General features: G+C 39.8%; 2 protein-coding genes across 7 annotated transcripts in view; both read left to right on the forward strand.

The window, feature by feature from the left end:
- The first annotated feature begins 30,220 nt into the window (after positions 1 to 30,220).
- On the forward strand, positions 30,221 to 77,240 carry ITGB1 (integrin subunit beta 1). Its single transcript, XM_034060726.1, has 16 exons — positions 30,221 to 30,465; positions 50,811 to 50,880; positions 51,130 to 51,215; positions 52,808 to 53,030; positions 54,919 to 55,089; positions 55,399 to 55,637; positions 56,669 to 56,824; positions 57,807 to 57,902; positions 58,844 to 58,933; positions 59,644 to 59,784; positions 59,918 to 60,120; positions 62,023 to 62,261; positions 63,740 to 63,962; positions 65,154 to 65,386; positions 67,459 to 67,625; positions 76,022 to 77,240. Exons 1-16 carry the CDS (start codon positions 30,457 to 30,459, stop codon positions 76,085 to 76,087), a joined length of 2,412 nt encoding a protein of 803 aa, XP_033916617.1. The 5' UTR covers positions 30,221 to 30,456; the 3' UTR covers positions 76,088 to 77,240.
- Positions 77,241 to 121,827: 44,587 nt separating this feature from the next.
- EPC1 (enhancer of polycomb homolog 1) overlaps positions 121,828 to 144,179 on the forward strand; it is a 67,903-nt gene continuing 45,551 nt past the window's right edge. For 2 of the 6 annotated variants that reach the window (XM_034063496.1, XM_034063466.1), the window contains exon 1: positions 139,725 to 139,877. In XM_034063496.1, coding sequence (XP_033919387.1) covers positions 139,725 to 139,877 — 153 coding nt within the window. Of the gene's footprint in view, positions 121,980 to 122,240; positions 122,398 to 122,734; positions 122,839 to 139,445; positions 139,878 to 144,179 lie in introns of those variants that run through there. The other 4 variants (XM_034063556.1, XM_034063599.1, XM_034063428.1 and 1 more) reach the window with 4 other exon arrangements.

Here is a 144,179-nt window from a genome sequence, read left to right on the forward strand (position 1 = left end):
CCATGAGAGAGGGTCACCACAGCCCTGGTGTTTCTTGCTGGAACTGCCTGGCCCAGAGGCTCCTTCCACTCAAAACACACCTGGAGAACAACTTCTTTGGGCCACATTATGTTCAGAGCCAGAAACCACTTCTGACTCCTCCCAAGAGTCACTGGGCCCAACACACAGTAATTGGCCTACCCAAAGCCTTTCTTTTGCTCCTTCCCCACCTTGTGTCTTGTGCTTCCCATTGTGGCTCTGCGTACATAGGAGCAAGGTTGAGCACTGCCTCACTCATGATGTCCTACAGGCCTATCGTAAAAGCACTAGCCTGGGAAGTGGAAGATGTTTCTTAGCAAATGCTTCACTTCTGAGCAGTGTCCTGATCAGCTCCAAGGTGAGCAAATGCCATCACATCCTCAGCAGTTGGGCACCTACCCTCACAAAAAAACACCCAAGAAACAACACAAGCTTAGTTCTGCATCATCAGGACAAGCAACTCCAAATGGAGCCAAGTGTCCGGCACCTTTTCACCATGGGAAACACCCATAGACATAGTCTCTGATGTTGGCTAGTCTTGGAGCCCTTTGTTCCACATGCAGGAGCCTTACATCAACCTACATAAGATACTAAGATCCCTGTTTAAACAATGGAAAAGGCAATTCATTCATATACCCTACATAGGCCTTTAGGGGTACTCTATCTCTGCAGTGATTGCAGAAGCCTTTGCACCTAATTTCAGCAATCTGAATTCCCCCTACCAAGGCTAAACACTCAAAAGTTTTTTCACTGCCTAAATAATGATGGCAGGTGACCAGAATTTTATGTGGCTTAATACTACATAAAAGTCCTTGGAGCTGAATCATCCCTAAAAATGTATTCAGCTTAATGATCTGGTGGGAGAAACAGCTTCACTCATGATGCTGATCCTTTGTGAACTCAATGCATTTTACTTGTTTCTTCTCTAATATGTTTTATCTTAAATTTTTAAGTCTTTCTATTGCTTTCCCCCCTTCACATTTAGTGAAAAGTATTGTTTGCTATTTATCTCATTAAGCTCAACTGAGAACAATCACAACCTTCATTAGACCACACTGACAATATGTGGCCTTAATTATTTTTTCATAGAAAACTCTCACACTTTGACAGAGTAACAGAGTGGTTGTGACATTGCACTACAAATTCCTACACAGGAGAGTGTGGTGGGAATGGGGTCTGGGGAAGGCTGATGGAGAGGCAGAAGAAAGCAGAAGCATTCTTTGGGGTTTTTTTAAGGAGAAGAGTCTTGGTGAAATATTTCTGTACACCACACACTCTAAAAGTACTTCCATCTTTAATGTCATCTGGTCAGAATTATGCATCCAGCACACACTAAAATCTCAATCACATCATTAGTTACTTCTTGCGATTTTAATCATGCTTCTATTAAAACTTTTAAGCAGTTTTGGGCTGATAGATTTCCATAACACTTAATTTGTAAGCAATATTCTGCTATTCTTGTATTTGCTGTTTAGCCTATCTTGTGACACAGTAAAAAGTCCTGCCATCTGTCAGAACAATTGCAAGCTTCCAAATTAGAACACAATTCTATACTTTCTTGGTTTGTTTCCCTAGCAAAGCTTTTGTCCCAAAATATGAATTCTCCTTACAAGCTAGAAAATGTTTCTGAAGATACTTAGAGCCAGAAAAGTTTTGGAAAAAAATGTCTCTTTTTACCAACTCATGCTACTTCTAAAATCAGGGGAAAATAGGCCTCAGCATTCTTAATGCTCTTGGCTTTCACTTCATCAAGGTTTTTCTGTTGAAACATTCAACATTGTTGATATGAGAATTCTTGCGCTGCCAAGACAGTTTTCACCTTTCGAGGCATCATAAAATAGTGTTATGCATTGAAAGGATCTTTATTCACATCCCACATAGTAGATCTTATTCCACTGGCAAGGTTGTTGAGGTCTAAATCTTGGCCTCCCTTTTCCACCCCCAAGATATTTGTCATTACTTCATCTCCAAAGAACTTCTCTTTTTTTTTTTCTCCTGTCTTCAGTAAGCATACTTAAAGAAAAGGCTTGAATCCTCCAGGAAGTCATTGAGGGTATATGTGCAACTTGTGCTTCCCCAGAAGCCAGCAGAGTATGCAGGAAGTCTCTAGGTGGGACAGGGACATCCACATTCAGTTTTCCTCCAGGCAAGAGGCTGCTCCATATGGAGGTGTAGGGCAGCATTGCTGGGGTCCATGAAAGGCAGGCTGCGTGGAAAGCTCTTTACTTCTTCAGCTTCCTTACAGTTTCCTGACATTTTTCGAACCACCTGGCTTGGGCTTGTGAATTGGCATAAAATCACTGACTTTCTGGCAATTTAGTGAGGACTTCAGACTCATTGTTTCCATTCCAGACTCCACTTCCTTAAAACAAATAGTTGGTATTTAGTGAGTATATAAATATTCACGCAGCTCCAGAAATACCCAGAATTGCAATTAAATTTTCTGTCATGATCTCTGGTTCTCAGGGTCCCTTAGCCCTTGTCAGTGAGATCCTGATGGTAAGAAACAGATAATTTAATTACCTTGTAATCAGCCTCAGTGTTACCTAGCAATATGTGCATCTAAAGCATTGTTTTAAAAGCTATTTGAAAGCATGGGAAGGTTGCTAGCTATTCAAATATTGTCATAGTTCTGATTTTTCTCCAGCTTCCTCTCAGAAACAAGACTGGCCTTCCAAGGAAGAGACAACTGTATTCAAGGCAGCTCCATTTATGTATCCCAAAATGCTTTCAAAGCAAAGAGCTGTACCTGATCTTGGTTTGAGGATGTGGATGCCCTCACTTCACACTGGGGAATAAGTGCCTCCTTCCACTTTCCACTACTTGGAGGAGGCAGGTTCCTATTGAATCAAATGGACAGGAGAATTACTGACCCAGCTTTTATAACAAGAAGGTTTGTCAGAATCTTCCTGATATGCCCGTGAGGTTGCCATAGTGATTATATTGTGTTTACTGTGGACTTCTGCCTTCTGGTCCTCACTGAGATGCCTCAATGTGAACGAAGATGGAAGAGCAGGAAGCTGTGGGAAATCCTTGAACTGTTCACCTGCAAGCCCCAATTCATCTTTAGTATCACTTGCTAGATTATCTGTCTACTCCAGGCTTGTTGCCTCTCACCAGAATGAATCCAACTTAATGGGCAAAGGGCACCAGCTCTCACCTCGGCTGATGCACTGTACTCACCAGTCAGTTGTATATCCCTTTGCTGTATCCCATTACTGCTTCTGCAGACTTTGGGGCAGAGCCTGTCATTTGCACTGGGGCTGCTATGATGCAGTCCTGCTCCAAGACAGGGGCTGCTAAGATTTAACATAATAAAAAGAAATAAATGAGACTCTGGACAGCCTTTGCTCTGCTTCACATTACAGAGCCCAGATAACCTTTGTCATTTGGTTTCTTCTATGTATGTTTGTTCAAGACAGAAACTTACTTCTTGCACAAATGTGACTGGCCATGATAGCTCCTCCTAAGAGGTTTGGTAATCTTTTCCTTGGATATGTTCTTCATTTTAACATCCTACATTCTCTTTTGTGGAAGCATCTTCAGAGCCAGACAGAACTAAACAGGAAACAAAGAGTAGCTGAGACTGAACAATGTGGAAGGTCAGAAGAAAAGGTAAATAACCTCACAGACATTTACCCTTCCCTTCTTGTCCCAGGATGAGGCATCCCCTCTCTTCAAAGTGACAACAAAACTCCTCTACAAAACCCTCTCGGCATTCTCTCTTTCATCACTGCTAGCAATCTTCTAAATGCTGCTTTAAAGAACGTGCTCATTTGAGCTAAAACCCTGTGTTTGTACTGAAACACACAAGTAGTTCATTAAACTTTTCTTAGATAAATTGTTTAGACTAAGTAATTCTCTCCTTTCCTCCCCTTGTGTTGCCAGCCTATTGTTTATAGCCAGCATTCCAGGCTGTGTATGATGAAAATGCTGATGTGTTTCCTGAGTTACAGACCCAAGCTTTATCTCATCTTTCATTTAGGAAACCAACTGCTTTATCATTTTATGCTGCTGTGTGCAATGTTTATTTTTCACCATTATTAACATTGTATAGAAGGATGTGCCAAGCCCCATCAGCTGTTAGTTGTATTGTGCATACCATACACACACACATATACCAAAAAAAAAAAAGAACACATAGTGTTATAGTTTGGGCAAATCTACAGACTCAGTTCCTTTGCTATTGGAGACAGCCTTTGAGTAGCTGTGTCAATTTATAGCTATGTATGTCCTTCGCATACTACTTTTAGTATAGATTTTGCTGGTATTCTCTGCTGTCTTTTACTTCCACTTCTCAATCAAAATCCACAGGATGTGACAAGAAAAACTCCTGCCCTTTGCACAGACTTAATGATGATCACCTATTCATCTGGAGTCCTCTTAGAAAGAAATAACTCCTCCCCAGCTTTTCCTCCAGGTTTGAATTCCAGGGGAGAAATTACTAAGCAGTGACTCACCCAATGGGCCATGAAAGCAGCGAAGGGGACCAGGACTTACATATGAATATTTGGCTAGCTATTCTGGTCAATAACAAACAAATTGGAAAAGTCAGAGACATAGTCCACAATTTAGAGAAGTTATGATGTTTGAGAGAAAAAGAATCCTGAATTTCCAATAGGATTTTGATTTCAATCCAAAGAATGCACAAGCAGTTAGGAAAAGTAGGCAGATACTTACTCTTTTGCCTACAAGAGATATCTCTTGGGCTAGTCCAAGTGAATTGATTTGTTTTTAATCAATTTTTGCAGAGCCTGTTGAACTTCCTACTTTAACTACTGAAAGAAGTACTGGGAGGTAAAAGGTACTACAGTCTTAGAAACTGGCCCAGCAGAGGTTGTAGAGGCCAAAAGCAACTGAAATAAAAGATGTCATTGTTGTGAAGGCATAAAATTGCCTGATTTGGGCTGTGTGCTGCCCAAGATGATAGCTACCAAATCTGAAACATCATATGTGGTAGTCACTGCAATTATTTTCAGTTACTGCTGTATCAAGTCTTATGGATCCACTGCATGCACACAGTGGATTGCCCTGGATTTCTGAAGGATTCCAAAAGTACAGTTATCGTACACTCTTAATGTCAGGCAGTTCAATTAGTTTTTAGTGATTCCACCAATTGCTTTTCTTGAACCATATCTCCTTTAATAACAGTAAGTATTCTGCTAAAAAGCATTTTCATTCTGAACTTTACCTACAACCACAGAACACCCAGAAAATGAGTTAGTTCAGTCTTTCTTTCTACATTGTTTATCTACATTTGCTTATGCTGACCTTCCTTTGGAAAGAATTATCTCTCCAAAATAATTTATATTTACATAAACTGGAACAAAGGAGCCTGATAAAAATACAGCCTGTCAAAATTCAGCTTGATCTTTGACTTGCTGCTCAGGTCGGCTTCCACACACCCAGTGTTTTCTTTCTCTAATTCAAATATTCTCAGTTCCGTTTAATGTTCCCTTTCTCAACACTTCTCTTCCTCATTAATGTACAGAACAACCTATGGTTTCAAATGTTTGCCCTGTGGTTATCCACAAAAGTCACATAAGCAATGCCAGAGCTAAATGTTGATCTCTGAGGCTTAGCTGTCCGAGACTGGAGCATGTGGATGCAATTTTCTGAATTTTCAGATACTTCTATTATAACCTTGGCAAAGTTCAAACCTCTTTGGTGTTACTGCAATCCCTGCAAGTTTCACAGCTCTCCAGCCATCTTTTGTTTACACCATTTAAAATTAGTTTCTTACTAACTGTGACACCCATCTCAAGTTATTCAGCTATTTTTGGATCAGTAAAAACAGACGTACCGGAAGTGAGACATACGAAATCAGAACAGTTTATAAAGATGAAGTATGTAGGCCACTCTCCTCACTGTGAGGATGGTACATCCTGCAGGGTCCCTGGACATGAGGCCCATGCAGTACCGAAATAGGATCTGAGCTATACTGAATCTATACTCAGATTTAACACTCTACCCAGCTGCAGCACAGGGATATTCAGTTCATCTGCTTTAAGCCAATTTTCTATTAACACTTCAAGTTCAGAGACTGTCACAGCATTGATGTGATCACTGTTATATTCTAGTGTAGCCCACAGGTGCTATTTAAACCATGCTACTTATCTGTAAAGTGAAAGAACTACTTTAGTGCTCTCCCTTTCCACAGTTCCATTTCTTCCTGCCCTTTCCCAGACCTGGTGCCAGCAGCAATGGGAGAACACAGAGGCTTCACAACCTCACACTTTGCAAGCATTTTTGCACAGGAGGCAAGATCACAATGGTCCTGCAATCACAGGATGTGGGACATCCATCCAATGGGAAGTTAGGCGATCTTCCTCGGAAAGTCGGCTTCATATGAGAAACACTAGATGGCACACAACAACCGCTGTATTACTTCTTTTTTAGTTCACAAACCAAAAATCGGTTTCAAAGCAACAGCCTGGAATGTAACTAAAGGACTGAGTTCAAAACACGAGTCTATGCTATAAAAACCCACTGGGAAGATAACCTTTCCAATAAAACCTCACCCCGTTTCCTCTGTCAGAATTATTTTTCTATTTATAACTCTGCCTAACTTGGCAGCATCAGAAAGTAAACACAGATTTTATTTAGTGGCTTGTTGAGAAGGAAGGGAATACTGCCATTTCAGTACAATATAAAATAACAGAGTGGCACACAAAGTAAAGCCCACTTGGCTCAGTAACCTCCGCAATTCAAAATACAACTGCTGGGACAAGATTCAAGTGATATAATAATCTATCACGTGGATTCTGTTAAAAGATCTGTGCTTCAGTTTGTAAGTAAAATCAAGTACTCCCTGCTCTTTAGATATCAATAACCATTTTTCTCTTGTCCTAAGAGAACTAAAAGCCCGGCGAAACAGATACATTATCAAAATAGTTGGAATAGCAAATTCCAACTTTATATGCTTTATTATATCAGTTCTTAGCATGGGTCCATTTTGATTCTATAAAAACACAACATATCATAAGGGAAAGCTTTTACAGGACTCTTCACACTTCAGCTCCAAAACTTTGAAGCCATCAGTTCCTGGTGTTACTTCACAGATTCATCACATCAGCACGAAGTGGTGCAACTTCTGCACATGGGTGAGGTTATGATTTAACTGAAAAGATGTGAACTTTCAGCTTCCTGAGAACTGCTAGTAAGTGGCACCACATCTTTGCAAAACAAAGCCATGACTACTGGTAGAGATCCAATCCTAAACTCATCTAAACAGGAAGCTGTAAACACGAGTTTACTGCAGAAGGGTGTAAATTCTTCCTTGCTTGCCCTGCTAAAAACTAGCTGATGTAGGATCAGGAAGAGAGACTGGACTCTCAATGATTTCGCTTCTCCTCATCAGAAGTGGGCTAAAAAGAGACCTAGTAGCCCCTAGGAGGGGGGGATTCTTCTGCAAAATCAACCTCAAGCTGTAGAGGCAAGAACAGTACAAAGAACCTGCCAGGCTGAGAATTGACTCATCCAGAGAGAAAGGGCCTTCAGTGCTAACCAGAGTCCCTGGCAGAGAGGAGTGTTGGGTTGGGTTTTTTTCCCTTTGTGTATTTTTACATGCTTTGAATTTCATGTTACCTGTTTTCAACTGTGTAAATAAGTAGTTTCATTTGTTTTTAACTTACTCTGGCTTGTGTCAAGAATAACTTCTGAGTAACCGGCTGAACCTTACGGTATTCAAGTCCTCCAGGACAGCAGTCCTAAAAAAACAAGGTCCTAGACATCTCTGCTTCTCTTTGCCTCATATATTAAGGCATGTTTCCACATAGTTGCAGTGACCAGTCTGAGATGGAAAAGCAGCTGCCTTGGAAGAAGAATTCATGCCTGCAAGTATCATTAACCTAGAAAGTTCACCAGAGTTAGGTAGAAGAGGGGAGAGAACACAGATAAATTAATGAGATTTTTAAGAGACATTTATTAATTATTATTAATGTTGTGTTTTTTTATTTAAAATTAAACTTTCCTCCTAAATGTAGCTGCTGGTTTGAGTTAAGTAATTTCTGTTTTAAGGATGCCGTGGTAATGAAAAGATTTTAGTGCTACGCAAATCCATATTCTGGCTCACAGGAATTACACTTTCAAAAATACTATAGCAAAGTTGTGAGTGCGTGTTGACAATTTGCTGTAACAGCTGCATATAATTAAGGGATGGAAAGAAGCTAAATATTTCTAAACAGTTCTCCCACCTTTCATAAAGAATCATAATTTTTTATGTTACTTGGGACCACAGTTGCTAATTCTATGTTTGTTGCTTGAAATGAATGGCATTTTTATTGGGTCTGTTATTATCCAAAAGATTTAGTGCAAGATACTAGCTCATAAAGTCATCTCCAAACCTACTTCTGTATTTATTTCAGTTCCACACCATAATACAAATTAATCTCATAAAATCCTCATTTCTTCAGAAACAGATTTTTAACGGCATCACATGGGAACTTGGTATCAGCAAATTAATGAAGAGTGATTGCAGCTTCTTAGCAGTATGGGACCAATTGGACACACCTATCCCAAGCACAGTGATAGATAGTGAGAAGAAACTTCAGGGGCCAGGATCCTGTGCTTGGGACCAGCTGAATGCCAACCCAGCTCTATTACTTTCAGAGCTACACTAGTACCTCCACATGATGTTGACCTGTTCCCATTGTACTGGACTAATGGGAAATAAGTGAACTAATAGTCATTCCTTTACAAAGGCAGTGAGGTCACTGAGTTGGATGCATACCAATCTGCTCAAAAACACTCCTGGTGTCTACCTGCATCTCTACCATATACACAGCTAAATAGCTTTCACTAACATTCTATGGTAATTCTTGAAAATTGGTCTTAGGACTTTGGTAATATATGTTCTAATAAAAACTACACAGACATTAAACGCTAATATTTTTACTAACATTTTCTTTAAACATACCCTGTTATTTTAGTCTGTATTTTTTTCTATCTACTGTACAAGAAAAAGTAAAAAAACGTGACTTGGTCACAGTCCAGAGGAAATAAGAGCAGATTCAAAACAGAAGTGCAGTCTAGGCTGTAAACTAGCAACAGGCTTGAGGCTGTAAATTGCAAACACTAAAAGAATATGCAAAGGCTGTGGTGGCTTCCTCATCAGTTGAGTCTTTCAAGTGAAGGGTGAAAAGCTCTCTGAAAGATATGCTTTATTCAAACAGGCATTTATGCGAGGCTTATGTTATGCAGGAGATAAACTAGATGATCTCAGGGATCCCTTATGGCTTTACAGTCTATGAATAAAGAGCCTCTTTCACTGTAACAGACTCAGTATTTCAGCTACTTCGGACTCAACGTGGTGTTAGAGACTGCACAAAGCAGGAATTGTGTCAGACACTTCTAATGCTGTGAAGGCCCCTGCAGAACACAATGGGAGACAAATGTGTGAAAGAAGTTCTTTCAGTGCCCCATCAGGTCAGTTGTTAGAGCACAAAGCAGTGCTGAGTAAAGAATTACAGTATCTTTGTTCTATTCTCACATTATGAATCCCTTTCATTGACATATGGACCCATTAAATGTGATATTATGGCTGCACAAACATGAACTCTTCAGTGATTAGTGAGAGGTATATAGGTCTTCTGTTTTGCCATTTCATGCAAACATTACTGTTTGAGGGGAAGAAGGGAATTCAGAACAGAGTTGAACTTCTGTTAATACAAGCTGGAAGGTATTAGTGTCTAGACAATAGAAGAGTTGGGTTATAAAAAAATATCACATCTGACACTTTATTTCATATTACAAAGAATAAAACAGATCACAGAATGGTTTGGGTTGAAAGGGACCTTAAGATCATCCAGTTCCAACCCCTTGCCAAGGGCAGGGACACCTTCCACTACACCGGGCTGGCCTCAAACACTGCCAGGAATGGCGCAGCCACAACTTCTCAGGGCAACCTGTTCCAGTGCCTCACTGTCCTCACAGAGAACTCCCTTATATGTAACCTAAATCTGTCTGTCCTATGTAAGCTCTGCACAATTTCATAGACATGATCTGTAACAACTTGATTTTAGGAAGCACTTTTAACAGTAACCATGATATTTTAAACTGTAGATATAAGTTGGCATGAAGAAATCCCAGGTATGTCTTGACTGAGTTTCTGCAGTATTTTCAGCTAATATGCAGATGCACATAAACTAGCTCTCCCCCATCTACTTCAGATATTACAAAGAGCATAACCATGACACCACAGAACTCAACTTCAGTTAACCACAGAGCCTTCCTAGGCATATACTGCAAACCATTCTATGTTTCATTTGGCAATTTCTCTAAAGCTATCAGTAACCAAGCTCATTTCATTTGGAAGCCAGCTCAGATCATTTTTCATTTAACGCTAGTTACAGCAGTTACTGAAACACAGGCATACTCAGGGTAGCTGACAATGAAATACAAAATAGTTCTGAGCTGGAAGAGAGCTGTAACATCCACCAGAAAACTGTTATAAATATTTTTTAAAATATTTATTAAAGATTCAGAAGATGGATAAACAGTACATTTTTAAATTAAAATTATATTAATTCAGAATGGCTGCATATCTACAGCTCACATAACTCACCAGTTATTTCTGGAATGTAAAAAATATCACGAGCAAAAATATTTGCTCTCACAGTCCATTCTCAAAACCCTAATTCTTGTCTTGTTTACTGGTGTAAACTTCAGTTCAAAGGTTACTTCTTGAAGTCCTTAAAAAATAAGCATATTAGATATGTCCTTCTTGGTCTAGGATAGCTTTATGGGTGTTTATGCTTTTTCTGTTTATTAATATTAGAGATAAAGGCCAAAGTCCTCACGTCAGTGAGGCAAAAACTGGGGAGAAGCAGAAAAGGAATGGTCCCAGTTCATGATAGATTTTAAGCATGCACAAGCTGTCTTCACTGTTGGTTTTCCCCTTGTTGCCAACAGTGCCACACCATTTCATGAGTAAGAGCTTCCTCTTTGTTTCTGCACCCTCATTTCCTACTGCTTCCATCCTGTAAACCTCCTTCAGGATTTTCAAAGTATTTTGCTACTCATGCTGGGAGAATGCATTGAACTGAACAGACGGTGGAGGAGCCTATGTGGAAAAAATAGAAAAGGAAGTAAATGAGAAAGAGATGAGAAGGTATGGAAACAGAAAGGGCAGGTATAAATGAAATTAAGAAAATGGGAAGAAAGGACATGAGTAAATAAAAGAATGAGCAGAGTGATAAACAGCAAAGTAGAAGCAAAAAGGAGGCTCTAGTGCTTCCCATCATTCCTGAATAATGATCCATTGAACGGAAAAGAAAGAAAACAGTCTAATGTCCATTATTAGTAAGAAAATTAAACCAGGTCATTTCTCCAAAATCTAGCCAATCTGGTAGCATCATATGATGCAGACATATCCTCCAAAACCTGATGCCACACTGGCAGCTAAAAATAAGAAAATCTGTCCCTCTGCATGCAGAGGTTCTAAGGTGGATGTAGTGAGTATTGAAGGAGTTACAGCTGTGAGCACAGGTCTTAAGAAAGCCTTAGACTACACCATTAAATGTCTCAAAAATAGATTATAGATGGGCTGCCCCTCCAACACTGTGTGCGTTTCTGATCCCCCAGTAAAAAAAAATTGACTGGTTATCCATACCACAACTCATTTAAGACTGTCTTAGAAAGCAGGACTGAGATCGCTACTGATCTCACATCTTCATCTCAACAGCACAAACTTCATATAGCTCTAACTAGGTTCCCTGAATAAGTTACGGGGTTGAACTTCAGTCTTTCTGTACATGAGAAAGTAAATGTCCAAAACTGAAATGATGTGGCCTCAGGCAGTTTTCTGTACTGCTTCTGCATGAAACTCTAATTGCAACGCAGAAAACATAGGTCTGGGGCTTTTTTTGCACTGTCCTGCAATCATTCAGTTTGAGAAAGCTTCTTATTTTCCTAGAAAGGGACTAGAAGGCCAAGCCACAAACATTTTCAGGAGTCAACCTTTTTCAGGCAAGTTATTTAAAAAAGCAAGGGGAAGGGCAGTTTCTTCTCTCCTAACAGATCAGGTTAGTCAGGCAGACAAGTCCATTCTGGTAGCATATAAGGATGTCTGAACATGCACTAGCAACCTGTGTAACAAATCCTGGGCTGATAAGCACTCTCCAAAATTGTGCCATGACTCTCTTTCACCATTACTTAAACCTGCAAGGCAATATCTCTCCCACTTTTTTAGAACAGGACAAAGGTACTGAATGGGTCAGTTGAAGTTGATGGGTATTTTCCATCAGCAGTTAAGTCTCTCGGTGCTCCAAATAAACCATCAGAACACCCAGGGCTGTGCTACCAACATGCTCACTAAGTAGATACAAGGTGAAGCTGGCTTTCCTCACACATGCCTTATTCTGCAGCCAGATAACGCACCTCTGCAAGAGCCCCAGGCTCTGGATTTCCATTGGGCTGTGCTTCCATAGAATCATAGAATAGTTAGGATTGGAAAGGACCTCAAGATCATCTAGTTCCAACCCCCTGCCATGGGCAGGGACACCTCACACTAAATCATATCACCCAAGGCTCTGTCCAATATGGTCTTGAACACTGCCAGGGATGGAGCATTCACCACCTCCCTGAGCAACCCATTCCAGTGCCTCACCACCCTAACAGGAAAGAATTTCTTCCTTATATTGAATCTAAACTTCCCCTGCTTAAGTTTTAACCCATTAGCCCTTGTCCTATCACTACAGTCCCTAATGAATATTCCCTCACCAGCATCCCTGTAGGCCCCCTTCAGATACTGGAAGGCTGCTATGAGGTCTCCACGCAGCCTTCTCTTCTCCAGGCTGAACAGCCCCAACTTTCTCAGTCTGTCTTCATATGGGAGGTGCTCCAGTCCCCTGATCATCCTCGTGCCCCCCCTCTGGACTTGTTCCAACAGTTCCATGTCCTTTTTATGTTGAGGACACCAGAACTGCACACAATACTCCAAGTGAGGTCTCACGAGAGCAGAGCAGAGGGGCAGGATCACCTCCTTTGACCTGCTGGTCACACTCCATTTGATGCAGCCCAGGACACGGTTGGCTTTCTGGGCTGTGAGTGCACACTGCTGGCTCATGTTCATTTTCTCATCGACCAACACCCCCAAGTCCTTCTCTGCAGGGCTGCTCTGAATCTCTTCTCTGCCCAACCTGTAGCTGTGCCTGGGATTGCTCCCACCCAGGTGTAGGACCTTGCACTTGGCATGGTTAAACTTCATGAGGTTGGCATCAGCCCACCTCACAAGTGTGTCAAGGTCCCTCTGGATGGCATTCCTTCCCTCTAGCGTATCAACAGAACCACACAGCTTGGTGTCATCGGCAAAGTTGCTGAGGGCACACTCAATTCCATTGTCCATGTCAGCGACAAAAGTACTAAACAAGACCGGTCCCAACACCAATCCCTGAGGGACACCACTCATTACTGGTCTCCAGCCAGACATTGAACCATTGACAACAGCTCTTTGTGTACAGCCATCAAGCCAAGTTCTTTATCCACCGAGTGGTCCACCTATCAAATTGATGTCTCTCCAATTTAGAGACAAGGATATCATGTGGGACAGTGTCAAACACTTTGCAAAGTCCAGGTAGATGACGTCAACTGCTCTACCCCTGTCCATCATTTCTGTAGCCCCATCATAGAAGGCCCCCAGATTGGTCAGGCAGGATTTTCCCCTAGTAAAGCCATGCTGGCTGTCACCAAGCACCTTGCTCTTTTTCATGTGCCCTAGCATGCCTTCCAGGAGAATCTGCTCCAAGATTTTGCCAGGCACAGAGGTGAGACTGACTGGTCTGTAATTCCCTGGGTCATCCATTTTCCCCTTCTTGAAAACGGGGGTTATATTTCCCTTTTTCCAGTCATCAGGAACTTCACCTGACTGCCATGATTTTTCAAATATGATGGCCAGTGGCTTTGCAACTTCATTCGTCAGCTCCTTCAGGACCCATGGATGGATTTCATCAGGTCCCATGGACTTATGTACATTCAGGTTCTTAAGATGCTCTCGAACCAGATCCTCATGTACAGTGGGCCCAAGGTCTAGGTTTTCACAGTCCCTGTGTCCGCCTTCCAAGACTCAGGTGCTGTGGTCAGAGCCTTTGCCAGTGAAGACCGTGGCAAAGAAGCCATTCAGAACCTCAGCCTTCTCCAAGTCCTGTGTAGCCAGGTCTCCTGAAAGTTTCCGGAGGGGGCCTACATTCCAGGGCTCACCTCCACAGAAAAAACTGCAGGATCAGGGCTTTAGGCTGTAATTCCCTCAGGGCATGGATGGTGTCTCCCTTTTAGTCTTATTTTCTGTCTGCAGGCTCCTGTCCCAGAAATGACCAATAGCAATTTTGCTTTTTCCTAGAGATTTTCAGTCATGACTCTTGGGTCATCTTTTCCATCCACCCTTCCACTGCATGCTTCCATCCAGTGTATTCCAGAGGACTCTGTAAAGGATGAGGCAGAAGGATTGTATTTCTGGAGTCTCTTCTACAAAGCAGTAAACCTGACAATTTTTTCCTTCTACTTGTCCAAATACACACTTTTGCTCTATTTTAGTTATTCTTGATTCTAGTATAAGCTCTTGGATACTCCTAGAAAATTCCTCTATGTTGTCGACACAAGTGCCCTTTGAATACTTATAGGTATTAATCCTCCTCCCTCCATTTTCCAATCAAATTCAGCACATTTAGATTGTTTTGTTTTCTGACATAGATTGTAACAACAACTCAGCAGAGAGAAATCTCTTTGGAAAATTAAGTGCCCACAGATTTTACAAAAATGAGCAGAGGAGAGATATTGGTCTAATCTCCCCACAGAGGCAAAGGCTTCAAAATCAGCTGATGTGCTGGTAGGCAGAAGAAAATGTATTTGGAAGCAAATCTACAGGAAGAGGGAATATATTATTGTTCCGTAGCAGAAGAGGCTTCAACAAGGCTTTGTCCTGGTAAACTAAAAACTGTAAGAATGATAACACTCAGCCACTTAATCTGTTGCTGTGTCTCCAGCAACGATCAATAGCAAGTAGCAGGCACTGCCACTTCCCCAGAAGTCTCACTTCAGAGCCATGTGTCCCAGGGTGAGTTCTACCTCCTACTGATACCAGGGAAACAATGCTGGCAGGCTCCAGAGAGCTGATACCTGTATCCCAAATTTTTTGAAGGGACAGAAAAGCAAAACTATGCCTACAAGGTCGATACAAATTGTTATTAAAGGTAAAATTAGGTCACATCAAAAGATAGCATTTCCTATTTCTGTGTTTGGTGCCATAGAAATGCAAAGGAATTTATGCGAAAGCTGATAAGAAAATTACTTCTGCAACCAAGTTTTGTAAAATAAATAAAGAAAGAAAATAAATCTGCCTTGTTGTATGTGAAAAGGTCTGGAACAACTTTGGCTTGGCAGGCTTTTGCCAAAGCCAGAGTTTCTGAGGAAACCTGGCAGAAGTGGGCTGGATAAGACCAGATGCAGCAGAGCCTTATAGCCCTGTGGTCAGGTACAGCTCTGAGCTGGGAGGCAGGCAACTCCAGCAACTTCTAGCTCCCCAAAACTATTTCAGACTAAGCTGGGGACAAAAAATGCGGGGTTGGTTGTTTTGGGGACTTTCTTATACAGATGCTGCAAATGAAAAGTACTGCAAATGCAATAAACTCAGCTGATGCTGTTGCAGTACTGATGTACATCTCTCCACTACTGGACTCAATTTAGTGCAGTGATGAAGAAGAATACTAGAGTTTTAGGTCTGTTGGCAGTCTTTCAATTTTCAGAAAACTATGGGAGAAACATTTTTCCTTTCTTCCTGCCCAAGAAAACAAAAGATGGGAGGACAGCCTAGTGCCAGCCATGCCTTTTCCCTACTCTCCAGCAGAGAAGTAGTGTCTCTGTATACTAGATGCATGTATTTTTAATTATCTTTTAAAAGTTGCTACCTCTTTCCTTTTTTTCCTAATTACGTGTGTGTGAAGAATTCTGGCTTGTTTTAATGAAATCCAAATTTTAAAACTATTTTGGCAACATTTAGTGGAAAAAAAAATAGCATAACTACTCACTTAACAGTGTTAAAATGAGACAATCCCACATGAAGCAATGCTGCCCTGCATTGAAGAATTATTACCCAGAGGAAAGGCACACCACACCTATTGTACAATTTCTGTCTTCAGAAGTCTCTGCCAGGACCTTTAGGGTGCTGGTTTATTTCTCTGTCTATATGAGTGAGTAACTTAAAAAATAAGGAACTAGTTCTGTATTGTTAAAATAGAAACTTAAAACAAAATAAAGACAAAATAGTTATTTAAAGTATTAGAAAAAAAAAACGTTTTGTCATACAGAATATAAGTGTTCTACAGACTACATTTTCCATTTTTGTTCTTCAAACTGCTATTATTTTAAAAATATAGTCTAGCTGAGATACCAAACCTCACAGGGAATTCTACATTTTGGAGCTCAATAAAAAATGAGCCCAATGTTTCCAAAAAAGCTGCTCAGGATATCTTGCAAACCAAAACCATGCTTTGTTTCAACAAATTTCCCTTTTTGCTGTCATAATTTAATGCAGTCTATGAGGCCAAAGAGCTCCAGACTAAATTGTTTACCAAACTATTACAACCAAACTGATAACTTCTGAGAGTCAAACTTTCTGAGTAAAGTTTGTGGACTTGTAAAGGACCTAAACAAAATCTTCTGCACAGCAGAAATGGGAAGGAAAAGACTTGGAGGTCTGTCAGGGAAGAAACTGCTGTATTTCCACTTTAATAGATCCAGTAGTTACAATAGAGATGTGGATGAGAACAACAGCTGGAAACAGAACTGACAGCCCCCAGTTTCCATGGAGTTTCCACCAAGCCCTATTATTTATTCAGAAGCTATTTTCCAGGAAAAAAGCCAGCCAGCCTGCAGAAATGTTTTCCAGAAAATAACTTTGAAAGGATGGTGAAACAACAGCAGTCCACAGATATCAGGTGGCCAGGTTTTTCTTTCTGGTTACCCAGTTTGCGTGTCTGAATCGTAATTTCAAGCTTGTGGCAGTCTGCTAAAAAGTAGTATATGTGCAATATTTCTACTTTGTATGGCCAAATTATACTTCTACATTACTCTCTCAATTTTTTCAGCCCAGTTTAATATGGAAACGTGAAAGTTTTTTCATCCTGTCACTAGAAACAGGTGTATATATGTGTCCCACAGTGTTTGGACCCGTCAGTGGATTTCCAGAAATGAGGAAAGAGACAAGACATGAATAGTTTTGGTTGTCTGAGGAATACTTTTTACAGAGGAATGTATCTTGAACTACTAAATAGCTTTTTTTTTTGGTTTTGCTTTTCAAGGGATGCCTTTCTTCCTTCTCTGCCCTGAGATCTACTCAGCAGCTTTAGTTCCAGATGCTTCTGTCCAGCACTCTGAAAGCCTTCTCCAAAGTCAGAGACTGAACAGGAGATGGGGCAGCATGAAAGGAGACATCAAGGAGACATGAGATATGGCCAGCAGCACCAGTAGCCAAAAAGACCACAGTAGCTAGTCAGCTGGGAATGTACTTGAGCAGCCTGGGATGAGGGTTTGTGTGGAGGCTGAGTGGGGTGGGGACATCGGCACTAGGAGTAGAAAAAGGGTTGTGAAACAAAATGCTTTGGCAATCATCAAGTAACGCTTCCTCAGAGAGATAACACAAACCAGGGGGCTAACAGAAGGAAAATGGCATGAGCACGGAACTGCCGTGTTATGCCAGCAGTACAGCATCACCCTTCATGGTGTCAGAAATAGGATGCAGCAACCATAAATACAGCAGTTTACGTGCTACTGCCCAAACACCCCATGGGAGAAGAGTAGAATTGTTTAGTTCTATGATATATGCTGATATCATATTGAAATGTTACTATAGCTCATCTAAAAAGCAAGGAAACCGTAAGGATACAATCACTAAGTAGAACAGTTTCAGTTTTGCATGAACTCACATGCTCACTAAGTTTCTGATTTCTCTAGAAAAATCATGAGTAGTAGTGGCATCCAAGGACCATACAGTAGTATCAGTTAGAGCAATTATCTATCTAAAATCTAGTATGAAAATTCTTCTTATTTATAGAACACCAGTGGGCTATGAAACACAGGAACTTAAATGCTGATGTCAGACCTGTCACCCTTCTTGGAGAATGTTGCAACAACACTGCTAGAGAACTTAAAAGGACAACAAATTTCATCCTGACTTTAGCCCATAAGATTAACCTATAAAGTTTTAAGCAATCATCAAATAGCTACTTCGTTTAGATGAGCTATTTGAATGTTCTGAATCAATAGTAAAACCAGATAATATGGACAGTTACTACTCTGATGCAGTTTAAAAAAAAATAATAATGCAGAAGAAAAGCTGGTTGCTTCCTGAAAGAGGATGACAGCAGAAAATCTTTATAAATGATATATATACATATATATGCTTCTATAAGCATGTATATAGATCAGGGTTAAGATTTAGGTTCCATTCACACAATAATCAATACACCTCTTTTCCCTTACTCCAAGAAATGTAAAACCAGAAAATTTTGTCTTTTAATTACCAGCACTGGAAAGAAAGGAGCTGATGGGATGACATGTCAAATTTAAGGAGTCAGATGCAGGAATTCACATTCCATCCTCAGCAAGGAAAGCGTTCTGTGCCAATGTGGGTACACTCTATCACTGGATATAAGCTCGGAATATTACATTTTAAATACCACGTGCTGTGAGAAGCCAGTTGGTAGGCTCCTACATAAAATTAAGTGCATATTGTGTAGTGTGGTGGATGATACCTCCTCTGTCACATAGCAGATCACTTAATAGAACCATCCTGAGATTTCCTTTTAGACATAAGTTATGCCTAAATAGCTGCCTAAGTGCTATTTTACTTCTTTGCACCAACCTATCCATCATAGTTACTCCTCCAGAGATCAAAAGACTAAATCAAATTTCAGAGTACTGTAGAGTCAAACTGTAACAAATAACTATTTTTGAGTGCCAGAAAAAAGGCAATTATAACTGAACATTTCTTTTAACAGGCAATTCAGTAATTTCTGCAAAAATATAAAATACAAAAGACCTAGTGAAAAAAAAAATCTGTTCAATTATCTCATTTTTCTGTATTCCAGGAAAAAAAATACATTTCCAGAAATACCACAGTGCTTTTATGGTAGTAAGTCCAGTAAGAAAAAGAAAGTAAAGTGATACAACAAGCTCAGTATATGGATTTATTAGTGCTGTGTTATTTGGTTTTACTGCAACAAGTGAATCAGAGCAAAGAACAAACCTTCTGTTGCAGGTAAAGTGGCACAAGCAAGTCTGGACCTTTTCCCACAGGTGAATCAAGTTCCTGTTTGCACTTGGAAGTCAAGTCATCCTCCTAAGAGTCTGACTGAAATGAAAATGTCCATGTAACAAGCATGACAACCTTTATTTTCACTTCAGTCCTGTCCTTTCCCTACAAAAACTGAAAAATCCCACACACAAACAATACACCATTTGTTTGGTTTACCTTCACTAAAAGGACAAGAGGGAACAAATTAAACAGTTACAGAAATACTCAAGGGCTGTCTGGTATAAAATTAGATTTTAAATACAGGAGAATAAACAAGTTGTTTGAAAGCCTTAAATAACCTGTGATGCTATCCAGAATCAGCTGAGCTGTAGGCATCATCTGCCCCAACCATGAGTCAGCTTCAGCCTTTTCAGTGTACTTTTATGGTGCTATCACAGCCAGAAAATACAACTCTTAGTGGCACAAGAGATCTCTGAAATATGGAACAAGTATTTGGTGGGAAGGCATTCTCTACTATAAGCTGGCAATGAAATTAGTGGAATAAATAAAATGCCAGCATACTTAACATTTCTATCTTTATTTTTAGCTCAAGCAGGAGACTGAAACCAAGGCATAAAATGAAAGGCAAATCATGTGCTCTTAAGGCCAAACAATTTGAAACTCTGTAAACTGTTCCTTCTGCACAGCAATTCTCCATCTGTGCAAAGAAGCACTATGGCAATATGGATTCAATAAACAGGGAAAGCTTCCACCTGTTTGTATCTCTCCCCCTCCCAGTATGCATAACATCCTGGCTGATAGAACTTGTATTTGTGTTTAAACATGATAAGACTGATTTATATTAGAGGAATGTTTCTGATCAATCATTCATGCTGAATAGTCAGTGACTAAGTGGAAACGTTTCACAGAGAGCACTGCTGATTAAGAACTGAGTAAGAAGTTTACAAAACTTCAGGACACGGCCAACAGTCTCTAATCTGCTTAGTAGACAGCATGCAATTTCCTGTAATCGCTTATAAGGGGCACACACACATCTCTTCCAGCACTCAGAAGAGTCCCACTGTTCATAATTATGAAACATAAAAGGTAGGGAGGGTTTGTCACACTTTGACAAGTTAGGTGCCAAGTACAAACTGATTATTATAGTCAATGTAGAGACTTTTCAGGCACTTATCTTCAGGCAGCATGAATCACTCAGTCCACAGACTATTGTATCAGCCTGGAAACTAATTAGCTGCCTCTGTCTGAGATACATATCACTCTGAAAGTTTGGTGCTGTGTGCTTGTAGGATGGATCATTGGCTTATGTTCTTTGTCAACCTGTCAGTAGCTATTGGTCCAGTGGAGCTATGGAAGCCAGCAGAGATGAAGATCTGCTCCTGTGTCTTTGCCAAGTTTACAATCCAGTGGCCTGAGTACAAAAGATCTGCTCTTGAGGACTCCTTTCGGAATAGCTTTATAGTGCACAAATAAATATTTATACCAGTAAAACATTTCTCCTTTGATATCTGAAAGATCATAAAAGAAAGTGATTGAATTAAAAAAAAAAGTGTTAGTCTTTTATGACGCTTTCATACAGAGTTTAAAAGGAGTATGGGGAAAAAAGGCTACACCGTATTTTTGAAAAAACCTGTGTTGCCAGTAATGTCAGAAGATGTTAAAATTATCAAAATGGATATGTTTTAAAGTTAAGGATTTACTATTAATCATGGCTTTTAAACTTTTTGTGTTGGATCTTCTTAGACAATGAAATTACACAGGCCAATTTTGAGTTCACATGTTAACTTAGTGCTATGGCAGCTGAGAGAATTATTTAAATTGCATAGCACCTTCTTCCAGTTTTACAGCTTTTTACAATGTTAGCACTGCAGTATGTTATTTTGAGGCACTAGGAAATTTATTAATGCCACCTCAGCAACATCCCTGTAAACCTACAAAACCAATGTGTAAGTATTACTGCCTTCAGTCAAGGCCAAATTTCTTTTATAATGCTCTTTTATCTATTATACAGCTTTGCTATATTTATACATCAGGCTGAAGGCATCTAAGAAAATCATCTTATCAAAGTTGTATGTTTTCCTTTGGAGAGCAAAAATGGACCTGCCATTTCCAACAGTGACTGAAAAAATGAAAGCAAAATAATTCCTGCAACCTCCTACCCTTGGGGAAAAGGCCTTTAAGCTATTAGAGGTACCGTTGGGCAGCTAGTAAATCAGGCTATTTTATGAGATTGGACTACATATATTCACATATATTTGATAGAAACTTATTAGCATTTCACATTTTTACTATGGACAAAGCTTTGTCTATAGCAAGCAAATTACAGTCTGGAAAGACAGCATCTGGGCAGTTTTCTTGGAACCTGCAGGTCCATCTTCAGAGGTCATTGTGTGATTCAACTGCTCTTGAAATCTGTTTTTCCTGAGGGGGAATCAGGAACGCACCAGTGCAGGTAGAATGCGTAAGCATGAAGGCATAGGTGCCACTGGTGAAAGGGACAGCTCAGAGTCCACATCATGGACCAGAACAAGGGGACTATTCAAAGCAGGTGAGGAAATTGGGGGGGGGGGGAAATGGATGAGGGCAGTTAAAATGGGAGTGGAAAAGGAAGGACAGGGTAAGGTGCAAGATGAATGATATATGGAACAAGTTTTCCTGTGATACAAGTACGAGCCAAGCAAAGAGAATTAAGATTCATATTTACTAGTTTGAAGACAATTTAATTTTAGCTAAACCTCAGCTATAGGAGAGAGGCGATGCCATGTATTCAAGTATGTGGTTACAGAAAATACCACAGATCCTGTGTAAGCTGTGAGACAAAAGGCTGAAAGCCAAATGCCTTTCCACCACTTGAGCAATGGGACATGCAGCATGGCCTACATGTTCATTATCCTCACAGTAACTTTAAAATAGTTTTTTAACACAAACTAGACCAAGAAACTTTCCTTCTTGCTACATTTCACCTCGTTCTTTTCAAGCTTTTCTAAAATTTTCTTGTGGATCTTTCCATTATATATTAGGTCACTGCCAACTATATTTTCATTTTAATTGCTTGCTGGTTCATTACATCCAGATGAAATCAGAATGGAACCTTGTGTTTATAGCAGTTATAATGTCAGCTGAGGCCAGAATAGCTTACTTCCAAGGATACTAGTGAACTACAATACTTTTTACTGTAGTTTCACACCTAGGATTTAACTAATGCTGTATTTCATTTAAGAATCCACACCTGCAGACTGTGAAACCAAAATCTTCTCTTGATGTGTTATACGAGTTATACAGTTTACTGTTGCAAAATATCACAACCATTAGCAGAGTTGTAAAGAAAGAAGATAAAAGGGGTGAATGGCACAACAGAAAGTTGTAATTGCTTATTAGCTTCTGCTTAGATGACAAAGCATTGGGATAAACCAATACTCAATCAAAACTGCTATTAACATCCAGCTGTAACACCTTAAGAATAAGAAAATTTATGATACTTGTGCTAGAAAGTTAACAATATATGGGGATCAGTGAGAGTCTGCAAGAAAGAGATCTGGCTGTAAATCACTGGCATCTTCATGACTATCAAAAAGCATCATGACTATCAAACATCATGGCTATCAAAAGAGTCAGTAAAGCATTTGTTTGAAGAAACAAAATCATGAGCACAAGGCCAGGTGTGTAGGAATGAGGAGGATAAATTGAGGGGTTTCGAACAAGCTCAACATAGGACTCTTTTCTACTAGACAGAAATAGTATTATAAATATATTACGTTCTGCCTTTTTTGCCATTGTTTTTATTAGAACAGCAAATCGCCTTATACAGAAGTGATTCTATTTACCCAAATCTCCTTTTGCAGAGGTACTATTTCTATTTATTTCCCTCAGACTTTATTTGTCCCATTTCATGCCTTCTAGTCTTGTGTAAAATATGCTGGTTTCCTCATAGCTCCTCTTTCCCCTATATACCAATGAACATAAACTGTCCTTACTCCCGCTCTCAATGACACAGACTCTCACTGCTAGTAGGTTGTTCCTCTCTCCTACTTTTTCTGCAGAAGATGACATCAAAATCAGCCTCTCATTTTTAGCCCTCCTCTTCTCTATAAAAGTCCAAATTTCAGTAATTTCATGCAGTAATAACTACTGCAGTGAGCCTAAAATGTTGCAGCATGCCCCTTATGGCAAAACTAAGGCAGAAGTCTGCAAAGGAAAGCTCTCACAACCCTCTCCCCCCTCCCCCACCCAATTCTTTAGGGGGCTGTGGAATTCATTTTCCCCAAATGAGTATGAGCTGCTAATCTAAGTAGTGGGAATCCCCTGAGAAGGAGTGAATGGAATATGTAGGCACATGATCTCAGAGCCTCATAGAATAAGGCAGCACATGGTAAGAATTAACTAACTGCTGAATCTCATAAAGTCATTGTACATTCAGAATTATCATCCTCTGGGGATATTTCTAATCTCCCATAGGCATCTTTTCTTCAGTAATCAAACACTAAAGTATCTTCAAGCCTGAAGTTTTAAAATCAAGGTTTCTAGAAAACATGCTGTAGTTCAAGCAGCATAAGTAGCTGATGCAGAAGTTTTCTGCCCTGTGTTACCGTATCATACGTGTTTCCTATGAACATAAAGCTCAAAGACATTATTCTCCTCATTTAACTCCTGCTCACTTCCTTACTTTGGAACATAGGAGGAACCTGTGCTTCATGCCCGAAGATGAAACAGGATTCTTGCCTTGCTTACTGAGAGTCAGAATATTTTACACAATTTCTGTGTAAAACAGATCTTCACAATGACATAGGAGTACCACAAACCAGGTTTGGAAGAAATACAACCAGGTGACAAACAGGAAGGAATGTGTATGCCAACAGCAGCAGGGAAAACATGGGACAACAGCAACAACTTAGCTTACCTAAACAAATTCACAAAAACAAGAGAAGGAGCATTGCAGGTGAAGTAAAGGCAGAAAGAGTTAAAGGAAGACCAAAGGAGCACAGGGCACAACATAGCTGTAACAAAAGGTGCCCATTAGTCCGCTATCCCAACAGCCTGCACTGTTCCTGTGCAATGGATGGCATGGGCCAGTCACACCAGAAGACCCATGTCCTCTGGCTGACCTCTCCCTTCTCCTTGCCTTACGGCAAATGGGGACAAGCTGCTTTTTAGACACCAGTGAGCTGAAGGAAGGGCTTGGTGGACTCTGACTTTTTTAAGCTCATGGTAGATACAGGACTGTTGATTGAACAAAGCAGAGATCTAAGCTTAATGATTGCAGGTAAGTGCTGAATGTTGCTACTGTGAACAGAAAGCATTTGGTGTCTTACAGGTGGACAATCTTGCAGAGCAAACCTTTGCCTGCAGGCTACAATCTACTGCAATGCTCTAGCTGGCATATCCGTGACTCACTCCACTCCAGACCTCCTATGGGGCATGAGAACCTCACTTCACATAAACGTGGTAAAAATACCACTCCATATAACTGGCACATTGTACGTTGCTGACAAGCTGCCAGGTTTGCTCACTGCCTGCCTTGAGAAGCGTTCCTCATTGTGAGCAGACGAATAGAGGCTGTTATCAAAAGCAATTATCACAACCGTTTAGCACCATCACTTCCTGTACTGAGTGACCCTATCTTCTAATACTTTCTGTATTAATTTTGTGTCCACGTCTAACATCTCCTTCATCCTCTATACTGGAAGGCATGGCCCGATGCTGACAAGCTGCCAGCGAGGCCTCAGCATTTGCTGTGCCCTTCAGTGGCTGTACAGCTGGTGCTGGAATAAAAGAGCAGCAGCTGCTGCTGCTGCTCTGCTCTGAAAAGTGTCCAGGAGAACCCTGTGCTAACAAAGTTGGCACAGCCCAGGAGGCGGCAGCCTGGTGTGTTCCCAGGAGACCTGTCTTCTGTTTCCAGCTCCATTGCTATCCTTGGGAAAATTACTTTGGCTTTCTGATAAAAAGATAAAAAGACTTTTTATCTGTCTTTTCTATTTAAACTATGGTCTTTCACCTCAGGTTTCATAGGATCATAGAATAGTTAGGGTCAGAAAGGACCTTAAGAATGTCTAGTTCCAACCCCCCTGCCATGGGCAGGGACACCTCACACTAAACTATATCACTCAAGGCTACATCCAACCTGGTCTTGAACACTGCCAGGGATGGAGTATTCACTACCTCTCTGGGCAACCCATTCCAGTACCTCACCACCCTAACAGGAAAGAATTTCTTCCTTATATCCAATCTGAACCTCTGCTGTTTAAGTTTCAACCCGTTACCCCTTGTCCTATCACTACAGTCCCTAATGAATAGTCCCTTCCCAACATCCTTATAGGCCCCCTTCAGATACTGGAAGGCTGCTATGAGGTCTCCACGCAGCCTTCTCTTCTCCAGGCTGAAGAGCCCCAACTTTCTCAGCCTGTCTTCATATGGGAGGTGCTCCAGTCCCCTGACCATCCTCGTGGCAGGTTTACTTAGTTTTCTTTAGTTTGGAAAGAAAAATAACTCAAGCAGAGTAGGAGCATTTTGAAGAGGCAGAGAAAGAAAAGAAGAGGGCAAGAAAGAGAAATAAAGTACTCTGCAATGCTGGACACACCAAAACCTGTTTTAGGATTCCTGGGTGCTTCTGTAAATGTTATAATAAAACCGGCATCTGTAAGGCAAGCTGTAGTTACAGACTGATTTCTCCACAGCACAATCTGGTCATGCTAATAATATATATTTGTATGTATGAAATGACTCAGTGAAAATAAGCCAACTACTCTCAGATTACTACATACCTACACACCACTGGTGCTCTGCCAACCACTTCTCTTCTATGATAGTAGGGGCCTCTTTTGCCAATGGCTTAGAGTAAAAGATAACTAGACAGAATGAAAAAAATATATTTCAATGGCTTTTAAAGCAAAACCTTAGTAGGTATAAAAGGTAATTCCATGTAATCATATCAGCTGTACCTACTAAGTAATATAATTTGTCAAATATACTGCAAATACTTTGAAAAGCAATAGCTAAAATATTAAATACTTATTCTTCTGATTAGTTGTGTGAATTTTTTAACAATATGATACACAGATAACTATAAACCAAAGTATTTTACTATTTCTTCTGTCTGCAGGCATCACTTAGCTGGCTGTCCTGTGACAGTACATTGTACAGCACAGAAATACACTTCTTACATTATCCACAGAAAATAAATATATGTTACACATAAAACAAAAGGCATCACTAGCAAGTAACAGTCCTTATTGTTTTCTAATTATAACCTGAGTATTAAACACAGAAAAAATCAGGGAAAATGGTGTGCTAGTTTAATGTAATTAAGCCAAATAAACAAAATTAAGCTAAACTAACTGAAGTACTACAATTCTGATATTTTCCAAATTTTATAAAGGTTTCACACATGCAAGTATTTAGAGAAGAGAGAGTTGAATGCTTGTATCAAAACCTGTAACAAAGAATCACAATCTCTCAAAATCACAGAAAAAAGCAAAAATGAACACAGCAGCAAATCCACCACTATCAAACAAATCAGTCTATACATCAACTAAATATATATCATGCACACTCCTGTCTCCAGTGTCAACATTTTTTCACCCACTTTCCGTAAGATGTAAGGATGTAGACTTCCAGAAGTAGTACCCAAGCCTAACAGTGATCCACACACTTCCTAGATACCCACTGAAGCCATGAAAACATGTATTTTCTTGAGCATTTCCATGCAAAAATGTTCAACTGGCTCTCCCAGATATCACACATACCACAATCTGAAGACACTAAATAAAACATTTTGACCAGTGTACATCATATTTGAAAAATCATGGCAGTCAGGTGAAGTTCCTGATGACTGGAAAAAGGGAAATATAACCCCCATTTTCAAGAAGGGGAAAATGGATGACCCGGAGAATTACAGACCAGTCAGTCTCACCTCTGTGCCTGGCAAAATCCTGGAGCAGATTCTCTTGGAAGGCATGCTAAGGCACACGAAAAACAACAAGGTGCTTGGTGACAGCCAGCATGGCATCCCTAGGGGGAAATCCTGCCTGACCAATTCGGTGACCTTCTATGATGGGGTTACGGAACTGAGGGGAAGAGCAGTTGACATAATTTATCTGGACTTATGCAAAGCGCTCAACACCGTCCCACACAACATCCTTGTCTCTAAATTGGAGAGACATCAATTTGATAGGTGAACCACTGGGTGGATAAAGATGGCTTGATGGCTGTACACAAAGAGCTGTTGTCAATGGTTCAATGTCTGGCTGGAGATCAGAAACAAGTGGTACCACTTAGGGATCAGTGTTGGGACCAGTCTTGTCCAACATCCTTGTCACATGGACAATGGAATTGAGTGTGCCCTCAGCAAGTTTGCCAATGACACCAAGCTGTGTGGTTCAGTTGATACGCTAGAGTGAAGGAATGCCATCCAGAGGGACCTTGCCACGCTTGTGAGGTGGGCTGATGCCAACCTCATGAAGTTTAACCATGACAAGTGCAGGGTCCTACACCTGGGTGGGAGCAATCCCAGGCACAGCTACAGGTTGGGCAGAGAAGAGATTCAGAGCATTCCTGCGGAGAAGGACTTGGGGGTGTTGGTCAATGAGAAAATGAACATGAGCCAGCTTCAGTGTGCGCTCACAGCCCAGAAAGCCAACCGTATCCTGGGCTGCATCAAATGGAGTGTGACCAGCAGGTCAAAGGAGGTGATCCTGCCCCTCTACTCTGCTCTCATGAGACCTCACTTGGAGTACTGTGTGCAGTTCTGGTGTCCTCGACATAAAAAGGACATGGAACTGTTGGAACAAGTCCAGACAGGGCCACGAGGATGATCAGGGAACTGGAGTACCTCCCATATGAAGACAGGCTGAGAAAGCTGGGGGCTGTTCAGCCTGGAGGAAGCTGCTTGGAGAACTCATAGCAACCTTCCAGTATTTTAAGGGACCTATAAAGATGCAGGGAATGGACTATTCATTAGGGACTGTAGTGACAGGGCAAAGGGTAATGGGTTAAAACTTTAACAGCGGAAGTTTAGATTGGGTATCAGGAAGAAGTTCTTTACTGTTAGGGTGGTGAGGCACTGGAATGGGTTGCCCAGGGAAGTTGTGAATGCTCCATCCCTGGAGGTGTTTGAGGCCATATTGGACAGAGCCTTGAGTGATATGATTTAGTGTGAGGTGTTCCTGCCCATGGCAGAGGGGTTGGAACTAAATGATCTTAAGGTCCTTTCCAACCCTAACTATTCAGTGATTCTATGACATCATCTGCAAATGTGTCTGCTGGCTCAGACACCTCCTACACTTTTTTCTGACATTTTTAGTACTACAGAAGTGTTGGAAAATAATAAATGGCATTCATACACATCTGTGCTCTCCAAAAGAGTCCAGAAAGCAGCAAAATAATTCAGTGATTTTTTTTCAGCCTTTTGGGAGACTTTTTCCTGCCAATTTCCTATTGACACCACAGCCAGCCACCAGCAATCTGACACATGAATGTCTAAGCCGAGCATTGGCAAATGCTTGAAACACCAGTTTGTTAAGCAGTTTTATTTACTCCTTGTAGCCCCATCAATTTGAGGGACATTTTTGTCAGTGTTTGTCTGCCATACACCATAGTGGACTTCTGTATGTCTGCATCTTTTGACAAAAATGTGGGGTTTTTTTCCCTGCAACAAGGAAGCAGAGAAGAATACACTGGCTAAAAGTCATTTTTCTCCCGCAGCACTTAAAATTTCTTACTTTTTTTGGCAGATCACTATCCAACCAGCATTTGCTTTTATTTTGTATGGCATACTTTTCTAGCATTTTAAAACTTTGGGTTTATGGCAGCTTCTTTCTCTGTTCCTGGCAGAGTTAATATCATATACTAATTTACTTGTAGAAACACATGGTCTCTGGATTCCTTACCCCTGACTGTCAAAGTTACATCTCTTCCACTTCATTTAAGCCGTGCTTGCTTTTGATGACGCTGCTTGGAGCAGCAGCCTATCATTTCAGTCTCATTTTCCAACACCACTATAACAGTTTTACCGTGACAGTTGTACCAGCATTAAAAGCTTGTGCTAACGCAGCTATGTTAACACACTACATCCTGAACAGCTGCACTGCCCGAATGGAACATGGAATTGAATCACAGGCTGTGCTCTAATAAGGCAGAAACAGCATTAATTTCTTAAGTGCAGCTACAAACAAGACGGCAGAAAAGCAGTAAAATGATCAATTTTCAGCACCACTCATTTCATCACAGAATCAGAACTGACACCAGCTTTCAGAAAGGTGACCTGGGAGTCCATAGCTTGTGTTTTCCAACACTCCGTACCTCCAAGAAAGTTGCAAGCCTATTTTAGTTTAATTGTATTTTATCAGTAGATCCTTCAAGAACCTAGTTTAAGGAGCACTTAAAAACGCTAAAGGCATGTGCCAAACAGCAGTAGGCTCTGGCCAAGGGACTTCGGGAGTTTCATTTCTTAGCTTGGACAGTGCCATCAGCGTCATTCCCAGCTCATCCATCGCTTACTGCCTTCACAGCGCTTGGAAGCAGCTGCCAGCAAGAGGAAGGACCAGACCCCCTTTTCTAGCTACCCCTCTGCCCGCATGCGTGTCCACGGGCACCGTACAGGACGAGCCGGGAGAAACCAGCCAGCGCCGGGAGCCAGGGAAGAAACCGCAGTCCTGATAAAGAAGCTCTGGGCTCCAGCATCCTTCCGACGCCGCAGCGCAGACGGAAGAGCAGCCAGCCGCAGGGCAGCCCCGTCCTCACGGCCTGCCACAGGGACTGCGGAGCGAGGGACGGGCAGACAGGCGCTAATAAACCCCACCAAATAAGGAGCTGGCAGCAGCCACAGAAAGAGCTGGGGGACAAGCGGGAAGAGGGCTCCGCCTCAGGACGGGAGATCCCTGCCCGCCTACCGTGCCCCACCGCCACCGCGGCGGAGAGCACCTCCCCCGACAGGGCTTGACGGCAGCGGGGAGGAATGTGTTTCCGGGGCGGGGAAAGCGCGGCTGAGCGCGGACCTTCCCCTCCCCCGCTGAGCCGGGCTCCCCCTCAGCAGCAAGAATAGGCGGCGGTGAGCAGCCGGAGGGGGAGAGAGAAGCGAGGGCGGCCTTGCTGCCGTGCTGCGCCCAGCCCAGCCCAGCCCAGCCCGCTCCCGGGCCGCCAGTTAACTAGGCGGGCCGGGGCCGGAGCGCCCCCCGCCAGGAACCGGCCGCGCCGCAGCCATGGCCGAGGTAGCGGGAGGACGGGGAGGGGGTTGGAGCTGGTCGTTAGCGGGCTGAGCGGTGCCTTCGCGGCAGTATCTGAGCGGGCTCCGGCGGGTGGTGCGGGAAGAGGGTGGCGATCGCGGCTTCCTGTCGCCCGCCCGCCCTCCCTCCTCGCGCGGGGAGCCGCTGGCAGCGCTCGGGAGGAGCCGCCGCCGGCGCGGGTACCTCGGCACCCGTCTAGGGCGGCTGATGGGGAGTCTCGCCGCCCGCTGTGCCCGCCCCGGCGCCGGGAAGGTGTGCTAGTGCCGGGGCAGCGTTGCGGGCGGGCGGGATGGTGTCGGGCCCAGCCTGCGGCTTCCTGTGGCGGCGGGACGGCGGCGTCGGGCCTCCCGTGCCGGTGGGGGCTAGCAAGGCTTTTGTCCCCTTGGGCCCAGTCCTGCCCTGCCCGGGCAGCGCCCGCGTTCGGGCCGCCCCGACCCTTCCCTGCGTGCGAAGGCGGGAGCTTTGTGCCAGTGCCCCACTTGGAGCTGCCTTGTGCAGTCCGCGGCTTCCCGCACGGGTACCCGGGAAGGAGAAGCACTAGGCTCGGAAAAGTTTCGGGCTGCTGCCCCGGGAGGGCTGGCGTCCCCTCGGAGCCCGATCCGTCGGCGGGAGAGGCGAGGGAGAGGCTTACCTTCCGCGGGAAGCAGAGGAGTTCCAGGGATGGGATCGTAAGGAGTGAGTCCGTGTAGGAACTTGAGTGTCTAGGGGTTTTGACCTGCACATGTCTGTTAAAAGTAACTATTAATAGCGGAGTGTATGCACTGTTCGAAGCATGGCGTGGTTGTCAGTGCAGCCTTTTGACTGCTCGATGCGTTCAGTCTATTCAGTTCTTGCTCGAAGCTGCCCTGAGCCTCTGCAGCTTGTTATAAGCTTGTGTTGAGATGAACGTGGGAATCTTAAGGCCTCTGTATGTGGACTGTTTCACACAGATTTTTGAAATAGCTTGCAGCAATGGGAACACAGTATTACTATCTTCCTATACCCATGGTTGGAAGGAAACATGGAGTGATAGGAAATTCTTTCTGACTCACTGTTTAGCCAATGTCAGATGTCTTTATCTTATGGAATAAGTGTCTGACTGCCTGTTAGACTCATTAGGTAGTCTTTGTGACTATTTTTCTGTATGGAAAAAGGTTGAAAAGTGGTTTTGGTTCCTTCTGCATTTGTCCTTGGAATAATAAAACAGTCCATTCATGCCGCCACATGTGCACATACCTGTTGGGTGAAAATACTGGTTTTTCTTTTGATTTCTGGTAGATTTGTCATTAGTGCTACAGTCCTGCTCATGCCAAGACACACAAACCTTCAGAAGTAAAGATTGTCTCCATGCAGATCATTGGGACCGCTCACGGCTAATGCTGTGTGTGTGCTTAAGTGTTGGAATGGATCAGGACTTTATGTACGTGAAAACAGGTTTAGATAATCTGCATTCCTGACACAACTATTTGATAGGTGTTGGTGGTAGTGTGAGAAAAAGCAGATTTTATTATGAAATGAGATTACTTGGTAGCAGCATTTTTTCTTTTTAGAAGTATTATACTACTAGAAAGATGTGAATGAGACTAAAATAAGCAAGACTCTAAAAGTAGGGAAGACATGCGTTATCCACATACATGCCAGTGATGAAACTAATGATTCATTCTCCTGTCACAAAAAATGTTACCTGCCTCTGGCAAATGATTAAGTAGCATTTTACAAGCCTGCCTAAGGCTATGTTAATAAGGATTGCAAAAACAGTGAGCCATTGGCAATGGGTAGGCAAGACAAGGCAAGTTTCAGATGGGTACACCTTCAACTTTTGTCCTTTTCAATGATGTTATAGTTGAAAAGTGCAAACTGAAAGGCATGCAGAAATCTTACCTTAATCAAAGTTGGAGCTGATAAGTGCTGTATCTCTTTGCCAGCCAGACAATATATGAACCAGACTTATTTCAAAATGAAGTGTCAGCAGTTAAACCTGGTGTTCTTTGTGTGTGCAGCCAGGGAGTTCATTCTGCTCTGTACATTTAATCATCTAGTCGACATCATATCCCTAGTTATGTCCACCCTTGTGAAGAACTTATTCAGAGGGATGCGAGTTTCTCTAGAATGTGCATGAATTTCTCATGTGAGGGCAGAATTTTAGTGTTTTTTCTTGTATTTTAAGTGACTCAAGTGGTTAATCTTCAGCCACTTCCTTTGGGAAGTGATTCCCACAGCTGAAAACAAACTGTCCGGAAACTTTTCCTGCTGTTCTTTCTTCCTGTTTCATGATTTCATTCCTCTGCTCTTAACCATCCTCCCTGTACCTCTCTTGGGGTAGTTTACTATGGTGCAGTTTTGAAAAGAGCTTGTTTGCTCTAGCAAACGGGTCAGGAAATACATAACTTGGGTAGCAGAAAGGCAGGCTTGGGGAGAACGATGCAAACATGGGGAGGGCATGTGTTCTCCCTTGCCCAGAATATAATTCCCTTGCCACCACTGGTATGACTGCTCTACAACTGTTTGTAAATAGTTGTCATGCCTACTTTTCCACCCAGTCTTGATTTAGTTGAATGATGTGATGTGTGCTTAGCTGGTGGTTCTTCCATCCCTCTGATCAGCATGCCACAGGCTGTGCATGACTCTTGGTGGTGTGGCCTTCAGAAACAGTTCTGATTGCTATTGTGTAGGGCTACTGTTAAACATGCTGTCAAAGTACCTCCTTTGATGGGACCCTTTCTGTAAGCCATCATCAAAGGCTGTAGTTCTGGAATGGCCTCCATCCCTGCTCCCTTTCCTTCTTGTGGACAGACACACAGACTTCCTGCTATTTCTCACCTGCCTGTGGCTGGGGGCTTGGGCTTCTTCAGCGCAGAACTGCCTGTGATGTGTGATGCAACCTCCACTCATGTAACCGTTGCATGTAGGAAGTGAACATGTGAACTGTGCTGCCTTCTGTTCTCTGTTAGTTGCACCCACTGCATAGTGTATTGAGTGGGTTTTTGAAGGCGAGAGAGTAGAGGCTGGATGGGGCTTTGCTAGCAGTTGGAATACTCAACCTCTTCTTCCTCCCCACTCTTTTGCAAATACATTTTGTACCCCTTCTATTTGAGAGAGGCTATTATAATCAGTGATACATGGCAAAACTAAATTTAACGGGCAGGGATTTTCCTAATCTGTGTTAACTGTGGCAAGCTAGCTAGCGTTAAGATTGCTCATGCCTCCTCATGTGGCACTTGGGAGAGACAGTAGTTAGATCCAGAAAAGGGGGAATCCAGGCTTGCAGCCTATTCTGACCTTATTTGTTTTTCTAGAACTTAATTTATTTTATCCTTTTGTCCAACTTTTTTTTTTTTTTCCCCTTTTTTTAGTGTGGTCAGTCACCTTGGCATCCTTTTCATTCTTAAGTTAGCCTTCTGAGAGGGAATCCTTGTTGGGAGTGCCTTTTCCTCTTTTAAGCTTCTCGGGGTCTATTGGTGGATCTCATAAAGCAATTATGTAAATAATTCTTAAAAATGTGTAATGTAGTTAGTTTTATTACAAGTGCCATTAAAAAGTACTTGCCAGCATGTGTGCTGTTCTCCTATGACTAGTTATTTAAGTCATCAGCTATATTCTATGTCCTGTAGAAAATTTGCTGTCTTTCAGAAGCAGAAAATGTGGAACAAAGTCCATGTTTTCCTACCTCTCATCTACCCCTATCTTTATACTGCCAATCCTACAAATTGTTCCCACGTGCTCAACTTGCCTTGCTTTGAAGGTTCTTAGTAGTGGTAGTGTTCTCATTAGCAGTTCTAACACTATTGGTTAGATGTCTCGATTTTTCAGGCTTCTGTGCGTGTGTGCACAGAGTTGTTTGGGTTTTTTATACCAACATGTACAGCTCAGAGCTTTACAGGAAAATGAGGTTTTGGTGTAGGGGAGAGTTAGCTGTTGTTTCTGAAGGGGATGTTTGCTTGTTTTTCAAGGGAGTGTCAGGGAGTGTCTGACAGATGAACAAATTCTGCGGCTCCATCTCCTGGACAGACACTGGCAATATCTCTATCTGATTTAAGGTTCCTTTTGTCTCAAAAAATTAAAATTTGTTGGTTAATTCTAGTACTGAATAGTGTCATTTATGGTGGCTGATACCATCTCCTTTTTGCTGTGTAGTTCCTCCTCACTCTGTGCTGCTCTGTTCTGTTGTGTATTCTGTTGCCAGCTTTCTGAAAAGGGTGGTTACTTGCCATGCAGTAACCCCAATGGACCACAACTTTGACCAGTATCTTGTCAGTTGTTGTCGTTACGGCGCCTCTCCTGTAGCCTGCAAAGTCACTTGTGTGTTTACCTACAAATGGGAAAACAAATTCTGCTGTTGCTTTCTCTTTTTCCTTCTTTCCATAATTTGACCTGCATAGGTACAGCCTGCTAACCTTAAATTTACGAGTCCTTTCACTAAGCTTTCTTTTCTCCCACCATGTGTATGAGTAGTTTAAGTACCAGTCACAAGAATATACAACTTCATCATAAGAAATTGTTACATGCTTTAGCTGTGTTCGTAACAGGCAGTATAAGTTTCTAGCCCAATTTAAGATGTGTGTAGGCTTGCCAAAGAGCTTCTGTTGGGAACGACGTGTAGAGAAAATGAAAATTCTGACTTCAGTCAATGCAGAATATCACACTGAGCACCTTGTTATGTATCGCTAACTAGCACAGCTTTCAGTTCTAAGGGTGCTCTCTTTAGCAGAATGTTGCCGTTAAACATCCAGCATTTTTGTAATGACTACCTTCTCTTACTTTTCTCTTAGATTCATCAGGGTGGTTAATTGACTTGCTACACTACCGTTTCTCTCCTATTAGCAGGTTGAAGATGTTTACAGAGATGGTAAAGTCGCTAATTTAATACCAAATTTGCACGTAACCAAGCACATGCTAGGGAAAGTAGCCTGATGATAGTAGAATTTAATATTTTCTTTGGGGAAAGGTAATAGGATTTGTACCTGACCTGTAATCCTCTTCGGGGTGTCACTGAGTAAAGGCTCTTTAATATGAGCAATTTTTGTTTATATCTTTCTCATTTTCTCTTTACAGTCAGCTGCAAAAATCGTTACGAAACATGCTTTCTGTCTTAAAAGCACTTTTGTGTCCTTTCTTTCCTTTCCAGCAGCAGTAAAAATATCGTTAGTATTCTTGTGGTTTTTATTAGAGAGGGAAGCTTTGAGTAACAACATTGAAGCTGGAATCTTAACTTTGTTACAGCTAGTGAGAGCTGAGAAGATACTGGTGTTTTACCATCCTTTTAATTCTTTTCTTTCTCCCACAGAAAAACATCTTGTGTAGCTTTAATAAATTAATGCAGTTCTCATGTTTTGCCAACAAGTCATTAGTTTGCTGTTTATAGTAGTTTTCTCTAACCTTCTAATTTTTAAAGACTGTGTTTAAGTGCAATTTCTTCTTAAAATGCTCATAAACTATAACATACAATATCTAATGCCGGTATTTTATACATATGCACATACCCCCCCCCCAAAAATCAACATAATATTTGCTGTTCATTTATTTTGATTCATGGTTTATCCAAGATCACTAATGCTTAACTTAGTCCTAATTTTGACTTAGCGTAGTTTTAACTTCTGCTCTTGGTACATTCTAGTGTATAAGCAGGAAGAAGAACCATTGTTTATATGGATTCTTATTGCATAAAACTATAAATTTCTGTGTAGTATACATTAACTACATGTGAGTACTTAGCATACGTAGTTAATTGTATGTTATGGCTATTTACAGATAAATTTTTAATCTCTAGAGCTGTGCAAGTAAATTCACTTTTGATGTGGAAGCTGAATAGAAAAAGTGAAAGCTTTCTTCTTATCTTGACTTTTGTGGTAGAATGAAAAGCAATAATTATATATTGGGCTGAACTGAAACACTGTACTTACCCTGATGCAAAGATGACTGATTTATGGTTATTTAAAGGAGTAGCAAAATAATTGTATTAGATTACTTTACAAAGAGTCAGTTTTTAACTTAGGAAATGGTGATATTGTGAATTAAAGGTAGTATCTTAAATATTAGTGCATACTTCGTCCCTGAGATGAAGGTTTTGAAAAACAAACCTGAGATTGGGATATCTGGTTTGGTGTAACCTTGACCTAGAAGTAAATATTGAGCTAAGAATGCAGGGCCATTCCCTTTTGTAAAGGAAAAAAAGAGGATAATCTGTCATTCTAAGGTTTGTTAATTTTCTTTGGTGGAATTGTAGTTCAGTTTGTCTTAACACAGTGCTAACCTCAAGCAGTGGCACCAAGAGTCCTGTCTGCCTCTTGCGCAGCTAGTTACTCTGTGAAGCTGCTTGATCTGTACCCATCTGCTCTGCATAGGCTGGCAGGACCCCTGGGGAGCGATCTACAAGTGGCCTTGCGCTGCCATAAAGCAGAGGGTCACAGGATGCTCTCCCGGTTTGTTGTGGGGTGATGTGACTGTCAGGAGTGTATTAGGGTCTGTAGGAGGTCATATGAAGGACCTAGCATTCTAGTAGCTTGGCCAGCATCCTCTGCAGGTTCAGTTGCTCAGGTATTAAACTGGGCAACATCCAAGCTCTGCCTGGACCCTCACTTGTCCAGCTTTCCAGATTTTGGGTAAAAGAGTTTTGTGTGAAGATGAATACAGCTAAAAGGAAAGCCTATTTCTGAAGTGGTGATAAACACAAACGAATGAAATCTTACTGATGTTAAACAAGAACACTCTCCTGGGGATCAAAAGATGACAAATGTTGGTGGTCAGTTCATTAAATTTTGCATCGGGATGACTTCTCATGTTATTACTGCATCTTTGCTAGCTGAGTGGCTCAGGTCTTGGTGCTTGTCCAGTCAGCAAGAGAAATGCTCCCTGTTCTGATAATAAAAAGGAGAAATGAGGTAATCTGCTATCATCATCCACAAGATTGACTAGGGTAAGCAAGGTTGTGCTGCCAATGTTTTCTGGCTGAGCTTTTTGGTCATTACACTGATGATTTATTTTCTCATGTATTAGGAAATTAGTTTTATGGGCAGAAGGTAAGGTCCATAATTTCCTTCTCTGAGGTTCATTTTGTGGCTTTTGTATGGTTGTATTTAGCATATGTTAATGTGTTCACTACTAACCTAGGCTAACTAAAGATTGTCCTGATGTTGGAAGGCATACTGTATCCCACCTACATAAAATAAAAGGCTTGACTGTTTCTGAAATGTCGGTTACTGCTTTTGTGTCAGAGTAGATTAAAAATCCGCCTTTTGGTTTTGCATGAACTAGCCTGTGTGCGTTTCCAAAACATCTCTAAGTGTAACATTTTGGGAGATAACATTTATTCTTTGCTTTTACTGTACAGCTCAAAATAAGGAATAGTTTTTATACTGTTTTTGTAAGTTCTATGCAAATACTGATCTGTATGAGAAATCAGGGTACAAGAATTTGTAAATTTTCCTGGGTGTGGACTTGAGTCTAAAAAAGGAAACAGCAAATTTCCTTTTTTTTTTTTTTTTTTTTTTCAGAAAAACATGCTATACCTATTGGCTATAGGCTGTTTAAAAGGCTTCATAAAATTAATAAACATGGGGTTTTTTTCTATGTATGTGTTACTTCCGTCTACTACAGATGTTGTTTACATAACTTTTCAAAGGCTAGACCAAAATGTTACATAGCCATGTTGTTGATATCAGTAGTTTCAGTGAAAAACTCAACTTCAGCTTTTAAGTGTAACTATACTGTGCAAGATTGCCGCCAGCATTTTTATCATTGCCAGCTGAGCAATCTGGAGGGTGTTTAGATAGTAATAGCTTGTGCAGATATTAGCTCTTTTTGGTACTTAATTCACAATGCAATTTTCCTTTCTAAATGAATGATGTCTGTATTTAACATAATTAACATTTGCTTGTAGTCGGAAGCGATTTTAATGCTATGTGTCTGCAGAACTAAGAAGAAAAAAAGAGCTCACTCATTAGCAATAACTCAAAACTCCACAGTAGACAAGTGGTTTTCAAATCTACCTGAATTTCATACTATGTAAAATGTTCCAGTGGCCCTTTAACCATGAATTGAAATAAAAATGTGTTTTATCTTCATAGGAACATGAATCTGCAATAATTTTTACCAATGTATAAGGTATACAGTGTAAGATCTTAACTGTCCTTCCTGCCTGTAGCTCTTGAGTCTGACCGTTCTCCTTGCCTCAGCAGTGGAAGTCATAAGGCTGTACAGTAACTCATTAAAGTAGCTGATATGGTTGTGTCGTGGTTTAAACCAAGTCAGGTTGAAAATGACAGGTTGAAAAATAGCTTGGCAAAAAAATTAATTTGTACAACTCAGTCAGTTATTTCAGCTGTGTGACCACATTTTTTACCAGGGGTATGCTTCAGACCAAGGGGAGAAATATAAAAACATGCAGCACTTAGCAAGAGGAGCACAAGACTGTGGTAATCCAGAGATAAGCTGGCATAAACTGCTGTGGGACCTCACAGCATCTGCTTGTGCATGCTTCAGTGCTCTTCTGACTTGAGTAATCCATTTTAAGATTACTATATCAGGTGAGAAATAACTCAGCAAGGAGTTATTGCTCAGCTTGCTCCGCTGTCTCCGTTAAGAGATGAAAGTATCATTTACAGTTGGCACCAGATAGATGAAGGGTGCAAAGTGGGGAATTTTAGGGCCCCAAGAAGTTGAGCTGGCTCTGTTTAGTGGTGGCAAACTGGTAGATCTCCTTGGCTACTTTGAGAAACGTTATCTTTTATTATCTTTTGCAATCCATGGACTCCAGACTTAAAATCCTGCTCTGTAAAGCAGCAAAAGTGTAATAGGCAGGTTGTTGTTCAGACAAGGACTGCTTTTTTCATGTACTTCCATGTGTCTGTTTTTTTAAAAAAAAATAAAAATAAAATTAAGGTTAAAGTAACTTTTTTTTTTTGCTGAGATTGGTGAACTTTTTGCAAGTGCTTAAACTTCAGGATTAAAACTTCAGGATGAAGTCCACCGTTCACTGTGTGCTTACATCTAGCTATGTATCACAGCCGTTGACTTAATAGTCTTTAATATATATACACACAATATATGTATTTGTTATATATATCATATATATAACATCAATGTGTTGAATTAAATATATATTAAAAAATCTCATAGATAAAGATGTATAAATCTGTATGTAGCTCTGTGGGATGACCAGTCTTTTGTTATTGCTGGATGTTCATTTTTCTGACCACTTAGGTGATGTTGGAAGTATGGCAAGATGGGAGTTTTTTCAGTACAAGTCTCATACTAAATTGTGTTGGAATAATGAATAATTTAAAAGAAACAATATGTGGATACTGTCTGTAAGCATTAATCTGTGTACTTGCCATCCAAAGCCTGAATTAAAATTCCCTTCCTCCCTCCCCCGAAAAAACAGGTGGGGGGCACAAATACACAAAAAACAAATTAAAAACTTTCAGTGTTTTGTTCTTTGCCTGTCTTAATACTTTTTACCAACTAATTTGTTAGAATAACCTATTGGAAAAAATCAGGCATGTTCCCCAGCCTGGCTGGTTGCATTACAGAGCATTCATAAGCAATTCACCTGAGGCTAGCAGAGAAGGCAAGAGGCCCATGACAGCCTGGATTTAGGCTGATCTAAAGTGCTGAAAGAGCCTGGTGTAATTTCGGAGGTCCGTTAGTCTGAGTGCCACCTGCCACTTTGTAGAAGTTGTTTCCTCAGCACTCCTGTCCACGTGAAGGCCTGGTTCAGTTGCCAAGGCTTACAGAAAGGTGGTTTTGATGTGATGGGGAAAGGGATGACTCAAGGTACTGTTCTGCCAGCCTGGCAAGCAGAGCTGGAGTGGTGTGGTGTGTGGGGAAGATCCATGAGTTCAAGCAGACGGGCAGAGGCTGCTTTGTTGAAGGTGGGGATGCTGCAGCGCCGCTGTTGCTTTCAGCAGCAGTTAGCTTTCATCTTGGTTTTGGTTGCTCAAACCATACCCTGAGCGTTAATGATAGCTACTGTGGGTGAACGGTGCCACAAAAAGACAGTTTCCGCTGAGTTTGCCCTTTGTGGTGTGCCAGTTTCTGGCTTCCTGCAGTACCTGCAGCAATAGCCACCAAGACGTTTGCAACTGTTTTCTCTTAAAGAAATAGATGAGCAAGACACTGTATGAACTGATTTTTTTTTTTTTTTTTTTGCTTTTTACTTATGAATGCACGTGCCTCTCTTCTGCTTTTCCTTTAGAAGGAAAACTTGGATTGAAGTAAGTTCAGTCAGACGTTGTGATGGATATTACTAAGGCAGTACAGCCTTGGAAACATCAGTTACATTCATCTGTCTAAGAGCTATATTTATAAGTTTAGTTAAACCTTTAGTTTTCCCATGTTGATGAATGTGAGGTTTAAGTTGCACAAAATTAAATACTCCCTTTATGGGTGTAGTAAGTGGCACAGAGTGTGTGGGTAATGTAATATTACCACAAGGAACAGACACCCATGTTTTCTACTAGAACGGCTTAAATCATTACGTGGCATTCCTAATTGTAATCTGAGATGAAAATGCTAAACTTAGCCAAGCAGTCTTGTAGACTAGCAAGACTCATATAAATAAGCTAAATATTCAATTCACACTCTCCCTGGCAAAAAAAAAAGTTGTCTTATTTAAGAGGAAAATTTAAACTACTATGGCAGAATTATTGATGGGTCTAAAAACATTTGGAAAGTGATGAAACAACAGAGATGTTTATTTTTTTCCTCTGTTTTAATCAGAATTGTAGAAAGAAGTCCTTGTAATAATGACAACCTTGAAATATTTATTATGGAAAAATGCCTTCTGAAAACAGTGAGATTGGGTGCAGTGGGAATTCTTCCAAATTTATGGAGACGGTGTGTTTTGAATCATCAGGACTGTGATGGATTTGAACTGCTGGGAACTTCTGTTGGTGAGAGTATAGAAAAGCAGGTATTTCTGACATAAACACTTTCATGGAGGGAAAAAATAAGTATTTTGGTTCCTAATACCTGTATGTTCTCATTAGATCTTTATCTAAGAGGAAGCTTTCAAGGTGTGCAAGTATAGAAGGTGTTGTAGATACAGAAAATAGCAATTTCAATGCGTTTATGTTAGCCTGAGAGTGGTGCTGTCTTTGTGGTCTCCTTGTCTGTTAGCATAAGCAGCATATTAATAGGCTTTACTGTCTTGTCCTTGCTTAAAATTCAAGGAGCATCGAAAAGTCCTTGTAGCAATCTCAGCTCTCTGTGGGCAGGATGAGCTGCCATTATATTTCCTAGCAAGAGACAGGAGTGCAGGTGTGTGGTGATGGGGTGTTCTGCTTTCTTATTCCATACTTGAGTAAGCACAATCCTTTGAGAGGTGCAGAGTAGTAACAAGTAGTTACAAACTGCACATTACTGGTGTTTTAATTAGATGTAGCTGCAGGCCTCTGCCTGCTTTGCTTGAGAATATGCAGTTTTATTTCTCTCCTAATCCAGTGTTGAATAGTAAGCATAAGACATCTGTTGGTCTAGTTTTCCAAAATAGTTACTAGTTTACCCCATAAATTGCAGTCTGGATAATTGCCTGGCAAAAAATATCTAAATAAAACTGTGTGGAAAAATTAATACTCTCATGAGAAAGAGCACCTCACTTGGCTTTTAAGCAGTTTCCTGTATGTGGTAATCATACACAGGTTTTTTGTTCACATGAGCTGTGTGTAAGTACTACTTGCCTTTCAAGCATCAAGATGCTTTCCAAAGCAACTTCTAAACTGTGGAATATTGACTTCAATTGGGATTCAACATGTCAAGAAAGTATGTACAAATAGTCTCTTTGTCCACTTTAGGACCAAGCTAGGGACAAAGATGGTTAATACATCAAAGTAGTATTCTTCCTGGTGGTACGGTAATACTAAGGAGGTCTAGTGATGAGCTACAAAGCTTCTGTGCATGGCAGTGTGTACATATATATACTAGTTGAAAAATGGTCCCTCCTTCTGAAGTGTTGCTGACTAACCAGTGTTAGCTCTGCCTGCACCACAGTGCTCTCTGAAAGGTATTAGAACAAAGAGAAGAGATCAAGGTTGAACTTGGGTTTTGCTGACTTGACAGGTGGAAGTTCTTTGTCAGTGACAGCATCTTCATGTTATCACTGAACATCTTTTCTCATTCTTTTACTTTCTGTCACCATCACCAACATGAAATATAGACTTGTGTGACTTAAGTAGAAGTATGTTATGAAGAAGCAAATTGGGTAGGCTTTAGCAGCACTGGTATTCTTTGCAATTTATTATGCCACTTGGTTTTGCTGGTGATGAATATTTAGTTTTGCAGCCAGTTGAAGGGGTTTGCTTGTCATTATGTGAAATCATCAATTGATTTTTCCTAATGAAACTATGTATAGAAATAAAGTGCCATGAAATAAAACACAGTATGTACCTATCCTGCCTAAGTAGGTTTGCTATGTTCCATAGAAATCTAAATTTAGTAAGTGTCTCCTTACTTACCAGAAGCTCCCTGGCTACCTTTAGTTGCTTCATGGAAGGTATTCATTAACTTCAAGTCCATAGATAAGTCCGTGTAGTTCAGACTGCTCAGGTCTGCAATTAGAGAGGGAAATCAGCTCAGTGTGCACTGGTCATAGTAGTCATGCATGATACAAAAAGCTTGCAATTGATACAAAAAAGTGATGCAATTTGATACAAAAAAGTGATACAGATTGATACAAAAATACAAATGCTACAAAAATTGATACAAATGATACAAAAAAAGCTCTCTTCCACTCCGAGCGTGAACATAAATCTGGTTCCCTTCACTTTCCTACAGGTTAGGGCATTTGACGAGAAAGAACCAAAGCTTGTACTCTGAATCATGATCCTAAGACTCTTTGCTTTTATCCACTGACATGTTGTAAAATCTCTATATACATTACAGGGAACAGGATCTGGAACCCCACTTTAAGATCCTTCTTTTACCCCTCACCATCTGTGCACCAACTTGTTTTCTGTCTCCATGCTTTTCATTCTTGATTGCATAGCAGGTTTGGTTTAATAAGAGTGGTGGAGAGTGCTCTTACTAGTATATCCTGTAGGATGATAACACATTACCAAGAAACGTGAATTCAAACCCTTTTGGGTTTGAGGAGGGGCTGGAGCCCAGTTATCATACTTCCTGATATGCCTCAGTGTTGTAAAATATCTGGGAACTATTACCATCCTGTATCATGCAAGCTATCACAATGGAATCTACCACATTTTATCTTTCTCTAGGTAAAGAGATGTCAAATATCAGAAAACTTTATCATCTGTAGTTGTTCTGAAATTGGTACCTCTTTTCTTGTGATTATAGAGGAAACATATGTGTTCTATTAAGAAAAATCTCCTTCCCCACCCCCTTCCCATCAGCCAGACACCTAACTTGGATGGATTAGTTTCCACTCAGTAATTCGAATCAAGACCGAGAAATACTTTTCAGAAAACATACCTAATTGATTTTCATTCCACTGTTCAGAATTGTCAGTAAGTTGAGGGCTCCTGTGAAATCCAGGAGCAATCATTGATATATTTCCTATAAAAGCAATAGTATGGTCAAACAATGTGAGTGCTTTTGAAGTTAGCTGTTCTGTCTTGAAGCAGCTGCATCATGTGCAAGCTAACAAACCCCCATATTCTGGGAACACAGGCTGATACCATGAAAAGCCTTCCAGATCTACTCTCATGGGCTGTGGTCTCAGCCTCCTGATACTTGTACATGAACGTTTTCATGCATTTAGCTAAAGAGGCAGTGTGATGCAGGTGCCCATGCTGGGTTTTCAGTAGCGGTTTCAGACCCACAACTCTATTTTAGAACTTAACGCTTACTGGTTATTTTTTTCCCATTGGATTCAGTCCTTTTTGGTGAACTTTAAGCAACTTGATCTCTTGAGAAATTTTTTAAATGTGTAAGTATGAATAAATTATGGGTAGTAATTCTGTATAACTGAAAGTCTTAGTAAACCAGTTGTGTTACGGTTTGTGTTTGTCTGCTTCCCCGTGGTTCTGGCATGCAGAAATCAGTTTCCTGTAGATTTTAACTCATTATCATTAAAATTTAAGTCCTAACTGGTTCATTACATATTATTTTAACTTATGATGCCCTACTTAAACAGTGGTTATGGAAGTGCTTATCATGAGTATTTTGTGACTATGCATGTTTTACTTCCTTAACTTATGGAAGATAACTGGCAGAGAAATGAAGTCTGACGTGGAGCACTGCTGATTCTTTTATCCTGTAGCATCACAGTAGCTGAAGTGGTTATGCTGTATAGCTTTTTCAGGATGCAGTTTGAGTAAGCAGTCTCGATGTGGTGAGTTTTTTGTGTAAAGCTGTTTCAGTGCTAAAGAATTTCTTAGTTTTGCATGTTAATCTGGGTTAATGTCCCATTCTTTCCATATTACTGCAGGCAGTTCAAAACCTACTCTGTTAACATCTGCAAAGTTGCCAGGGAGTGAAAGAACATTGTGATCTTGATGAGCCATACTGTTGGTAGGCTGGTAGATAGGTTCTTGAAGACAGGCTTGCATCTAGAATTTCCGTGTGGATCAGGGTGTTGCAAAGTCCTGCTCTTGAGACCGCTCTTTTGTTGTCCATCTTGACTGGTCCCATCAAGTTCGTTTCCCCTACATAGGGATATTCCACTAGCTATTTGCAGTTGGTGCATGGTTCAGAGCAGGGCCCCTCTGTGAAGGGCAACCAGCACAGGGCTGGTCCACATCTAGGGTACAAAAAGTTTTGTTTAGGGTGAGTTAGGGTTTTGGTTCCTTGTTTAAAATGTCTTGCTATTCAGTCATCAGTGTTTACCCCAAATCTCCACTTCCATGAAGAAGAATGCATCACATAGTTTCTTGATCTGGTGGTCCTGAAACTTACTGTGCAAGCAGTGCATTCCAACTATTATTAAGTATTGCAGTGACATTTACATTGATTAAGTAAATAAGATAGCTGTTAAGGTCACAGAGAATTACCTATTTAAGATTTGCTGGAAAATCTACACCACAAACTTGAAAGTTTTAATCAGAAGTAGCTCCTTCATGTGAAACACTGATGTCTGTACCTGTGCCTTTCTGAGAAAAATACTTCTGCCAAGGCAGAGCAGCAAGGTACTATTTTGCCACTTTCCTTTATAGTGAATTCCTGCTTTGCAGTGAATTGTTGTAGAAGCAGACGTGCTTAGAGTCGTTGCATGTCCAGACAAATTTAGGTTTGTAATTAATGACATTTGTTGTGGGAGTTCTGGCTGTTGGAAGTGGTTACAGAGATGTGGGTCCTTGCTAGAGGTCTGTAGTGCCTGTGTAATTGCTGTCCCCTGTCACTGGGATTGTTGGGTCCCTTCCAGGTAAGCAAATGGCTGTGTCCTTTTTTTCCCTTTTCTCCAGAAACATGAATGCAGTCCTCTTGTCAGCTCATAAAATTCATGCTGAAAAGTGTGGCCCTCAGCTAAAGCTAGAAAACCTTCTGGAGTGAGGGAAGAAGGAACTTTTTTAGCAGGGTAGCCATCAAGTCCTGAAATGGATGTCTCCAGAGACTATTTAATTCTTCTTATTTTAGAAACATGTCTCTCTTCCTGTTCTTTTTATAAGCAGAGTCTTGATGACTGAGGGTGCGGGTTGACTCTGTGACCAGTGCAGTCCACCATTCAGCCATGGGATGTGGCTGAACAGCAGTGTCCTTTGCCTTTTTATCCCCTCAGTTCTCTTCTCCATCCCCATCTCACCACCTTCATGAGGTTCTTCATTGGATTAGCATTTCAGCCAGATCTTTTCCTTGCTCCAGTGCTTCTCGGTGGCTGCACCAATGCTAGCACTGGTCAAAAAGGAAAGCAGTAAGAAGAATTGATCAGGAGGTTGATTAAAGAGGGTGAATAATTAACAAGGTGGATGAGGCAGTTCTCTTTGCTGACATTCCACCCTTAAGCTGGATGTAAGGGGTTGTAAATGTAATCTCAGTTCTAGGAGGGATCAATTCCGTACAGCATTTCTGTCTGTGCTTTAAGCATGTGAAAACACAGCTGATGCAAAGAGGCGTCAGTCTGCAAGAAACACAAGCACTAGTCCAAAAGCATGAGTTGCTTATTCATTTCTGGGTGTATAAGCGTAAGTGGAGTACCATGTGGTGTTATGAAGTAAATAGGCTGTCGGGTTATTGCATCAAAAAGGTAAAGGTGGCTTCTACACAACTCCTCAACTCCCTCCTATATATTTAAGCATTTCCCCTGTGGCCTGAAGTGTGGTTGTGTATTTCAATGGAAGGCTTTGCAGCAAGACACACTTCAATATGCAGCAGGGGCAGATGCCTTGTGGTGCTTTCTTTTGTTTGGTATTGGCTTGGTGAATGCTGGAGTACTGGGTCACATGGGTTGCTGCTTGGCTGAGTGGAATAATACAGCAATGGCCTAGTGGCTTATTTTTAGTGTTGCCTTAATATAGGTGTAAACTATGAATTGCATCAGGTAGGGTGAAATGCTGAGCTGAAGAGTAGTGAGAAGAGAGCAGGATAGCCACTGATACTTCATTACAAAGGAGTTGATATTTTTGTAACTCTCGCCCTTTTTTCTTTATTTGCCACTTAATTTTCTGCAGATATCCTATTGGTGTTTTAATAAATAAGTTAAAAAAGCTGCAAATGCAGGGGTAGTAAACATTCTTTGTAAATATCTCGATGATTAGCAAAATACAAACGTGCTAAGTATTTAAATCTGCAAACTCAGAGTTAATCTCGCTATGAAGAAATAATCATTCCTTTGTCCTGTTGTTACTTAATGAGGCTTTAATTTCAAATTAGAAGCTCCACAGATTTCCATCAAAGCTGGTTTTTTAAAGAATAATTTCAAGCATTACTCTTTGTAGAGGCAGCAAAAAAACCCCAAAACCTTGGAAAGCAGCAAGTCCTAACATTCGAGGTTATGTCCATGTTTGTCTTCCTGAAATATTTAACAAAAATAGAGCACAGCTCACAAATGTGGAGAAGTAATTTTAAAATCAGTTTTCCAACAGCACACCATTTGCAGCCTTTGAAAAAGGATCCAACTGGTGATATCGTTAGACATTCCAGTTCTTGGCAGGCTTGCCTTTTGTAAGCTTTGTGGGGGAAGTCACTTTTTCAAGGACTCGGGGATATATTTCAAGTATTTAATTAAAAGGGGGAGAACAAGTATAACAGAAAATAAGTAAACATTGCACAAAAAAAAAATCATTTATTTCTTGTAACAATGGATTCTTTTCTGTTCCAGTCATCTGTGGTTGCATACTGCTCAGTTCCAGCTCCATCAATGGTTTCCAAAGGCTTCCTTTAGCTGTCTAGTGTAGTTAAGTGTTTTGATTTATTCCCTTAACAGAAGACTCTGCAGAGGGTAGTCCACAGTCCTAACCAGTGACTTGCAGGAAAATGTGTTTGACACTGTTGGCACCAGGCTCCTGCAGTGGCTGGAGGCTGAGGCTGCGCATTGCTTTGCTTGCGCTAACCGTCAGAGTTGAGCCCAAATTAGCAAATCTGTACCCGGGTTTTTCCGATGCTCAGCAGATGGAAAAGCCATTAGGCAGTGGAGGTAAAGGAAGTGCTCGCATGTGTTGGGGGGCTGGCCCTGTGCTTGGAGAGGTGCTGGCTCAGCCTTATATGGAAGAGGACATTTTCCTTGTTAACTTTATGGGGAATCTGTGCCCAGAGCCGCGTTCATCATGTGGATGCATTTCCACAGGAACATTTCTCTTCCAAGTGGTCTTAATCATAGTTTTAGCACTGTGTCACATCTTTGCTGACTTATATAAATAAGTCTGCATGGACTTGCTGTGCATCTGCTGCTGGTCTGCCCTAAAAAGGTGAACTGTTTATAATTTTCTCGTTTTGGCTAACAGAAAAGATGGTTCTAAACTGATGCCAGCAGCTTAGTTTTTTTCTTACTGAAAATCCCACCCCGTTCTGGGCTGAACTTTAAAGCAAAACTGCTTCTCAAGTCAGAAAATATCCTTTTATTAGAGGGAAGTAAGGCTTGCTAAACACAGAGCATACCTCCTGTGAAGACAGACAAGAAGGAACCTAAAAGTTGAGCAGCCTGGTAAGGCTTTCTCCTCCTGACTCCTAGTCTGACAGATGTGCTCCTACACCATGTAGCCACTGTCTTTCTCTAACCTTGATTCAGTTCCTTCATCTGTCTTCCACCTACTTGTGTTTGTTGGGTCTTGGTTGCCCTCTGATCCAAGTTCATGGTTACACAGCTTTGATCTGAGTGATTGCTTACAGAGGAGACTTAATGAAAGAGTGCTCATGAAAGAGTTAGAGGGAAAACTTGGTGTAAGTTACATGCAATAAGTAATGCTCAGAAGTTAAGTGAGGTATAATTCACAGTTCTTTTTTTAATTGGTAATTTCTTACGTGCATATCTATAACATCTAGCAAAGTTATTCTGTGGCAAATCTCTTCATTTTCCTATGTCTAAACTCTCCACTTCCCCCTGGCTACAGCATCCACTGAGAAGTAGGCCAGAATGATTTGTTGGAAATACATGAACCATCTAATACTGTTGTTGGATACAGTTTGTTAGTAGAGGGTTGGCCTGTGTTTGAAACCTTCTCCACCAGATTTTAGAGCAGCTGTCACTTCTCTGTTAGGTGTAGCTGGATGTGCAAAGTAATAATTATCAGTGACATTAAATCAGTGTAGGAAAACCAAAGCTCAACTGCTTTGCTACTTAAAGTATTGCTCACTTTGCTGATGATTTATATGCATAATAGTACATATTCTAGAGAATGTCAGGTTCATTTTAAAAGACTTTGCCAAATTTGCTTTTCCTTGCTGTATTGCAATATATTTTATAGAACAAAAAGGTATTAAGAATATTGATGTTTCCAGGATGACTGGTAAAGCTTTAATTAGCAATAGCACTTTAGGATGACCAAGTGGCAGCCACAGTCCAAGTTCTCAGAATTCTTATAATGAATAAAAGAGAAATGGAATTTAAAATAGTACTATAAATTCAAAGATGTGACAGCTCATCCTGGCTGGCTACCTGCTGTAAGAGTAGAACAACATTTAGGAAAAAGTGGTCTATTTGAAACCAATTTTTAGAATGTACAAGTTAGTCCAGAGGAGGTCCATGAAGATGATCAGAGGGCTGGAGCTCCTCTCCTATGAAGACACGCTGACGGAGTTGGGGTTATTCAGCCTGCTCTGGGAAGACCTTAGAGCAGCTTCAATACCAAAAAGGGGCTCTACAAGAAACCTATAGAGGAGCTATTTATAAGGATTTGTAGGGATAGGACAAGGGTGGATGGATTTAAACTGATAGAGGGTAGATATAGATTAGATATAAGGAAAAAAATCTCTCTATGAGGGTGGTGAGGTACTGGCACAGGTTGCTCAGCGAAGCTGTGGATGCCCCATCCCTGGAAGTGTTCAAGGCCAGGCTGGATGGGACTTTGAGCAACCTGGTCTAGTGGGATGTGTCCCTGCCCATGGCCAGAGGGGTTGGAACTAGATGAGCTTTGAGGTCCTTTCCAACCCAAACCATTCTGTGATTCTGTGAGTGTTTAGAGAAGTAATCCTAGCTCTGGCATAATTAGGGAAAATTACAGTAACCCTAAATCATATTTTATAAGCATTCAGATTTTGTCTTGTAAAGCATATAGATAATACCGTTTGTTTGTATTTATTTTTTTCTGCCAGGCTTTCATAAAGATTTATAGCCCTGAACAAAGGGTAGAGTGTTGGGTTTTTTCTTTAATAAGGTTGGTACCCATTAATTCTCTGTTGTCCACAGAATTGGAAAAGGGGCTGAGTTTGTATCAAGGATGCTTTATGTTGTATAATGTGAGAAGTTCTAGTTTAGAACTGTCCTGGTTTCAGCTTTAACAGTTAACTTTTATTTTTTATTTTCCCTAGTAGCTGAGTTACTGTCTGGGTTTAAACCACAACAGGAGTACAAGAGGTGTGAAGTTAGGTTGTAAAATGCCCTTCAAAGATTCCGAGGAAAGGGCCTTGACATTTATCTTGAAATAGAGACTTGAATGGAGAAGTTCCATTTCCTTTTTGTATTTCTGTGGTATCTTTGTTTAGACGTGTCTCTCTTGATAACATTCAGAGCATAAATATTTTTTTATAAGATGTTAACAGATTGGTTTGGGTTCTTTCCTTTCCCATCCCCCAGCTGAAGAGTGTTTTTAGACTTCTCATAGCTTGCTGGTGTATACAGCTTTAAGAGTATTTAAAAATTAATTTTTGAACCTACCCTCTTTGATGTCTTTTAAATCCAGTTTAGCCCACAAATATAATTGTATTGTAGCAAAACTGTCCAGCAGATACAACTAAGTTCATTTGATTTGTATCTGCTCCATGTTCCTGTCTCCTCTGAAACACAGTGGTCTTCTTTTGTATTTCAGACTAGTCTAAAATTGCTCACATGGGCTGGTGTCCTCTGCTGCTTGATATGGAATGGATTTGCTCAGCAAGGTAAGTCACTTGATTTCATTGCAGTAGTTTCATATTGCTTTAAAACTATATTTATTTAGCAGTTAATTATGTAGATAACTATAACATTATTAGATGAATGCTAATGGCAATATGTCAGTCATAACTCATGTTAATAACCTGTTTGTAGATAGAACTTAGTTTAAAAAAGCCAGAATGGAATAAACAAAAATTCTGTTGTTGTTGGGCACCTTTTTATAAATGAAGTGACTGATTTGTATTCTCTGCTAGGTGGGAGTGACTGCATAAAAGCTAATGCAAAATCATGTGGTGAATGTATACAAGCAGGACCAAACTGTGGTTGGTGTAAAAAAACAGTAAGTGTTGCAAAATTCCTTGTATGGTTTGTTTTTCGAGATTTTAGTAAATTCTTTAAATGTATAGAAATGTTTATTTTCCCTAGTAGTAGTTTCCTGTAAGTCTTCAATTTGATACTTTAAAGTTCAGATACTATGATTTCCCTGCTGTCCTGATTTGAGTATAATTGGTTCTCACAATGTGTTTACTTCTCCTTTTGTAAACCTTAACGGTATACAGACCCTACAGGATGTCTCACAGTTATTTAAAAACATTTCAGCATGGAATCTGTCTGGGTATGCATAATTATGTTCTTCCACTGACGTTAAAGTAAGAGGTAATTTTAGGCAGACATAGATGGATTAGGGGAGGAGACTGGAGGTTTTCTTTTATAAAAGAAAGATGTTCAAATTTTGTTTTTCTGATGTTGGTAGACTTGGGGTGTCGGAGATTGGTTTGAGTTTGCTTCAATCTGAAATAAAAAGAGTGTTTTCTTATGCAATTAAAAATCAAATTCAGGAAATATAGAATGTAAAATAATCTCAAATTGTGTGATTTAGCCTGTATATGCTGAAGTGTCTTCTTCAGGTTAGAAACAGAAGAAAATGGTTCCTACTGATAGTCTTTAGTTTGTTACTGAAAACTGGGAAATTTTCCTGTTTCTTGGTAGAAGATGATAATGTATATTTAGCTCCATATAGTACCTACTTACTGTTCCCCAAACCAGCTTATTAACTTCAGACATTAAACTGACTAACTTTTAGAATTTGGTCTTGAGCTATCCGATCCTAGTCATCAAGAACTGACAAGCTTTAAGATATATTTATTTATATACTTTTTTTTTTTGAGGGGGGGGGGAATCAGGATTGCCAAGTATCTCAATTAGAAGCCTTATTTATTTATATTTGAGTTTAGAGGGGTTTATTTTAGACTTGAGGTAATGGTAGTTTGTTGTTCAGTACAAACTTACATATTGGTTTTGCTCACATATCTTTACTTCTGGATTCAGTTTCCCCCAGGTAAGAGTTGTCTGTCTTTCCCCTGCTCTGTCAGCATATTGCCATTAGTACCTTTGGAAAAGGGGCTGAGTTTGTATCAAGGATGCTTTATGTTGTATAATGTGAGAAGTTCTAGTTTAGAACTGTCCTGGTTTCAGCTTTAACAATAATGTACTAAGGTACACATACATAATATTTAATAAAGCCATTCAAAAAAATAAAAAGAAAAAGAAGTTAAAAGGGAGGATAGTTGCCAAGCAGACTGCACAAATAGGTTAACTCTGTAGATTAGTACATGCAGATGCAAGCTTTTTCCACCTGCTGTCACTTTTAGAGTAGCTGATTTAAAAGGATGTTCAGCTTCTGTCACAGGTGACATTGGGCATTTTATTTCTTTCATCTTGCTTACCCAATTAGATATAAATAGATGAATACTCCTGGACTAAGAAGTAGTTGCTGATGTGTTTAGTATAATTTGAATATATTTCAGGACTGGGTGTTTTATTAATGAACTTAAAGAAGAAACAGAGTCATTGTAGAAAGTGTTACTGTGAGTAGAATATAACAAATAGCAGATAGCTGTAAACTTGATCCTTTTTGCCTGTGTTTTTTAGGACTTTTTGCAAGAAGGAGAACCAACATCTGCCCGATGTGATGACTTAGCAGCACTAAAGAGTAAAGGCTGTCCCATGGAAGATATAGAAAATCCCAGAGGCAGCAAACAGGTGCTTGAAGATAGGGAAGTAACAAATCGTAAGATAGGTGCTGCAGAGAAGCTGAAACCAGAAGCCATTACACAGATCCAGCCACAAAAATTAGTACTGAAACTAAGAGTCGGTAAGGACAGTTTCATTCTAGTGTTTGGATGATTTTTCTGTCACCACCACATCTGTGATTTTTATTTTGAATGTGTAACCTTTTTGTTACAGAAACTACTATTGTTCAGATAACCTGAATGATAGCAGAGCCATTCAGGTCAGCCCCAGGTGTTCAGATACTCCAAATACTGTTTGATTTTTATGAAGGTTAGATAATATCACTTTTTCCCAATAGGACTTAGGAGAAAATAGATACAGCATGGATTGAATATATATCAGAAAGGCAGAAATGGTTTGTTTTCCATATTTTGTAGTTGATTTTCTGCAATGTGGCTTCTAAGAATGAAAGTAGAGGAGCGTGCAAAAACTTTAGAGCATTTCATTTTCACTGAAGTACTGCTGTTGCCTAAAGCATGTGTGCCAGAACTGAATTGTTTTGTAGTTATGCAAGATTTTTGGATTGCTATTTTAAATACTTTCCAGAGGCTAAAGATGTGGACACAGGACTACAGAAAAGAGAACAAAGTAGCTGTGTACCATTTCCAGCCCTAAAGAGAACTTCCATTTAAAGGGGGAGAAGGACAGAACAGAGTTAGTAGCTCATGTGGTACTTGAGCATAATGGAGATTGTCCTTAAGGCGAGTTCCTAAGTACTGCAGACATATTGAACAGCTACCTTTTTTTTACCTGGAATAAGAGCCTGTATTCAGGGTCACCCACTTGGAGGTGATTACCTTAATAAATGCAAGATCATCTGAAGAAGTTTAGCAAAATGAGAAGAAAGGAAAAGAAAGTTACTTGGCAATTTTGGTATTACTCCTGTTTATTTCTAATGTGACCTTTTCAGCTTCAAACCAAATTCCTTTGTTGATTCAAAAGTCTCTTCATCAGAACATATGAGGGACCTGGGCAACCACAACGTAATTACTCAAATTATTACTCTGTTTATAACCACTTCTCTTGGTTTTAAGCTCCTTGGTGAAGGACTGTGTGCTTGAAGAGGGGGATATTTGCTTTCTGTTCAGGCTCTTCTAAACAGTGGCTAAGGAAAATCTAAAGCTTTAAGGTTTTGGTTGTTAGGGTGGGGTTTTTTTGCCTTTTTGCATGTGTGTGTGTGTGTTTGTGTGAAAACGGTGTTGCATAGCTGCATGATCCATATGCTATTCACTTTACCTGTCTAATGGTTTCCCCAGTTTGCTAATTTTGGTCATACTAAGTAAATGCTTGATAATTATTAAGCAGACTTCAGCAGCAGTAACATCACCATTTAACATCAGTGACTGATGAGGGTGAAAGATAACATTTCTAATTCTATTTGTCATTTCATATATAATTAGGAAAAAATAATACTTTTCCATTGGGGTGGGGTGTAATTTTCTACACTGTCTTTCAACATCAGAGTGAAACTACATACTTCTGTTGGCAAAGCTCAGGGTCTAGGCTTACAAGTGCAACAAATAGTAACTTGCCATTATCTCACTGCTGTTTTTGTGCTTTCAGACATTTGATGCCAAGTAACTGGAAATACTCAAACCAGAACTGATTTTTCTTTTATAAGCCTATTTAGACAGTGCAGTGTGGGGATGGTTTGCTGGGCTGGTTGGGGTTTGTTTTGTTTTTAAAATAAACATGAGCTTTTGGAGTCATCTTGGATGCAAATAGATATTGAAAATTTATGCTATTAGATCCTGTTGGAACCTTGTTAAAATTATTGCAAGTGTGAAGATTTTAAATTGCAGCAACTAAGGGAGGCTTGATTTTTTTTTTTTGGCAGGTTAATGTTGTCTGTGGGGAGATAAAATACCTTAGAAATGTGAAGTTGGACATTTGACATAAATAATTCTTGAATACTTGTTGAACTGTGCACATGTGGGATTTTTAGTGATTTGTATTTTTGTTTAAAACAGGGGAACCCCAAACAGTTTCATTGAAATTTAAGAGAGCTGAAGATTACCCCATCGACCTTTATTATCTTATGGACCTCTCCTATTCTATGAAAGATGATTTAGAGAATGTAAAAAGTCTTGGAACAGCTCTGATGTTAGAAATGGAAAAAATAACCTCAGACTTCCGAATTGGTAAGAAAGATTTGTCTATCCTAATAAAAAAATAAAATATTTCCATCCTGATGTTTTTCACATGATTACATATAAAGAGTAATTTGTTTTTTTTTAAGTTACCAGTATTATGGCAGATATTTGTAATAGATAGAACCTGTTGAGGAACGTAAGAGTACTTGGTGTGAATGCCAGAAATGGAACATAAACAATTATGAGAACTCTTTCTGATGTCAATTCAACTATAAAGCATTTGCATTCTGTTGTGTCATAATATAAATAGGAGACTTCTATTCTTCAGCTTACAGGGTTCTTGTTGTTCTGTCTTAGGCTTTGGCTCTTTTGTGGAGAAAACTGTGATGCCATATATAAGTACAACACCAGCCAAACTCAGAAATCCTTGTACAGGCGACCAGAACTGTACAAGCCCATTTAGCTATAAAAATGTACTCAGCCTTACCAGTGAAGGAAATAAATTCAATGAGCTTGTAGGTAAACAGCACATTTCTGGGAATCTAGATTCTCCCGAAGGTGGATTTGATGCAATAATGCAGGTTGCAGTTTGTGGGGTAAGTGTGTATTGGTTTTCTTTACTGCTTTATTAGATTAAATTGTTTGAATATAGCCATAGCATTTTATACTGTCTGATGCTTAAACATGTAATCTCATGCCAGCAAGACAAGAGAGATTAGGCAGACTGCATGGATATGTGCATTTGTCTTCTGTGGAGACCTCTAGTGAGTGAATGAAACCAGGAAGCAAAGTGCTGATTAGAGGTTATGTTCATAGCAGGTAGATGCATTCCAAAGTACAAAGTTTTTGAAGTCAGATGCAGATGAAGAGTCAAATTCTGCACAAAAGCATATGAAATCTTGAGTAAGCAACTATTCTCAAATTATTTCAAAGCTTTATATGCTGCTTGTAGCTGTTGCTTCGGTATGGTTTGGTTGAAGCTGGAGAGGGACTTCAACAAGGGCATGTAGTGATAGGAGAAGGGGTTATGGCTTTAAATTGAAAAAGGGCAGATTTAGATTACATATTAGGAAGAAATTCTTCACTGTGAGAGGGATGAGGCACTGGAATAGGCTGCCCAGAGAAGCTGTGGCTACTCCATCCCTGGCAGTGTTCAAGCCAGGCTGGGCGAGGCTTTGAGCAACCTGGTCTAGTGGAAGATGTCCCTGCCCATGGCAGAGGGGTTGGAACAAAAGGACTGTTCTATGATCCTTGGGTGTCTGTCCTCTCTGCTTGGGCTGTGTAGTAATGATATAGAAAGGGACTTTAGATGCTGGACTGATGTGCTCAATTTCTACAACCCTGTTGCGTTTTAGATACTCTAGTGAGAACTGACCAAATCAAAGTATATCTAAGAATATTTCTTGCCTTTGGTGAAAAACTTGCAACAGGTGTTTTGGACCAGACAATTAAATGCAATTGGTTTTAAGGTTTGAGTAGATTATAAGATTTCCATGGTGACTCTTGCAAATGTGGCTTCCCCTGAGCCTGTCTACATTTGCATGCATTTATTTCTCGAATGTTGGTCTCCAATGCTCTAAAGTAAATTGTTGCAGAATACCAAAAATCTGTTTGCTTGTTTCCCAAGGAACAAATTGGCTGGAGAAATGTTACACGACTACTAGTGTTTTCCACGGATGCTGGATTTCACTTTGCAGGAGATGGTAAACTTGGTGGAATTGTTTTACCTAATGATGGGAAATGTCATCTGGAAAATAATATGTACACAATGAGCCATTATTATGTAAGTCTTTATGTCATCTTCTAGGGAAACTAATACTTTGTGATGCGTAAGCTCAAAAAAACCTCATTAGGTCATCTCATATAGTTTCAGACTGCTACATCTTGTGAACTTTACCCATTTACCTCTGTATTATATCAAGGGAACTTAGTTAACTAAAACAAATATACAATAATTAATCAAGTCTTAATTAGAAACTTTCAAGAAATGGCAACTTTCACACTGTGATTTGTGTTGTTGGTTTTTAACCTTTTTAATAATAATTCTACATGTCTGCAAGCTTCAGTGGCTCTGTCCCATTATTTTACCATTTCCAAGTTGTTGTGTTCAGAGCTAGTGAATTACTGTAAAAGAAGAGAGCTCCTTGGCCAGCTTTTTTTAAGATTGCTTGAAATCTTGCAATGCAAAGTTGATGGTTGAAATATGCCTAACAACATTGCTTTAATGGTTCATTGATAAGTAGATCAGACAAAAGGTGACAAGAAAAATATTCACTGGATGGGGTAAACACAGTAAGCTTTACAAAGGTTGTGTGTTCATAAATTCCTAAAGTTAAATGAATATTTGTCATTATAAACCTCAAATTAGTTCAGTTTTATTTCATCTAATTAAGAAAGTGCAAAAGGTAGTAGTTTTCATAAGTCATATGGAAATCTGCAAAAGAGAGTTTTCTGAGAACACTGAGATTAAGGATATAAGATGAAGACTTTACGTGGCAGGCAATATGATAAAATTACTGCAAAAAGGTGTGATAAAACCTGTGAAGATAGGTGTGAAAAAACACCTATCTGCACAGGATATATATGGAATCTTTTCAATGCATGTTTGTTTTCAGAGGTTGTTTTGTTTTTGAACTGTGATATAAGCTGGCTAGTTAGAACTCTTATGTATGTTTCTAAAGGAATTTATTGTGTCAAAGCCTTTCTGATTGTTTTCTAACAATGTGTCCCAAATTTGAATTGCATTTTATGCTTGATTTTTATAGGATTATCCCTCTATTGCTCATCTGGTACAAAAGCTTAGTGAGAACAATATTCAGACAATCTTTGCTGTTACTGAAGAGTTTCAGGCAGTTTACAAGGTAAAGATAAATAACACACAATTCTGGTCTCTACTTTTTTCCATCAGAGGCTAAGACTGACTCAGATTTGCTCTGAAATAATTAATTATTTAATTTGAAATAAAAGTTATTATGAAAGTTAGTGATTGTGGAAGTAGTATCTTGCTTTTTCTGGTTTTATTATTAAGCCTTTTTTACTTGTTCAAAACAATACTGAGTTCATGTGTAATTTCCACGGAGAAAGTGCCCCTCCTCCTTGTCCCTCTTTATCCTTCACAGGTAGGAGGGAGTGGAGAACATATTTGCAGTGCTAATTTTTGTGAACATTTTTTACAGCAAAACAGCCGAGGGAGTGCGGACACTGAATTAAGAGACATACTCATGAAAGAATGTATTTTGTCCTTTGTGGTCTATTTGTATTCCTGATGTTTAAAATTAACTAAACTGCTGGATGTGATTGTGAAATAGGAAATGGCTGGGTGAAGAAGATGCATATTTTTCCTTGCTTTAACCGAAGAAGGTGGTTTGGGGTTTTTTTTGTTTTGTTTTTCTTCTGCTTTTTTAAACTTTATTGACATTGCAAGTTTTTCTTTTTCATTATAAATCATCTTTTATCTGCTTGTCTTTTATGCACTAGAAGTGCGGTGCTTCTCTAAGATCATGCAGATGTACAAGTTGACCACATACAATATAAGAGAAGGTCTTAGTATTCTTCTACCAAATTTGACATGAAAATGCAAAAGAGAAGAAAAGACTGGATTTTTTTTATAGTAGTATTGTGTATAACCTCAAAGATCATAATAGTCACTGGCAACACCATGCCCTTGTCTTTTTGAAGTACTTGATCTTGACTAGTTAATTCACTGAAGCATTATAGCACTTTACAGATATTTATAGTACAAATTTTACTTTGATCCTTGTTAAAACTGTAATTTTCTTTCTACTTTTGTAAATATTGAAAGGAATTGAAAAATTTGATACCAAAATCAGCAGTGGGAACATTGTCTTCAAACTCCAGCAATGTGATTCAGCTCATCATTGATGCATACAATGTAAGTTCTAATTTTTATTTTTGTTGTATTAATCTTCTAAGTTGTTACAAGTTTTTAATAGCAGGGGATACTCCAGAGTGGATTTTTATTTTTCTACAAAATAGTATACTATATTATTAATATGCCACCATTGCAGTTAACCCATGTTAGATATTCATACACTATGGCAATAAGAGGTTAGGTGGCTAGAAAGACCCTCTTAAAGTCACTTAAAACAGTGTTACAGATTAAAACTTATCATCCATGTTTTCCCACATAAAAAAACACACAAAACCTCACACTGTTTCTTCAGCACCTTCAGTTCTTGCCTTCTTTCCACGTGGAGGAGAAAAGGGCCATTTTGCAGCCCATTTACCCCAAAATACCTACATCAACCTCAGGGACTCTTGGGTTTAGCCCCAGAATATTTTCTTCATAGCTGCATTGTTTGCCCCTTGTACTCTAAAGGAAAAATGGGGCTTATTTACACAAGTGCCCCCAGCATCTGTACCTGCCCCTACTTTGCATAACAAGGCTCAGCTATGAGAAGGGGTCACCACAGCATGACTATGGGCAGACCTGGGCTGGTGTTTCTTGGCATGTTGGAATGTGCATAATTCCAGTATGCCTGTGGGATTTGCACTTAGGCTGTGCATAGTTGTATGATGTCTTTTCTTCAGGGGAATGCTTATGCAATTCAGGTCAAATTTAGCTAATAACTGTTATTCTAGTCCCTTTCTTCAGAGGTTATCCTTGAAAATACCAAGCTACCAAAAGGAGTGACAATCAGTTATAAGTCTTTCTGCAAGAATGGAGTGAATGACACACAAGAAGATGGAAGGAAATGTTCTAACATTTCAATTGGAGATGAGGTAAATTATATATGCTGCTGCTCAAGTATATAAAATTCATTTAAAGTGCCCAATGCTCAGATGTTGGTTTTCTTTAATGATACAGGCAAAAGTCCTTTTATTAATGTGGCACTCCATTTATTTTTCTTTGCAGGTTAGATTTGAGATTAATGTAACAGCTAATGAATGTCCAAAGAAAGGACAAAATGAAACCATTAAAATTAAACCACTGGGATTCACTGAAGAAGTGGAAATTAATCTCCAGTTCATTTGTGAATGTCAGTGTCAAAGTGAAGGAGAACCTAATAGTCCAGCCTGCCACGAAGGAAATGGAACATTTGAATGTGGTGCCTGCAGGTAAATAGACATTTTTGTTGCTTTTTGCAGAAGAAAAATGTGAGGAAGACCTTTGTGCCTTTAATTGGACGTTACTTGGTTTTACTTTTTTTTGTAAAAGGACAAAAATTAGTGCTAGACACCTATTTTTCTGGGGTATTTTTACATACTGCCTTATGTCTGTGAATAATCCCTATGCTGGAATTCATAGGAATTTGATCATTAAATTGGTGGTATTGTGCAAGTCAGAATTCCAGTTTGGCCTTGAGTCAGGACTTTACAGGATATAGGTCTTACTGCTTTTTCTGTTTCTACATTTAATTTGAGTTCCACGTAATACAGCAAAATTACAGATTTATGGGATAACATGAATGCAGACACTTTGTGATATTTTTGCATATATTCATACTGATCTAATTATACCCTTCTAATGTGAGGTCTGTTGATACTGAGAAATCCAAAGGCTTCATAGTTTTTTTCGGTAGGAGTTCCTAACCACATTGGCACAAATTGTTTCATAGTAGGAAAGACTAAAAAGTCATAAAAGAACCACTTTTTGTCTTGGATGACATCTTAGTCTCTTCTCTCTCTTTATTTTTATGGTTTTATTTCTAACCTTTTAAGGTCTGTTACAAAATTTCTTCTAATTGCATATGCCTATAAATCTTTCGCTATATATGTAGTTTTATATTAATCCATTATCTATTAGTATATTTATATTAATTTATTTTATAATTATACTTTGAAATGTCCTTTATTACCCATTTCAAGGATTAGATTACACATGTATTCCTTATTACGCAATATTAAGTAAAATTATCTCTGTAATTACACACAATGAAAGCAGAGTGAAATCTTAGAGTTTCAGTGAAGACTGGTTGAAGATCAACCTAGTAAATCCAGGTTTATGTCTCCCCACCCCTTCCCCAAGAAACCTACAGCAAAAATTAACTGTTTCCACTTGGAAGCCCTTGAGACAAAAACGGTAAAGAGCAGAATAAAATTAAGATCTCTAGAACAAGATCCAGGACTTTACAGTATTGGTTCCTGCTCAGTGAACTGTACCCGAAATAAAGCATAGCTTTCTCATTCCTCATGGATTAATATGACTTACTAGAAATAAAGCAAAAGATACTGACTTCAGTCTTCGAGGACTTTTGGTGTAGGATGGCCTATCTGCCTGGTGAAGGTTAATGTGTTTGAAAGACTGAGGTATGGCCCCATAACTGCTTAGTATTCTGTAAGTTGGGGAATAAGGTACTTTGTATCCAGTATTTATGGGCCATTGCTCAGTTTTTGCAGTCAGATTTTTATGTTACCCTGAAAAAGAATAGATTTTCCTCTTTGTGGAGAAAGACTCTTAAACTTGATATTGCTGTCACTGGTGTCCTGGTGGTTTCATGGTGGGGAGAACAAACATGTGGACAAGAACATCCTTTTGCTTTTGCAACAGTAACAGTTTCCTGACAACCATTGTCTCTGATACCTCAGAACAGTTTGTCTGTCACTGGTGGGAACAAGAACAACCTCCATTTGTTCATCAATACTCTAACCTTGATAATGAGAAGTGCTGATGCCTTTCATTGAAAGATGGCAGCAGCTACAGTGAACAATCACTGTCACTTTAAAATAATTCCTGTCCTGTCATAGGGTTAATAGTGGTTATATGGCAATTTAGAGGTGGTGACACGTAGTTTCTTATCTGGAACACGTAATCAGTATTGGAGCAACTTAGTCCAGTTTGCTCCAGCAGCTTCAAGAATGGCTATGTAGCTGTCAGCTGGAAATCTCATTTGAAGTTTTAATTTGGAATATCATTTGAGAAAATAGTCACTTCTATTCCTGTTCTTGGTGCTATTTTTTGCAGTATTTTTATTGTATTACTTTAAAGTTTACATTTTCAGTTGTGTTTTTACCTTGCAGATGTAATGAAGGACGTATTGGAAGACTATGTGAATGTAGTACAGATGAAGTAAATAGTGAGGACATGGATGCTTACTGCAGGAGAGAAAACAGTACAGAAATATGCAGTAACAATGGGGAATGCATTTGTGGACAATGTGTATGCAAGAAAAGAGAAAACACCAATGAAGTGTATTCTGGAAAATACTGTGAATGTGATAACTTCAACTGTGATCGATCAAATGGTTTGATTTGTGGAGGTGAGAAACTACTTCAGAGTTTTCTGCAGGCAAAACTGGCCAGCAGTTGACAAGTCTGACAACAATACCATGTAGAGTGGTTATACTTAGCTTAAAGATCATAGATACTTCATAACAGAGATGAGAATATTCACAGGTTTGGTGATTGAAAACACTTATCCATTAATAAAACAGCTCTCTCTGATCATGAACATACAGTGCGTTAATACACATTTCACCTTCTTTGAATCACAGCTCCAAGAAGGATGTAAAGTGAACTTGACTTCTGCTGTGTATTACAGAATTACCTTCAGGTATTATAGTACAGAATGCTGAGACAACTGTCCTGAGATTATAATGCTATGCTGTCTCAGTGTAACTGCTGCGTCGATAAAAAGAGATAATGACCTCAGCTTACTTGTAATAGAGAGTGCTTGACAGGATACCAGTGAGATGTCTTGAGACTATTCTGGAAAGCAGGTGAAGATTAGAAGAGCAAGATCCAGAAAAAAAAAACAACCCTTGAAGTGCTTAGAACAAGACTGATGGCAGTTAATTCCCAAAATCAAAACCAGTTTAGAAAGCTATTCAGCAGCCAGTGTCTTAAATTATTTTGCTGCATGCATTTTTGTCCTAAAACTTTCCTAGGCACATGGAAGTACCTGCTAGGAGTGTAACTACTACTTCAATTTTTATTGTGATACAAAAGTAAAACCGAGAAGTCACTAAACTTTAGCTAAATTATGAGGCTATCTCAACTGTCTGATTTGCTCAGAATACAGTATTATTCACCTGCTCTCCAAAGGATAGCAGCAACGGTGGTGGTGTTCCAAAATACATTGTAACAAGTAAGTATTGACTTAAATGCTTTATTCTCAGTGGAGAGGGAGAGATGTAGCCAAAGATCTTTCCATTTTATCTGAAAAACCCTTCTGGAGACTCAGGTACCTTGATTTCTGTGTAGGGAGGGTAAGGAGCATAAAGTTTGGTAGGGTGAGGTCAGAAGTACAGCAGCTGAATGGTGGTGTTCTAGGGAGTCAGAGGTGTTTTCTATGTTGTAAAGTGTAAGTTAGGGCATTACTCATCTTTCTAGGTTTTGCTTTGTAAATCTGTGTAGTGATAGATATGAAGAGAGGGGTGATTAGTTCATCTGTATACATATAAAACTGTGAACTGAACAAGTGTTTAATGCTCCCCACCCAGGAGATATGGCCATCACATTTTACTGGTCTTGATCAGCTTTTCCTATTCTTGTTACTGCATTTATGGAAGGAAATAGTAAGTGTAGCACAATGCGAAAAGGGGAGAAATGCCTGTATTTTTTTAAGGAGTTAAAATTTCTTTTGCAGCTCTTCATTCATTAGTGCCTTTATTATCTCTCCATAAGGGTTTTCTTTTCTTTGTATCTGTCCTGAGGTGGTAAACACTTACTTCTTACAGTCACAAATGTTATGTTTTACATTAGGCTTCATTTCACTGAGTATCTTTTCAATTTACAGGAAACGGTATCTGTAAATGCAGAGTGTGTGAGTGTTTCCCCAACTTCACTGGCAGCGCATGCGATTGTTCTTTGGACACTACACCATGTATGGCATCAAATGGGCAGATTTGCAATGGAAGAGGAACCTGTGAATGTGGCACCTGTAATTGTACAGATCCCAAGTTCCAAGGCCCAACATGTGAAATGTGTCAGACTTGCCTTGGAGTCTGTGCCGAGCACAAGTAAGTACCAAGAAAACGAAGTCACAGCCTTTGTGCATTTGAGTTAGTGATGTTTACGTATACAGAATGTTTAAAATGAGGCTTTTTGTACCATGCTTTATTCCACCATGAAGTGCAGGGACATTGTATCATATGGTCTCTTCAGGCTGTAAAAGTTGTTGGATGAGAATCAATAATTACAAACAAAATATTAATACAGTATTTTGGTTGTTTCCAGGTAGACTAATTATTTCTTACATTCTTTCCCTGCCGTATTTTGTTAGGCATAGAAACATGTACATTATGTTAAATCAGTTTTAACCTTTCCGATTGACATGAGCAGGTTACAGCTTTTCCCTATTTCATTTCTGATTAATAACAACTCACCTTCTGCAGAGCTGGAAGGAACATAGTTCTGTAATGTGACAAACTGCAAAGTCCCAGCATCCTTTGACCTTCTGAAATTAATGTAATAAAAGTATACATATACAGTGCAATTTCCAGAACAGTTAAAACTTCATCTAAGATTTTAGCTTAAACTTTTCACTCAGAAATACTACTGGAAAGTCATCGACTGTGCTGACAAAAATCAAATCTAGATTTGTGTGGGCCAGTGACATTTCCACCCTGCCTTTTGCACAGAAACTTTGGAATAAGTTTTTGTTTAGTGGCTGGGCTGATTCCTGACTTCGTGCAGCTGACTTTAAGGTTTCTCTTTGCAAAGTCTTTTTCAGTATAAAAATCTTGCTTAGTCTACTCTTTTCAATGAGTTATTCAGAGTGATATCCTACTGTAAAGCTTGTCACTCATGTTCTTTTTAGCCAGTCTGTGTCTCAGATGCTGTTTCACTATAAATACTCTGTTCCTACACTGCTTTCTCTGAAAGTATTCATTTTCCAGGTGGAGGTGTTTGGAAAAGTTTTAGCCTTACTTACTTTTAGAGATACAGGTATTTTTTTTCCTGTCCTAGAAGCTTGCGGATCATCCAGAGAAAGAGATATTTATTAAAGGGGGCTTTTGTTAATTACAAGGTACATAAATGTTATGGCTAGTGAAGAGCTATGTCTTGCCTTATTTTTTCCTGACCTTTATGGCACAAGTGTTGGATTTATTTTTTTCCCCATTTTCTCCTTTATCTTTCTTCAGAATAAATGCTAGAAATATTTCGTGATCAGATTAAAAAGCATTGCTTCTGATTTGTACTTTCCACAGGGACTGCGTTCAATGCAGAGCTTTCGATAAGGGAGAAAAGAAGGAAACATGTTCTCAGGAATGTATGCATTTCAACATGACACGGGTGGAGAGTCGAGACAAGTTGCCACAGCCCGGACAGCCTGATCCATTGTCTCATTGCAAAGAGAAGGATGTTGATGACTGCTGGTTCTACTTCACATATTCTGTCAACTCAAATGGTGAAGCCAATGTCCACGTGGTAGAGACCCCAGGTATGAACATGATGTTGCCTGCTCTCCCCTTGCCTTTGTTGTTAATTCATGTAGTTGTGTACTACAAAGTAGCTCTGGTTGATTTGTGTGAATTAGGTGCATTCAGAAATAGGTACCTATTCCCTGAGTGAGAGCTGTGGAACTTGAGTGTCTTTAGAAAACAGAGGTCTCTCCAGATCTAGATTTGCCAAACCTTTAGGCTGACAGAAACAGGCTTTGTTTTCTAAAAAACAAGAAGTTAATCAGATAAGTGTATTTGTTAAAGCATTTCATGTTTCCACTTGAAATACTTTGCAGGCTTATTTTATCCATCCTGTGGCAAGTCTGAATTGTGATTTATATTTTTTTCAACCAGGCTTGTACTACAGGTTAGAAGCAGTGGTGTCTCTGGGGTTTTGTTGCTTTTTTCTTCTCCTTTTCTTAATTATATGGGACCAGTCTTACACACTCACAAAAGCACCCAACCCTGCAAACCGCTTAAATTATTCATGCTGAAAGCCTTTGCTTTTCCTTAACTGAGGTACCTTCAAGAGTAGGTCTGGAAAGCCTTTTGCATGGTTAATCCTTAATAGTCAACCATTCTTGATTTTATTCAAGCTTCTGGTACAAAACAGAGACCAAACCTATAGCTCAGTCAGTAATTTACCATTTATTTACCAAGAGCAGTATTAGTATGAATTACTGGATGTTACATCTAACAGTGCACAAATTCTGGTTTTGTACATTAACATCGTGTGATCCTGATTTTTATAAGCCTGATAAAAAATACAAATCTTACTGGTGTGCTAAAAGATTTAGTGCTGTGTTCTACTCAAGGAATTTTTATAATTGATCGTTTGCATGTTCATCACTTAACAAGGATCAGTGGCTCTTGGAAATAAATACCACTTAATTCAGAATGTTTTAAATTCTCTAAGTATGTAGTCCAAAGTGTGGAGGAGGATCTTGAGCCTTGTCTTCTTTTAGGACAAGTCAACACATGTGCTGCACTTTTGAAGTCTGACTTTTCTGTCATGGATAGACTTGTGTTGCCTTGATTAAGAGCTGAATCAAGCCTTCATGCACCAGGAGGGACCTGAATTTTGTGCCAGATGAGTGCTGCAGGAGCAAGCTCTGTGTGGTAGAGCTGTGTTCAGTGCAGTAGACATTTGTTTCTTATTGGTTCCCAAAAAATTCCTGTCATGTCCCTTCCCACTTCACTCATTCCTGAAGAGGCAGCTACCAAAATTAGGAATTGCAGTTTGGGAGCAAGCAGTATTCCTTTTGACAGCACAGGAGCTGCATTTATTTGCTTCTTTCTCCTTCAGTCTGTGCATTGAGCTCTGCAAAAGCCCTTGTTCAGTTTGTGATTATTGAGAATTTTATACTAATTAGAAGGGTCAGGTTTTATTTTGGAGGATTATTATTCCCATGTCAGTTACCTTAAATCATTTTGCATCTATATTACTCTTTCAAACACAATTTGCTTATTTTGAAAGTACATTATATTCAAAGAATCTGTGACCTTTTTTTAATTTTATTCTGAGATAATTCCTGAGATGAGGAAATATCCTTTAAAAGAAATCTCCCAGAAACAAAGTTATTACCTGTCTCTAGATATTGCCTACTGAGAATAGCAGCCATCTGAGGTAAAATAAAGAACACTCTTTTTCTGCAAAACTGTTGATAAAAGATGTGGGGACTGTTTTGCTAATCTGCATTTGTACTCTAGGTGGTTTATCCCTCTAGCACCACCTTTCACTTGGAGCACTTCATGTTTAAAATACAATTTCTAGTTATTTTACTCTAATACTGTAGGTGAATAGCTCAAGTCACAATGTGTGGACTTCACCATTACAACATGAATTGTTCTATTGTTAAGAATAAACACAAATTGGAAGGATAGAAATAAACTGGAATGATACAGGATGTACACATGCCAAAACTTCCATTATTTGAAAGGAAAATAGCATTGGCCTATCTCCAATATCCAAAATACTGGCTTCATTGCAAAAAGAAAACTTTAAACTCATCTGTATTTGCAGTACTTTTATCATCTTGTAAAATCATGCCTCCCTGACTTTGTTCCCTAGAATGCCCCAGCGGCCCGGACATCATTCCCATAGTAGCTGGTGTGGTTGCTGGAATTGTTCTTATTGGACTTGCATTATTATTGATTTGGAAACTACTAATGATCATTCATGACAGAAGAGAATTTGCTAAATTTGAAAAGGAAAAGATGAATGCCAAGTGGGATACGGTAAGTCAGGAAGCTTCTATCAGTATAAAAGCTGCAGTAGTTGAGGAAGAATATATGATGTTTGTCACATGCCTTAAGTGTTTCAGATTATATTCCTACTTTTCGGCCTGTGGAGAAACAGAACTATCCTTATCTTAAGCAGTCTTTAAAACATGTTGTGTGTTAGCATTGGGGGTGAGAGGAAACAACCCTCTTTGAGAAGTACCTCTTGGGTTAGAAAAGTGAGTAGTCACTTCTGTAGTAAGTGAAGAAGATTTTGAACTTATTAAGACACTTCTACAGGTTTAGTTGAGAGAATTCGGTAACTAGCCACCAAATTGTGGCTGGAACTAGTTTGTTGAAATCTTCCAAGCCCCATATCAACAGAAAATTTATGCAAGAGAACCAGGCCTATAGGCTTCCATAGGCTGTGGGGTCACTACCACTGGGAAATCTTAAGAATCTGCTAATCAGAACCCCTTCACTATGCTTGTATAGAAGTCAGTACCTACATGTGCTTGGTGAGAGAATAATTAAAAAAAAAAAATAAATGTCCTAGGAAGCCTTTCATTTTCATTAAAGAAAATTAATTCACTCTGTTCTGGAAAAAAAGTACTAACTTTATGTATAGCATAATTTTTTCACTGATAGTTGAGACTGTTACTTTTCCTTTTTTTCCTGTTGAATTACTCGACATTGACCATTTCTTTCACTTCAGCAAGAAAATCCAATATACAAGAGCCCTATTAACAATTTCAAGAATCCAAACTATGGACGTAAAGCTGGTCTCTAAGTCTCAGTTTGTATCTTCTTTCATTTTCTTCCTTTTTTTCCCTTTGCATGTCGCTTCAAATTCGCTGTGTGTCACAGTCAGTTAATCACAGTTTGAGTCTTGCTCTCAGTCCATCTACTGCTGCTTTGAGTCTGGGGTTCTAAAGAATGCAGCTTGAGAATTTTTAACTTTTTTGGACAGCAAGATTGCTTACTTACTAATACCACCACTACTGGCTTGAACTGTTCTACAGGTGATGATCTTTTTTGGTGGCTGAAAGTGTAGATCTATATGAAAGAACAGCTGTTAGGTTTGAAGAAGCTCTTTAGATTGTTGAGGGACACAGCATTCAGTGGGAGGTGTTGTCTTCTATTTCTTCAAATCAGCAGTCAATTTGCTTAAAGTTGATGTGTTTGCAGAGCTAGTTTAGATACTCATAAGACATTCCAGCCTATAAATATCATTGGTTTTATTAGAATAACTCTGGGAACATTCAAAGTAGCCTTACAGGTTTTTAATTTTAACTGCTTTGGCTTATTAACCTAGTATAGAACTGCCTGTATTTAAAGTGTAAAATGCTTATACCCTTCTGATTCTGAAATTTTTATTGATTTTATTTTTAAATATGCATCTTATTTTTTTCCCCACATTTTTTTCTATTGAAATGGGCATTATCACTGTCCTTGTAGCCCAACCCAACAGCTTGGGGATCTCCGTAGAAAAAAACATTGAGAGAAGGAAATATTCTTGTCCTCTCTAGATGCATTTTCCCCCAATTTCCTAGCTCCTCCTAAACTGTGCCTGAAGACCTCATTTCTGTTTGGAAATGCTGACTTCGTTTCTCTTCACACCCAACCTGCAAGGAGGAAAAGCAGTATCCAGAAGAGCAAGTCAGTAAACCAGAAGGGATGAATGGATGCCTTTTGTAGGCTTTGAGGTTGCACTTCCTGAAAGGCTTTAGGTGCTCTCCTTCCCTGGGATCTGCTGGGGAAGGAATAAGGGAGAATGAGATGGGGAGTGGGTGTCAGAGGAGTGCTGAGAGATAAGAGTAGAAGGAGGGGAATGAAGAAATTGGGAAGGCAACACATCCCTTTAAATATGCAAGGGGCTTTTTCAGGAGCCAGTGGAAAGGAAGAATCTGTATCTCTAATTTTATTCTGTTTGCTGCTTCCCTTTTTCAAAATAATAATATATTGTAAAGGAGAAATGAGGAGGAAAGCAGGAATTACAGGTATTTAAGCTTGTATGTGTCCTCATTGTGACAATTCCAAATACTTTATCCAGCATTCTGAGCCCTTCTGTGATGGAATAAACTTTCCTTTTCTCTTTGCAATCATTTCACTTTCCAGTGTGTCCAGAATTGATTGTAAAAATGTGCATTTTGTTTGCTACACCGACCACATTTGCCTCATTTCTGTTTATCTTCTCAGAGCTGATTATTCTGGGGAGGAAATGGAGTTCGTGTTTCTTTCTAACATTTCATGTAATCCATCTGGTTAAGACTCTTGTTACTTTCTCTTTGGCTATTCACTTAGCTGTGTACTTCTTGTTGCTTGCAGGAAAAGCATCTAACAAACCATAAAGTGTGTAACTCACATTCTGTGCTCTCATTCCCTGCCTCGTAACTTTAATGATCTGTTGTCCATAGTGCTGCCATTTTCTCCTCAAATTGTACTTGTAGGAAGCTTTCCTCTTGTGTAACTGGAGAGATTGACTTTGCATTTTTGTTTCACTGAGAACATTAAAAGTAGGAAAGTGTGTTTTTTTAAAACATAACTTTAATATTTTTGGTATTCACAGAAATACCAGAACTTTGAGGAGAGAGGGAGGTGGTTTAGCTTTATTGGCCACTGAACAGGAGATGAGTGTTTGCAGAATAGGTGATCAACAGGAAGTAAAAGAAGAAACTCCTCCTTTCCCCTATAACTAAGATTTTCTGGGGTCTTTAGATTGTTGAAGTGTCTTTTCATTTAGGTGAAGAACAAGTTGTCTTGTACTGCCAAGGCAAGAAAGTCACCTGAAATCCTATTACAAGACAATGACACGGCAGTAGGTTCCCTCCAGGTGTATTCGTGTACGCAGTGAACCGTGTGCAGTTTGTATGACTCTTCCCCCTCTTCCACAGGGGTCAAATGTACATGTGGGCTTCGTTATTGCAGTGAGTCAACTGAAGCACCAGTAAGCTTGTCAGGGACCAGGTGCCCAAATACCTCACCAGTGCAGACTGTAAGAAAGATGGGGAGAGTCTTTTTAGCAGGGCCTGTTGCGACAGGATGAGGGGTAATGGTTTTAAACTAAAAGGAGAGGTTCAGGCTGGAGATGAAGAAACATTTTTTATAATGAAGGTGGTAAAACACTGGCACAGGTTGCCCAGTTGGTTCTGAGCACCCAGATCTAGTTGAATATGTCCCTGCTTATTGCAGGGGGGGTGGATTAGATGAGCTTTGAAGGTCCCTTCCAGCTCAAACTATTCTATGATTCTGTTCTCTGGTGGTGTGGGTGACTTGTTGCCACAGTAGCCTTGCAGTTGATGCTCAGACCAATTAGGCTGAATCAAGTTCATTTGCCCTTTGCCTGCAGTATAGCTACTGTCTTAGTGTCCTTTCGCTGCTGTCAGGCATTGCTGTCTTCTCTGCCCATCTGGTTTAGATTTCTGCCAATAAAACAGCACGTACTCAGTAGCAGGCTGGCTCCTTCCCTCTTCTCTCCCAGTCGTGGTAGCTAACGCCCTCTGTTGTCTGTATTACCCTTAATCCTGGCTTTGCTTTGTCCTCTGATGCAACTGCAGTATTTATGGGTTAACAGATGGCTCATTTTATATTACTGTAAAATAATGATTGATATTAGTGAGAGCAGAAAATAGCAAGAACTAGCTCCTGAACGATATCTATCATATTTATCCATCATACTTAAAAAATTGTGGCAGGCAGGTGAAGTTAACAACGACTGGAGAAAGGGAAATATAACCCCCATTTTCAAGAAGGGGAAAATGGATGACACGGGGAGCTACAGACCAGTCAGTCTCACCTCTGTGCCTGGCAAAATCTTGGAGCAGATTCTCCTGGAAGGCATGCAAGGCACATGAAAAACAACAAGGTGCTTGGTGACAGCCAGCATGGCTTCACTAAGGGGAAATCCTGCCTGACCAATTTGGTGACCTTCTGTGATGGGACTACAGAACTGATGGACAGGGATAGAGCAGTAGATGTCATCTACCTGGCCTTGTGCAAAGTGTTCGACACTGTCCCACATGACATCCTTGTCTCTAAATTGGAGAGACATCAATTTGATAGGTGGACCACTCGGTGGATAAAGAACTGGCTGGACGGGCGCATGCAAAGAGTTGTGGTCAATGGCTCAGTGTCCAGCTGGAGACCAGTAATGAGTGGTGTCCCTCAGGGATCAGTGTTGGGACTGGTCTTGTTTAATATCCTTGTTGGTGACATGGACAGTTGGGATTGAGTGTGCTCTCAGCAAGTTTGCCGATGACACCAAGCTGTGTGGTTCTGTTGATACGCTGGAGGGAAGGAATGCCATCCAGAGGGACCTTGACTCACTTGTGAGGTGGGCTGATGCCAACCTCATGAAGTTTAACCATGCCAAGTGCAAGGTCCTACACCTGGGTTGGAGCAATCCCAGGCAGAGAAGAGATTCAGAGCAGCCCTGGGGAGAAGGACTTAGGGATGTTGGTTGATGGCAAACTGAACATGAGCTGGCTTCAGTGTGTGCTTGCAATCCAGAAAGCCAACCGTATCCTGGGCTGCATCAAAAGGAGTATGACCAGCAGGTCAAAGGAGGTGATCCTGCCCCTCTATTCTGCTCTCCTGAGATCTCACTTGGAGTACTGTGTGCAGTTCTGGTGTCCTCAACATAAAACGGACATGGAACTGTTGGAACAAGTCCAGAGGAAGGCCACGAGGATGATCAGGGGACTGGAGCACCTCCCATATGAAGACAGGCTGAGAAAGTTGGGGCTGTTCAGCCTGGAGAAGAGAAAGCTGCGTGGAGACCTCATAGCAGCCTTCCAGTATCTGAAGGGGGCCTGTAAGGATGCTGGAGAGGGTCTCTTCATTAGGGACTGTAGTGATAGGACAAGGGGTAATGGGTTGAAACTTAAACAGCAGAGGTTTAGATTGGATATAAGGAAGAAATTCTTTACTATTAGGGTGGTGAGGCACTGGAATGGGTTGCCCAGGGAGGTAGTGAATGCTCCATCCCTGGCGGTGTTCAAGACCAGGTTGGATGAAGCCTTGGGTGATACAGTTTAGTGTGAGGTGTCCCTGCCCATGGCAGAGGGGTTGGAACTAGATGATCTTGAGGTCCTTTCCAACCCTAACTATTCTGTGATTCTAATGCATATGATGAGTTTAAATATTCTAGAGTATAGTTTCAGTGGCTTAGGACTTAAACCCATGACAAAGGTATCTTGAGTGACTGTTGAAACAGTAAGTCCATGGAGAAAAAAGGAATAAGAAGGTTAATCAGACATCCTAAATAATATGTTCATCTTTATGCAATACTAGACTGAACTGTTGCCTTCTCAACACCCCAGTCTACTTGAAAATTAATACTATTGCAACAACATAGCTCTTTATTTTCTGCTGAAGGTACTTTATAAAAATGCCTCAATCTTTATTTTAATGTATCTCACTCAATCTTTTATATAGTTACTTGTCAATCTTTGTTTTGGTTTAAGTGTGCATGGTGTTTTCATTGATGGGGCATGTGGCAAATGTTTTCCCTAACTTTGCATGCTTAAACCAGTGTATCTTCTGCAGTGGAGTAAAGAAAATAGGTTTGTTCAAAAACAACAGTATTTGTTGAATATCTCAAGTTTGGAATACCATGTTTTAGTGGCCAGTTAAAAATCTGTAATGCTGCTAATCTCAAGGTTTATACCATGTGCCAGCTGTGAGGGCCCTAGGTGAGGTGAGACTCATGTTGGACTAGTGGACATTTATTTACTACTCCCCTGTTAGTTTTAATGATAAGCTATCTACATAAGATTTGTTGAGACCAGGGCTGAGGCACAGTGATGGACTGTGGCTGGGCAAGCTAGGGCCATTGCTGCTATGCAACAGAAGATCACAGGGAAGGAATTGCAAGTCCCTTGGGCACCTGTGCTGCGGTTACAGGCAGTAGAGCCTCAAGAGCCATTCAGCTGATCACACATAAGGTTAGGTGAAGCTGAATGATAACTACCTCTCCATTATTTGTAATGGAACTGAGACACTCAACTGCCCTGGGGAGATGCCTTATTCAGTGACCTAAATCCTACTGTGTGCTTCTGAGTTCTTGAGAACCTGAAGTGCAAGTACAGGGGAAGACAGTACAGGGTTTCAGTTTCTCTGTAAATAGGGCTTCAGCTAAATAAAAAGCATGTAAATTTCGAATTCTGATTTCTTTTAAGAAGCATCATAATAAAACCCACAATCTTATAATGTAATTTACATTTTAAACCTGATTACAAGCACAAGTTAATTGTATGAGCAGCATCCTGCAAATTTCCAAGGTTTAGCCCTAGCCTTTGACCAATTCCTACATTATCTGATAAACATTATCTCTCCTTTACAAAGTGGAAAATGTAAACATACACCTCGTATGTACGTGCTGAGGGTAGCCTGTTTTGTGACATTCAAGGTTAAAAGCACAGTGTAACAAGAATTACATAATGCATCACCTTAGACACACTGTGCAACACCTCCTGGTCTGCAGATGAGACAGCTTATTGAGCTTCCAGGCTTGCTCTGCATCACAGATTTTAATGATTTATATTTTTAAGAATTCTTCATTAAAACTTACGAGGAAACAAGCAATTTACATTACCAAGAACTTAGAGGTGTAATGAGATGCTTCAGTTACTTCAGATTAAATCCCTCATTCCTGGATGTTTTTCCAGTTTCATTTACATCTTACTATTGAAAAGCTATTTATTAAAAACACTGGGGGGAGTAATTTTGCATTGATGACTTTGGCAGAGAAGTAGCCACAGCGCTGTGTTCCATTTACTTAAAAAAGAAATCTTGATTCCCCATCCCTTTCTGAACCAGTAGTTGATATAATTTTGGTCAAGCCCCAGTTTGCCTATGAACTGTTGGAAGGGTCTGTTGCTGTTAACCGTGTATTTGTGAAGTGCAGCCAGCACTGGACACTCAGTTCTTCCTTCACCTCAAGCCAGAAGATGTTGACTCTGCTTTTGAGAAGAGTGAACAAAGAGCCCTGACTTCCATTGTCCAGTGATCCAGGTTCTGTGCCTCCTTGCTCTCTGCATGCAGAGAAGCTGGTTTTAAGGAGAAACACCCTTTGTCTGTGAAAAGAACCCTGGCATAAAGGCAGTTCACCACCTAAATGGTCTTCCTTAGCAGCAGCTACAACAATTTGTTGGGGTAGACTGGTTGCTTGCCACGTACCAGGTCTTGCTAGTAGTAGGCAACAAACTTCCCAGGAGCTGTGATAGGAACATTTCACACCTAGCTGGTTTCTTGCTTGCCTTGTCACCTCTAGGCACTTTCTGTGGTATTCCCAGTTGATTTTCCAAATTTATGACCCTGAGAAAACAGACACACCTGGTGTTTGTTTGTCTAACAGGAGGATTTCCTTTGACTCCAGGAAAAAATGGTTTGACCTGAAATATTTTAAATGTTGTGTGACTGAATAGAGTAAAATTTAATTCATGTAGTCATATAGGGCATCTCAGATTGTGGGGAACTTCAGAAGAGAGATTTCCTTACTGCTGCTGAAGGCCACATTCAGTTATGGCCAGAACTGCACTCAGTACTGCACTCCAGCTTTGTTCTGGTAAACAACATTTGTTCAGGCTGACGTTCAGGTGGTGGTAAAAACAGTACTGCAGGTCCCAGCTGTGTGGGTGCAGTACTGGCAGTAGCCATTTCTCCTGCTGAGATTTGTCTATTGAGTCCATCTTCAGTGTGCAAGGATGCCATAAATGGAGCAAGATTTACTGAGGTAAAGGGACATTTGGGAAGAAAGGAAGCTTAAAATGATGTTTGTTTAGAGGTTTTCAAATCTCAGCAACAGAAACAGAAGCAGTTGTGTAGGTATTTCTCATATCAGTAGGAGTAGTGGTTTTACTTACAGCATTTGCATCAGTACAGAAGTTTTTGTTCCATCTGTGAATTTTGTACATGCAGGGGCTGGGGGACCTGAAGTAATAAAAGGAGAATGATGAGTACTGAATATTCAGTGTAAATGTTGAACGTGTATTATAAAAATACTACAAGCCCTTCCACTTTCTTTCCAGAATTGTGTTACAGGATAAGCTGTTTAAACGTTTGCTGTAGCAGAATGTGGTCTGTGGTCGGCCGCGGTTTCCAACAATGCTGTTTACAGTTCTGTTCTTCTTCAAAAATATCATGGTGGGTCACAGGCCCCTGAGGTGACCACACGAGGTTGTGAAGGAAATCTGTGGTATGAACTGAACAGGATCGTGCCCTAACCCTTTGCCTTGTTAGCTGAGCATGCCTTTATTCAAGTTGCTAGAGGGAAAACTAGTTTGACTTAAGCTGTTTGTGTGTACAAACAAAATATTAATGGGTAATTTCTTACACTAATTTAGGCTAATTTTTACACTTCTTGGTATTTTTTGTCTCTTTAAATGTTAATATAAATATTTTTCTCTTTCTAGGGTGAAAATCCTATTTACAAGAGTGCAGTGACGACTGTGGTCAATCCTAAATACGAGGGAAAATGAACACTGCTTGTATAACTTCACAACACTGTATGCAGCATAGCAATTTTTGTAGTCACAGTAAGATAGATTTAGGGCAAACTGCAGTGATTTTACTAATTCATTACATATAGGTTTGTTTTCCTGTGTGAAAATGTACCATATGTAATATTTTTATTTTTGTTTTGTTTTTTTGCAAATGAAAGTAATCAGTGCCGGAGGTCTGACTCACAAGAAAAACTTGAGACTGGGTAGCCTGGTCAGCTGAGGTCACGTGGTGCCTTTTTCAGCCTTTCCCACTCCCGTGCTGCAAATCCAGGTCTTCTGCAGGGTGCGATACTGCTGTGGCATGCCTGGGAGGGAAATGGTGCAAGCAATCGGCGTGAGGGCTCTGCCTAGCCATTTAGTATTAAACTTTTTAGCTTTACAGGGAAATCAGGGCTTGAGTTTGCAGATACAATTAAACTTATGTAGCATGGAGCTGGTGGTGAATTGGTCTTCTACTTGCTAGACATATGATTAAGTATATGGTAAGTTGAGTAAGTTGGAACTGAGCAGTGTAAATGAAAGTGTGTGCATATCTATTTTTAATGTGTAAGTTGCTTTTTGCCAGGTTAGGTTTAAAATGAAAGGGTTGAGAAGAATGTTCAGATGGAAAAAATAGCTTTAAAACGTGCCATTACTGAAAAAGTTGCTGACTGGTAACTTGCTTGTTTTTTCTTTGTAAATTCAAGCCCTGGGTGGCAGTATCATGAAGTACCATACCAAGACATCCTCAAAACACCTAAGGGCCTTACTTGATACTGTGTCTTTATTCTGTCATATTTCCTTGGTTTAAAGCCTGGTGCTTTGTCACCCTTCTAATCTTTTTAACGTATTTGGTTGCAGTTCTTTTTGTAATATTTTTGTATCACACCAGCTTTTATTTTTCCCTTTTTTGTGAGCAGTCTTAGCTGTACATTTGCCTTTACCCTGTAGCTAAGATTGCGTAGTTCGTCATGTGACAAGTCACACAGCATCCTTGACATGTGCCATGTATATTTGCCTCTGACCATTCAAACTGCATCATAGTCATATCCTTGTTTTAAGTGCCTTTTTATTTTAACAGATGTTCACTTTTTACAGTGCTATTACTGAAGTTATTTATTAAATAAAAGTACCTTAAAATACTTCTAAACCTTGTCTCTTTATCTTGCGGAAGTTGATACTGTTAAAAAAAAACAAGGTCTGAGTCTGTTTGGGTAAGAGGTGATAAATATTGTAATAATAACAAATAGAACCTTTAGGTAAAGTCTGAAGAGAGTGAAGCAGAAGGGGTCTTGGGTAGCTAATGTTAGCTGCTGTATGAAGTGCACAAAGGCCAGGGTGTAGCACAGTGTAGTGTGTTACCTATAGTGACCATTGATGTAAAGCCTCAAGCTTCTGCTTGCATGTGTGCTGGGAAGTTTGGTAGTTTGGTAACTGTTCCAGTAAATGTGTATTTGTTAATATTGTTTCACAGCACACAGCAACAGAGTACTGCATTTTGTCCAAAAGTCTGACAATTTTTTTTGAAGGGTATAATGTACTAGATAGATTATCAAAACCACTTTGTAATTAAATATAAAGTACATCCATGGAATTTGTATGATTCTTTTTGTTTCAAACTGTTGGTACTTCAGGTTATCCTGAGAAGCTGAGGGAATCTGTTCAAAAAGTCCTTTTTATCCTCGATCTGAGGGCAGCGGGAGCCTGGTCTCCATAAAATAGGAGAGGTTGGAGATTGGTGGGGGGGGTCTTGTCTCCATCTCTCTGTAGGGGGGCAGCTGGAGACAAGAAGATCGAAGCAGTTACAAAACAGTCTTGGTTGTCTGAGGCCAGTTACTGAAGGGATCCAAGGTGGGCATATGTTGGTGTGTTCAAGACAGGGTGGCAGCAGTGGGGAGAGTGGAGATCCAGGGGCAGCTGTGGGACAGGCTGTCAGCCTGGCACCTGAGTGACAGGCACTGCAGACATGTCTGTATTTCCCACTAACAAACAAGCCTTCATTCTGACCAGCTGGAAAGACTAAGAGGAGGAAACCATTGGTCCTGTTCAGATTTCCATGAGGGCTGGCTTTTCTTTGTAGTGCTGTGTGTGTGCTGTATACATGTTTTGTGTGTGCCCTGCATGTGCTTACCAGGAGCACACGCTTAGGCTCACTACAGTGTGGACTTGGGGACATGGAGCTGCTGCAGCCTCACTTCTCTTGGGCTACTGGATTTAGCAACATACATTTTCTGATGGTCAGTGCAAATGAGTAAACTCAAAGATGGGAAGAAGCTGTGCAATAATTTAGCCTGCTGTCCTTCCTAACAAAGACCGCAGTACTGCTCTGAATTAATTCCTCCATCATGAATGCTATTGCTTTTCCAAGGAGGTGAAACTAAACAAGCCTGAGAATGACATGTCATCTGGCCACAAAGGAAGAAACCTTGGGGGCTGCACCTGTGTGTACAACGTGTGTTTTCTGTTCCTCTTGATTCTGACTTTACAGAATTGTGACTTGACTGTGGCCAGGATGACATCCATTTTCACTGGGGCACTTGAATATTTACCTCCCTTCCTACCACTTTGGTCACTTCCCCAACAACATTCAGGATTTTCAATTGTTAAGGAGAGATGCAGAAATTTCTTCTAACCATATTCTGTATTACTTGGCTATGAAAATCCTTTGGAGACAAGGCAACTTAAACAGAAGGGATAATTTCTGACCGTTATGGCTCTTGGAATTCAGTATTCTAGAACGATTAATCCCACATCCGTGTCTCAGAATATATCAAAATCCCTTTCAGATCCAGGTTTTTCTTAACTTCTTAGTCTTACCCAGATTGCACAAAACACTGAGCCCGAACTAACCAGAATTCATGTCACACAGGTAGCAGGATGCTGACCTTTGAGAACTCTGATCCTTACACAGCATTACTAGTTCTGCCTAAATTAAACAAATCTTTAACTATGTGTGTATTAACCTTGTAACATATAAATGAGTGGATGGAACATGTTCTGCAGTTTCCTTAATGAGTCTGGTTTCAAAATACTTTTGTGGATTGGTAGATGACTTTTACACAGAGATGCTCCTGAAGGCTTTGGATTCAAGTATCCTGTTGAGGAGAGCTTTTTTTAAACCCTTGTTTAAACTGGGTTTCCAGTAGCCACTTACAGCCAGATGGAAGCTGCTTAATATCTCCAAGTGAACAGTTGCTTAAATGAGAGAGAACAGCTGCCATCCTACAGTATCAGGTCCAAGATACTGTAAGTGTCACAGAACATATGATTTGCTCTAAAGCAGGATTGGATGCTCTACCTAAGAGAGATAGTGTAGCTCTAATATGATTAAGTACTGGAAAATAGAAGTAGTTGTGAATCCTCTTTGCCTTATAAATAATGACCTCAGCTACTTCCTCTGGATACTGCAAGTTGGTGTAGCAATGAACTAATACTAAAATACCAACAACAGGTGCATAGACTCAAAAGACTGGGATCTGACACAAGCCAGAGAAAAGATCCCAGTAATATATCTCTTTTAAAAGAGTTGCAGTTAACATAACTGTAGTCTAGCTATCCCTAATCCATCAATTTCTCTGTTTCCTATCCAGTAACTGAAGAGCTAAGCTAGAATTGCTTTATGGTGGCTGTTAATAAAACAAAGGTTCTTATCCTGGATTGAAAGAGACAGCAAAAATCCAAGTCAGCTAAAGAAAATATCTCTCTAATCACATGCTTTATCAAGTAACATTAATGAACTACCTTTGCCACAGCATGTTAAGCCTTTTACCTTAACCTGCCTCTGGGCTGTTTGAAGACTAGTCTAGAGCTAGTCTAGTTGAGACCTGTCAGACAAATTGAAATGGTCTCTTAGCACAGGCTTGAACACCAGTGTGTGAGGAAATGTGCACTGATAAATATTTACTTCCCCTGGGATTCTGATGTTTTTCTTTCCTTTTCTGCACAGTTGCACTGCTCTACAATATGACCATTTTTTCTTTTCCATCACAAACATAAATTCATTCTCAGAGCACAAAATGCGAACAGGGAAGTGGGGATGGGGAGACAATGCTTTTTAAGGTAAAACTCTTATTTACTAAAGCTTTGGTATTGATCAAATAGAAGTGGTAGAAGAGTATGCTCTCTAGCCACAGAGCTGTACTATTTAGAGGGTGTTTTCCAAGCATTTCTGGTTTTTTTTTCCGAAGAATTAGAGGTGCTGCCAAAGCAGTTACCTAGAAGAAGGAAAATATTTATAAGCAACTGTGAATACAAGTACCAGAACACAGAGTGCTGCAAAGTAATTCAAGTGAATGTTCATTAAGGATAATACATACATTAACCTGCATCTCATTAAAATATATAAAGAGCAGCTAGGAAAAAAACACTGTAAGGTATAATGTGAAATAACTTGAGAATATTTTGGTTAAACATTAATTTTAAATCTTGAAGGAAGGGTTTGTTTTTTTTTGTAATAACACTAACAGTAACCTGTTAGAAATAGCCTCTTAAATACAGAGAAAGAAAAAAAGAAGTCTTGAATACTGCCAAGGGAAAATGATCAGAAATTTGTTTATTCTTCACAGGACAGCTATATGAACTGTCCCACCTTGTTTTAACACTGCATTACACAAAACTCAAACAAGTATTTTTTTATCCACAATAGATTTCAAAATACTATATTGTCAATTCTTTGCTACATGAAATTTCAAGCTCTTGATTTCATGCCTAATTTTACATACACCATTAGGACTGCCAAAGCTGATTTTGATACACGCTTTAAATTTGATTTGACTTTCAAGTGATGTGAATAGTAAGACTTCCATTAGCAATGTCTTGCATTGCAAACTATTGAATATTATTTACATATGTGTTTTTTTGGGGTGGTTTTTTTTTTTTTTGCTATTTGAAAGTTCCAAGCTGCATCGACTTACCAAGGTACTGATTACCAATTAAGGATGCCTCACTGTGAAGAATGAGCCAATGCTGTAGATGAAAGCATGGATTATTCTTCATATGTACCAGGTACTTCTGCTTAGCCACTAACACATTGACAGACCACAGCCTGCTTTTTCCTTTTCTCTCTGCTTCTTTGAGGACATGATGTACCGAAGGAGAAGATGAGCTAGTGCAGGCACAGCTGGTAGTGAGGTGTGTTGGCCAGTGTTTCTTTGTAATGGGGTGAATGTCAGGAAGCAAAGTTTCAGGGCGAGGAATGAAAGTGAGTGATGAGAAGAATAGCGGAGGTATGGAAGCAGTGCACAGAGGAAGGGTAGGCAGGGGAAGGAAGAGCCAGGCCATGTGTGAAAGAGAGGGAAATACGCCTGTTTTCTTTAAGTCACTCACACTCCTCCAGCTACGTTTGCTTTCATATCCTTTTATGAAGTTATCTACTTCGCAGTTACCAATGAATCTGTCTGTGATTAAATGGCATCTTGTCACATTCTCAACTTCATGCATGCTCTTTAGTTTTTTCTTCCATTTCAGCAATCAAAATTTCTCCTTCCCTCATGTGTTCATGATGAGTTCTCCTACAGAAAGTGAATGATTTTGGTGTATATCTCAGAAAAAAATTACAGAACAGCTCTTTAAAATGAAAACCAAGATACAGAACATGGAAAAGAATTGTATTTCCTCAATAACAATATAATGGCAATACAGAACAGTCAATATAGATTAATCAAACCACTATAGTTCATTAGATAATGTAATTATGTGCTGTAAAAAAAAACCCTTGGAAATGAAAAAACTACTTTTTTATCTATTATAGTATTTATATTTTATGTTAGCACAGGATCCAGACAAGTAAAAAAAGAAAAATAAGTCCATGTCAGATTTTGGTCTAGGAATATTTCCTATCTAAAGCACAGCCCTAAGAATAATCAATCACATAGTCATGGCTTTTTTTTTTTTCTGAATAAGGAGTATAGACTCAGGATCAAGGCCTACTTCAGAGTCCAGTATAAAAAAATAAAAGGCATCAAAATCCAGTAATTCAGATCAAATGCATGTATTCTTCTGCACAAATAATAATCTAAGAAATAAGAAGGGGTAAGTAGAGTGCCTGTTTGTTTTTTTTTAATAAGGTTGCTGACATAACATAATAAGTGCATCAGAAACTCCAAAAGGATGATAACTGATAGGATATTATAATTGCAAGACTGATAAAAGTCAAGCCGTCTACTATAATAATGCCTAATTTCAAGAAGGGAAAGTACAAAAACTGAACTCAAAGGAGTAGCCATGTTTGGAGGGAGGCACCAAATTATTCTTGGGCATCATAGAGCCTGTTCAAGAAAGACTTAGATCAGACAAGAGGAGGACTGAATAAACAGTGAAAGAAGCTGATCAAAGTAAGAAGGTGTCCTTGCAAAAGATAAATTGCATTTAAATGAAGAAAATGAAAAAGAACAAAAAGTTAAACATTAAAGGTATGCTAAAGAGAATTTAGCGCTTCATGGAAGGCATAAAACCTGGAACAAGAAGCCTGAAACTGAGATATAAGAACAGCTGGAACAGAGAAACAGGATATGTAAATTCATTCTTTGCATCTATATTTACTGGAAAGGAGTTTCATGAGCTAGCCACCCTCAAATCCCCCTCTGGGGCAAATACCAGAGAAATCATTCAAACTAAAGTGTCAAAATATTCTAGAGATAAATAAACAAAAGCAATTGCAGCAAACTGCCAAGAGCCAATGTTGATCATTTAAGAAGGCTTAAGGAATTCCATGTGAGTGCCAGATCTCATTGCTATATGAATGGAAAAAGGCTAACATACATAGTCTCAATTTTTAAGAGGCTTTCTGGAAGTTAAATAAAAAAATACAGAAGAGTTATACAGATGTTGTGGACAGGGTAAGTAGACCACATCATGGAAGAATCAACATGGGCTGAAGGAAGTCATATCTCACAAATCTAGACTTCTTTGAGGGAGTCAGTAATATACAGACAAAGAGATAATTTCATACAACTGGAGTTCCAAAGCTTTTCAACAATGCTTTTCATCAGACCCTTAAAGAAACTCCCAGAGAATGTGAGAAAAGTCTTCAAAATAATAGATAACTATTAAAGCAGAAGATAGAAAATATAGCATAAGATTTAATTACCACTTTTCTAATTTGAGAGTTGTTATTGATGGAGTCTTCAGCCTGCTGGCAGTGTTCCGTGTAATACAGCCCAGAACCAACAAGGTCCTCCTCTATAGAGCTGCTTTCCAGATGGTTGGACCCCAGTATGTGCTGGTGCATGGGGTTATTCCTCTCCAGGTGCAAGTCTTGGCACTTCTCTTCATTGAATGTCATGAGGGTCCTCTCTGCCCAATTCCCAGTCTGGCCACGTCCCTCTGAATTTCAGCACAACCACACAGTGTACCAGCCACTCCTCACAGTTTTGTAATCGACTGCAAACTTGCTGAGGGTGCACTCTTACCCTTCATCCAGGTCATTATAGAAGATGTTAAACTGTAAAGGGTCCTATATCATACCCTGGGATACACCACTGGTGACTGGCCTCCAACTAGACTTTGTATCACTGATTGCAACCCCCTCAGCCCAGCTGTTCAGTCAGCTTTCAACCCACTTCAGTGTTCACTTGTCTAACATACAGTTCACCACCTTGTCTACAATGATGATATGGAAAACAGTGTCAGAAGCTGTACTAAAGTCAAAATAATATCCATTGCTGTCCCCTCAGAAAATCATTCATACATTTAAATGAAGGAAAATGGTAAAAATCAATTGTATCTGTGTTTACTGACAATATCTGAACTACCTGTAGTCTACTCAGGAAATAAGGTACAGAGCATCAGCATAATGTTCAGCAATAGTCAATAAAACATCTAGAATAATCAGGGATTACTAGAAAAAGAGTAAAAAGCAAAACAGAAAAGCATGACAAAATCTAAAAAAGAAAAGGAGTGATGTGACTAAATCTTGAATATTGCTTCAGTCTCAGCCTTCTCAACAAAGAGACAATAAAACTGGAAAAAATACTGAGGAGCATGCCAAATTTAAAAGTCGCATTCCAGTCTATACAGTGAATGACTAAATACAAAGGGATTTTCAGTCTGGAAAAGACAACTAAATTAAGATATCATAGTGACATCTCATGAGAGGCAATGGAGAAGGTGAACAGGGGAAGACCAAAGAGTTATCAAATAAAGATAATTTCAAGCTCAGAATAAAGTACCTATTCTCATAACCATAGTTAAGCTGTAAAATACTTTGACATACTGTGGATGCTATGGATTTAAATGAATAAATAGATTCATCAAAAGAGAATTCATCAAGGGAGATTAGCTACAGAGCATAGCAAATATGGCCGAATTTGAAATTGGAGAATATTCTGGGAAGAATTATACACTGTTCTCTACACATCTGCTTTTGAACACAGATGGAGAGAGAGCACTGGATTATATGAATTTTCAATCTGATCCAGGAAGGTTAGAAACCTTTATATTCTTTAGTATCCACCAGTCATGCCACAAATTGGCTAGCTGCAAGGGCCTGTTGCAGACCTTTCCAGTTCGATTCCAAGCTAGTAAACGAAAGCTTTTTTCTTTTCCCTCCTGTATTTTTTTTCTATCACAAGAAAAAAATACTTTGTAGCAATACTTAGAAGTAAATCACATTACTGTTTTAAAATCTGATTCAAAAGAAATAATAGATTTATTTCAGTAAGGTTGTCTGGCCTGCTACTTTGTGTCACAGCAATGTGTACATCAAAACCTCATCCTGCCCAGAACAGGAAGCAACAAATTTCTTTCAAGACTATCCACTGATGTAAAATTAGGCCACTTTTCCTTAAATTTCTCAAAAAAAAGCAATAGGAAATCAGTGTATGTCAAGATATCTGGGAGCTGATGCAGAAGAGATGCCTAGCAGAAAAAGGCACCTCACTTCAGTCTAATACAAGAGAAAAAAATATGCACTTAGCAGTATGTGCCTAGGAAGACACCACCAGTCTGTTCCTTCGCATTATGTTCTTTTATGTGGTGCATGAATTTTATTACCACAACAGAAAATCTAGCCATTTGGATGTAGTTTATAGAGTCTGGGATTTTCAAAACCACCTATAACTTGGAAACAACCAAATGCATCAACTTTTCTATAAGAACTGGTGGTTTAGTGCAAATCCATTTACTCTCCAAACCAAAATGTCATCATTCTGTGCTCCTGCTTGAAGCAGTACTTACCATCAGCAAGTAAAAAATATTAGCAATAAAATTTTATGTCAACTATTGACTTTCATTGGCACTTCAATGGTATCTTCATCCACACAGGTTCCAGAGCACTAAGCCCTCCCTGGGTGTGGGCAAGTATAATACAGTTTAGTGGTTCAAGAACACCAGTGAATAACAGAGTTTTATTAGATTCCTTTCTTGGTTGAAACTGGGTCACTGTGCAGTCAGAAAGCTAGGAATCTTTTGGACAGCTAAAAATGGGGAAGGCATGATACTCTGTAACAAGGTCATTTAACAAATTCAGCTCCTGGCCTACTGCACTGGTTGACTTGGGCACCTCAGTTCTTCACGAAACATCCTATCTTAAGTGCCACAGCAAGTAAGGTCTGACCTTTGCACTAAATTCAATCTCCTGTAGAACACTGGTCATCATATTTTGTTCAATTGATTCCTTTTGAGATAGAAAATTAAAATGAAAATAACAACCTGCTTTCATTTTACATTAGTGAGGAACACTAGTGAGCATCACAAAGCTGACAAGCATTCCGCTGGAATACATTTGACAGGACACTTAATTCTATATTTATCTAATTTTGTAATAAAAAACTCTTTCTGAGAAACTCTGGTGACTTGTAGATCTCAGCTATTCTAACTGCTATTAATAAATAAGGTAACCTCAACACTGCTCAAAAAATTTGGTTTGAAACTTCTCTGCCATAAAATGATAATGAGTCATATCAGTTACATTTCCTTCCCTTAGTTTTCTGTTAATATTGCCCTGCTAAATGCCTCTATCCAATTTTAAGCTGATACTATCCCATACATCCTTTGAAAACACTAGTATAGCAGTAACTCCATTACAGCTTTCTGGAAATTTTCCACTGTTTCAAGAATGATTATGAACTAATTTTAACTGTCCAGACAGCTCCTGATCAGCTCATTTATTCAGTACCTTTGAGACAGTCTTCAGCTCGCAAATATGTAATCAGCTAATGCAGACTGGAACACTACCTATACTTTTGTAGTACAAAAATCTGTCTAAAAAGCTGAATGATTCATTCCCATTTTCTGAAATATCCCATCAGTTCCCTTAGTGTTTAATAAAACCTGAAAATCTGACAAAAATTAGTACAAAAAACCTTTCTGAACAACTTTTTCCTGCTTTTAGAAAGTTTTTTTGAAGTTTAAATAATTTCCAGAGATATTGTCAGAATATATAGTCTATCAACAATTTTATACCAAAACAACTTCTTATTAATACATTTTACCATTAAATTTTCGTATTAAGTGTATATATTGAAATTTTACTAGCCACATAACAATGGCAAATAGCTATCAAGAGTTGTACTTAGATATAAAACATATTCTAGCTGACACTTCAAACTATAACATTGTTTTTCAGAGGCTTGTAAAACCAAGAGAGCTTCAGCTGAACAGAGTAGATGAATACACCGTATAAGAAGTATTCTGCAGCTTCAGTAGAGCCACAAGGGTATAACAGAACAATGGCTACAGCAAAAAGAACACAAAGGAGAAGTCTACATAAATTAGCTCTGCCTTTTGTGCTTCAGAGCATAGGTCTTCAAGGATCATATTAATGAAATCATATTTTAAAACTTACTGAAAACTTACTGAAAAAGTGTTAAAATTACTTAAATATATATTTAGATCATAAACTATATTTTTCAGGTCATTTAATTAAGTACTGAATTTGGAAGAAGCAGATTGAGATATTTGTCAAAAAAGAATTTACAATCTCCTGATTTGTTTGCCTATTTTGATAGGGCAGAATACTCATAAGGCTAATTGTCTTTCATAGAGTATACATCAGTTCAGAACATTTGTTCACTTTTATTTATGACTAAGAAATAGCATCATCTAATATATTCCAAATCAGACACAAATAACAATACATATTTTCAGTTTAGTATATATATGTGTTCATTACAGGACTGACGATCAAAGCCATAATTTTTACTGTCTGTACGTACAGATGAATGTACATGTAGGGTCTCAACCTCCAAACCATGTATGCTTAACTGATCTGTTACGTAAGTCTCCTTTTACTGCAGATCTTTCAATTTTGCTTCCAGACTTGCAGCTAAAATTCTTTTTAGCTCATATCCTTTCCTGTCTATAGAAAATGAAATATGTGCTAGTCAATTTGAAGTTTTACAAGTTCTTGTGAGAGATTTTGATTTAAGCTACAATGTTTATTGTTGAGAAGTTGCCTTTGAATTCTCATAACAAATAAAATATAATAAATATTAAGCACAGTCATTACTCAAGTTGTTTTAAAAATGTTTAAATTGAAGAATTAAAACATTCTATAAATTGTTATGTACTGTCACATAACATATAATGCAAATATGTAATAGACTCTTTCTGCACAGCTTAAAGAATAAAACCAAGTAATTCCTGCCTGCTGAAACTTACAGCTTTCTATTAACATTTTCCAATTCTAGTGACAATCTAGTATTGCAGACATAGATCAGGAGTGTATCTTTATGCAGATTCAAGTATTATGTTCCTGAGTTATGAGTCATTTAAAATGTGTTTGATTTAAAGATACCTAAGTAGCACTCAGTCAACCTTAAATACCGCTGCCTGGTGTCAGAACTTCAGTCATGGAACATTATCACCTATGTTAAAACAGATAGTACCTTCATCTTCTTATTTTTACATAAGTCTCAGGCAAAAGAATTCTAAACATGAAAATCTGCTAAAATAATTTCCATGTTTACAAAAAGCCAGCCCTGTAGTCTTACTCCTGGAAGATATGAATGTCTCTGTGATACAACTCTATGGATACACAAACTGCTAGTGAATAAATAACATGGTATCAGACTTCAGCATTTCTGCTGCCTGTTTGGCTTGCTGCCAAAGCCAGTGTTTCCTTCTAGTCTTCCAGATTTGATTCCACAATTGCAAAAAGCCTTCTCTGGTTTGGTAACTCATTTAATTTGTTATCTGCAATAGGTGCAAAATATCAGTCATTAGCTGGAAAATGATATATTTCTTTTAAAAATTAAATCTTATCAGATGGATCTTGAGCTAAAAAGTTACTTCCTATTGGAAATTATATCCATGATAAAATAAATTATTAGCCTATACCATAATGTTTAAAATAAATTTCTAAATCTTGAAAGGAAACCATTGTCATTTGCCCACATTTAAATAAGACCAAAATTCAAAAGTGCATAGGGAATAAAAAACAAAGACATTTTAAATATCTTGTTAACCCTGACCTCCTGAAAGTATTATATTTCAGATTTAAGTCCTTCAAAACAAAGATCCTCTTGTTCATATCACAACCTAACTGTGATTCTCATTCCAGTCTCTGGATCATAGTATCTTATTTTCCCATTCTACACTTTACAATAGCAAGAACAAATTATGATCAGACACAGGACTTTCCTGACCTTAATTAAACCAACCAGAAAATTCTCATTAACTGCAGTGGATTCAACCAGAAGTCATTAAATATAATGAATCACCTGAGGCAACCTGTTCCCTCCTCCTAGGGGCTCAGCCACCTGTGGTCAAGGACAACTCTGGTATGATGAAGCTTGGTAACCTAAGGAGAAGACTGCTGTGAAAAGAGGTATGTGAGAGTAAGTTGTGAGAAGAGGGTCTCTTCTCTCTGGCTGGGGAGCTGTGTGCACTTTCAGGCCCTTGACTGAGCTATGCCATTTCCTGGCCATGTCCTCACTGATCTGAACCTGCTGACTTGGATTTCCTGGCTTGACTTTCAAATTGCATTGTCATTATAGATTTGCCTTAAAATACTAAAAGGCTGGCTGAACCTGGTTGCTGTCACCAGCCCTGATTCTGACCCTAACATGCTGACGTGACTTCAGATTATCTCTCATTATTTTGTACTTACCTTGTGATCTGGACAGTTAGGTGGTCCTAGCTACCATAACCAGACCAACTCTGCTTGCCTTGCCCAGCTGTTGCAAGATTGTGGCCTTGAAAGGGAAGATACTGCCCTATCTTGCTATCATCATCATCTCTCAGATGGTCTTCCCTTGTGGAACAGCCTACTCTTGCTGTTCCCTGGCATACATAATCTCACTGTCCTTCATCTCCCATCTCTCTTTTCTTTCTCTTCTGCCTTCTTCCTATTTTTGATGCCATCTATCATTTATGCCTTCTTGGCATTTTATACCCACTAGGTTTGAAGATATTTTTTTCTCCATTTCAAGAATGTTCTTTCAGTTCATCTTTTCATAAGCCTTTTTGTGAGCCTTTTTACTCTTTCCCCACTCTCCCATTATTCCCCAGGGCAGTGCCTATAGCCTTTTGCTCATCTTACATTATGCTCTCTCTCCAAGCAATTTCATCAGCTGACACATCTTCAGTTATCATCTCCATGCTGATGACTAACAAATCAAGGTCAGCATCAGTAATTGTTTTTCTAGTAATATTTTCCATCTGTCCTCTCAAATTATGTCATTTCAAGTTTTTATCAGTTTTAACTAAACTTGTGAAAATAGCTATTATCTTTCTGTTCAAAAATTTGCCATATAGAATCATAGAATAGTTAGGGTTGGAAAGGACCTCAAGATCATCTAGTTCCAACCCCCCTGCCATGGGCAGGGACACCTCACACTAAACCATATCACCCAAGGCTTCATCCAACCTGGTCTTGAACACTGCCAGGGATGGAGCATTCACAACCTCCCTGGGCAACCAATTCCAGTGCCTCACCACCCTAATAGTAAAGAATTTCTTCCTTATATCCAATCTAAACCTCTGCTGTTTAAGTTTCAACCTGTTACCCCTTGTCTTATCACTACAGTCCCTAATGAATAGTCCATCCCCCACATCCCTGTAGGCCCCCTTCAGATACTGGAAGGCTGCTATGAGGTCTCCACACAGCCTTCTCCAGGCTGAACAGCCCCAACTTTCTCAGCCTGTCTTCATACAGGAGGTGCTCCAGTCCCCTGATCATTCTCGTGGCCCTCCTCTGCACTTGTTCTAACAATTCCATGTCCTTTTTATGTTGAGGACACAAGAACTGCACACAATACTCCAAGTGAGGTCTCATCTCTTTACTTTCCACAACTTTCTGGATACTCAGGTGTGTAATCTCAGGATACTTTCGTAGTTTACCCTCCCATTGCTCTTAAAAAAAAAAAACCAACAAAACTCACATGCCATTTTGGGATCCTGCTCTACTCAATATCCTCTTTCTCCATTTTTCCAAACAGAAGTGGCCTGCTTTTATGTTTACAAAATGTTATAAAAAACCTTACAAAAAACATCTCAATTTTTTCATATAATACCCTCACCTTAACACTGTCACATCTGATTTCTTCCACCATCTCTCTGGTTCTCTTTGACATCAAATTTACATTTTTCAGTATTGCTTTTAAATGTCCATATCATGTATAAATCTATATCATAATTGATTAATTAATTCCTGTATCAGGTAAACCCTACCTAATTAACAAGTTGAAATATCTGAGCTAGTTTTAAATCAGCTGGATATTGATAGAGGTTAGTTAGCACTAGTGAAATACCAGCAACAGCGGTACTGATCTTCTTGGCAGGATATATTAGCTCATGCATAACTTTATGCATTTGTGGATAAATATTCTTCTTGTTCTTCTGTATAGCTCTGAGGTTCCCTCATAACATTTCATTAAGCTTTATGCTTATTTATACTTTTTACATTCTGCCAGTATTCCCAGTCTTATTTAATATATTTAACAGTCTGTCATCTATATATCAAATAATGTAAAGTCTTTTAGCCTAGTTGCATTTAATTTCCTCTTAATATAATTCTGCTTTCCATGATGTCTCCAGTACCTTTCACTAGTATCTGTTTCCTTATCTTGAGAATGGAAGTTGCTAGAACAGTAGCTCTTTAATAATTGCATGAGGTGTTAAGAGTAAATTAAACAGGGACCTTATTAATAGAATACAGATCTCTACATTTAGTGTGCATTTACCAGTACTTGTATTTTACTAGCTTCAAAAGCTTCTTTGTCTTTCACATCTCCTGTATCTGACAACAGCTTAGCACACATACTGTGCAAAAGCTCAACTGTTTTCTTCATAAAGATAAAAACTACTCAGAAAGACGTTAAATAGAGAAAACATCTAACTAACCAGAGTGAAGTAGACTCATTGTAACTCTTAAGAATTACTCTTTATTGCATTTTCTGCTGCAGGCATGTGCATTCCATGCAGTTTCATTCAATGAAGATTACAAGGTAAGTACCAGTCCAGACACAGGCATTTTGGCCCACTTTGGAAAGCACATACATAGCACAGATGTAGGTCGCTTCGTCCCTACATGAAGATTTTAGGTTTTGCTGCAAAATTTCTTTACCCCATCCTTTGTTATATCATCTTTATTAGCCATTTTATAGAGATAGATGAGGAACTGGCACAAATTTAAGATTTTATGGAGTTGCTTAACTTTTGGAGACAGGAAAAAAACCCAACAAACAAGATAGATAAAAGAGGAAAAAAAGTACATCATTGAGGGCAAACTGTCAACATTTTTGGAAATGTTTAATGTTCTCTTACCAGCTCCCTACACAATTAGATTCCCACTTACCAGTTTTCAGACCAGCTTCTGCTGATGAAGGTCTTGATGCTTGTTGCATTTTACTCACTTGGCTTATTAGTGGAAGTTTTTTGCCATTTAATAGTAGTTTTATCTCATTGGGAATATGACAAAAGCAAAACATTACTTAAGGAAAATACATAGGCCTTAATCTAGGACACTGAAACAAAGTAACATATTTTACTTTATAATCATGGTCTATTAAGCTCCGTATTTGATACTATGATCTTTTTGGACTATAATATATATAAATAGATAATACATTACAGCCTTGTATCATTTATATGAAAGCCACTGCATACTCTCCTGTTAATGTAATGAAGCTTTAAAATAGCTAGTATAAAACACATTCAGCTTTTCATTTATTGTTAATCTAAAGATCAAAAAGGATTAATACTTATCATATATCTGTTGTTATGTATTTATCTAAACCCAAGCCTTTAAGTTTTATTACTTGGTAGCAAATTTACTTGCAAGATAAGAATATATATCCAACCACACAAAGTTATCATGACAGGGATGAAAAAGTTTACAAAAGGTTAAGAAGTAAATTAATTACCAATATGGAAATACCAGCATAGTATCTGAACAAGATTCTTTTCTGTCTAAAAGACTGTAAACACCCATGGACAAGCTCCAGTTCTCCTGGCTAAACAGCAAACAAAATGATTTCATTAGTTTGTAGAGTTCAAAAATATGTTTATGTTGACATACTCCGGAGCACATAAGCAATAAGCATGTAAGACTGACAGTTGTTTCAGGAATTGCATTAGAAACCTTAGCAGAGCCAGGTGTGTCTTACTTCTCATGACCGTCCAGCAAATTCCAGTATCTATCAATTAAGGAGACATGAACTAGTCACTCAAGAAAGACTGCCACAGAAAATGTAGTTCTGGCAGCTGACAGTTTAAAAACAAAATATTCTTCAATATTTGTAAAACTACAAGATACATATTATCTTTGTGGGGGGTCTTAGAAGGCATATATTTTGAGTTGCTGAACTATGGGAAGAGTGCTGGACAAAGAAGAGATCTCTCACACAGTAGTGCTATAGGGCTGGAGAGACATCATATTCCAATGTACAAAGAAAACCAGATGCTACAGATTTGCTGCAGATTGCTGGTGGTGCCATAAAACCATTTAGAATCATTCATCATTTCTACATGGCTAACAACAATTAAAAAATTTTATTTCAAAATATGTTGTTGACTATATTTTAACATTTTTATGGTATATTTTATATATTCCAATTTCTGTGTTAGGTCTTTACCTCCTTACCTCATTAAATTGTTGTAGAATCATAGAATAGTTAGGATTGGAAAGGACCTCAAGATCATCTAGTTCCAACCCCCCTGCCATGGGCAGGGACACCTCACACTAAACCATATCACCCAAGGCTTCATCCAACCTGGTCCTGAACACTGCCAGGGATGGAACATTCACAACCTCCCTGGGCAACCAATTCCAGTGCCTCACCACCCTAATAGTAAAGAATTTCTTCCTTATATCCAATCTAAACCTCTGCTGTTTAAGTTTCAACCCGTTACCCCTTGTCCTATCACTACAGTCCCTAATGAATAGTCCCTCACCAGCATCCCTGTAGGCCCCCTTCAGATACTGGAAGGCTGCTATGAGGTCTCCACGCAGCCTTCTCTTCTCCAGGCTGAGCAGCCCCAGCTTTCTCAACCTGTCTTCATATGGGAGGTGTTCCAGTCCCCTGATCATCCTCGTGGCCCTCCTCTGGAATTGTTCCAACAGTTCCATGTCTTTTTTATGTTGAGGACACCAGAACTGCACACAATACTCCAAGTGAGGTCTCACGAGAGCAGAGTAGAGGGGCAGGATCACCTCCTTTGACCTGCTGGTCACGCTCCGTTTGATGCAGCCCAGGATACGGTTGGCTTTCTGGGCTGTGAGTGCACACTGCTGGCTCATGTTCATTTTCTCATTGACTAACACCCCCAAGTCCTTCTCTGCAGGACTACCATGAATTTCCTTTTTGCCCAACCTGTAGCTGTGCCTCGGATTGCTCCCACCCAGGTGTAGGACCTTGCACTTGTCATGGTTAAACTTCATGAGGTTGACATCAGCCCACCTCACAAGTGTGTCAAGGTCCCTCTGGATGGCATTCCTTCCCTCTAGCGTATCAACAGAACCACACAGCTTGGTGTCATCAGCAAACTTGCTGAGGGCACACTCAATTCCATTGTCCATGTCAGCAACAAAAATATTAAACAAGACCAGTCCCAACACCAATCCCTGAGGGACACCACTCATTACTGGTCTCCAGTTGGACATTGAACCGTTGACCACAACTCTTTGAGCGGGACCATCCAGCCAGTTCTTTATCCACCGAGTGGTCCACCTATCAAATTGATGTCTCTCCAATTTAGAGACAAGGATGTCATGTGGGCCAGTGTTGAACGCTTTGCATAAGTCCAGGTAGATTACATCAACTGCTCCACCCCTGTCCATCACTTTTGTAGCCCCGTCATAGAAGGCCACCAAATTGGTCAGGCAGGATTTTCCCCTAGTGAAGCCATGCTAGCTGTCACCAAGCACCTTGTTGTTTTTCATGTGCCCTAGCATGCCTTCCAAAAGAATCTGCTCCCAGATTTTGCCAGGCACAGAGGTGAGACTGACTGGTCTGTAATTCCCCGTGTCATTCATTTTCCCCTTATTGAAAACGGGGGTTATATTTCCCTTTTTCCAGTCATCAGGAACTTCACCTGACTGCCATGATTTTTCAAATATGATGGCCAGTGGCTTTGCAACTTCATTCGCCAGCTCCTTCAGGACCCATGGATGGATTTCATCAGGTCCCATGGACTTGTGTACATTCAGGTTCTTAAGATGCTCTCGAACCAGATCCTCTCGTACAGTGGGTCTAGGTTTTCAAAGTCCCTGCTTCTGCCTTCCAAGACTCAGGTGCTGCAGTCAGAGCTTTTGCCAGTGAAGACCGTGGCAAAGAAGCCATTCAGAACCTCAGCCTTCTCCAAGTCCTGTGTAGCCAGTTCTCCCGAAAGTTTCTGAAAGTTGTAGACTGCTCTCAAATAAAATACTGTAATATAAACATAACACTCAAAAATCTATTCCACTACAATCTGTGCTACTGTCATGTAGAAGAAATTATGAAGTCCAAGACAGAAAATCTTTCCATACTAAAGTCCCCAAAAGTCAAACATGCTATGTCCACCTGCTGTACATTAATTTATGTAAGGATTATCTGCTTTGTTACAGTTTAAGGAAGAAAAACTCATTAATATATTCAAACACGGGAACTAAGAGTAGCCAAGAGCCAGTGGATTATTTTGGCAATAGAGGAAGCACTCTGTTTCACCTTTTTATCTTGGCTAAGTTCCTTTATGTTTGTATTTTCATCCTCAAGACAATGAGAAATATTAAAGTGAAGCACTTTACAATGCTGGTGATCTCACAAAACTGAAAAAAAGAATAGGACAGGTAAGAAAACTAAAGAATCCCTTCTTCTGCCATCAACTTCTCCAGGTTTAAACAGCTGCAGTTCAAGTTACCATACAGTTTTCTCACTGAATGAAGCCATGCTGTCAATTGCTAACAGATACAAAACACTGACAAAGCAATACTGTAGTAATAAGTAATTATTAAATTCACCTACCCCTTGTAGAAGAGAATTGAATAACTCTGTTCCTCATTTGCATCTGTTTCTTCTGAAATATTTTACTGCTATATTAGGTTCACAAAAGATTGGAACGGACAAAATGAGATACAAATTTGCGGTTACTATGGTGATCAACAAAGAAGTACTTCAAAAATTAAAGTTATTTCTTCTAAACATCATCCATTTTTATTTGGACTGATGTTCACTGGTGTATTTTAATGGGTATCAAAATGTATTTTAAAAGTTTCTAGCATACCACATTCCTGGGCAGTATTCCCTTCAGCAAACTACAGTCTACTGCCCTCTCAGTTGCACTACTGCAACAATTTATGTGGCTGCAGTCTGAAATTACCTGTATTTTTTTAAAAAGCCTGTTGGTTCTGCTTTTTAGTACTGCACTGAACTCTGACTAGTCACCAAGGCATGCTGAAAACCCTAGCTTCTAGCACCTTCAGGTTAAAAAACAACAGCAACACACATCAATCTTGAAATAGCTGGACTCAAATAAGTAATTTGATCAGGTTTTTCTCTATTGAGTTTCTATTTGCTGAAAACCAAAGGCACTTATCATGGTTGACTCTTAGAGTTTTAGAAATGCATGACTTTTCTTTGGAAAATGACACACACAAGTATCCCACCCCATTCCATCCTCCTTCAAAAGCACTTTCTCAAGAATATGATGGAAACTTGTCTGAAGGCTGGGCGGATTTACAATCTACATGACTGAAATACAAGGCTTTCTATTCAGACAGAGAAGACAGAAATAAAACAGCCACTGAATGCTGACATATCTCAGAACAATCATTAGAGGTGCTGTAAATTATACTGACATAAGGTACTTTTCTAGCAGAACCTAAAGTACCACCTATGAGTTCATGGCAAAATCACTACCTCTTTGTAATCACAGATTCCATCTGCAGCAAGGGGAGAATAATGTTATCCATCTTTATAATTAATTTTGATAATTTGATATTAAAACTATTGCATGAATCCTTCCTGTGGAAGCCAAAGAACTGGAGTGCAGATGCAGCAATTTTCTCTTGTTCTTCTGAGTTTAGTCGGGATGAATCTTTTTGTATATTTAACAACTTGGGTAATAATTGTTCTTGATGTTTTAAGGAGAAATGTGATAAAGAGAAACGATCAGATCTACTCCCAGTACATTTTTTTCCTAGCATTATGGAACAGTTTGGAAAGAAATAGTATTTTTAAACTAGAGTATTGTCCAAAATGAAGCTATGCTGCTAATTAAAAAGCCAGTAAGATCATGCCCGTAGTAATTTATAGTATCTTGGTACTTTATCATTCACATCAAGGAACAAACTGTGGTCCCTGGTCCAACTGAGACAAATCCACTTAAGCCTGGAATCCTTCAGAGCACACTGGCTGTCATCATACTTCCTAGGAAAGGTCCTCACACACATAAATATGCACCACATTCACCATTTATTTGCCCCATGTGCAATACATGAATGTGCCAGTAGCCTTAGTGCAAACAGTTTGCACTTGACTGTTGCTCACTTTTGAGTACATCCTAGTTCATCACTAGATTAGTGGGCCAGGTAAATCCTCCAGAAAGGGCCGTCTAAGCCGTTACTGCTTGGACAGTTAAAGACACCCTGGAAGAAGGGCGTCCCTGGAAAAACTAGTACTACTAAACCTGCAGGAATAGGAAGAGATACTTATTTATCAGTGGCATGTTCCAGCACTTTGAGTTTCTGGCATCAGAGTGACTCATGAATGCTATGGTAAGCTTCCTTCTGTTCAGGAGAGGTTTTGAGTCTCTAAAGAATAGTACCTCCTTGCCAGCATTATAATATGCTATATCTAAAATGACTCAGCAGCAAGTGTAATCTGGATAGAGAATACTTGCACACAGAGATGGAAAACCCCATGAAGCTTTCACAGTCCTTAACTTACATCAGCAGGCAGCTTTGTGGGGCTAGCTGATGATTCCCAAATGAGCAAAACGTGCAAATCTGCATTCACTAGCAATACCAGTTATGTTGCATGGGCCACTTCTCAGTGTGTCAAATGCAGACAGACAGATTCAGACCTCCCTAGTCTGATTCATGCCTCCCACTGAGAAGCATGCTCACAGTTCATTTGGACTCTGAATTTCCTCAGGGTCAGGATTAAGCTGAAATTTAATTAACTGACAGGAAAGTAGAAAGATCATAAAGGATAAACAGGTAAACAGGATGCAAGTATGGAACACTTCAGTCTGTCTCACCTCATACAGGAGAACATGAGCTAACTTTCAGAGTTGGTCTCCTGTGCTCCTCCTCCAGTTCAGGATTAGTTCTGCCCAACAAACAACAGACAGGTCTCCAAGGATAACGAATATGCTTAAAACTGATATTGCAATTTTTAATTATCATTCTTAAAAAATAAAATAAAATCTTAACTGTAAATGGAACTGTATTTTCCATCAATTTATCCCGCTTTAATAAACCAACCAACCAACAAACAAAAAGACAAACAAAAAAACCCCACAAATATATGTGTAAACAAAACCTCCAGTTTTCTGTTTGCTCTCACTGGTGTTGGCTTTTGCTGGGTTTTACCAGATAACAATGTTGGCTCCTCATCAATATGTGTATGCTTGTTTGCATGCTCAGGATAAGTTTCAAGCTTCGGAGCCTTTTCAATGATAAGAACCAATTCCCAAGGCTTATCCAACTTCCCTTACTCCTGAATGTGATCTTTTTCTTTTAACTTCCTAGCTGAATCCCCATGATTGTTGTACTTCCTTCTCTCAGTAATCCTTTTTCTTTTTTTTTTCATAGTTTAGCATCTTTTTTTTTTTGAGATGCTGCTGCAACTTCTTCGGTTTCTTCCATTTCTGCAGGATTTTTCCATTTGTTTATTGCTTGTGTCCCTTGATTCACTACTGTCTGTTTCTGTATTCAGTAATGGACATGGACTGTACAGTCTTCTTGGACTGTAGAGTTGTCTCTGGTGCCTTCCCTTTGAGGTTATTTTTTGGCTTTTCTTAGCTCTCTAATCTTCAGCAGTGTCAGACACACCAGTATGACCCTCTCCTGCATTTTTGTAATGAACGTGTGTATCCTGAACAACTTGTTTCTTGTATATGAATAGATTTTGCAAGTTTGTAAGTTGCTTGTTAACATTTGCAGCTTCCTATTACAGAATCTATTGTTAACACATTTGCATTAAAACGATGTTGCTATTTGGGTTCACTTCAATGCACCTAAAGACTTCCTTAAGCCATTTTCAACTGAAGCACATTCTCAAATACTTTGAATTTTAAAACCCCTTTAAATTTCAAGTTAAATATGCATTTAAATATCTGTAGCACAGATATTTAGCAAAGCACATTTAAATATGAAAGTAACATATAACAAATAGCTAACCCATTATTTAAAGTTTTTCAAATATGAACTGAAGATAGAAGAGTTGAATTAAGCTTTCATAGGAAATTACTGGGAAATTTCCCCAGTTTAAAGTTCACCACATTTTAAGTTAAAACTTGTTTAATACATTGAAATGTAACACTTTTCCCCAAAGAACTAAACAGATTACAAAATGGGAGTTTAAAAGAAAAGCTAGGAAATATAATATTCCAGTAGATACATAATTTTGCCATTGTTTTTAAATGTGTATATTGTTAAATTTACAGCACTTGGTACAGAGGACACAGCCTGGTCAAACTTCCATTTCCTGTTTTTTTAAGCTGCTATATTTTAGTATACCATCAATATTTTCAATATATAGAACATATGTTTCAATGTTCTAGTCGGCCCCCACTAGAAAACATGCCTATATTCACCCATATGAGTTAACTTTCAAGTCTTCCTATAAAATCAATGGAAAGATATGTTGGATACATATCCTTACAGTTATCTGGCACATTTTTAGTCCAAATTTTAAGGGATTTGTGCTGGAAACAGTATTGATAATTATGGGATGTTTTCGTTACCTCTGAGCAGTGCTTAGACAGTGTCAAGACCTTTTCCACTCATCACCCCACCAGCAAGGAGGCTGAGGGTGTATGAGGAGCTGGAAAGGGACACAGCCAGGACAGCTGACCCCAACTGACTAAAGAGATATCCCATCCATACGGCATCATGCTCAGCATGTGAAGATGGATGAAGAAAAGGGGGTTGGGGGGGATGGGGGATGTTCAGAGTGATGACATTTGTCTTCCCAAGTACCCATTATGTGTGATGGAGCCCTGCTCTGCTGGAGATGGCTGAGCATATGCCTGCCCATGGGAAGTGGTGAATTAATGCCTTGTTTCTCGTTGTGCATGCAGCTTTTGCTTTGCCTATTAAACTGCCTTTATCTCAATCTATGAATGTTCTTACTTCTAACCTTCTGATTCCCTGCCCATCACACTAGTGGGGAGTGAGCAAGCAGAGCAATATGGTGCTTAGTTGCCAGCTGGGGTTAAACTATGACAACTCCAATTTTTTTAATATGTTATAATAATACAACCAGAAGTCAGTAAAAACAATACTGATGACCCCTTCACTTGGAAAGGTTACCTCACACTAAACCATGTCATCCAAGGCTCTGTCCAACCTGGCCTTGAACACTGCCAGGGATGGAGCATTCACAACTTCCCTGGGCAACCCATTCCAGTGCCTCACCACCCCAACAGTAAAGAACTTCTGCCTTACATCCAATCTAAACTTCCCCTGTTTAAGCTTGAACACATTACCCCTTGTCCTGTTGCTACAATCCCTGATGTAGAGTCCCTTTGCAGAATCCTTGCAGGCTCCTTAAGATACAGGAAAGCTACTATGAGGTCTCCACGCAGCCTTCTCTTCTCCAGGCTGAACAGACCCAACTTTCTCAGCCTGTCTTCATATGGGAGGTGCTCCAGTCCCCTGATCACCCTCGTGGCCCACCTCTTGACTTGCTCCAACAGCTCCATGTCCTTCTTATATTGAGGACACCAGAACTGCACACAATACTCCAAGTGAGGTCTCACGAGAGCAGAGTAGAGGGGCAGGATCACCTCCTTTGACCTGCTGATCACTCTCCTTTTGATGCATCCCAGGATACGGTTGGCTTTCTGGGCTGCGAGCACACACTGCTGGCTCATGTTCATTTTCTCATTGACCAAGACCCCCAAGTCCTTCTCTGCAAGGCTGCTCTGAATCTCTTCTCTGCCCAGCCTGCAGCTGTATCAGGGAGGGCCCTGACCCAGGTGTAGGACCTTGCACTTGTCATGGTTAAACTTCATGAGGTTGACATCAGCCCACCTCACAAGTGTGTCAAGGTCCCTCTGGATGGCATTCCTTCCCTCCAGCATATCAACTGAACCACACAGCTTGGTGTCATCAGCAAATTTGCTGAGGGAGCACTCAATCCCACTGTCCATGTCACCAACAAAGACCGTGGACAAGATCAGTCCCAACACTGATCCCTGAGGGAAACTACTCATTTCTTGTCTCCAATTAGACACTGAGAAGTTGACCACAACACTTTGGGTGCAGCCATCCAGCCAATTCTTTATGCACTGAGTGGTCCATCCATTAAATTGATGTCTCTTCAGAGACAAGGATGTCCTGTGGGAGGTCAACTTTTGGAACAAACCCCTTGCATTTAACTGTCCTCCTCCTTCTCTGTTTTGTACATTGTAAACTTTTTTTTTTTGTTACTACCTCCCAGCTTCCTAGATTACTGCTCTCCTCCTTTTCTGTGTGCTAAAAGGAGCACTAAAGGCCCTTGCACAGCTTGGGCCTCGAGAAAACAGTCCAGCTACTCTCAGATTCCCTGACACCCTTCAGCTATTGACAGTGTCCCACAGCTCAGCCCCTACTGCAGGAGGACCTTTAGTAGGGCACACCAAGTGCAGCTCTGCTATTCTATAACCTCACCTCAAGAGAACAGGGCAGGCATTTTCTACAAGACAAACTCTGCACTGCAGATGTCTACTGGATGTCTATTACAGATGCTGTACCCTCACATGATATTCAGTTGAGGTTTTTAAAACCACCCACAACTGAGTCACTGACCTGTTCTTCCTGACTACTTCAGGGAAAAGCTGCTCAGTCCGCATGGTTTAGGCCCAGTCGGTTGCTCTCTCTTCTCAGAACTGAGGCTCCTGGCAGTGCTAGTGTCCCGTTAGAGGCATAACCAGCCCGTGGACCAGGAGCAGGTCTTGCTCACGTGCTCAGGGAGCAGCCGATCACCAGCGCTGGGGTCAGGAAGGAATTTTCCCCCGGGGCAGACTGGCACTGGTCCCCGGGGTTTTTTTGCCTTCCTCTGAGCACTGAGCATGACCACTTGTCAGGGCTCCTCTGGTCCTGATGCTCTGGGTCATCCCCTGATGCTCATGCTCCACGAAGGTGGCCCCGTGTGTCCTGCAGCTGGGGGGGGAAGGGCTTTTTTGCCCCCAGGCTGGACTAGCAAGTGTCCCCATGATTTTTTTGCCTCCTCCGCAGCCGAGCACAGCCCCTTCATGGGGCTCCTTTGGGCTATTGTAGCCCAACGGCAGCTGCTCATGCTCCACGCAGGAGGCCCTCGTGCCCCGCATGGGGGGGAGGAAGCCTTCAGCACTCCCAGGGTGGCCCCAGCGTGGCCCCGGGACTTGCCTCTTCTCCTCTGATGCATCGAGCACCTGCCCCTTGTCAGGTCTTCCCTGGCCCGTTCTGGCTGGGCTCTTTCTTGCACTGCTCTTGCACCACCACGGCACCGCTCCTGCCCCGGCTTTCCTTTGACAGGCTGCAAGGAATGTTTTTTTCAAGCTAGACATCAGGGTGCATCTGCGCACTGCTGGCTACACATGTGCATCGGGTTAAGGCAGCTCTGCAAGGTCTAGACAACAGAATCTGAACTAAACTACACTAAAATTAACTAAACTAAGATAAATAAAATAACTTGTAAATAAATAAAATACTCTTTCCACCTGTAACCTGATTTGCATCTTATTTGTGTCTTTGAAAGTGAGTTTGGTGATGAAAACTCCTTGGCATTTCAGCTAAATAATGGTCACATCATCACACAACTCATCGAGACTGCAGGCAATGGAATGGAATGCAACAGAATGGAACGGAACAGAACAGCTATAATATGTTAGGCAGGTAGTTCTGCTTGACAAGCTCTGACACAGGTCTGAGGGGCCATGTGGAGTGCAGGTCCCAAGGGTGGCTGGTCCCAGGCATGAGGCCTATAAACACTCTCTAGACCCTGACAGAAGCAGACCCCACCAGAGACGATTCCAGCAGGACAATCTCCTCTTCCTCCTTTTGGTGGTGTCTTTTTCTTGTGCTTGTTACTACCTCCCAGCTTTCTGGATTAACACCCCCCTCCTTTTCTGTATGCGCTATGGTGGACACTTATGGCTCCTGAATAGTTTGGGCCTTGAGAAAGCAGTCTAGCTACTCTCAGCTTCCCTGACACCTTTCAGCTACTAACATCGTCACGCAGCTCACCCCCTGCTGCAGCAGGACCTCCACCAGGGCGCACCAAGTGCAGCCGTGCCCATGGTGCACCCTCTCCTCAAGAGCCCAGTGCAGGCACTCTCTACACCCCGAGCTCTGCGGTGCAGCCTCCCCTCTCACCGGCTCTGTCCGGTGCCGCCGCTGCCACCGCCGGGGCCGCCAGAGCAGAGCTCCCAGGCCGGGCCCTGCCCGAGCCGAGCGCTCCCCATCCCGCTCGCTCCCCGCTCACGCTGCCAGCACCAACTGCCGCGCCATGCCCTGACTGCCATGCACGTGCCATTTCTGTGCTTCCTGGGGTGGGTTTTCCTCTCTCAGGGCAAGGCCACCCCTCCAGATGCTGCTCCCTGTGATTCCCTCCTCGTCTCAGAGGAACCGCTGGCTCCTGCCATGTGGAGTGCAGGTCCCAAGGGTGGTTGGTCCCAGGCTTTGAGGCCTATGAACAGCCTCTGGTCCCTGACAGAAGCAGATCTACACTCTTCATCCACTGTCCTTCAGACATGTATGGGGTGTCACTGGGGGGAGTATTGTGTCAGATGGACTTCTGATGTAGTGCATTTGTTCTCAGGCTCTTGTGTTTTGTGCTGTTTCTCCAAAAGAAACAATTCAGGCAATTTTGAAAAGTAGTTTTTGGTGGAGGGGTAGGTTTTTGAGCGTGGTGAAATCACAAGGACATAAGCAGGTAGTGCCCACATACAAAGGATTTGCCCTGGCGGGGCTTCCAGATAGGCACTGCTGGCTGCAGAGTCGAGTGGCACGGCTCCTGGGCACCGGTGCACCTTGCTGTCCGCTGGACTGGACGGGGATGAGCGAGGTGTTGCCCTCACAGCTGCCCACTAGCCGTACGAATTGGTGCGTGCCACCACCATTCCTCAACTGCTGCAGCTTGGCCCTCCCCGCAGCCTAGCGTTGTCCATGGGGTGCAATAGCTAAAGGAACAGTGTCACTACAGAAACCAAAATGCTAAAGTTTTAATTAAATTAGGGCCTGCAAGTGAACCTGAAAAAGGAGTTTCCGTTCCAGAGGATGTACCTTTTTTTTCTAGTACAACGCAACAGCCTTCAGCAAAGCAGAGCTAAAATAATGACATCTGATGTGTGTTGTGCTCCGTGTTCAGTTTGTGTGGTGTCACAAAATACAGGACACCCCGGCATTATGGTGTAGTATTCATCAGGCATTTAGCAGTATGTGTGTATTAACACTGCAGCAGGACTCTGGGTGCTGCAGATAGTTCCAGCTGCGGCCACGCAATTAAGAAATTGTAGGGTAATGTAGGATGTCAAAAAGTTATTAAGCAATTGAAAGTTCTTATTGTTACTGGAGCTTCAGGATTTAATTAAATTAATCAGTGACCAAAGCACAACTGCATGTTGCTTCTAACGTAAATACTATCAGTTTTCATAGAGGCAACAGGTGGTGTCTTAATATTTCATACAAACAAGAAGCAGAAGTGGCACTCTCAGGCAGGGCACTGGGGAGTATCTTTCTCACCCTGTGAGAAAAATGTGGGGGTTTTTTTAGTACATGTGACTTAATAAATATGTAAAACCCAAGAGGAAACCCCGTCCCTGTCATAATGTGCTTCATAAGATAGAGTAACATTTACATAATACATTGGATAAAACGAGCAAACAAGAGTAGCTGATGATTTTAAAATAGAAAAATATGTAACCTCTGTAACTGCATGTTTGTTTTAACCATTCTCTTTTCATTATTCTGTATCTTTACTAAGACACAAATCATGCAACCAGGCAAACAGATTAATGTGATGACTCACTTTTAAAAATGTAGTTGCTGAATAGCTTGTAAATACACATGGACTAGATACTTGTATTTCATAATTAATATAATGAGGAACATAATAATGAGCAGATTACTAGACTAGAATATAATACAAGTATTGAACCTGCATATAAACTGTACTTCAGTAATTACCGTTGCATGATCAAGTAATTGCAGGTTAGGAAATGCCCAAACTAGTTTGCACATACAACTTTAATTCCTGTTTCTTTCTGCTTTACATGTCTTAAGGTCTAATGGAAGAAATGATACTTTATCCTGTACCTGAAACATCTTCACTTTACATGATGGGAAATCTTAAACTAGTAGCTATCGATAACGTCATTCAGATTGTTGATATACATTACACAACTTATAAATCATGCTTTGGAAATGTATTATTTCCTTATGGCTTTTTCTTCTTTTTTTCACAACACAGGTCACAACTGTGAGTACTTTACATACATTATTAATTCATGCATTTTCAGAGACACTTTGTATGACGGATGAGGTAAGGGTGGAATTTTATACATTAATCTAATGAGAGCAAAGCCAGTAGTGTCAACCTATTTTGAAAGTCCAAGGTGAGCTTTGATTTTTCCAATTTTAGCACTTTATGTGTTCTCTTCAGGGTTCAAACTGGCTTCACCTACACATATGAGTCACAAATTCCACTACACATTATGACATTTCCAAATGGTATCTTTCACTACTTTTCCAAATTTTATTGGAGCAACTAGGCCAAGATCATACAGGAAGACAGAAATTCAAATACCGGGGGATTATGCCGCTCCCTGAATCCTTTCTTCACCTCATTCACTGCACATATTCTGAAAACAAATGAACTGGAATGTCAGAGACAAGTGAAGATCGTGTTTCATTCACTGAAGGCACTGAAGGAAGCAGGGATCTTGCAGAAGTACTATGTGCCCACCTAATTAAGGACCATATTCCATCACACTTCAAAAGTGACAAATGTGGCACACACAATGCTTTATTTGTAACATTGACATGCCTTTAAAATTGGGCCTTGTGTGTTTTTTTCTTCTGCTATAATATGAATATAACTTTTACAACTTTAAATTATATAAAAAAAAAAAAAGGACAGACATACACGTGCTCTCTATGCCCTGTCTCTCCAGATATTTGTGTGGAAATACATTTACCCCACACAGGGTATGAACAATACTGGACCATTCAGATTGACAGCACAGACTGCCTGGTAACTTGTTGCTGCCTTCTACACAGAGAGATCAGAAGAAAAGTTACATACCTTTGCATTGTTTCCAAAGCTGTTTGATGATGGCAGATGTACACATTGACTTTTTGATTAATTCCAGGCTCTCAGAGGAATTTCTCTTTCTTCCTTAGCCATTCTATTCTTTTGCGTTTTCCTCGTAATCAAGTTTGCTTTGTCTTCTTTAATATGAAGCTGCCTAGGAGACTTGTACTCCAGTCAGACTGCATGTGCAAGTTCTCCACGTTAGTGGTTGAACAAGGAAAACCTCAGACATTACCCACAGTTTTAGTTTTAGCACCACAGTAGCTTTCAGTACCATAACAGAAATATTTGATGTTCTGGTGAGCGCCAGTTCTCAAGCTAAGCTACTTCTTTGTTAGCCAGCAGGGGAGCAGAGCTACAGCTGTAAGGATCCAATGACTGCACTACCTACCAGATGCAGCAGGAGAGTCGAATTAATACATAACAGCTGTGTGATAGTGCAGATCTCTACATACAGATAGAATATTTCTAAAAATCATAAACCATACACTATTTTCATGTAGAACTGAAAACAATAGAAATTGATAGTGTATAGGTAAGAGTAATCTGTTAGTATTTACTGAACAGATGGGAATTGTTTTCCTGGGGCTTATTTGGCCAAAGTTTGATGGCAGTCGTAAAAATAGCAAATTCACATCACTAGTATCAGAGAGGTTCTGCTGCCAAATTCCAAGTCCCTGCTCCAAAATGTGGCAATATTAGACCTGATTGTTCTGATATCTTAGTACTAGGGAAATTGAATATGATAAACATGATCCTTTCATAAGGGCTCCCAAGATAATACTGGGAACTTCTAAGCCACTAAAACTGTCCTCCATACTGAGGAAACTACTGGTAGAAACTATTGGTAGAAACTAATACAAATGTAAAACTGAAAGACAGGTATATCAATCTGGTATACCTGAGGAGGAGTCACCATCACTTCTGTAAGTGTGAAATAATACACACTGGGAAAATACAATGCAATTGCATATATTAAAAAAAGGATTCTAAGTTGCTATTAATTCCTCTTCCCTCTCCTGAAAAAAATTAGGTTATTGTCATTAGTTCTTCAAGGAGAACTTACATTTAGTGCTAAGTAAATAATGTTAAAAACTGTTGGAATACAAATATAAAAATAAGCAGAAGGTTGTAAGCAAAGAAAACTTAAAAATCAGAAGAAAACATCACTGGCTTCATGTATGCATGGATGGTATGCCCACATCTTGATTACTACATCTACCTCAGAAAAAGTAAAAATTAGAGAAGGTAGAGAGAAAGGTGACAAAGATAACAAGAGGCATTGAACTGTGTAACTTCAAGTCAAGAACTTGGTTTTAGTTTTCCCCCAAAATACAACAGAATCCTTATTATCCAACAGATACAGTAAAGGTATAGAATTAGGAGTGACTGGAGAATGAGTTGGAAATTACTATTTGTCATTTATAAAATGTAAGAAAGAGGGCGGTACGTTAGAAAATCAATCAGCCAATTGCAAATAAAGTAAAACTAGAGATCATTTCTATTACAGAAACTAAAAACATAAATGGCTTTTAAAAATACTGCATAAATTCATGGAATATATGTCCACTGGTAGCTAATGAGCACTGTTAACCAGATGCAGAAACAAGCTTCAGAAACCCCTAAGTCACCACCTCTCAGAAGGTAAGCATGTCTACCAATGCAAGGATCACTCTGTACTTGACCTGTTTCCTATATTCCTCCCTAGGTATCTGCTGTCATTAGCAGCAGCAGCCTGACATTTCATTCCACTCGCTGGCTGTTCTCACTTTCTTATATTACTAAGTGATATTAGCACAGCAAGCCTATGCCAAATAAACAAGCAAAAGCATTCACCGATCTGCATGTGCCCTAGATTCCTGTGCTTTTTTCAGTTTTCGCTAATTGTATATTTGCCATGTTTTCACCCTGAAGAAAATATTTCTCTAATGCCATGAAAAGTCTTCTTTACCCCACCACCCAGCCTACTGATTTATGGATGTGCCTTATTCTCCAACATGTATTTAAATTCTAATTTATTCTTCTATGTTATGTAAAATTATATTTAGCTGCACTTAAAGGAGTGCAACTGGGCTTCTCACAGATTTTTCCAATTCCATGAATGGGGTGAAGTGCATATGGGAAAGCATAAATTTTATGCAAACCCTTTGGTAGGTTAGGAAATGATCCTAGGTAGGCAACTAAACTGTTGGTGTGATGATGGAACCAGAAAAAAACCACCATATCGCTCCAAAATTGATGGCACTTTCTTTAAAAAAAAAAAAGTAAGAAAACCTTAAAATTCTGATTGTATAGGAATGACAAAAGCTGAATCTCCACCATAGAACTTCTCTCTGCATTTACTTTTTTTTAACATTTTCTTCAGTGGGGTTAATATGATGCCTCTCTGTTTTACTGGAATTAGCAAGAGCTATATATATTTACACACATGTATATCACTCTAGGAGCTTACAAAACTCTGATTGTGGTTAGACATTCAGATTATGCTCACAAAGGCAGACTGACATAAACACAGTTTCTTCCTCTGTTAAATATAAATGAAACATGTTCAAAAATTATTATAGACAGACTGCAGTATGTAAGTGTAAAAAAATAATTTCCTCGTGAAACCTGCTACAAAGCCTGTGAGAACTTTAAGGGGAGAGCTGTAGGGAGGGAAAGGAATTCTGGACCTGACTATAATGGAAATGAGCTGAAGTAAAGGAAATAAAAAGGCTATAATGAGTATATGTTCCTAAGTTTTCCAGCCCTTTGACTAGAAATACTTCATTTAAGAAAGCAAACTCTTTACTCACAGGCTTTTAAAATCACGTGATTCTTCTTCTGGCTTTTATTTAACTTCAGGAGCATTCTTGCTACAAAACTTGCATATGTTCCTTCATTTCTTCCTTTCTTCCCTAGATGATAAGCTATTAATACTGTATTTAAAAAGTTCATTTGATTTTACACTGGTGCAGTAGCTTCCAAAGTCTATTTGGTGTGTTGTTTGATAAATGAGGAAATTCAGTGAAGTGTGAGTAGGTTAAGTAGTGATCGATTGGATGTTATCCACTAAGTAATGAGAAAAATGTGTTAACAGTGGGGAAAACTTTTGGCTCAGAAAAGTAAATGAGACTTAAAACAAGTAAACCCAGGTAAGCTGCTTTTTATTTTTTTTATTGTGACAGAAACATCTATAACTATCCTCTCTGAAAAATGTTTTAAGTCTACCTGAAGTAAAGGTCTGTGCTAAAGCCTTATAAAAAGCAGCCAAGAAGAGCATGTGGGAACTCAGCTCTGTCTTGTGTAAAATAATTGAGCTCAACTCAGTTGCGAGTCCATAGTGCTTGTGAAGTACTTTGCATAAAGGTATTACCAGTCTTTATAAAGTACTTCCAAGCAATATGAACTACCTTAGTAGTTCATAGTTCACTTTAATACCTTACAGCAAGTATGAAGAGATATAAATGACAGTGAAGCAACCTAATATTTTTGTGTACAGCTTCATAGTCGTTATTTCTTCATGTCTAAACAAAAACTGCTTGCAAACAAAACAAAATCTAGATTTGTATCAATCTAAGCAACTTGGTTGGCTAACAGCAGACACTAAAGCCATACTGCTATTCTCACAGTACTTCTAACCAGAGAGAAGTTATCAGTCCATAAGTGTTCTGTCATTAGTTCTAGACACCCCATGTGGGAAATACACAGAAGGTACTTCACTGATTTTTAACATTTTGTTTTCAAATCAGGTAACCATAGTATACACCTGGGTACCATCATCCACTTCCACACAGCTACAAGGCTCTATATGAAAGTTTTCTTTATGGTTCCCATTTGAAATAGTGCTATTATGTGCTGCTAAGTACCAGAGAGTGGCCATCAGAGCTTGCATTAGAGTCTGAGAGGATGGGAAAGCTCCAGTCCAGTTACAACTCAGTGCAGAGGTTAAAACAACCACAGTGGAAACTGGGATGGGGAACAGAAGCTTCAAAGCTGTTACCCATAATCAATGTGTGGTTCACACATAGAATCATAAATTCATAGAATGGTTAAGACTGGAAAGGCCCTTAAGGTCATACAGTTCCAACCCCCCTGCCATGGACAGGGAAGCCTCACAGTAGATCGTGTCACCCAAGGCTCTGTTCAAGTTGGCCTTGAACACTGCCAGGGATGGAGCATTTACTACTTCTTTTGGCAACCTGTTCCAGTGCCTAACCTCCCTCACAGTAAAGAACTTCTCCCTGTATCTAGCTGGAACTTCCCAGTTAAAACTTAATTTTAACCCATTCCCTCTTGTCCTGTTGCGATAGTGGTTGATGAAGAGTCCCTCTCCAGCATCTCTGTAGGCTCCCTTCAGATGCTGGAAGGCTGCTATGAGGTCTCCATGCAGCCTTCCCTTCTCCAGGCTGAACAACCCCAGTTTTCTCAGCCTGACTTCATAAGGGAGGTGCTCAAGCCTCCTGATTATCCTTATGGCCCTCCTTCTTATGTTGAGGACATCAGAACAGATATAAAAAAGATTTCATACCAGATACTTCTCTACCATCTAGAGCCGGTTCTTGACAATTTGAAACCACATGTAAAACTGAGTAATGTCTAATAAAGCTACTATGCAACAAAATATTCTAAAACCTGTGTAATGCCTTACTTATCGTTTAAAAAGAATCATTGGGTTAAATTCAAAGGTTACTGAGATATGCTTCTGCAAAAATCTGATTAGATCTTAGATTAAATCTGGTTAGATTCTTAAGATCGTTTTGTACTTTTGTAAGTGCCTACACATGTGGAAGAATTTTTAGCTTATTTTTCCCAGGGCTATTAATTTAAAGAATCTGTAGCAGAATGAACAGAAATATAGTGTGGTATCAATTTCCAGGGCTATGTTTCAATCTGACCAAGACTTACTCGAAGACTTCTTAAAACAAAATAAAACACAAAAACAGTGTTGCAAAATGCCTTTTATTTTGATTTTTGTCTTCATGTTTCAGAAGCTGCTGTTCCTGGACCCCTTTTTAGATTGCCAGCACTGTTCCTCAGCTCTTTGATTTGAGTTGAACAAAAAGATTTATTTTGGTGTTTGTTTTTTCTTTCCATTAAAGCTAGTAGTTGCAAAGAAAATTTTGTCCCTTAGAAAAAAATAATCTTTGTTCAAGTTTTGGTGCAGCTCTGAAAATAACAACACTTAAAGGAGTTATAAAACTTGGCCTTTTAAACAATGAACTTGGAGGAAATCTACAATATATAAAATAATAGAAGTTCTAAACTAAATTAAAATTCAGTTCTTTCTGAGCTGCTCTCATAGCAAGACTCAGGTTGAAGGCAGATGTAATTGCTAAGGCCCAATTCAGACAAAGACCTAAGTTAAAGTAGCGTCAGGGCTGCTCTAGCTGTCTGATGAAAGTTGCTATTATGTTGTTGTGCCCTCTACGGACCATGGGAATGCAATACCCAGGGGCATGCTCCAACAAACTCAGGACCTGGAAAACCATGGTTCTGTTTTGTATGAGCCCCAGCTACTTCTACTTCAAGGATTACTCTAGACAGCAGTCACATCTGCTTTTCTTCCTTCTACTCTTGCTTTACACAAAGGAGATGGGCCCAATACTGGCCCAAAAATATGTTGTCAATTTAGGCCATTAGTCATTAGTTACTGTTTGGAAGCTGCAATCTCTGTACTGAAGAACAAACGGGAATCATTCAGAGTTAGACTGAAATAGGACACTATTTATTTCCCCCTTCATAACTTAAGCTCTGAACAGAATATTATTCTACACTTTAGGTCTGTTGTTCTGCCAAATATATGTTTAAAATTCTAGTAGGCTGTGAGTCTTTTCAACAGAAGAAAAAGACAAAAAGGTAGAGGCACATTATTGCAAATGGTAAGAAACAGGAAACTCTTGTGAGCAAAGAATAGAAGACACAGTGCCTGTGGAATGTGAACAAAACGAGCAATGAAGGTCATGACAGGAAAAGTAAACTAAAGAGTCATGCAGAAGAACAAAAGAATGTCAAAACTTCATATAAGAGCATGCAGGACCCACAGAAGCCCTGAGAAGGGCTAAGAACATGAAGAGAACCTGGCTCAACACCAGGATGTTAGGCACTGTTGGAGAGATAAGGGACATCATCTGATGGATAACAAATTGAGGAATAAGTACCAAAGAGCATGGGTCCATTTGGCACAGGAAAATGTCTGGAAGATTCCTGAGATAACTAAATATGGAACTCAGCTGAGTGAGGACTGGAAAGATAAAATCAGTCCTCTAAATGCAGACTGAGCACACTGAGGTAGGCTATCTTAAAGTAACTTTGCCAGGCTAGGGTCAAGAATGGAGAGAATCGCAGTGAAGGTAATCCAGGATTAAAAACCAGTGGATAAACTGGTCCAAAGAGCATGATAACAATGTGGTCTATGGCAAGACCAAGAGTCAGGAAGGAAAGGAGTCCCTAGTGTAAAGTGTAAAGAAAAGCAGTGAGGCATGTCATAAAATCATGGAATAGTCCTAGTTGGATGGGACATCAGAAGGTCATCTCGTCCAGCCTCTCATGGAAAAGGGAACCTAGATGAGATTATCTAGCACCCTGTCCAGTCACATCTTGAAAGCCTCCAGAGATGGGGATTCTACCCTGGAATTGTTCCAGGTTTTTCTCACTGAAAAAAAAAATTCCTTCTTACATCAAGATGAAGCCTCTCCTGGTGCTATTTGTACCCATTTCCCCTTGTCTTCTCCACTTGCGAAGTGAGAGCTTCTGTCTCCTTTGTAGCTGCTCTTTAAATACTGGAATACAGTGATGAGGTTCCCCTTCTCCAGGTAGAAAATACTGAACTCCTCTTTCCTCACAGGACAGGTTTTCAACCCTTTGACTATCTTTGTGGCTCTCCTTTGGACTCTCTGCAGTCCATATATGTGTTTCTTGACTCTTGGCCACCAGTCTATATATGTGTTTCTTGAATGGTGGTCATCAGAGGTGGACACAGTACTCCTGGTGCAGCCTGACAAGCACTGAGTGGAATGGTCATACCTCTGCCTCTGCCAGTAATGTCCCTGCAGATGTAGCCCAGGATCCAATTTGCCTTTCTTGCTGCAGTGGTGTACTGCTGACTTAGGTCAGGGTAGACAGACCTGTTATGGAGCAGAACAAAGAATTAGAAGTATATCATAGCCTAGAAGTACACTGAACAGTGAAGGACCGCTATTGCCTAATGCTAACTTGGGGAAAATGTTACATCACTGGCCAATTCCTTGTTGAGGGGACACGCTAGGCCCTCAGTCACTGAAGAGACAGGCTGCAGGTAGACCCTTACACGTTTGCCTGGCCAAAACAGAAGTAGTCAGCTGCATGACCTTCTCATGGTACATATTTCAATGTATGCTCACATCTCATCTATAAAAGACATATTTGCAGTGAGGACCTACTTCTATTTTGTTTCAATATTTTTAGTTCAAGAGCTGAATGACAAAAGTAGGAATGTTTTCAACACAAGGACCTTCAGTTCTTAATGAACATGTACTAGAATAGACATCTTTGCTGACAGGCAATATCTTGTCATTTGCTCCCCTTAAAAAATCTAATCATAAAGCAGCAAATACAGCTGCAAAGAGCTTTTAAACTACAAATGATTGAGACTAATACAAAATTTTTCAAACTGAACTACTAGCTCTGCCAGGTTTCAGTGGTATTCAGTTGCAAGTAATTAGCCTCTGTTTTCAGAAAATATGTATTCTTAAAAAAATACATATTTTTATTCTCAAAAATGTATTGATTGTAAACTGATTGCAAATTGTAAATAATTTTAGGGAAAGTTGCATCAAGAGAAATGTTAGTGGCAATCTGTAAGGTAAAAGCTAAAATTCTATCATCACAAAAGAAATACTATGCTAGTTTTAAATATTAAGAGGAATCTGGGATGAAACAAGCAAGTATGAATATAAACAATATATTAATAAACTGTTAAGTTCCCTTTTCTTGTATCTGTGGAGTGATAAGATGCATATGTTAACCTGGCCTATGTGGGTAAGGCAAAACTAAAGCCTTTTTTCTGCCTAATACCAAACTGTGAAGCATGTTACAAGGTTTAATGATCAATGTTACAAGTGTAGCTCATCACTTGCAGATGTGCAATTCGCAAATCACTATGGAACATTTGCACTAATATTTTTGTGTAACAGCCTTAGCCTTGGATGCTGTGCATATTGTCCATCATTGCTCAGACTAAAGTGGCTCTGGCAATGTTTATCAAAAATTTACTGCATAAGTAAAGATGCTGTTATCCCGCTGGCAATATGTGTACTGAATCTAGCCTGTAAGATGTTTCCTTTTGATCTGGTATTTTTTATTTGTGGAAACAACAGATCATTTTCTTTTCACAGAAGAAAAAGTCTCCTCTTGCTCCCTGCTAAGAGATGCTGCAACCATTAGGTCCTTATGAGTGTAAACAGCAGGGCAAAGAGCACATTTCTTACTGTACATGAGCAGTGTGGGAATGAATTTACTATTGATTCTGCACCACAGAGAGGGCAAAACTGGGACCAATGTAATGTAAGATGCACAAAACATTACATGAAAAGGCTGCATCCCTGTCACATGGTATGTCTACTAATATAGACTTTTTCTTGGTGAATGTTTATATTTATAATCAACAAGCTAATTAAGTTTGGTCAGCTTAGTCTTCAGAGCTTTTTCTAACGTTAAGAAAAAGACTATTAGCAATCACATAGTTTCAACCTAAAAATAGGGAAACTGCTAATAAATATATACTATAAGTCAGAATCCCTAGAAAACTGACAAAGATGCGAAAAAGCAAAGAAGATTTCATGAGCAAAATTAGGGAAACAAGAAGGAATTTAAGAAAAATTAGGTAAAAAGTAGGTCAGACGTATCGCATTTCTCCTTGAGCGGTTTGAAATATTACAGCTGATAATAATAATAATGGAGAAGAGCAGATATGTCAAATATGCAATTTCATATTTGAGAATATGATGGATGATGTAATAATACCAGAAGATGTATATGAGCTACTTTGTTTTCCAACAGCAATCAATAATGGTATGAAAAAGTAGCCACTGTATTATGATATCTTAAGATAATTAATGCCTTATCATGTGCATCCTGGAATTTCAGAGAAGCTGACCAATTAACACATTGAGCTTGTTGACCAGAGTTTCTGCTGCCTGACTCTAGTTACTCAGTGAAAGGCACACAAATTGAAATAGTGTTATCTATTCAAAAGCTAAACTTAATAAGAAACAAGGAGAAGAAAAGAAAGCTTTTATGCCTGCAGTTCATAGTCTTGCTGAATCTGGAACTGTAAAGGACTTTGGTTCAGTCACCTCAGACCTGCATATCCTTGAAGCTGTATGCAACTGTAGGCTTTTCTTAAATTCCCCTTGCTTTACTCTTCCTATGCTCATCAAGCTTTTGATGGCTAAACTAGCTTCCATTCAGTATGTCACCAGCATCAGACTGTTTCAAAAAAGAAAAGTGAATTGTGACAGCATTGCCTTTGCCATACAGATGGTGCATTTGTTTGCAGCAACAGCAAACGTGAACACCATGAGTGACTCTGAACAGTTCTGAGATGTTTTCAACTGTGGCCTTTTATTCTGAATGACAAACGTGAGTTCAGAAAAGAACAGATAAAATATGATGAACATATAAACCAGTCAACAGGCAAGTCAGTGGAACACAGATGGGCTGCAGCCATTATTCACCTTATCTGAATCCATGGCACTTCTGATGAAATTTCCTGCGTATAATAAATCATATGGGAATATGGTCTCCAGTAGTAGCTTGTCTAATAAAATCTGTAAGGGAGCCCCTTAACTGTCAGAAGATGAAAATCAAAGAAAACAGGAGAATGTATTTAATGAAGCAGAATCATCAATTGCATGCTCCCTTGTTTTGGCACATGAAACTGCAAATAATTCCACAGCAGTGGCAACAGGTGTATCTTACAGTCTTGGAACAAAGCTCACACAAGAACTGCTGCAGACATAGGAGAGGAATGCAAGCAAGTGAAAAAGGTGCTTTAACAGTTACTTCTGCTTACAAATATCCCAGTGAATATTTCTTCAGCATCAATTTTAATACAAGGATGAGGATTCAATGCTTGAATTCAAAAGCACCTAATAAGATCCCACCTGAAATTCCAAGACCTGGATCAAAGCTGACGTGATTCTGTTTCAAGTATCAGCAGGTAATAGGTAAGTATGCAGAACAATCCCACTCAAGCAATTGCCAAAGTTAAAAGAAAGGTTTCACAGTGAGCTTGCTTTTTTTTCTCTTCAGATTTTTTTTCCTGCCTTTGCTATGAAATCACAGCCAGTATTTCCCAATCAGTTTCAACCAATTAAATATAGACAACTGAAAGACCAGATTCGTTAAAAGACATCTGTGTCAACATGGCATGGCTACAATGTATACTACCATGTAGGATTTTTCATAGAATCATAGAATAGTTACGGTTGGAAAGGACCTTAAGATCATCTAGTTCCAACCCCCCTGCCACGGGCAAGAACACCTCACACTAAACCATGTCACCCAAGGCTCTATCCAACCTGGCCTTGAACACCACCAGGGATGGAGCATTCACTGCCTCCCTGGGCAACCCATTCCAGTGCCTCACCACTCTAACAGTAAAGAACTTCCTCTTTATATCCAACCTAAACTTCCCCTGTGTAAGTTTTAACCTGTTACCCCTTGTCCTCTCGCTACAGTCCCTAATGAAGAGTCCCTCCCCAGCATCCCTATGGCCCCCTTCAGATACTGGAAGGCTGCCATGAGGTCTCCATGCAGCCTTCTCTTTTCCAGGCTGAACAGACCCAACTTTCTCAGCCTATCTTCATACTTAGCCTATCTTCATACTTAAGGTGCTCCAGTCCCCTGATCATCCTTGTGGGCCTCCTCTGGACTTGTTCCAACAGTTCCATGTCCTTTTTTCATATGGACATAGATTTAATTTGGAAAGGCAGGCACATTTTGATTCATACCACAACTCAACAGAAGATATTTTCCAAAACTCTTGAAGATTATTAATGCACAAAAAGATATAGGTTATGACCTGACCAATCTCTACAGTAGATCTGAGTAGATACTTTCAGATCATCATCAGATACAACAGAAAGAATGGGAGGAAAGTTATCATCAGAGATGTGTGGCATACATTGGCAACAAACAGCAACAGATGTTTTGGAGGTTTATTTGGGTTTCTTATTTTCAAAAGACTCCTATGCATTTTTGTAATTAATTGGTTCTCCACCTATATCAACTTGGCTCTTTTTCCACACTTTTTGCCACTGAACATCATCCTAAACCACCTGAACTGTCACTGGCAGGACTTCTGATGTGAAAAGATGAATGACGTATCAGCCTGTACAATACTGTAATTTAAACCTACTTGGTCTAATCATAAAGTATTTAAATATGAAGTCCCAGCACAAGGAGGGAAAAGCAGCAGTGCAACTTCAGTGTCTGCAACAAAAAAAAAAAACATTGCTTGAAGATTAATGAGAAAATAAATCCTTGCTGAATGTCACAGTACTGCAGAGTTTAAATAAGAGGAAAATAGTAGTGAATGAGTTACTGGTAAAAGGCAACTTGGATCAGCTTATTAAGGTGGGCACAAGTACAGCAGTGTGTTTGTCTGTGTGCAAGTGAAAGCAAATTTTCAAGAGCAATGTTAAGTCCTATTGACAGAAGAAGTGAGAAGGTATGAACCAAAAAGGAGTAACTGCAAAGGATATAAATTAATGAAAAAGGGTACCTGCCATGCTAATGGAGCAAGAAAGCAGATGAAATCTTGGGATATGGAAAAAATACTTCAGTATGTGGTAAGTACTGTGTTGTTGGGATATTGCCCCTCTTTCTGATGTCCATGGTTTGTGAAGCACGGAGATTGGTGATAAGCTGGAGAAGCACTACAGTCACATAACAAAGAGTAACATTCTGTGAGTCTTACATGATCAAACAAAAACAGAACCTAGAAAGAGAGATGGAAAGAGAAGGTTTAATAAGTTACAAAGCCTGTTATTTAAAATTAAATTTCAAGCGAGTGAAGTAATCACTGTAACAATTCAGTGAAGATTATGGTGAATTTTTTCATCATTATACATTTTCAGTCAAGACTAGATGCTTTTTATAAATATCTGACCTGGGTCAAACAAGAATTCAGCTAGGGAATACTATGTCCTCCTTTATAATGCAGTCAGACTTCAATCATAGAATCATAGAATAGTTAGGGTTGGAAAGGACCTTAAGATCATCTAGTTCCAACCCCCCTGCCATGGGCAGGGACACCTCACAGTAAACCATGTCACCCAAGGCTTTATTATGCTGTAATTTATGAACTTTTGAAATTACAGTAAATCAGTTTTTTAGATTCTTCCAGAGCAATTATGCAGCTATGTGAACATTATCTATTGAATAAAAATGTAAAATATTTATGTATTTGTTGATCTTTCAACTGAAAAACATTCAATGCCATTTGTACAAAAAGAAAAACTATCAGTTACATACCACTTACTTGTAAAAACACTTTAATATCTTTCAGATATTGCTATGTACCTGATGATTTACTGACTAAACAAGACCAGTAATTCACTTCCTAAAGACATCAAGAAAAGATTGTCAAAAGAAGATCAACATGGTATGTTTATTACAAGTGTAGAGATGGAAACCTACTTGGAAAAATATGGTATTAAAGTTAAATCTTTATGGGCAAGATAAAAATTAATGAAAATGAAAGATAAAGAATAATAAAAGCAATTATACTGCAAGCAGAATGTGAACAGCGTTTTCACTAATTTGAGAAGATGTTATTTGAATGCTATCAGGTTTTAGCCACTTCTTTGTGCTACTCTAAATCCTAAAATATAGTTTGTTTCTTTGCTCCCATACAAATATTCTATCTCCCTATTTTTTAGTAAAATCTCAAGATGAACATTCACACCAAGCACTGGATGAAGCTTTAAAAATGAATGGTGGTGCTCTTTAGAGTTATTCTGCACAATAAGAAATTTGGGGAAGTTTGACATCAAGTCAAGTGAGGGTTGTTCCAAAAGCATGAGAACATATTGCTCAGCCTTTCTTGGAACACTTACTCAGATAAAAAAACTCACACTGTTCATATCTATCATTATTTCAGTTCTCAACTTTTAGCACTTGATAAACACTATTTTCATTTAAAACTGATGATGAGATCAAACATGATAGAGAATGACCCTGGCTTAAACAGTCATCACATATCAGCTCATCTACAGAACTAGTTAGCTTTCAATAAGAAAGAAATTTATGATAGTTCCGTTTAGTTTAGCCTGCAACAAAAGAATCCAGACAAATTCTTTCACATTTGTCACATGTAGTATTTCCACAGACATTCACCAAGCTCATTTAAAGTTACTTACTTTGCAATATTTAGCCCCAAGTTATATCATGACCTACCAACATACTTCAGATGAATCACACTGTTGCTGTATTAAATACAATCTTATCTAAGGTATTTAATGCAAAAGAATTATAAAGAATTTGTAAATATACTCCTGTTACTACTGTAACACCAGTACTAAATGTGGGAAAGAAAGACAAAAAGTTTAAACACCTGCAGCAACATAACATAACAAGGAATGTACTGAAAAAGACATGAGCCTATAGACCTTATCTCTCTTCCAGAGCATGGTTTGCACTTCCGGACAAAGCTATGCCCTAAACAATAGTGCATGGCCCTTTCTGCTCCCTCAGCCATTCAGATGAGGCCCCTATCAGACCTGTGCTAGCTTAAGGCAGTTAGTGATGAGCATTTAATCTATGGAGCACTGCAGGGAGGTGAAGGCTTCTCAAAAAATGTGTGCATGGTCATTTTGGTCCCAACCCTCCTGTGTGTTTATCCGCTTGTATTAACAAGTTTGAGGTGACCCTTTCGTAAGCAGGTGTACATATAATAAACACTACCACTCAGAGCAGTGCTTATGAATCCACTACATACAAGTTAGGGGGGAGATTCAGATAATCAACATGTAGTCCTCATATTAATTGCTAAGAACACCTTAATTGCTACAAATAGTGTGTTACATCTCTTCAGGTCCATATAATTTGAACTACTGTGTATCTTTTCTCCTAGGGCTTGTTGTTTCCTAGCAGGCCTGGTTTGTGATTTTTGCATGTCACCATGCCTTTTGGGTCCTTACATTGCCTCTCCTATAGCAAACATAAGCTTTGCACCTGTATGTTCTTGTAGCCTACCACACGCCTTGTCTATTTTCATAGAATTATGGAATTATTTAGGTTGGAAAAGACCTTTAAGATCACTGAGTCCAACCATTAACTGAGCACTGCCAAGTCCACCATGAAGCCATGTCCCTATTTTCTGTCATTATAAAAAAACATTAATGCCAATTTGATTAGACTTTTGTAATTCATCTACTGCTTTTCCAAATGAACATCTTTGTGGCTGTTGAAAGAAAACTTCTCTAGAAAGAAGGACAGCATGAAAGAAAGTACAAAGATAATTGATTTTCTTCACCAAATCTCACTTGTGTCTTCTACGCCATGATGTGTACACAGAAACAAGAGTTAGGCTGATGCTGTGTTGCAAACTGTGCCTTCCCAGTTGATCAATACAGTCTCATTGTTTCCCTCATCTGTCTGTAGCCATCTGCTGTCTTTTGTCTTATACTTTTGAGCTCTTCAGGGCAGGAATTATCTTTTTGCCCTATATTTCTGTACAGTATATCATCATATTCATAGCCCAGGATTAAGGCTGCTAGACAGTGTGATAATACAAACAAATTATAGTAATGACAAAATTTGCTCCAAGTTCTTTGCAGGTATTTTTTTGAAATCTAATATGGAGAGATATGAGGTGATTCAGAAAAAAAAAAAAAAAAAAACAACAACAAAAAAAAAGCCACCACCAATTTCACTGTTTTTTCAGCGCCTCAGAAAAAGGGTTTAGAATAGTAGTGGATAGGAATATTAATGCAAGTCTTTTAATACAGTGCTGGATCAGGCTCAGCACGTCTGACAGCCCATTGTAACTCCTCCTACAGGCACTAAAAGGACTCTCACGGGGAATGAATCAGGCCCTAAGAAGCCCATGAGGCTGTGTGCAGGTGGAGCTGTACTATTGCTGGGTGAGATTGGGGGCTCAGACAGAGGGCCATATACTGGTGTTTTTATGATCATCTCTAATTTAAATACGCCATCTTTTCCTACTTATTTTCATTTTAATATGAATGGCGAGAAAGTTAAAGGGCTACAACACTATACAGGGTCATAATAACAGAAAATCTAAGGTTATTTCTACAGAAACCATATCAGGCAGATCCCTGTGAACCAAAAATGCAAAAATACAAGTATTACAAAAGGTATATTTATGTGCAGGAGGCCTAAATTCCAGTTACCACTGAGCTTCCTCATTGCAGTGTCCTCTCTGCGCCTACACACTCCCTTACAAGTCTGTAGGATGGGGGGGTGGGGGGTGGTGGTGATGGTGGTGGTTAATTTTATCTCGTACTGAGCACGGGCAGCGTTAGAATTTGCCCGTCTTTTCCCAGCACAGCTCCAGCAGGGACTACCTGACTCAGCTCACAAACTACAGCCACAGCATCGAATTTCCCAACCCACTTAATTTGAAAGCCTGCCAAGATAGGTGAAAGACCTTATAAATATGTAAAGCAGGAAGTTCAAATTACAGAGTGATGTAAATTCACAGTGATTGATGCCCTTTTAAAAACAATAAAAATCCTCGAGAAAAGACAAGGTTGGTGAACGTGCCCCTCTCCCCGTGCTGTCTGGTGGAGTTTGGAAGATGCGTTGTACTTTTCGTGCGGATTTTATTTTGGATTTCTACCACTTCCTGGAGGCCAGGGGGAGGCACAGTGGGAGGAACCAAAAAACTCGGTGCCACAGCCATTTTGTTTGTGGGCAGCATGGTAGAATTCTGTCAGTCAGTATAAGGAGGGGTTTTTAAAACAGTATTTATGGAAAAACTATTCCTGCCGTAGCGGATGTATCTGTTGAATTTAGTGTTAATTTAGTTCTTTCATAAGGTAGGTATTTATATTTGTAAGTAAATAGGGTATTTGTTGGGATTCAAGCCTACCCACTTTCCAGGAATCGTGGATTTTGTTTCAGGCATGACTGGCTTTTTCAGATGCTGCGAGGTTGCCGAACTACGGCAGGGCCGGGGCGCTCCCACGCCACGGGGAAAGGCCGAGGGATGCCCTGACCGGCAGAAACTTGCTGCGGGGTTGGGAGGGGGACTGGGGCGGGGGAAGGGACGGAGGGAGAGAAGGAGGGACAGAGGGAAAACGACAAAGTCTCGGAATTGTTTTCTTTGGCTGGCTTTCTGTATGAATTCTCCGGAGGCGGCTGCTCGCACCGGAGGGAGGGATGAGGCAGAGGGACTGCGTGGAGCGAGCCGTAGTTTTGCAGTGTCACCGAAAACCAGCGCTAGACTTTGGTCCTGTGCGTTTCAAAGGCGGTGTAAAATGGCATACTGCATTTTTCCAGGCGGCGGTAGCGGCTGGGAGGGGGGAGGCAGCGCAGGAGGTGGGGAAGGGGGGAGTGGGGCGGGGGCAACGGGGCCGCTGCCCGCCGAGCCCATCGAGCCGCCGCCGGGCCCCGCAAAGTTGTGACCCCGGCGGCCCCGGGCTCCAACCCTGGTATCGCTCGCAGAGCCGCGGGGAAGGCGCCTCCTTCCCCACCCGGCGATTCGGGCGGGCGGGGGGCGGGGAGAGAAATAGAAAAGGGGAGGTGGGGGTGAAGAAAAGTCTCACTTTTCGCATTTGCGAAATATTTTAAGGATGTTCGGGGAGCCCTTTGCAGCATGGAGGTGGCTGGTGGCAGGAGAGCTCGTATGTGGTCCATATTGTTACAGCCGTTTTGCCAGGACTGCCCTTTCCGAAGGTAAGTTTGTGGTTTTAAGCGAAAATACTCGTTTCTGCGTTTTTGTGGTTTTGTTTGGTTTTGGGTTTTTGGGGTTTTTTGGGGGGTTGTTTTTTTTTTTTTTTGTGTTGTGGTGGGTTTGGTTGTGGGGATGAACAAAACGCAGCCCGGTATTTTTCTTAGCTTTGAGCCCGTGTGTTTCCCACCCAACGGTGTCTCCTTAATACCCACAATTACCGAAGTCAGTTTTGTTTCCTCTTTAAAATTTTATACACGCGAAGCTTAACAGCAATTTAAGTGCCATTTCAGAGTGTAAGAACTCGGATATTTTCCAGATGGACTTGTTTTTTTTTTTTTTTTTCGGTTCTAGCTTTTTGTTTGAGGGGTTCCTCTTCTGACTAATAAGCGGATCCAGGACCAAATATGTGACTGTCTGAATAAATATAATGTGCCTCTAATATGTAAAGAATCGTTTTATGTTGATGTTGTAGTCTGGTTGTGGCTAAAAGAGTTTACAATGCCATTTGTGATGGCTCTTGATGGATTACTTTAGTCTAAAGTACGGGGGGGAAAACTGCCTGCCCTTGGTATGGTGAAGGTGGAGATTGACAGAACGGGGTTTATATTAAGTTATGATTCTTGTTAAACAGTGACCTTCTTATTTACAAATTAGCGCTCTTGTGGCAATTAGCTTAAAGCATTAGTTATATAAAGGTTTTTATTTCGCCTCACTTCATTTAGATGTCTTGGGAGGGGAGTGTTGGGGGGGAGGGAATGAATGGTTCATTTGTTTGTTCTCTTTCCTGCAGGAAGGCACATTTGGGAGACATTTTGCAATTTTTGGCATTTTTCTTGGTATTTTTTTCCATTTTTTTCAGGCGGTGGGAGATCTTTTTTTGTTTTGCATCGGGCTGCGCTGGTGGCGCTGTGGCGCCCGCGCCAGCCTCTGGCCCTGGCTCGGGAAAGGGGGAGCTGGGGAGGGGGGAAGGTGGGGCTCAGTTTGATCTATTGTATCTTTTCCTTTTATCTGGATCAAAAGTAAGCACAAATTAGTTGGAAAGACGATTAAAATGTATCTGTGAAATAACTGCAGTGTTGCGTGAACTATGGGCCGGAACAGGCATGACCTCACCCTCTCGCTGATTAGTGTAATGAAGCGGATTGCTAATTTATCCACCCCCTACCCCCCAGTCCTGTACCTAGAGACCAGTTTTCTTCCGTAATGAGATTTTTCGGCGCCACCCCCAAACTGATTTTTTACAGTGGCTGCAAGATGAAAGGTTTTAAAATGATTTTTGCATACAATATGGAAGGCTTTGGTACTCATTTCTTGTGCAACTAGTCCATTGTCTGCTGTTTGGGAATTTAAGGGTTATATTCACCCCTGGCTGTTACACCTTCAGATCCCTCTTGCTTGTGTGGTTGCACATACAGACTTCTTGTTCAGTTTGGATTGTGTGTGAAGGTGGGGTTGTAAAGAAGAGAAAACCTAACGTAATCCTTTGGATTGTAACAGGATTCACCTGAGGTGGGTGGGCTTTTTCTTTCCTGTTGCTAAGTGGAGCATGCATTTTGCATATATTTATAAATAGACACGTATTAATGTGTGCTGTTTTCTTTTGTTACAACCTACAGATCACCTCTGTTCTGAGTGCAATGTTTTAGAAGGCTTTCTGCTAACATCCATATTGGGCGTTTAAGAAAACAGGAGTGATAAATCTTCTAAGAAGATGGGTGGGAAGACATAGCTCTGATCATAGGCTTGCCTATATTAGAAAACTCAACAGGTTCAGGAATACATTTAACATTAGATTTCATATATTTTTAAGGAATCAATGTTTCTATTATCTTTGAGTGATATGAAGCTGACAATTTTGAGACCTTTGCATCAATTTTGTGTTTCAATGTCATTATTTTCAAACAACAAATTTAACAAACACTAGACAGTTTGAGACAGTCTCTAAACGTCTCATGAGCTTTTAAATCTTCAAAAATGCATTTAGATTTTGTTTTTAAAAGAAGCTTTCTCATCAGATTATTTAGTTTTATGGAAACCAATTCACAACTTCAAGTAGATCTCTGCAATGGTAGTGTTGTTTTTTTTTTTTTTCTTAGAAAGGTAAAATTTACTTCTATATATATCATGTAACCTTCTTCCAGTAAGAAACATTTATATTCAGGAGAGCAGTCAGCTTTTATCATCTCTCCTCTGTCAGACAAGATCTGCTTCTGTGAAGTTTTGGATGGAGGAGTCCTATTGGCCTAGGACAGTGCAGTATGACCATCACATCTTCAGTGTCCTAGTACAGCTCTTAGGTCTTGAGGACAAGTATCAAGATATGGACCTTCTTAGAAAGTGTGGATTTTGGACATCTTCCATCTCCAAGATCTGATCACTAGGTCACAAACATTTTGGGTTATGACAATGGAAGTAGGGTCAATTGCTGTTGAATTTATTACAATGATAATAAATCTTAGAGAATTGCTGGATTATTTAAATCAAAGTAATTCTGATGCAATTTCCATTTTCTCCTTTACATTGTATAGCCCAATATTAGGTTTGCTCATCCACAGGCAGAAGTACTGAGCAAATGATAAATACTGAAGGTAATTCCATGCCTCTGCTCCTCTTGTCATCCTGGACTATGAAAGTGATAATTTCTAGTGAAGCAGCCCGTGCACACAGGCCGTGGATGAACTGATTGCTGGTGATCTTGCTACTCAGAGTCAGCTTGTACCTCAGTGCAGTCAGCAAGAACATGAATACTTAATAGAAGCTTGCTTCACACTTGCTCTTCTTTTCCCCATTCTGTTGGGGCTACTTTTTAACATTAGTTAAGGTTTTTCAGCTTTGATGCTGCATTTGATGAAAGTATGTGTTCTCACTCCTACCCAGAAGTCATAAGGTGAGGGAAGTGCTGATGATTTGCAATTCAGTGGTTTCCTCACTTCTTTCCTCCTTCCTTTTTGAGCTATTGTTGAGCAAGAAATAGTTCCCAGCAGATGTGTGGCTTATAAGAAGCAATAATTTATTAGAGTTAGCACCCTCGCAAAGCTAAATAGCAACTAATTTACCTCCTGCACCTTCTGCAGAAATGCCTGGAAGAGTCATTACTAGGGGTAGCTCTGCCTTGATTGTGTTTTCTCCACCCTGCTCCTTGTGAAATACCTGTCCTGTGGAATAACAGGACCTAAAACAGAAGAGATTTTTCTTCTTTTTTTTTTTCTTTTTCCTTTATGGGTTTCTTAATTTTGTCTCCTGTATATCCCTTGCTTTCTAAGATGGCAAAGGTAATAATATTTTTCTCCTAATACAGTTTCCCTTTTACCTAGAAACTATGTGGGCTCCATACTCCTTTCATAGATATTTGTCTCTACTGGCTTAAAACTATTTAAAGTATAGCATCCTACTGTAAACCAAATAATCTTTCCCAAGATCTTAACTTATCCTGAGTGACAAAAGGTTCTGTGTGCCTTCATGACATTCCTCTTACCAGTATTACTAGTATTGTGTATTCAAGTAACAGGCACAGGGTAAAGATGCTTTTCTGTCTAAAATTCTTGTGGAAGTGCAGATGTGTAGATCCCAGCCAGACTTAACTGGCTTCCAAAGTGAGACAATACTAAGGTGAAGACAGTTGCCCAGATGTGTGCTAGTGGTATAAAAGAACATCACTGGGGACTCAGTTGAAATAAAAGCTATAACTCCTACTTCATTCATGCATGTGTCACTGTGTTCTCTATTTTCTTATGGTGATAACATACTTTGGTGGCTGGGACTCCCAGCTGTTCTCTTTTGAGGATCCTGAACTATTCATTGCTTCCTTGATTCAACACTCAGCAAGATTTCAGAGGGGAAAGGTATTGTTATGTTCTAAACCTTGTGACATATAGTCTTATTTCTCACCTTTGTTATTCCATGACTTTGCTGCCTGTAGTACTCCACATCATACATGTCAGTATCAAGTTATAGCAATGAATAATTTTTTGAAAACCTGCTTCAAGAGTCACTCATTTCCCAGCTGTGAACAAAGGATGATCTATTTCTTGCTTGTTTCAGACTCGCATCTTCTAGAAAACTACGTCAGTCCACACCGCTTCCAGACAGGCACTTGCATGGCTTTCCAGTGTTAAGAAATAATCTGCTCCAATCTTATATGCCAGAGGAAACCAGCCATAGGTTAGGGGTCTTTCACCTTTTAGCATTCTTCATGTATTTCCTCTTTCATCAAACAGCACAAGAAGTTAATTTATGTTTTAGTAAAGTCCAATCCTTGAAACAATTCTAGATTTTTAAAGGCTTCAGTAAATGAGGTGGAGAAAATAGCAGTGCTTTGAAATGTAATTTTTCTGGCTTGCTATTTTGAGAAACAGAATATGCCTTGGACACATACAGCCACATACCAGTGGCTTCAGCTCCCACGGACTTCGTTAGAGTCTTAATGAAGTAATGTTTCTACTATATCATGTTACCTACCACTGGGCTGTCCTTTGGCCTCAGCTGCAAGGCAATACCAATACTACAAATTTCCTTAATAGGTAGCTTTGTTCATAAATTCCCTACTGATAATACTAGAGCCTAAAATTGGTGATCAGCATCTGACCCTTAAAGCAGGTGTTGCAACGCTTAAGAAGTAAGTACATTTGCTAAGAATTATTCTTTCTGCTTATCTCCCTGTATAAACAACAGGAAGATGGGAATTGTCAAATAACCTGTGAGTACTAGTCTTCACTAGTTGTGCAAGGAGTTGAGATGTTGTTGTGGAGGTCTCGGATAGTAACTGTATTGTATGCTTAAAGGCATACAATACCATACAATAGAAAACAATTGTTGTGGATGACAGTGTTGAACACCAGTAAAAACAGCACGAGCTCTAAATGCTAGCCCTTCTGCTGTCTGTGGGAATTCAAACCTGGAGCAAATCGGTTCAGATGGTGGGATGCTGACTCCCCACCTTCCATTGTTGAAGACAATCTGGATCACTTGCTAGAGAAAGGGAAAAGGAGTTAGATCTTACAATGGGAAAACTGGGATCCTCAGAGGAAGAGGGGAAAAAGGTGGGCTGGATCTTGTCCCTGCTCCCAGTGTTGCTTCATGGATTTTACTCAGTAATGTTTAAACATAAAATGTAGGAAGCCTCAGAAACGGTGAGCAGAACCAAGGACTCGTTCCTCCCAGAGCAGTCATCTTTTTGTCAGGTTCCATTTTGGTTTTCCTCTGGAACCTGTGCTTACAAATACATGGTCAGATACCTAGGTAACGAGCCTGTAAGGTGGTGTTAACTCATGCTTCAATGGATTGTCAGCTGTATTTCCAGGTAAATTGGAATCATTGTATCATAAGCACTTAATGTAGACCTTACTTCACCTGACTTTATATGGGTATTGTTAAATCTGTAATCCTAGTCATTAAAAAGAAACAGGTCAAATAGATACAAACCTCCAAATTTTGTATTTATGCTTCAATATGAACCATATTTGAAACTTACATTGAGTACCCTGATCAGATCTGCTCCTGCCTAGTATGACCAGCTCAGATGTGAATGCCCTCACCCAGATAAATCCTACACCCCAGTGTCTGATTATATTGACTTGTACATGGTTTAGGTTATGAAAAGTTAGTTCCTAACCCCCTCTCCCATCCAGAGCTATAAGAAACTTGCTAAATAAAAGCAAGACCTCCCTGGCCTCACAGGTGTTTACATCTTTAATATTCATTAACACAAATAAGAGAGAGTTTTCCATGTTTGTTTAAACAGGCTAAAAACCCAGTCTATTTGGATCTGGCCTTTCAGCATTACAGGCATCCCTTAGGTCCTGTATCTGTTTACTAGGAAACTTGGTGCTGTCATAATCTGATGCCTAAAAAGATAATTTCTTTAAAGGGTCCTTTTACCTAACGGTTTTTCAAATGTAATGCCAGGTATAGACAGCTCAAGTTACCTGGATGAACACGTTCAGAGAACTTTGTTCTTAAGAAAACCTAATATTTAAATTAAAATTTAATTTTATAAGGCAGAGCAGCTATATTATTTCTGATAGTCTTAAAGGTAACCACACAAGACAGGATACCTTGATGCCTTTAGACAATGTGATTGTTTATTCACAGTTCAAAAAAGTGCCACAATCAGCATCACTTAAGGAAAAGCCATGCAGTGTAACAAAGGGGGGAAACCCCTAACATCTGGTGACTCCACATACACACATTCTGTTTGGCCCATATCCACTTATAATCAGGGAACAAATTAAGATTCCGTAAGGAAGTATTTTGATTTCTTTTTTTATTTTCACCTCTGAGTCAATTTCCAAACTAAAAATTGGGTATTACAGGAATATGTGGGACCTGGACGCTTCAGTCAAACAGACTTTCAGATTACCTGCTTTAGTGAGAGAAACTATTTTCCTTCCCTGCTCATCTTCTATGTTCTCCCCAATTTATTTATTATTTTTTCAATTAGGTCATGTCCTTTTGAGCTAACACCCTTCTTGAGGTCCTTATAAATCAGATCAAGTTCAGCAGACTTGGCACTGTGATGAGCACCTTATTTTGTGCATATGCCCCTGTGCTGATGACAGTGGTCTGGCTTCCCTTTGACAGATCAACAGAATGTCAAACAACTGTAAACCTAACACATTATTTAATAAGAGAATGAGACTAGAGTATCTATATTGAAGAGGGGTGAGGGCATGAAAGCCTTAACTGTACTCTAAATCATTTGAGAAAACTACTTCTCACTTAGTTGTGTTTCTCAGTTTGTCCTCACATCAAACTTGGGAAGAAAATGACAATGATATAGCACCAGCTTGGGCTTTCCGAGCCCACCAACACTAGCAATATGGAGGAAAAAATCTGATATGATTTCTCTGTCTTTCTTCTCAAGGCAACTTTGTATTTCCATCTAAAACAAACCACTTCCCCTCTCAACATCTGCCCAACTCCCACAAGTTTTTTTGCATTCTCTGAATGTTGAAAAACTTCTGAAAATGTATTTTCTTTGGGGTAAGCCTATCAGTTTTCCATTTTAATGCCTCTGCTATGATTTTATATATATATATATATATATCAAACCACTCCTACCAAATGAGTTTTGTGTTCAGATCTGGCCTCCTGTGCTGGATATACTTATTCAACATTAGTTCATTAGCTTTTTTTCACTACTACAGTGCTATTGAGTTTTCTGAAGTGTCTAGATACCTGTTCAGTTAGAAATATGAGCATGATTAATTTGTGTCCCAGAAGACAATATCTTTATAACATTCACTCATGTTTAATTTAGAAGTATAAATTAAACTAGAATGTGTAAAGAAACCCATATCTAGGGTTGAAAGAATTTGTGTTCTTGCAAATTAATAACATCAGACTTTTGAAATTCAAAAGCTGAGTTATATTTGGTTTTTACCTTTCTGTGAAGAAATGCATTTATCTTAAGTAAAGATGGCATGGCTTGTATTAGGTAATTAATAACACAATCCTATTAATTTGCCCTGGAATTCATGAGAGTTTTGTCATAGTTTGTGTAGCTAGTAGCTCCCACTAAGCACCTCCACTCCAATCTAAACAAATGCATTAGGAAATTTCTCTTCATTCCAGGGTGCATGTATACTTCCCTGCACCAAAAGACTTCTGATGCCTTCTATTTCCTATCTAGGTATAAATCATTGTTTTCCTGAAATGTCTGAGGCAAGCAGATATACTCCTTTCATTCTGATTAATGAACTGCAATGTTAAGTATTTGACAGTATGTAGTTGATATCGGACTATTAACTCCATATTATTTAATGTAATTCTGAAGTTCTGCAAGTATTTGATCATACTATCCAGAAGCTATGAAGCACATGAAACAGTTTTCATAGATTGACTTGTAAGACAGAAATCCTGTCTTGGGAGTGAGTGTAAGGTATTTAAGTAAATGATTTGATTTAAAAACAGAATTTAAAATGGTAAAGCGTATGTGTTTACCTGGATTGAATTTGCTATATATTTGTGCATACGTAGAACCATGCAATTTTGGGGTTGTAGAAGTTGTAGAAGTGCACTTTAGAAAAGGAATTAATGTAGCTTGTCCTCAAATATACTCTTTTATCCTGGGTTAGTGTTTGAACACTGTGGAAGCTTAAGTTATATTATTGATGTGGGTGTGTTGGTTTGTTTTTAACTTAATGGTCAGTTGAAGAATTCAGGACACTGCATCGCTGTGTCAGACCTAGGTACAACCTTAATTCATAATTTCTCTACTTCTAGTTTATGTTTTAGTCTTTCAATTTATCCTGTACAGAATGTTAAAGTCATCTATACTTAGCTCTGATTAACAAATTAGCATTTGTGTTGGCAAGAGAAGGTTGGGCTTTTTCATTTTGTTGGGGGGGTTATGTTTGGTGGGTTTGTTGTTTATTTCTTTGGCTTTTTTTTCTGTTGGTTGTTTTTGCCCAATCCTTTGCATTTCCAGCAAGAAGATAAAATTTTTGCCCTTCTGCTGTTTTTTCTACTGGAAATACATAATCATATGATTAACTTCACTTAAAGGTTCAGCAATTATTTATGTGTTACGAACCAATGGTTGCAGAAGTTCAGGCCTAAGTAAGAGGTGATTAGCTTGTCTGCACAGCTAAGATTTTATTTACTATAATGTTTTAGATTAATTAGCATAAAATAATTAAAAAAGTGTTATTCTAATATTAATTTGTATTTTAGAATACAAAATGTTTTGGATAAAAGTGGGGGTTCTTATTTTCATTTTGGGGGAATTTATTTCTCTGTTTTTTTTGCTTATATTTTTTCTTTTCAAGGAACAAAAAACAATATGCAAAAAAAAAAAAAACCCAAAACAACAAAATAGAGCATAAAGGCAGACATTTATTTATTTATTTATTTATTTATTTATTTTAACTTTGCAAAAAGGCTGTAATATAAAACGTTGTCTTTTTTACTGCTTAATCCTAAGAAATTATTTCAGGAATTGAGACAATGAGTAAAGCAAGAATTCAAGGTGTGTTTAGCTTAATATTTTGGGGGAATACATATTATGGAATTAAAGAGTAAAGGAGAAACTCATAAATCACTTATCACTTAACCCTTACGGTTCTTGTGACTATCAAAACTTAAACAGGAAAAGCTATTTTTCGATACAGAAGAGTCTTAACATAACCTTTGATTTGTTTTGACTGCTGTATCTAACAGAATAACTGCTTCCACTATTATGTGTTTTCCCTATACATGTAAAAACTTAAGTCACCTGAGTAAGTCATATAAAGGAACACAGTTCCTTTCTGACTGTTCTAAAGAACTCTCACAACCCATGTGTGCTTTCAGATACATTTTAGGCAAGAGAATGGGAAAATGGGCTCTATCTGCATAAGTGATACTGGGACAAATGTTGAGTCTGTACAATAATAATCCTGAGTCATTAATTCCTCTTGTAGTCTTTCTGTTCCTTCTGTCAAAGAACTGCATCTGCTATCTTTAAGAGCTCAGCTATAGTTGCAGATGTAGAAATGTAGTAATAGCTTTTGCTGCTCCTCCATTAGCTTTGTTTCTTCTTAGTAAGGGAATAGCTGGCTAGCGACTTTTCCTCTTCCTGTGGCTGTAGTGGCATAATACTTTTCAAGTTCAACTTAAGTTCAGCTTAAGTCCTCCTGAGTATCCTGGACTTCAGGGTGATTTTGAAAAGTAGTTTTAATTTTGTATGGCAGACAGCATATTCCCCAAATAAGATTACACCATTAAATTTGCATCTAACTTCTTTCACTCATGGAAAAATGTTGCCCTGTTCCCAGGGAAGTGATGGAATCACTATCCCTCAAAATGTTCAGAAACTGTGCAGATGAGGTTCTTAGTGACATGGTTAATGTCACTAAGTTAGTGGTATCACTAAGTTAATTAATGTCACATGGTTAGTGGTGGTCTTGGCAGTGCTGGGATAAAGCTTGGACTTGATGATCTTATGGGTCTTTTCCAACCTAACTGATTCGGATTCCATATGTACTTGAAACTGTAAAACTCCACCCATACACAGTGAAATGTCATCAGCATGAAAGAAAAAAAGAAACCGTCCATTTATAGACTAGTACAGACACTGGTCTTGTAGGAAAAGGTTTTCAAATACAGCATATGTCAGTGTATTACTGTTTTGAGTGCATGTTAAATTGCACGTATAGTTTTATCATTTTCAAATCATTTATGCACATGGTTTTTCATTCCAGACTTGTATTCTGTAGCCTTCATAAACTGGATCATGTTAAGGAAGAGGGCAGTGGCAGCAAACTGCAGCTAGTGGGGGAATATAACTTTTAATATGGATCTTTTCAAGTGGCTTCTCTTCTAACTTATGTAGTTGGGGGATTTTTTGAGAAGTTGTTAAAGTATCTTTAATATGATCCCAAGTGGGATCATATTCCCACTTAGTACTCAGTTCAGCTTCATAAGCAAAGGTGCTGATGCAGATGAAGGGGCAGTGCAGTTACAGAGGAGAATTAATGGTAGAGCCAGAAGCAGGACAGCAGTATCTTAAACCAGTATCATTAACACAGCAACACACTACAAAGTGATTATCTCACTTGGACAGCCTGAGAAGTGACAGAACTATTGTTCACTTCAGCCTATGTTGTTAGTGTTACTTGATGCACAACAATGTTGTCTTGCCATCTCCTTCCTGCATGTGGTTTTAAAATGTGAAACCACCCATTCATTACATGGTAATAACTTATCCAGGTTAAGTATGGCAACAAAGTATTAAAACTTAAGATTTTGTTACAGGAAAGCCAACTTCTGTTTCTGCTCTGCTCTAAATGTTCTGTGGACACAGCTAATCTTGTAATGTTGCTTTACTAGTCATTCCTAGTAAAACGCTGTTCATGAGACTAGCAATCATTGGTTTTATGGTGGAAAAATCATGTTTAATATTTCCAAGCTTCTCATACTACCAGGCAGTTATGTCTCAAACTTTAAAATTTTTGTAAGCAGCTTTGGAATCTAAAAGGTAATGTCTACTTACATTCCATTGAATGGCAACAGAAACATGAGATTAAATGCAATATTATCCCACCTCATCTCTATTTGATATTCTGCAGTGTAAATTGGAAGTGTTTACAAGAAGTAAAAGGTAACTAAAAACCTTAGCCATGCAGCACATGTACTTACCTGTTTGCTAAAGAAACAAAAATTCAGATATAATATGTAGACATAAAGACAACTTTCCCCTCATTGAGACAAGGATTGAGGAAAAGACTTACTTGGTCACTACTTTAAATTATGATTTTAAAAGAACTCCAAACAAGCTTTGTACCTACTGCATCTCAACCATGAACACCGAAAATAACTGAATATTTCATACCATTCTTTGAGATGCCAAAGCTATAAAACACTAAACTAATTTTGTTTTGTTTTGTTTTTTTTAAAAAAAAGGCAAAAGCTGAAGGTATCACAAAGACGTTCTACACCTGTTTTGTAGTATGGTGTCTGGTGTCTGATCTCCCAGTATAGCTGACAGTTCCATTATCTCTTTAAAAACAGACAACTGACACCAGCAAATAAGATTAAATTCTTTTAACTGATGGTTGAAATCTTCATGCTGTTAAGATGATTTCTATGGTTGAATCTTCATGCTGTTAAGATGATTTCTATATGCATCCACTTACAACTGTAATGTGGCATTTTATAAAATAATGAAGAACCTCTAGTGTCATATTTGCCTACATTTATCTCATTTTAATCCATATTCCACGTAGCTCACGGAGATGATTTAAAAGAATATAGCTACCTGTAATGTTATAAAACATAAAAGAAGATAGCTGAGGAGCAAATTTGAACAGAAGCATCACTAGCAAACGTAAAACAGGAATAAACATACACAATTCATACTAGCTCACTACTGAGCATAAGAGCCACATGCATCTTTCCAAATAGAATTGTGGAATGGTTTGGGCTGGAAGGTATCTTCGAGTTCCAGTTCAAAGATGACTGAGTTCCAACCCCTCTGCCACAGGCAGGGACACCTTTCACTAGGCCAGGTTGCTCAAAGCGCTGTCCAACCTGGCCTTGAACACTGCCAGGGATGAGGCAGCCACAGCTTCTATGGGCAACCTGTGCCAGTGTCTCACCGTCCTCACAGGGAAATTCTTGCTAATATCCACCCCCTTCCAGTTTAAAGCCATTACCCCTACATGCTTTACCTACATGCCCTTGTAAAAAGGGAAAAAATGCCCCTAAGAGTCCTTGGGAAAAGAAACCCAAGTATGGTAAGTTCATAATATGTAATTTCTTAATGCTTGATTATTGAAAGGGGGTGGGGGTAGGAAGACCAGTGATACTTTTTTAGTTCAAAGTAGTCAGCATTTATGGAGATAAAAGGCAAAAAAAACCAAGGTGAAGAAAATTGCTGTATAACTTAATGATGAGTTAGTGAGCTCTACAGTAGTACAAGCAGGGTGTAAAGGAGTCCAGAGCGATAAAAAAGAAAAAGTTCAAATATTTATGGATATGCAAGTTATTATATAGTTTAGTGTACTCAAGCATATTCCTTAGTTTATGTAAATACTGTATTATCTTCTATAAGAGGTATTTTTAAATTGGTTGGCAAATGAGAAACATGTTTTACCTTCAATACATTCTACTTCTAATTGTTGTCTCCTGCAGGTTTAGGTAGGTACAAGAAGAGTATTAAAGAAAATGAACGTACATAAGGAGTCAAATACACTTGATTTCTAATCCCAGTTTGACTGTGGATGTCAGTGTATCATTATTTTGGGAGGCAGGGGAAAGAAGGAAGTTAGTTAAAAACAAACCAAACCACCCCCACACCTCTTCCAATGAGGCTGAAGAGTGGAATGAATGACATCAGCTGTTCACTGTTAATACTATGTATTGCTGTGGATGTTCATTTTTTCAAATCAACAGTCTTTCCTTAGAAAGAGAACAACAGAAAACTCATGTATGCAATATCAGGCTATGTTGTACTTTATTTCAACCAATAAAACCTCCATCTCCTAGAATTTTATATCTTTAAAAGATGCATTCTTCCAGAAAGTGCCAAAACTGGCAGTTTAACCTATATGCCCTTTATGCATACATATTTTGTGATTAAGATTGCTATTAGAATGGGAGACTATTAAATCCATGTTCAGAAGACTACAAGTCTTGCCTAAAGAAACTACCAAAAGTCTGTCTTTAACTCTGAGAGGTTTTAAGCCACAAAATTATATAAATACTAAAACGTGTAAAAACTTGTCAAATGGTACATACAGCTTGCAAACCAAAGCAGCAAGTTAATTCTTGGGGTTTCAAAAACCTGAGTTAGATATCACACGAGACCCCTTTCTGGATCTGTATGGATAAAGTTGTTGGATCTCCACCTTTAATGCTCGGTCTGAATACAGTACTTTTGAAAGTATATGGAAATGGTTATATCTACCATCTACATAGCTGATGTTCATTTTGGTAAAGCTTGTTCTTTTAATTAAACACTTTAAGATCATAAAAAAGTGGAGCATTAAAGAAATGCCTCCAGTGTTAAAGATCTAATTTCAATGGTTTTTACAAAAAAAAAACCCTAGCAGTTTAAAATGTCATATTCATTATATTTCAGCTACCTTACAGTTCATTAAATTTCAGTTTTTAAAATGGACACCTAGCACTTTGGTACAACAAATGAGTTTACACTTATTGATGCTTTACTGAAAGCTGGCAAAGAATATTTTGGTCATTATGCAAAACATAGCAGTATCAAATTAATTGCTGTCATAGTGCAGCACCGGTGTCCACAAATGCAAGGTGAGCATTTTTATAAATGCTACAAAATGGCAAAACTGAAAATAGAGCTGCATATCCTAAGTGAAAGTGAAATAGAAACATTAGTCTGTTTATGTTCTATCCTTTTTCCTGTTACCACCTTTACAGAACAAAAGTTGGGGCTAATGTCACATTGTTTTCAGATATCACACTTCATCTTACTAGCAAATTAATTTAGGTAATTCTGAGGATGAATCAGCTTCTGCTACAAAATAGTTAAATGCAATCTATTTCATTGACAAAGCATTAAAAGCTATTTTGTCCAACAGTTTCAGGCCAAAACTGTTTCATAATGCACACTGTCCTGTTCACATCCAAATGTTATTGCCCATTCTCCTTGCTCTGCACTTTTATCAAGCCCGTGATAGGGTTAGAAAGGCAAAGGTCAATTAAGGATAAGTTTAAATTTTAATATCCTTTCTTAATACTTCAGGTTATTTTCTATACTTTGCTTTTCATTCTGTGAAATTTCATCACTGGAAGTGGAGAATGGTATTTAATGGCCTTATTTTTTGCTTAGCTGCCAGGTATTTCATGTTCATGTTTTAGGTCAAAGCCAATCTATGATAGCATTTTTTGCTATCACCTTATCTGTCTACTAAGTGGATAAACGAAATCGTCCAGTATTTGTGGAAAACTCTGTAGATGCTTTATGTGCAATGTATTTTAGGATTACTGTTTCTAGCTAGTGTGTGCTTTAAGCTTAAAATTAGTGTAAAAAGCATTTTTTTACATTTAGTTCTGATGTAACTACAGAAATACAAATGCATACAATGATACTAAGCTCATGCTACTTTCCTTTAGAGAGGAAAATATGAACAAAGCCCAACCCCAAACTAACAAAACACCAGGGAAAGGTTTCATTCCCCCTAGCAGCTGTCTTCCACTGCATTACCCATGTGCAATACAGAAAAAGGGAAAGGTTTCATTCCCCCTAGCAGCTGTCTTCCACCGCACTACCCATGTGCAATACGGACAGAACTTTCTTTCCTAGAGAGGTTATGAAGCTGAATGACTTGCCGGTGAAACAGTTTGGGAGACCTATGGGGAAGTCAGACATGCAAATAGTTGGCTTGTTATAGAAACTGCTATAACTGCATGTAGCAGTTATAGAATAGCTACATGCTATTCTATGTAGAGTATTAATATATTCTATATTCTATATTCTATGTTCTAATAGAAACTGCTGTTAACTGCATTTAGCAATATTTTGTCCAGTGGCTCAGTGTTGTTTAAAGTCAAGGATGGTGGTATTATTATTAAAGAGGTGATTAAAATTGGCTTTTGCTCCTATAATATTTGAGATACCAGATTTTAAAAATTACTAAGCAATTTCTAAAATTACTAAGTAAACCAACGCTTTTCTGATGGTTTTGTTTCATGTTCTATTTCTAAAAGTTCTATTTCTGAGGAGTAATATGTTCTAGAGAACAAGTTTTGTTTACTGACTTATGTAACAGCACAAAATTACAGTATTTTGCTTTGCAAGTGGAGGGATACTTAAATTCCAACAAAACAGTTGTCACACTTTTTAATAAAAATAAATGTAATTTCAAGGTGGATTTATTTAGGATTTAACCACAGAATTAGAATTACATTCTGACTTATTGCAAGAACACAACACATATAAAAACATTAAGCATTCTGCTCCAGTGATGGCCTGGGAGAAAGAAACGGGTTTTGACATCTTTATGGATGTGCTGGGCTGACCTGGGTTGGCATGTAGACATTACTGAGAGAAGTGAGACCCTGAATTTCCCATCCATCGCTTATAGTAGATCACTGTGTCAATTTAATCAAATCATTTGAGTTATAAACGAACTTACCTTGATGAGGTTAAGGTTCAGATTAAGTTCTGACCTCTGCCTGTAGTGAGCTCGCTGATAACTTAAATCCAAGCAAGGGTTAAACTAGTTCATGTGTCTGCATTTCTCTAGCGGACCAAGTTTCAGGAAGCCTCCGAGAAACAGGCTGGAAGTGCTGTTCTACAGGTGACCGATTGTTAGAGTGCTTCGCTTCTGCGGGGAGATGCCCGTGTTTCTCCTTGCTTTAGCACGAAGGCGACAGCAGCTGGGCGATGCAGGGAGGGATCGAGCCTGGCGGGCAGGGGCAGCTAAGGGGCAGAGAGTGCCGCCCCACTCCCGGAGGCACCGCGGGCAGCCGGGAACACGGGCCGGGGCCGCTGCCGCCCCCAGTTGGACTCGGGCAGGGCCCCGAGGCGAGGAACAGTTTCCTCTCCCCGGACTGCCTTGCAGCCGCCACGCGGCCGTCAGCCGCTCGCCGGGCGCCGCTCCAGCCGTTGCTCGGGCAGCGCCCTCCGAGCTCGGAGGGAAGCGGACGGCCGCGGCGGCGCTCACCCGGTTCCGGGCAAATTTAAGGCTCGGAGCAGACTGCCCTTCGGCCGGCTGCCGAGCGAACGGAAGGCTCGGGGGCGGCTTTTCCTACTTCTCTTCCCTAGGTTTCCCGTCCTCTGGAGACTGTCAGTAAGTGGCACTGCCGCTTTTACCTCAGGGAGGCTCCCTGGCAGGGGTCGGGGAGTCCGGGCCAGCTGAACCTCCGTATCGGGAGCTGAGCGCGCCCGATCGGCACAGCTCGTGGGCCGGTCCCAGCCGCACACTGAGGAAAAGCCTCCCTCGACCTTTTCCCCGTCCCGTCCCACAGGCGAGCCGGGGTTCCGTGGGGAGCAACTGCGCCCCCGCCGCGAGCAGCGTCCGGGATCTGCCTCCCGAGCCGCTCCGAGCTCTGCCGCGCTCCCGAGCCCGCGCTCCCGTGCCCGCGCTGCGCGCGCTCTCCCCCGGGCGGCGCTGTGCCCGCGCCCCTGCGCGATGCAGTGTGGGAATGGCTGTGGCGCTGGGGTTGGCTGAAAGAGGCGGCCAGTCGAGGTTTAATGTCCGCCATGTTGGCCGTGGCGTATTGAGCGGAGCCGGAGCGGCGGAGGAGAGAAGCCAGCGCCCAGCCCAGCCGCGCCAGCCGGCGCCGCCGGGCCCCGTGTCGGAGTGCGCCCCGCCCTGCCGGGGGAGCCCCGGTCCCTCCATGAGAGCGCTCGGCGGGGTCCGGCTCTCAGCTCGGAGCGCTCTTGCTGTCGCCCCCCCCTCCCTAGACGGAGCCGCCATCGCCGCCTAACATGAGCAAACTGTCGTTCCGGGCCCGGGCGCTGGACGCGTCCAAGCCGCTGCCCGTCTTCCGCTGCGAGGACCTGCCTGACTTGGCCGAATATGCCTCCATTAATCGGGCCGTGCCGCAGATGCCCACGGGCATGGAGAAGGAAGAGGAGTCGGTACGTGAGACCCCCCCCCCCCTCGGCCGGGTCCCTCCATCCCCCCCGCACCCGGGGCCCCCACCTTCGCCTCTGCGCAAGCACAAAATGGCCGCCATCTTCTCCCTGCTCTCCCCGCCCGCCGGGAGGGGGGGAAGGACTTGGGGAGGGAAGGCGGCAAGCGCGGCGGCCCTCACCGCTCCTTCCCCCTGCCTTCGCCAGCGGCCCCCGCTCCCCCCCAGCCCGCGCCCCGCGGTAGCTGTCGGCCCTTTCGCCAGGCCCCGAAAGGCACAAAGGGAGTCACGTGATACCGCGGGTGTCCGCCATTTTGTCTCCCTGTTTCTTGGGCCGGGCCTTGTGCGGCAGCGGCGGGGAGACGGGCCTCGGCGGCGCTGTGCCCTCGTTACCCCACCGGGTGGCGCTGCTGAGCCGGTCGCAGCCGCAGGGGGCGCTTGGCGGCGGATGGCGCGAGGAAGTTGTGGCGGCAGCCGGGGGAGCGCGCTCCCTCCTGCTCGGCACGGGCCGGCCGCGGCGGGGAGCGGGTTCCAGAGCGCGGGGGACTGAGCGGTGTGAGGTGCAGGCGGCGGCGGCTGCTGCAGCCTTGTTGTTGTGGGCTTTGCCCGCGGCCCCGCTCACGTGTTGTGCCGGCATGCCTTCTCCTGGCGGGCTGCCCCGCTCCGGCGGGAGCTGCCCTCCTGGTAGCCTTTGTTTGGGGTTTTTTGCCTATGGTCACAGGAAGTGGGAGAGTTTCTGTTTACATCCACTTGAAACCTTAGAAGCGCCTAGACAGGCATGGTGTGAGTAAAGGTGTACTGTTCACTAGGTGGAAATACGAAAGACGGTACTGAAATGTTACTCGAAGTAGGAAAATGGGATTTTGGAGGCCAAAACCTGTCGCTTCACTGTCAGTTTTGTTGTCTCGGTGGAAAATGAAACTTAAACCTTTTCGAACTTCAGGATCATTTAATCGTTCACTCGAGACTTTCCAAGCTGAGTATAACATTCAGTAGCTGTTACTGCTGAAGCGGATTATTTTCGGTGTTTGCAGATCTTTGTTTCTTTAGTATGATAAGTTTACCCCATTTCTGCATTGAGCACAGCAAATAGAACTGTAGAAGTACGGTTATGTAAAGAGGTTCTGAAACTTCGTGATAAGAACAAACGTTACAATTTCATAGCGTTGAGTTTTGCTAGCTGTCAGGCTGCCATTGTCTTCCGAAGGTGACAGGCTGTGAAGTTCCTGTTTGTATTTCTACATTTAGCAAACTTTGAGTTACTTTTCGAAAAGTTAAAATACGCATGCTTTCTTTGAATGTAGTTTTCCTGACACTGTTGCATTAAAAAGTTAGCTGGTTCTGTAATTTTTGGGTGTTTTCTAGAGTAGTGTTCTTTGCATGTTGTAGTCTCCGTTCAGTAACTACTCTCTGAGACTTCCCTAGTGTAACTGCCTACCGTTTTAACAGAACTCAGTATTTCCAAGTTCTGTGCAAGTTGTAAGTTGCTTTGAAAATTCACTAAAATACATAATGTAAATGGTGGTGGTCATTTTTGTGAAGGTGCTCAAAATTCATAGTATCCATTTAGCAGTAGTAGTTAAATAGTATTATGTAACTATGCTTGAATGTGTTTCTTTTGATGCAGTAGATATATTCTGAATTGATACCTGTAGATTCTGAATATGAGCGAGAGCACCCCTAATTTCCATTTTTGTACCAGAATATAAAATGTTATGTTTGCTATTCTGCTTGCTTGCCAAGTTTATTTGTAAAAGTGAGCAAGTGTGCATACATGCATGCATTTATCTAAGTAAAAACACAAGTTGCTATCTTTCTTTTTTTTTACTGTTTGCCTGGCAGTTACAAGTTTTCAGGCTCGAAAATTACATGGAGTAACTGTATAGCTTCCTTAAACCCAGAGATACATGTCCTAGCTAAGAAGAAGTAGACATCGACAATGGAGAAACTTTAAATGTTAATTATAAGGCTTATTTCTGTGGTTAATGTGATGCTTTTGTTTACTGTACCTAGCTTTGAGGGTTAAACTTCAGAGCTGTGAGTGTAAGTAGACACTTAACACAGTTAAAGTTTGCTCATGCCTTTGTTTTAAATATGTGTGTACAAACCCCTCCCAAGAAATTTGTTTGCCATCAGTAAACATGGTGTTTTCCTAAATACCTTTTGGATCTTCTTACATAAAATAGATTATGTTAAACTCTTCCCCTTCTTGTTTTGGAAACTTGCTGAACTTCCTTCCTTCCCTCTTGTTGCCCCAGAAAGTTTTCTCTTCAATTTTATACTGGTGTTGACACTAGAGACTCATGGTAACTGACTAAAGCTGTATCAAACCTCACAGATTTAATACCCTGTTATGCTCTGTTTCCCAAACTTCATGCCATAAGAAAGTTGGGAGTAGTTTGTGTTACATAGTAGTTGAAGACTTGAGGATTTTTCTGTAATACAAAAATATCTACTATTTTCCTAAATATTACCCATTTCTTTACAGATAGTTGGCAAAGTGTCCCTAAGAACCTGAGAGGAAGGGCAGCTTCAACTAGTATGAACAGACATCTGTAACTATTTTATAAATAGAATTCTAACATTGCCTTGAGTTTTGCATAAATGTAATTTTAAATGAACACATATTTGGAGTTAAGAGCTCTCCTCTTGACTAAATAAGTTTCCCCAGGGAAAAATGCAATCAAAAGGGATTTAATATTCAAGCATCGAGTCAAGATATTTAAATGACTAATGAATGTTTTGATGCACAAAAAGGAATCTATTCTGTTTCCCTTTCATCTTATCTTTCTCTCATCCTGTTTTTACAAAAAGTAAATATGGAAAGCAGTATATCTTGGTTATTACAGCTGGAGTTGAAGTTGAGCAGTGATTTTCTAAAGGAAAGCCTTACTGAGTTGATCTGAGTTTTAAAATATGCAGCTGGTAAGAGTGGTATACTAAGTCTTTAGAAAGAGATGGTAACAAAGGGCCTTAAAATAGTGTTAATTCTGTTAACAAGTAAGAGTGTATCTTTCTGCTTAGCAAGTCATAACTTCAACTAGTGATTTCGTTTGGAGGCAAAAGACTACAGTATAAAGCTCTTTAGCACACAGAGAGTGGTATTTGAAGTTAGCAGCTGATACTGTGTTCTGACAGTTGGTTTAGCTCCTGAGTTTCCAGGGTAAACACATTGGCTGTTGCCAAGTCTGTTGCTAAATCTAAGAAACTAAAAATTATCAAGAGACATATGCATCTCTAAAAAGAGAAAAATAAAAAAGCTTTCAAAATATAATGACATTTCTTATGCAACATAAAACATTCCTTGTATTATCTTAAAATCCTGGGTTTGAGCAAAATGCATCCTTAGTGCTTTAATTCTGAGAACCAAACAGGCTGCCATTAATAGTGTACTAATGCAGATTTGACTAACAAGTCTATTTAAATTTATATGTGTATGAATAAAGAAGTAGATGGATTGGATTTGTTTATCTTTTGTGGAGTTTCTGGATTTGTTTTTGGTTTTGGTTTTTTATAGGTATTGTGTGGCCTGTTCTGTGTTTTTTGAGAGAGATGTTGCTTTAACTGGAAATTCAGATCCTGGAAAAGCAGAACATAGGTAACTCAGTTCTTTGGGGTAAAATGCTTTACTGAAAAAAAAAAAAAAGGCAGACTGAAGCTTTTTGACCATTTTCCTTAAGTTATGCTTCAGAAGGAAAGCATGGATGGTTTCACAGACATCCTGAATTTGATGGCTTCCAATCAAACCAAGAAAAACTATACTTGTTTTTCCTGTATTTTTCTGAAAGACAGCACATACACCATATCCCCAGCCTCTACATTCTCTTAGATAAATAGAAATGTAGGTGCTTCTTAGACTTTTTAGATTAAATAAATATCCTTCTGGAAAATTGTAAATATAGTTGTTTTGGTTTGTTGTTGGATTTTGTGGTGTTTTGTTTTTGTTTTTTTGGGTTTTTTTTTTAACTTTAAAGAGAGGGAAAAAAAGCCAAAACACAGAAAACCTCAAAGTCTTCCTCACCCCCTCACCTCTGTCTTCTCCCTCCCTCCCCCTCCCCCCAAGAGACAAAACCAAAAACCCAACAAAAAAATAACCAAACAAACCAAACCAAAAAGTGAAGCCATGTGTTTGGAGCAGCTCTTACCAACTTTTATAAGGCATATTTAAAATGTCAGGAAGTATGAACTTTTTAGCTGAAGCAGTTCCTCAGGAAAGATTAATGTGTGAGTAGATATGATACTTTTAATTAAGTACCCTGGTATACATCAGGTAAATAAATTATCCAAATATGAAAATATGGCTATGTTG

Source organism: Melopsittacus undulatus, chromosome 1 (assembly GCF_012275295.1).
Source record: "Melopsittacus undulatus isolate bMelUnd1 chromosome 1, bMelUnd1.mat.Z, whole genome shotgun sequence".
Taxonomy (NCBI): Eukaryota; Metazoa; Chordata; class Aves; order Psittaciformes; family Psittaculidae; genus Melopsittacus; species Melopsittacus undulatus.

Coding starts and splice junctions, on each gene's coding strand:
- ITGB1 (XM_034060726.1), top strand. Junction 55,638..56,668: donor TGCAGGTTGCAGTTTGTGGG/GTAAGTGTGTAT, acceptor TTGTTTCCCAAG/GAACAAATTGGCTGGAGAAA. Junction 58,934..59,643: donor TCATCATTGATGCATACAAT/GTAAGTTCTAAT, acceptor CTGTTATTCTAG/TCCCTTTCTTCAGAGGTTAT.